The following is a 120,913-nucleotide window of genomic DNA, read 5'->3' as shown; positions in this document are numbered from 1 at the left end:
GGAGTGTCAGGACTCCCACTAACACACAGCTCCTTTCTCTATCTGCAAAGTAGAGAGTGTCCTGACACCCCTGCTCGCCCCCTCCCCCCTCAAGAGTCTTTCTCCACACCAGGGAGAAAGCCTTGCATTACTGTGTGTAGTTACAGACAGAAGAACAGGAATTGAGGATTTCTCAGAAGAAATAAGGACATTTAAAAGCAAAATGGAAGGATGAGGTAAGTGAAGGAGGACTGCACTAATGTAAAGGAAGCTATTTAGGGAATATTGTTTTTACCTTTACAACCCCTTTAACCGCTTAAGGCCCGCCTCCTGCACATTTACATCGGCAGAATGGCACGGCTAGGCACATGAACGTACAGGTACGGTCCGAACCCCTGGGACCGCGGGACCCACAGGCCCGATCGCCGCTGGAGTCCCGCGAGCTGAAGAACCGGGAGAGCTGTGTGTAAACACAGCTTCCCCGTTCTGCGCTGTGGCGCCGTCATCGATCGTGTGTTCCCTTTTATAGGGATACACAATCGATGTCACACCTACAGCCACACCCCCCTACAGTTAGAAACACATATTAGGTCATACATAACCCCTTCAGCGCCCCCTAGTGGTTAACTCCCAAACTGCAATTGTCATTTTCGCAGTAAACAATGCATTTTAAATGCATTTTTTGCTGTGAAAATGACAATGGTCCCAAAAATGTGTCAAAATTGTCCCAAGTGTCCACCATAATGTCGTAGTCACGAAAAAAAATTGCTGATCGCCGCCATTAGTAGTAAAAAAAATTTTTTTTTATAAAAATGCAATAAGACTATCCTATTTTGTAAACGCTATAAATTTTGCGCAAACCAACTGATAAACGCTTATTGCGATTTTTCTTACCAAAAGTAGGTAGAAGAATATGTATCGGCCTAAACTGAGGAAAAAAAACATTTTATATATGTTTTTGGGGGATATTTATTATAGCAAAAAGTTTAAAATATTGAATTTTTTTCAAAATTGAGCTCTATTTTTGTTTATAGCGCAAAAAATAAAAACCGTAGAGGTGATCAAATACCACCAAAATAAAGCTCTATTTGTGGGAAAAAAAGGACGCAAATTTTGTTTGAAAGCCACGTCGCACGTCCGCGCAATTGTCTGTTAAAGCGACGCAGTGCCGAATCACAAAACCTGGCCGGGTCCTTTAGCTGCCTAAAGGTCCGGGTCTTAAGTGGTTAAAGCCGTATTCCGCCTGGGGGAAAAAAAGTTAAGTCAGCTGCTGCAAATACTGTAGCTGCAGCTCGGGGGTTGGAAATACCTCAGCCGCTTATGATTGGACCAGTACAGTGATTGCTTCTTGACGGGCTCACTCAGGTGCATTCTGATTAGCTCCCTCCTGGTGACCACACAGCAAGTGAAGATACATTTCCCAAGCAGGAAGAGCAATAAAAAAGTTTTGGTTGGAGTGCAACGTTAGGAAATGTTGCTGCCATAACATTTGTTTAAAACCAAAATGTAATTCTTGTACAATAAGTAATATCCTTCCCTCCTGAGAACTTAACATTTCATACAGGAAATGTCTGATTTCTGTTGGCACAGGATGATAAGATCTGGTGAGTGGCACGCTTTTTCGTTTATCTAAGAAGCCTCCATAGCATTCATTCATTAAACAAAGTGGGACAAAGCACATGGAAATGTAATGTTTCTTTGTGCAGGAAATCTTCATACCTGGCTATGTACGTCATGGCTCTAAATAATGAATGTTTTTGTCTCTGTGACCTGCACTAATGACTCAGCCATACAGTATAACAGGCCTGACACTCACTAAAGCTTGCCAAACCAGTCTGTGAGAACACTGTTTACGAAGAAAGAGACGCGGCCTAACATGTACAGGGAAAGCGAGAAGCCCTGTTTGTATCTAATGCACTTAAAGGCTCAAACATTACTGAATTAGTCATATTTTTATTAAAATATATACCATTAGCTAATTGCAGTTTTTATTAGTCTTGGCCATGTTTTTGCTATGACTCATCAGTCTATTAATTAAAACCTATTTCTTGCCATGAGAATTAACCATTTCACAACCAGTGCAATTTATTTTAGAAAATTACTTAAAACTAGCAAAAATTATATTTGTTTTCAAATCTGAGGGCCAGATTCAGGAACGTTTTACGCCGGCGTATCTATTGATACGCTGCGTAAGTTAAAAGATGCGCCGTCGTATCTATGCGCGGTATTCTTAAAACAAGTTATGCCTGAATTTTGGCTTAATACTACCAACGTAAGTCTCCTACGCCTTCGTATCTTAGGTGCATATTTACGCTGGCCGCTAGGGGCGCTTCCGTTGATTTGCGCATTGAATCTGCAAACGAGCAAGATACGCTGATTCACAAACGTACTTGGGCCCGGCGCATTACTATACGCTGTTTACGTAAGGCGTACGACCGGCGTAACTTTACCCCTCATAAAGCAGGTGTAAGTCATGTTAACGTATGGACGTCGGAACACCCGTCAAAATTTACGTTGTTTACGTAAGTCGTACGTGAATAGGGCTGTGCGTAAGTTACGTTTACGTCGTAGGCAGTGTATCTTAGGCATTCTAGCCGACGTGATTTTGAGCATGCGCACTGTGATACGTCCACGGACGGCGCATGCGCTGTTCGTTCGGCCCCTAATTTGCATGGGGTCACGGCTCATTGTAATACAACACACCCACTGCCTTGATAATTTGAATTAGGCGGGCTTACGCCGGCCCATTTACGCTACGCCGCCGTAACTTAGGGCGCAAGTTCTTTCTGAATACGGTACTCACCTCTCTAAGTTACGGTGGCGTAGTTCAGTCTACCTGAATCTGGCCCCTTGACTGTAGAATAAAATTGTGGCAGCTGCAACTCTTTTGTTACATGTTTTATTTGGGCAAATGTTTATCAAGTGCATATTTTCAGGAAAAATAAATAAATAGTACACACAAAATAATACTAATTTTTTGAGAGGGGTTGTATATTTACACTGAAAGCCGCCTGGATAACTTTATAAAAAATAAGAGTCAGCTGAAAACAATGGTACCAAGCAGTGGCGAAGCATGGGGGATGCAGGGCAGGGGGCGAAGGTATGGCCCCGGGCGCAATATTTAGGGGGGCGCGAAATCCTGAGCCAGTGTCACTCTCGGTTCGGTCCTCCTATTCTATTCTGTGTCTCCTGTGTCCCCTGCGCTGGAGCATGGCCAGCGGCGCCCTGTCATTGGAGAATGGGGTCATGTGTGGCGGTGGCACTGGACTGTCCGCGGTTGCTCCTGGAGTCCCCCCTCGCTGTGAGACGACGCTGTCTTCTCCTCCTCCTTCTGGAGTCCCATTCTCTGCCCTGCTGACCTCTGTACACTGTCCTACTAATTCCTGTCCACTGCACTGCTGACCCCCTGTCCTCTGCCCTGCTGACCCTGTCCCTTTCCCTTCTGACTATGACCTTTGGCCTGCTGACCCCATTCTCCTGCTGACCTCTGTACACTGTCCTGCTAATTCCTGTCCACTGCACTGCTGACCCCCTGTCCTCTGCCCTGCTGATCCTGTCCTCTTTCTTGCTGACTTTGTCCTATGGCCTGCTGACCCCATTCTCTACCCTGCTGACCTCTGTACACTGTCCTACTAATTCCTGTCCACTGCACTGCTGACCCCCTGTCCTCTGCCCTGCTGACCCTGTCCCTTCTGACTATGACCTTTGGCCTGCTGACCCCATTCTCCTGCTGACCTCTGTACACTGTCCTGCTAATTCCTGTCCACTGCACTGCTGACCCCCTGTCCTCTGCCCTGCTGATCCTGTCCTCTTTCTTGCTGACTTTGTCCTATGGCCTGCTGACCCCATTCTCTACCCTGCTGACCTCTGTACACTGTCCTACCAATTCCTGTCCACTGCACTGATGACCCCCTGTCTTCTGACCCCAGTCCTCTGCCCTGCTGACCCTGTCCTTTTACCTTCTGATCACATCCTATGGAATGCTGACTCCATTCTCTGTCCTGCTGACCTCTGTACACTGTCCTAATGCTTGTCCTTTGCCCTACTGAGCCCCTGTCTTCTGACCCCTGTCCTCTGCCCTGCTGACCCTGTCATTTTCCTTGCTGACCCTGCCCTTTTCCTTGCTGACCCTGTCCTCTTCCCTTCTGACCACGTCCTATGGCCTATTGACCCCAGTTCCTGTCAACTGCATTGCTGATCCCCTGTCCTCTGCCCTACTGACCCCTGTACACTGCCCTGCTGACCTCCTATCCTGTGCCCCTGACATTTTTTAGTGCACCCCCACATTAGACAGGCTAGATCCGGTCCTGATGTTGAGTCAGACACTTCACGCTGTCAACTTTCATTTTGGACTGGTAATTAGCCAGCTATTGGGAACTACTAGGTCAGAGGTGCAAGAATTGGACTGAACTGAGGTGTGAGGCTGGGTTCACATTATTGCAAATTGGATGCAGTATCTCTGCATCCAATTCGCAATAACAGGAGAATGTGAATGGCTCTCTATCTCTGATGCGGCTCCGGTGTGAATTTGCACAGGAGCCCTGTGCGTCTTTTGGTCAGCTTCAGGTCCGAATCCAGCCAAAAATTTGTGCTGAAATCTGACCTGAAACGGTGAACCAGGATGCACAGGACCCCTGCTGGGAGCTGCATCGGCATCTAGTGTGAACCGAGCCTAAGGGTGCAGCAATTAGGAATGATGCGAGATGTGAAGGTGCACGAATTGGGGTGATCTGAGCTGTGAAGGTGCAGGAATTAGGGGGGTTTGAGGTGTGAAGGTGCAGGAATTGGGGTGATCCGAGGTGTGAAAGTGCAGGAATTGGGGTGGTCTGAGGTGTAAAGGTGCAGGAATTGGGGTGGTCTGAGGTGTGAAGATACAGGAATTGGGGTGGTCTGAGGTGTAAAGGTACAGGAATTGGGGTGATCTAAAGTATGAAGGTGCAGGAATTGGGGTGTACTGAGGTCTGTTGCGCCGGAATTGGGCTGATTTGAGGAGTAAAGGTGCAAGAGTTAGGGCTGATCTGATGGTGAAGAAGTTTGGACTGATCTGAGATGGGAAGGTGTAGGATTTGTGGTGATCTGAGGTGGGAAGGTGCAGGATTTGGGGGGATTGGGTGATCTCACTTCTCCTGCCACCGTCTTCCTGCACCTCCTGGGGGGGGGGGGCACTCAATCCCTCAGGGCTGACATTGTAAGTAGGTACTACTCTCAATAAAGTAAAATAAAAATACATTTAAGTATACTAGTATCAGGGCTCAAAATTTCAAGTCCTGAGCCAGGCCTTAAGGGTTACTCGCCACCAGTTGACCCAACCGATCCCTACCCTGCACCACCACCACTAATTCCGCCCCTAAACACGCCCTTTTATCTCATGAAATGACACTGACATGTTTTAAGCAGAATTAAGTTACAAACTTTATTAGTGCAGCCACACCTGTGCCCATCATTGTAGCCTCTGCTCACTGTGCCTATCATTGTAGCCTCTGCTTACTGTGCCCACCATTGCGGCCTCTGCTCACTGTGCCCACCTTTGCGGGCTCTGCTCACTGTGCCCACCATTGCGGCCTCTGCTCACTGTGCCCACCATTGCAGCCTCTGCTCACTGTGCCCACCATTGCAGCCTTTACTCACTGTGCCCACCATTGCAGCCTTTACTCACTGTGCCCACCATTGCAGCCTCTGCTCACCTGTGAAGAGAAGCTGGGAGTGGGGGGGGGAGCGCGAAGCTGTTCTCACATCCCCCCGGAGGAAAAGAAAAGCCGCGGGATTACAGAGCCGATAGCCCGCTGTTACAGCTGAGTTTACATTGCAATTGCCACCGCTCCGCTCATGGTTACACACCGTGCCTGTATTAGATTGACAGAATGCCAGTCCAATGCTGGGACGTGTTCTGTCTATATGATACAGGCGTGGGGTCAGGAGGCGGGGCTGTGTGTAACCACAAGCAGAGCGGAGGCAATTGTAATTTAAAGTCAGCTGTAACAGCGGGTTATCAGCTCTGTAATCCCGCAGCTTTTCTCTTCCCCGGGGTGATCGATGGAAGAACGGCTCCCAATCAATCCCTGCATGCCAGCGGTACCCGCGCTCCCAGCTCCTCACCAGAAACAATTTTCCACTCGCAAAATAGAATAAGTTCAGTGCTTGTAACCTTTCCTCATAACAATTATCCACCAGACCCTTTATTAGCTTTGTTGCCCTTCTTTGTACTCACTCTATTTCTAGTACATCCTTCCTGAGGACTGGTGCCCAGAACTGGACAGCATACTCTAGGTGCGGCCGGACCAGAGTCTTGTAGAACGGGAGAATTATTGTTTTATCTCTGGAGTTGATCCCTTTTTAATGCATGCCAATATTCTGTTTGCTTTGTTAGCATGTTTGTTATTCAGTGACGATTACATGGGAAAAATTGTTATGTCAGAACAGAAGCTGTTCCTACTGGTTATTTTAATAAAAGGAAGAATATTATTTTGCATCTCGGTGTGTGTCATTCCTATTGCTGCTCCAATTGATTGCTCAAGCCAAGCCAGCACCTGGGATGCGATTGTGGGGTTTGGAGCCTGATTGTAGTTGGAGCAGTGGTGTAAAATATAGGAGCTTGAATATGGAGTTTTGAATAATAATTCCGTTAGGTCTATTGCAAATTATACTCCTGTTTCAGCATCTACCCTTTCAGGAGTATTTACCTGCATTTTCACGTATATGCCTTTGCCCAATTTCACGAGTGAAAACGTATTCTCGAACTGTCCATCTGCACAATATGTAAATGGAGATTTGCGCACATTTGTGCATATATGCACGCATGAGGCGTAAATTACTGACTTATTTTTTTACTGAAGAATGTACAGCGCTTGTTTTCCTGCCTATGCGCATAGGTACATTACAATTAATGGGCTGTACTGAGCTTTTTTTTTTAAGCTGCAGAGTGCAAAAGGGCCTAAATGTCTATTTAATTCCTAATACAAACAGCCAAGGGTTTGATACACAAAACAAAGATTCTGGGTTTCATTAGGGCTGCAGTCATGTAGGGCTAGCAAAGATAATCAAATGCCTTGTCAGATCAGAACTTAGAATCAAGGTCTCGTCCCGTGTGTGGTCAAATATATCTATTAAGTCAATTGTTTGGTGGGCATTTCTGGTATGGGTATAAAGTGCTGCTGCGAAGTAAGTGATTGTGAATGTAATGTTTGAAAAACATCCTATAAGAAATATTTTTAAAGCAGAACTCCACCCCCCCTTTCTCTGCCTCCACCAAAGTTCACTGTTTTCTGGGTAAATCTCGGCTCCATGCGGGTTCCAGTAGGTCTCCTGCAATATTTGCGGCGACTGTGGTGTAATTTAACAGAAGATTCATCTGAAAAATCCACCTTCTGCCACTTTTCCAGAGTCCATCCTTTTAGCAGGCTGTGGCCCTTGGCAAATGCCACACGGTTTTTCAATTGTCTTTTGTTTAGTGCTGGCTTATGGGCACTGATTCGACCGTGGTGGCCATTTCGAGACAGAATCCGACAAACTGTTCTGGTTGACACAGGGGCTTCAGGTGACCAGGTCTCGTGGAGCTCTGCTGCAGTGGAAAATGGGCTGGCCTTGGATTTTCGAGCCAACAAACGGTCCTCTGGAGCAGTTGTCTTGCGGGGTCGTCCTGACCTGGCCTTATCCAAACCGTCTCCAGTCTCTTCAAATCTTTTTTTTATCCTCTGAACGCGACGCTGAGACACATTGAAGGTGTCTGCCACATCAGCAGTGGATCTGGTCTTCAGCCTCTTGATAATCAACACTTTAGTCTCCGGGTGAATCTTAGGCATGTTTGCAGAGGTCTAGTTGCAATTGAGAAGGTCTAGTGTACTGGTGTTCTTTTCATACACACCTGAGACCTAATTGATCCATTATTAGTCACAGGTGAAGCTCATATAACAAGGCGACAACACTTATGTCTTGGCAAAAATGGACTCAATGGGCTTTACCAAGCTGTAAATATTAGAATACTTTTTGTCAGTTTCGTTTTGCACTGAAACATTATTACAAAAGCTGTTGGGATTAAAATTACCCATTTCTTGTAACAAAATCTTGATTAGAAAAATATTTTAGCCGCACTTTAGGTCAATTTGTACACAAGCGACAAGACTTTTGTCAGGGACTGTAGAATATTTTGGGCTTTTTTTTTTTTTTACACAATGGTGAACTTCTTTTAAACAGTTCTCTCATGGATTGAAGTGTCCTATGGTGGAGATTGTGTTGATGTGGTGGATCGCCTTGGTGGAATGCTGATACTTATTAATCATCTGGTAAATGCATACAAGGTGGGAGGATAAACAGCACTTTCTTAATTTCCTACACAGTGGATGAACGCTACTCTGTCATTGAAAGTCACTATGCTTGCACCATTGATTAAATTTTTGTGGAGTATTCTGGTGAATCACTTATATTATGTCAATATTTATCAGTCATTTGGTGAGTGCATAAAGGATGGAGAACAAGTAGAACCTTCTTAATGTTTTGCACAGCGGATGGTCTCTATTCTGCTATTGATTAATAGAATATTAACATGATTATTACAATATTTAGCACACTTCAATATATGAGTGCTGCACTTTTTGATTTATTTACGTTACAAGGTTTGTATCGTCACCTTTTGTTCCGGCAGCTTCTACTTCTGGGCGCTCACTTGATTTTGTTGAATTTAGTTCTCCAAAATGTTTGGAACAACCTACCTGCAAATTTTCTTCAAAGACTGTTTTGAATTGTACCTGGAAGAATAGATTCCGTTTTGAAGGAAAAGGGTGGTCACACCAAATATTGATTTGATTTGGATTTCTCTTCTGTTCATTTACTTTCCATTTTGGCACTGATAAAAAATAAACTATTAACACTTCTATTTCTGAAAGCATTCTTAGTTTACAGCATTTTCTCACACCTGCCTAAAACTTTTGCACAGTACTGTAGATCTATACTCAGCCAAAAAAGTAAAAAAACATAACCATTGTGTGTAGAGGCTTGTGTAATACATATTCTCTGTGGGACAGATTCACAAAGAGTTACGCCGGCGTATCAGTAGATACACCGACGTAACTCACAATCTAAGCCCGTCGCATGTTTAAGTGTATGCTCAAACTGAGATACACTTAAACCTACCTAAGATACGACGGCCTGCGCCGTCATATCTTAGGGTGCAATATTTCCGCTGGCCGCTAGGTGGCGCTTCCATTGAGTTTGGCGTAAAATATGCAAATTAGTAGTTACGCCGATTCACGAATGTACGCTTGCCCGTCGCAGTAAAGATACGCTGTTTCCGTAAGAGCTATGACGGTGTAAAGATAAAGCTGCCCCCTAGGTGGCGTATCCTATGTTAAGTATGGCCGTCGTTCCCGCGTCAAAATTTTACGTTGTTTGCGTAATTCGTCCGTGAATGGGGCTGGACGCCATTTACGTCCACGTCAAAACCAATGACGTCCTTGCGACGTCATTTAGAGCAATGCACGCCGGGATTTTTTAGGGACGGCGCATGCGCCGTTCGTTCGGCGCGGGGACGCGCTTCATTTAAATGAAACACGCCCCCTACCCGCCGAATTTGAATTCCGCCGGGTGTTTTACGCTACACCGTCGCAACTTTACAGGCAAGTGCTTTGTGAATAGAGCACTTGCCTGAAAAACTTGCGGCGCCGTAACGTAAATCAAATACGTTACGCCCGCCCAAAAGTACGCCCATCTACGTGAATCTGGCCCTGTATGTTTAACATGCCTGAGGGTGTAGTGTGTTGCAACAATCTTGAGGGGGAGGAAAACTAGGGGCATACTGTAGGTGTCATGGTTTGGACTGAAACAGGACAACATGTGTACACTCTTGGTAATTTATTTGTGAAAAACAGAATGGGTCATAGACAAGGACTCAAAGAATTAGCCATAGGCATAGTGTGAGTAAGGTACTCATTCTTGAAAAGCCGTCGTTAATCACAGAATGCAAATATGACATTTTTGAAATGTACATAAAATGGATTGACCATATCAAAGACAAATTAAGATATCTTTTCTCAACTTGACTTGAGGCCTATTTGATGTTTGTAATAGATAAGATCTTGATTGATAACTCTCATGACAGTTATTGATAACTAGAGTAAAACAATAAATAAAAACATTTATGTAATAGGTGGGTTGTTGGTAAGAAATGTATTTTGTAGCAGATGTACCAACTTTCAGACAGCCATGCAATCAGATAAGCATAATAAAGCACCCTGCAGTAATAAACATGCAGTATACTGTACATTTTATGAGATAAACAGCTATTGGTAGCCTATCTTTTTTGCACAGTAACTGGTCCCCTAAACTAGTATTCTAGGTGACCTTATAAAACATAAGGGAGGCTGACAGAAGACATGGTGTTCAAAGGAGAACCCCTAATAGGTAGCAATTTAGTGGGATGGGTTTTATTTATTCTCTCAAAGAAGTATATATCTTCTGATCTTGAAAGGGAGGGTGGTTCTTAAGAAGGGTTCTATGGGTGGGACGAGAGATGAGCGAGGATGCTTTATAGAGAAAGGCATAGTGTTTTTTTTTTTTTTTGCAGAGTGTAGTGAAAGTTGACCATGCCAGGAATTTGTTTTGTAAGTGTGCAAGTCCATGGGATTGAGAAAAACTGGATTTCCAGGAATTTGGGGAACACTGGGTTTTACGGGCCCCTTTCTGGGACAAGAGCTAGGCAGTGGTTAGAAAAGCCTGAAAATTAAGGCCTTTGAGTAAAAAGATACTGGGTAACTGACAGGTCCATATGGATAGTTCAGCAAGACAGTTATCCTGTGGATAATTATGGGTAGGGCAGGGTTAAAGACCTGTGTTAAAGCAGTGTGCTCAATTGAGTCAGCCAATGAAGAGAACTGCTTGGTATTTAGGCATGAGGTAGGAGAGTTTAGCCTCTGTACTGGCGACGCAGGTGGAACATTCTCAGTGACTAGAAGTGCGATTGCCGAGAGGGTGCAGGAGAAGCAAAGGAAAGGCATAATGGTGGTGGGGGGCTGGAGTGGTGGCTTCTGGTCCAAGGAGGACAAGTTGTGAGTCAATGCTATCTTGGTAGGGCCTTCATCTGCAGCATCAAAAAAGGCCTTAATGTTTGGCCAAGATGCTGGCAGTGGGTAAGATTGTGAAGGGGTTCTATGACATTTTTTTTTCTCATTTTATGCAGGATAGCTGCTGATCTGCTTATAAATCTGCAGGCATACAGATAATTTCTTACAAGATGTCTACTTTCTGCTACATCAGGACCTCCTCATTAACCAACGAATTTCATGTTTTCTTGTTCATGCATTATGCAAAAGTGAGGGAGAAATATATTTAGGACTCAATAGGTTCTATATCATTTACAAACCAAAAAATACATAATCGGACTACTTCTACTGGTGATTTTACAACAATGTTCAATGTTTTGACTCCAAGCTATGTCCCCCCTTGCTAAGGCACACTGTCTGTATGACAAATGGGTGCCAATGTGGCCCTGAAATGTTGAACATTTCTTCTACTTTACAAAAAAAGTCAGATTAAGATACTTTTTGGTATGCTTGTGATATGCAATGTATTGTTTGATGGCTCCACCCATCTAATCACTATACCCTCACTACTCATTCTAGGTCACTAGAATGGTTTAGTGTGCAACTGGGACTACCATTCTCCACACTTCAACACTGCATAAAATGCATTTAAATTTCAAATGCCATTCAGTACTAGGCGACTAGCTCACATCCACAGACTGTAGGTTGTTGTGTTCCTAGAAAATAATGTATTGTGCAGTTTTGTAAGAAATAATTGATTTATATCTTGGAATATCCCCAAGGGCCCATTCGCACTGTCTGCCAGATGCATTTTAACTAAAATCAATCAAAACACATAGCAAAGCTAGTTGTAGTTAAGTTTGCATGGTGTCAACACTGAAATTTCAGGGTCACACAGGACTCTTATCAAGGTTTGTCTTGTTGACAAATTATTTTGAACATCCCCAAATGTTGTTGGCTATGCCATACAATTAAAGATGAAAAGAAGAAAAGAAAAACAAAAAAACTGCGCTACAACACAAAAAGATCACCAAGGCAGCAGCTAACGTGTGAAGTACACAAATAAACATAAAAGACAAAAAGCCGCGCCAAGAATAGATTAATAAAGTCCACTATTAGTAGATTATAAACGATGGATAAAGTCTATGGTTTTTAAAGCAGAGGCAGGGTGGCACTCAATGATACAAAGACACTTGTTCCATATAGTGTGGCAAAACGATGTAATGATGGATGTAATTCCTCCAACACCCAGTGACATGCATGCAGTTTGTGAAATCCTCCACCTGAAAAACAAAGCCTCTTACCAGACGGTAAGAACTCAAAGCGGATGGCTTTAGCCCAGCCTCGGCCTTTAATTTCTCCAGGGATCACAGATCAGGAGTCCGCAGTGTCACAATCAAAAGATCACAGTCGCTTCATAGGAGGAAATGTATAAAAAAAGACGCATATAGCGTAATACAGTACGGTACCAAGATTTATTAAAACAGTAGTCTACTTACATCAATGTTGTTTAAAACAGTCATGTGTTAAAAATTGAACAAGCCGGCCGGCAAACAGGAGCCCTTCCTCCCGAGCGTGGTGACGTCACTGACGTAGCCTCCCAGACGCGTTTCGTCACAGGTGACGTTATCAACCCCCATTGATAACGTCCGCTTTGAGTTCTTACCGTCTGGTAAGAGGCTTTGTTTTTCAGGTGGAGGATTTCACAAACTGCATGCATGTCACTGGGTGTTGGAGGAATTACATCCATCATTACATCGTTTTGCCACACTATATGGAACAAGTGTCTTTGTATCATTGAGTGCCACCCTGCCTCTGCTTAGACTTTATCCATCGTTTATAATCTACTAATAGTGGACTTTATTAATCTATTCTTGGCGCGGCTTTTTGTCTTTTATATTTATATTTATACAATTAAAGATGTCTGTACTTATTTTTATCTATTCGTAACTGACATCTGTTTTCATATGGAATTGCAGTGTTTGTCACCATGCTGCCACCATTTTAACTCAGGCAAGAGGGATGTTGTGCAGGATGGAAGTCAATGCATGTCATACAGGACCTTAATGCATGTTGAATCGTCAAGTAAAATGTATTGAAATGCAAATTAGAGTGTTTTGACATAATAATGTGTTTCCATTGCTTTTGGAAAACACATCAGGTAAAAACATAGGTTTGAATTGACCCTGTATATTTCTTCCTCATTCAGAATATATAAACCACACAAGACAAGTATGTGTGTATATATATATATATATATATATATATATACACACACACACACACACACACACACACACACAGTATATACTCGAGTATAAGCCAAGTTTTTCATCCCTTTTTAAAGGCTAAAAATACCCCCCTCAGCTTATACTCGGGTCAGCGTACCTAAAATTCTTGACAGGCTGCGGACGACCATTGTTTAAAAGTCGCGGTCTCCTCCTGGTCCCTTCCATGATAGGCTGAACTGTGTCTGCTGGGAAACGCCTATCACGGACGTTCTCTCATCCTCTGACTCAGTTTCCCAGCAGACACTGTGTTCAGTGTTCTGCCAATCACGGGCGTCCTCTTGTCCGAGGATGAAAGGACGTCTGTAATTGGCGAAACACTGAACACAGTGTCTGCTGGGAAACTGAGTCAGAGGATGAGAGAACGTTCATGATAGGCGTTTCCCAGCAGACACAGTTCAGCCTATCACGGACGTTCTCTCATCCTCTGACTCAGTTTCCCAGCAGACACTGTGTTCAGTGTTCTGCCAATCACGGGCGTCCTCTTGTCCGAGGATGAAAGGACGTCTGTAATTGGCGAAACTGAGTCCGAGGATGAGAGAACGTCCGTGATAGGCGTTTCCTAGCAGACACAGTTCCGCCTATCACAGAAAAAAACAGGAGGAAACCGCAACTTTTAAACAATGAATGGACGCGCGCAGCCTGTCAAGAATTTTAGGTACACTGACTTGGGCACAGTGAGGCTGCAATGGGCACAGTAAGGTTGTAATGGGCATAGTGAGGCGTGCAAAATGGGCATTGTTGACCCTCTTTTCCGCTTACAGTAGCTGCTGCATTCTCACCCTAGACTTATACTCGAGTCAATACGTTTTCCCAGTTTTTTGTTGTAAAATTAGGCACCTCGGCTTATACTCATATATATATATATATAGGTGGGTACCTTTGCAGAGACAGTCACTTTGCCTTGTATGGACAAGGCAACTTCATTATCTCTTTAAGCAGCACATGACCCTCATTATTTAAATCTCAGACTCAAAACAAGTATGCAATTAACAACTTTTGACTTTTCAGAAGGAAGTCAGAGGTGTCAGGCACTGTATTTAGTTCACAAAATGTTATGCTTCAAAACTCTAATATGAAATTTGATTGATCATTTCTCTGTACCTTACATTTCATAAATGTATTCCTTCTTCCCCACACTGTACAGTATACACTATAACACTTGAAGAGATGTTTGAAGAGAGTTTTATAGTGCCTTCTTTAACCACCCATCTTATTTAGTGTTATGGCTGATACAAAATAAAACTGGGTGGGGGCAATGTGCATTCTTTCATGTCATTGTGTGCTTCTTATAATTGTCGGTTGTTCAGAAATAATTGCAGCACTCGTTGTATTTATTAACAATTAATGCATAGTTGAAAATTCAGAGCCCTTAGTGGGTCTGTTAATATACAGTTGAAATGCTGAGTAGCTTGTAATGCTGCTATGTACAATGACCTGTAAATAACCCACAAAGATCTCATAAAAAACATTACAATTTCAGGGCCGGTTCACACTGCTGCAAATTCCGACAGGCTTCCGACGGTCGCATCCATCACGTCACGATTTTCCGAAAGTAGCCAAACGTCGGTGCGCAGGCGCTGTATAGAGCCGCACCGACGTTCGGCTTCTTTCGACTACTCGTGACGCGATGGATGCGACCGTCGGAAGACTGTCAATCAAAATAGGAACGCCCAGTCCCGAAGACCATACACGGAAGCGGCGGAGAAGATCGCTCTCTAAAACGGTAAGTACAGCTTCGATTTTAAAAAAACTAGCCGATTCCCCTAGACAAAATGAGCATCAATCTAAGGTTAACATTTTTTTTTAGGGTGAACTCCCGCTTTAATTATCTTCCACACTTACAGCAGCCCTGAGGTGTATCAATCCTATGATCATAATAGAATTGAATATGCCATTTCTAGTTTTGAAATTTATAAGGTTAATTGTTTATCTTATGTTCTTAATTGAGGAATAACTAGTCACTAATTAAATACATGTTTGTAGATGGTTACCTTGCCAAGTCTGGTTGTCTTAGTTTAATATGTTTTTTTTCCCCTTATTCTTGAATACATTTTAACCGTTGAGAAGCTGAGAAGAGGTCACTGCGCCTCTCATTTTTCTGTCCGAAGACTCTCCCTCACTGTAGTTATAGTGTAGGGGGCCTCCTCAGACAGACTGTGCCTCTGAGCTCCTGTCATTTTTGAGCTCAGAAAGCCTACTTTTTATTTCTTGCTATGGATTTCAACCATCTCAATCTAATTAGATTACTGTCTATCATCTCCTTTTTTTTCTTATTCTTTCTCCATTTTCCTCCCTTACTCCGGGTTGTGTCTAGTACCACAATTTACATTTGATATGTACTGTTATATGTTTCTTCAAAACTTCCTGTCATTGAGCAGCCAATTCTTTCAGGGCAGAAGTGGCTAATGACCCGGCCATTTTTGCAATACAAATGCGTAGTCTTGCGACGCTGTACCCAAACAAGTTTTTTTACCCACAAATAGAGATCTATTTTGGTGGTATTTTATCACCTCTGTGGTTTTATTTTTTTGTGCTATAAAACAAAAAAATACAGACAATTTTGAAAAAAATAATATAAGTTTTTACTTTCTGTTATAATACATATCCAAAAAAAATAAAAATTATATTATATATATATATTTAAAGCGGAGTTCTGGCCACAATTTCACTTTTTAAATATAAATACCCCTGTAATACACAAGCTTAATGTATTCTAGTAAAGTTAGTCTGTAAACTAAGGTCTGTTTTGTTAGGTTGTTACAGCATTTAGACACTTTATAAAATAGAAATTGACTGGGGCCATCTTAAGTGTGGGCATCATGAAGCCAGACTGTATGACTTCCTGGATTTCAGCCTTGCTGAAATCGCACATGCTCAGTGCTGCGCAAGCAGTGTCAGATCAGGTTTCAGCACCTGTGCTGTCCAAGTCACATGATTCTTTGAGACTGGGGAGTGCACAGACTCCTGGAAAGTTACACCCACTACATTCCCAGGAGTCTGTGCGGTGTAGGTTAGGAAGCATTAAGCACCTAGGTGCAGGAAGTGGGAAGATTAACTATTCTGCCTAGCAACAACACTTTGAAGGGATCTAAAAAAAATTTTTTTTTTCGTAAAGGACTAATGACATTTTTTTAAAACTACTGATGTAATGTTATATTTATGGGTGGAACTCCACTTTAAATGTATATATCCGTTTAGGCAGATATATATTCTTCTACATAGTTTTGGTAAACGGAAAAAAAAATAAAAAAAAAATCGCAATAGGCATATATTGATTGGTTTGCGCAAAAGTTATGTGTCTACAAACTACGGGATAGATTTTTTTTGTTTTTACTGGTAATGGCGGCGATCTGCAATTTTTAGCGGGACTGACATTGTGGCAGACAAATCTGACCCCAAATGACACTTTTTGGGGACCAGTGACATTATTACATTGATCAGTGCTATAAAAATGCACTGATCAATGTAAAAATGACACTGGCAGATAACGGGTTAACACTAGGTGTTCCCAATCACTGGGAACAGAAGATCTCTCACATATCATTAGACAGAACTGGGAATCGCCTTGTTTACATAGGCAGTTCCCCGTTCTGCCTCTGTACACAGCGATTGCAGGTGGATCTCGAGTCCGAGTGAACGTTTGCGTGGTGGGCCCATGCGCGCCTGCTATCCTTTTAGTACGTACAGCTACGGCAGTTTGTGCAGGAGATCCAACCTGCAGCAGTATAATGATAGCAGCTGGCCGGCAAGAGGTATAAGGTTAAATTACTTTTGTGGGGAAAAAAAATGGCAAATAAAGAAAAAATAATATAGCATGTACAACGGCGATACAAGTCATATTGTAGTTGAAAGTTATTAAAAATGACTAGGGATGTCCCGATACCGATACTAGTATCGGTACCGATACCAAGCATTTCCCCCCGAGTACTTGTACTCGGGGGTAATGCTCCGATGCCTCAGCCGATACCTGGGCAGGCAAGGGAGTTGCAAGTCTTCTCCCCATGTGCTGTGCTCTCTTTCCCCCCCGTGTTCCATGCTGTGCTCTTTCCCCCGTGCTGTGCTCTCTTTCCCCCCCGTGTCCCGTGCTGTGCTCTCTTTGCCCCATGCTGTGCTCTCTGTCCCCCCGTGTTCCGTGCTGTCCTCTCTCCCCCGTCAATCCGTCAGGATGGAGAGCGGAGGTAGGAGCCGCTAAACCCGGCTCCTACCTTTTCAGAATGAACCTTTTCAGTGATCACTGACTCTGTCCATTCAAATAACTGAGCATTGTAACCTGTGTTTACGATGCTTCAGTTTATGAATGGAGAGGAGCTTCCCTCCATTCGTTTCAGTTGAGGTTGCAGAGAAAAGGGACTGGGGAATCTGTGTCCTTAGTCCCTTTCTCTGTCTTAAAGGTGAGATGTCAGAGGTCTGTTAAGACCCATGATATCTCTCCAAAGACCCCCAACAGGGCTAATTAAAAATAAATAAATTGCAATAAATATTTAAAAAAATAAAACGTAAATAAAAAAAAAAAACACACTGACAATCCACCCCCCCCCCCTAAAAACAGAAAAAAAAAAAACAAACCAACTGTCACATGACATTAAAAAAAAGTATCGTTAATCGGTATCGGCGAGTACTTGAAAAAAAAGTATCGGTACTTGTACTCGGTCTCAAAAAAGTGGTATCGGGACAACCCTAAAAATGACCTTTCCTTTTCCATCTGCAGCCACTGTAATTTTCTATAAATGCAATTCAATGTGGCTACACTGATTTTTCTGTACACAGAATGTGTACTGATCACTCCCCAGAAATATAATTTCCTGCTTGTGCGATTGTTGCACCAATTTTCCCAGAAGTCTGGCCATACATTATACAATTTTCTTTTATATTTACCAAAACAATATAAAATTAGGTCAAACCTAAACACTTTCAATTTGTATGCAATTAGGCAGGCCTTTGCACTACAGAGTTGAAGGTAAATCTAAAGCCCTGTACACACGATCGGTTTGTCCGATGAAAACAGACCGATTGAAAACAGTCCATCGGTCCGTTTTCATCGGACAAACCAATCGTGTGTGGACCCCATCGGTTTGTTTTCCAAAAAAATAGAACATGTTTTAAATTTTTCCTATGGATAAAAAAAACGATAGAAAAAAACGATCGTCTGTGTGGAAGTCCATTGGTCAAAAATCCATGCATGCTCAGAATCAAGTCGACGCATGCTCTGAAGCTTTGAACTTCATTTTTTCAGCACGTCGTAGTGTTTTAAGTCACCGCGTTTTGGTACGGTCGGATTTTTGACTGATGGTGTGTAGACAATGATGAAAGTCGGCTTCAACGGATATCCGACGAAAAAATCCATCGGATTAGATTCCATCAGATATCCGATCTGGTGTACAGGGCTTAAAGGAAATTGAATAAGAAAATTGTATAATGTATGGCTAGCTTAAGATACAAGTCAGATTTCAGTCATTCCCTGCAACAAAAATTTGATTTCTTGGTGGGATATTTCCAATAGGAACATGTCTAAAGAGATGCAGGCCCAGCAGCTTTCCTACTTCGTGCTCTGCAGCTGCCACAACAGACTGATAATTATGAAACCACTTCCATTAGACCCACTTAGCCCAAAGACACAGACAAACACACAGGGATTTCTTTAGAATAACAAAAATGTAGGATCTGCAACAAAGGTTATTTGGGGTGGGTGGGGGGGAATGTTTTTTCTCTCAACAAAAGTTACGCTTTCACATTTGTCACCAGAACAGGTGTTTAATGCTAAAATCCAAATTGATATTTTCCATTGTATTCTGTCCCAGTGGTAAGTGTCACCAGCACACAAGGCCAGTTTATTAAAAAAAAAAAGGGACACTTGTCCGAGGTTCTAACCCTCCCTTTAACAAAATAAAAAAATCCTACATTTTAATCACGCTGCTTACAGATAATCATTATAAGTAAAACACTGAAAATATTCCAATCTTTACAAAATGTTAATGAAACTTTGCTCTCGCTCTAAAGTTTAAAACATGCGAGTCACTTGAAAAGGCAGAGCATAATTACAGACTAATTCTGGAGTGTGGCCTGAGGCAGCTTGGCTCCAATTTACTGCTCTCCGTCCTCCAAGATGTCACACAGAACAGCAATGTCAAGGATTTGTGTGCAATCCAAGCACTAATCCTCAAATCATCACAGACTGTGGACTTTGGAAATCAAGGTTCCAGAGTATAGAGGAAGAGTGGAGAGGCACAGAATCCAAATTGGTGGGTTGTATATAGATATGGGGGCGCTAGATACAAAAATGTGAATACAAAACGATGGGTTCGATCGTAAATGCATAAATTGCAAAATTAATAGTTGAAACAACATAATCAACAATGATAAGTGTATACAACAACTGTGAATTGAACAGGATGCAAATCGTTCCAATATCTACACCCTAACTACAGTAAACAAGAAGATAAGTGCTAACGCAATTGATAAACACTAATAATAAAGTGCATAGTGAACTTTTCAGATTTTAAAGTGAATTAAGTGCATAAAGTTGAACAGCAATCAAAGTGGATAATATATCAAGATATGTCCATAAACAATGGATGTTCCAAGTCTTTTTTACCAACACCATAAAAAAAGATCTTATGAAGACACACTTGCACCAGGTGGATAAGGTAAGTAGCACACTTACCAGATCACCATGACCCCTTGTTTTAAAAAGACAGGTGATTCCGTTTATTATAAAATGAATAAAACAAGGACAAGCCAAATGGTCTCTTACTTGGAAAAGTGCCTATGCCTCGGCACCAGAGGAAAAACGCAGAAGTCAACCAGGTGAATGGTGAAGCAGTCGTAATGCTTGCGCTGTATGGTGTGCGTTCCACCTAAGAAGCAGGAAGTGGCCGGAGGTAAACACATGACCGGGATGTGCCTCGACGTACGTTTCGTCGTGATGACGTTGTCAAGTATTAATTTCGCAATTTATGCATTTACTATCAAATACATAGTTTATATTCATATTTTTGTATCTAGCCCCCCCATATCTTTATACAACCCACATGTCACAAAGTTAGCACATTGCACTTTGAGGGGAGCAGCTCGTTGTTTAATTAGAGTCTTAGCGTGGGGTTCTTTTCCACTTTTCACAGAATCCAAATTGCATGAGGCCCAGTCTAATGTTTCCACAGTCTGATGATTTGGGGAGCCATGTCATCTGCTGGTGTTAGGCCACTGTGTTTAATCAAGTCCAAAGTCATTGCAGCCCTCTACCAGGAGATTCTAGAGAACTTCATGCTTCCCTCTGCTGACCAGCTTTATGGTAATGCTAATTTAATTTTCCAGCAGAACTTGGCACCTGCCCACACAGCCAAAAGTACCAATACCTGGTTTAATGATCGTGGTATCACTGTGCTTGATCGGCCAGCAAACTCGCCTGACCTAAACCCCAGAGAGAATCTGTGAGTATTGTCAAGAGGAAGATGAGAGACAACAGACCCAACAATGCAGACGAGCTGAAAGCCGCTATCAAGGAAATCTGTGCTTCCATAACACCACAGCAGTGCCACAGGCTGATCGCCTCCATGAAGTGCCGCATTAATGAAGTAATTCATGCAAAAGGAGCCCGACCAAGTATTGAGAGCATAATATACTGTACACGGACATACTTTTCTGTAAGCCAACATTTCTGTATTAATAAATCCTGTTTTTAAATGGTCTTCTATAAAATTTAAATTTTCTGAGATACTGAATTTGGGGTTTTCAGTAGCTGTAAGCCCTAATCATCAAAATGTTACCAAATGTTTAAAATATATCACTCTGTGCGTAATGGATCTATATAAAATATAAGGAGTTTGATTTTTTATTGAATTACTGTAATAAATTTACTTTTTGATGATATTAAAATTTTATAAGATGCACCTGTAATAGCACATTACGCTATTATCCTGCAGGGGACCATTTTTATTTTTTTTATGGTTTACGACCGCTTGGCGTAAGTAATCCCAATACACATTTAAAATTTTAACCAGATCGACCCATACTAAAGTGTTCACATCTCCAGATTTTGCATTCCATGTCAAGCCCTTCTTTTGTGCCACAACAATTTAAACCTGAGTGTCAGCTTCCTGGCCCTTTAAGAGGTTTATGATGCCGGAAGGCGGGGCGCTTAAGATCACATGACTGCCGTATCTGGCTGTCACTGCGGTCATGTGGTCTAAAAAATTCTGAATGCAAGAAACGATCGGGAGCTTTCGGTTAGGCAATGGCAACTGTGCTTTGAGCACTATTGGCACAGGTGTATTGGAGCAATTCACGCAAAGAGGCTGCATATTTGCGTACGGCTGGCGCCAAGGAGTTAAAGAGACCCTGTCGCCAGTCCATCCATTTCAACAAAAATCTTGACACCAGACTATATGTGCATTTAACATACAGCATCTCATGCATGTTACTTACCTGTAAAAGCCCCCCTTATGTAGACCTTATAATTGCCCCAAAACAAAATGTAGAGTTCCACCATTTTGGATGTGATGTTAGCAACCACAGATTCAGTGCTGTCACTCAATGGACACTCTATAGCAGTGATGGCGAACCTTGGCACCCCAGATGTTTTGGAACTACATTTCCCATTATGCTCCAGTACACTGCAAAGTGACTGAGCATCATGGGAAATGTAGTTTCAAAACATCTGGGTTGCCAAGGTTCGCCATCACTGCTCTATAGTATTCCCCTTCATCCCTCCCCCAGCAGCTAAATAAAAGGTTATGCAGAAAAAGTGAAAAGAGCAACAAAGTAGCTAGGCAAGCAAGGAGAGTAATCAGACACTCCCAGAAAAAAAATGGCTATGACATGCAAAGAGGGGGGCTGTGCTAGGAAACACACCCTTCTAGAGTAGTCAAATTGTCTGGCAAGTATAAAAGACACGACGAGAGCGAATGAAAACAAATAACAATAATATGGAAAGGAAAAAAAACACTGCGAGTTGGCAAGTTGCAAGTTGGCAACAGGGTTTCTTTGAGAATGAGAATTATTTTATGTCAGAAAAGAAAGCCAAGTTACAATGAAACATGAGATAAATACATATGTGAACATTTTTCAGGCTACAGACACGGCAGAACAATACTGTATGAGGAACAGTAGACACACAAAGCTCTTAGAAAGCACAGATGAAGTCCTGGAACCGTAAATAACATTATCTCCCTTTTTTCTTCTGAGGTGGGCGATATATGGATGTCTGATGATCCTTCTGGTCAAATTTGTCATGTCCCTCCCTAAAATAGCAGTAAAATGAATAATGCAAGTTACTTGTCTGGTAAAAATTGGAAGCACTACTACAACACTAATTTTGAATTAAAAATAACATTTTTACAGGGTTCTTTACTGTAAAGCCCTGTACTCATGGTCCAGAATCTCATCAGGAAAAAAACGTAGTTTTTCCTGACGAGATTCTTGGCAAGAATCTCTTGCTGCCCGAGTGTACAGACACTCCTTTCAAAAGAACCGCGGTTCTTTTGAAAGGCAAGAACACGGTGACGTCATCGCGTATGACGAGCATGCACTTGTCACATTCGATGCTGTCGCCGCCATCTTGCTGCACCCTACCTTTACCTAGGAAGCTACCGCGCATGCGTCAAAGTCATTTCGAGTATGCGCAGGTTTCCACGGTGACAGGTAAGTATACACACTCTCAGGTTTCTCGGCAGGAAAACACTTCCGAGAATCACGAAGAGAAAATAGAGAGCAGGTTCTCTATTTTTCTCATCGAGATTTTAGGCAGTTGTCTTAACGAGAAACCTGAAAGCCTCATACACACGCTCGGTATACTCGGCAAGAAAGCTCTGCCAGCAGTTTTCTTGCCGTTTCTTGCCGAGTAAACCGAGCATGTGTACGAGGCTTAAGAGCGGCAAGGATGTGGAATTCCCTTCCACAGCCAGTGGTCTCAGCAGGGGGCATTGATACAAAAACTATTAGATAGGCACCTAAACAACCACAATATACAGGGATATACAATGTAATACTGACTATTAAGGGCTAATTTACATGGACGCACTGATCAATAAAACCATGCAGAGGGAGGGCCACGTTTAAATCAGCCTGGTGGTCCGTGCACCAAGCCAGTTAAAATCAATGACAGGCTGACAGCTGCACAGATCTTCAAGCACGACGGAAGCACGACTCTGAACACAGGCAGACTGTGCTGAGAGTCATGAAATGGTCCTGCACTGATGTACACTCGGGAATGTGCAGGAAGATCAGTGAAGAACTAAGCTAGTGTCAGCATGTCATAACAGACTGGCTGCAAGCAACTGCACAGACCACCTATCCCTGCGGGGTGGATAAACATGGCCCTCTTGATAAATGCATCTGTGTTAATGACTCTTGAGTTGGTAGGTCAAATCGATTCATATTTTCTAAAAATCGGTTTGTTCGATTTTTTTTTCCCTGGACCGGTGCCGCGCCGGCCCTGAGGAGCTGTGGGCAGGAGTTTTTAGGCGAGGCCGCAGCTTCGGCCTAGTCCGTGAGGCTGGACACCATGGACTAGGCTGAAGCCGCAGCCTCGCCTAAAAACTCCTGCCCGAAACTCCTCAGGACCGCCGCTGACACCGCGCCGGTCTTGAGGAGCTGTGGGCAGGAGTTTTTAGGCAAGGCCGCGGCTTCAGCCTAGTCCATGAGACCGGACGCCGCGGACTAGGCTGAAGCCGCGGCCGAAGCCGCAGCCTTGAATAAAAACTCCTGCCCGCAGCTCCTCAGGACCAGCGCCGTGTCCATAAAAAAAAAACACTTGATTAGAATCGTAAATCGATTTTTTTTTTATGGGAAAAAAAAACGCCCAGCTCTACAAGAACATAAATCAGAATGTGAAATTTAATATCCACTTCCAGTAAACAAAACTCAAATAGGGATAATGGTTACAACAGTACCTGAAACATCTCTTGCAATATAGATCGTCATCACAACTGTGGCAGCGCAGGACGGCATCCTCGTTACAGATACAGCACCAGGGCAGCTCTTCCTCATCGCTATCTGCTACTTGTGCTTTTACAGCTGTTGATCTACCAGGCGGATTCTGTGCAGGTAGTTTATGCTGTGAAATTATGATGAAAAGTGAATAACCCAAAGCACATAGATCTAAAATGGTGCAAAGGATTTGAAAAATGATGACAAATTAAACAGGCTGTAGCAACAGCCACAAATGTTTCCCAGGCCCCCCCCAATAAAGTGAATCACAAACCATAGAGGCCCCTATGATTAGGTCCTCTATGGGTGAAATGTTAGAGGGGCTTTCCTGATGGATGGAGAGACTGCTGAAGCCACTTTGGATTCACTATATTGGCGTGTGGTCCTGGAAAACAACTGTGGCTATATGGATGGTCTTGATGCACTCTTATCAGTGACCCAGCAGTAATGTATCTGACAGAAACATGTAAATGGTGCCTTCTTCATTCCGTTTCTGCAAGGCTGTACAAAACAGAAAAGGGACTGTCTGCACACCAAAATCTCCAGCGTAGTAAACTTTATTGTTCCGGGCATATAAAAAGCGATGCCCATGCTTGGGACCTCCCTCTCTGATTAGTCTTAACCAAAATGGACTTAAAGTCACTGTAAAGTCTTGTTTAACCACTTGACAACTGGGCACTTAAACCTACTTAATAACCAGACCAATTTTCAGCTTTCGGTGCTCTCACGTTTTGAATGACAATAACTCGGTCATACAACACTAACCAAATGAAATTTTTGTCCTTTTTTTCCCACAAATAGAGCTTTCTTTTGATGGTATTTGATCACCTCTGCGGTTTTTATTTTTTTCGCTATAAATGAAAAAAGAACGAAAATTTGGTAAAAAAATGAATTTTTCTTCATTTCTATTATAAAATTTAGCAAAAAAGTATTTTTTCTTCATAAATTTGGCCTAAAATGTATACTGCTACATATCTTTGGTAATAATAAAAAAAAAATTGGGATATTATTTAGTCTGGGTGGGAGTTATAGGGTCTACAAGCTATGGTACCAATTACTGAAAATTGATCAATTTGATCACATCTGATGTACTGACAGCCTATCTCATTTCTTGAGACCCTAACAAGCCAGTAAAGTACAAATACCCCCCAAATGACCCCTTTTTGGAAAGTAGACATTCCAAGGTAGTTCGTAAGAGGCATAGTTAGTTTTTTGAAGTTGTAATTTTTTCCCACAATTCTTTGCAAAATGAAGATTTTTTTTTATTTTATTTTTTTCACACCATAATGTCATTATAACAGGTTGTTTCTCTCACATGGCATGTATATTCCACAAATGACACCCCAAAATATGTTCTGCTGCTCCTCCTGAGTATGGCGATACCACATGTGTGAGACTTTTACACAGCGTGGCCACATACAGAGGCCCAACACCGAAGTAGCAACTTCTAGCATTCTAGAAGCATAAATTACACATCTAATCTCTCAACCACCTATTACACTTTTGAAGGCCCTGGAGCACCAGGACAATGGAAACGCCCACAAAGTGACCCCATTTTGGAAAGCTAACACCCCAACGTATAATCTAAGAGGCATAATGAGTCTTTTGAACGGTTCTTTTTTTTCCAGATGTTTTTGGAAAATGTGGGAAAAAATAAAAACTTATTTTTTTTTACAGAAAGTTGTCCATTTATAGAATATTTCCAACACATAGCATGTACATAGAAAAAATTACACCCCAAAATATATTCTGCTGCTCCTCCTGAATATGGCGATACCACATGTGTGAGACTTTTAAACAGCCTGGCCACATACAGAGGCCTAACATCCAAGAAGCACCATCAGGTGTTCTAGGGACATAAATTACACATCCAATTTCCTTACAATCTATCACATTTTTGAAGGCCCTTCATATTTCTAACACAGCATGTACATACCAAGAATTACACCCTAAAATACATTCTGCTGAGTAATGGGTAAAAAAAAAAAAGATGATTACCTGTGGTTTTAGTAGTGCAATTGTCCACAGAAGGAGAACCCTGATCCAGGCAGCAGGCAGAGACGTGATCACTGGTCAGCGACAGTGAATGGAATTGTCCAGGCAGCAGGCAGCAGGCAGGAATGTTGTCCATAGTCGGTACAGTGCCAGCAGTGCCAAAATATTCGTCCTGGTAGGAACATGGTCCAAGTAGCGGGCCAGGAAAGAATGGGGACAGGGGTAGAGGCTTCTCCCACCCAAATCTCTTTGAAGCCTCCGGGCAACCAGACCCTAATCCGGGAATGAGAAAACTAAAAAAATTTTTTTTTCATCCAGAAAAACAATTCTGGAGCCCCTCACATATGTGAGACCCCTGTGTTCCCACTAGTATAGCAGGGTAAAAGATCAATCCAAGGGGCAGGCAAAAAACGTGGTCAAACAGTCCAGGGTCAGTTCCAGAGCAGGCAGAGGTAGGTACAGTTTAGGGTTAGGCAAAAGAGTGGTCGTATAACAAGCCAGGGTCAGTTCCAGAGAAGGCAGAAGTATGTTTAGGGTTAGGCAAAAGAGTGGTCGTATAACAGGCCATGGTCGGTTCCGGGGAAGGCAGAGGTATGTCAGTGCAGTGGCATAAGGGGTGTGGGGGGAAATTACAGGAAATGAGAATTGCGTTTACCATACGTCCCTAATAATGTAGAAACGTATGGTAACGGCGGAAACATGTACCAATACAGAGGCCTGGTTGGGAAGGACAATCGGGACAGTAATACGTGGTGTCTTTTCGAATTCCTCTTCTGGAGCACACCCGGCACCTCTTCCGATTTCTGTGGCCTGATTCTTGGGGGACGGTTTTCTCAGGGAAGTGACGCTCGTGGAGTCTGCTCACAGAATCAGAGCGAATGTTTTCCGGTGGGTTTTCAGGGTACAAAAGGGCGGTGATGACTTCTTCTTGATAATCCAGATATGATACGGGGTTCTCTGATGATTTTTTGTAGATTACATAGGAATTATAGAAGGCCAAACTAAAAAAATAAATGGACACTTTCTTATACCAGTGGCGGGATTTTCTTGTGGGCAGGTAGGGTTCTAACATCTGGTCATTGAAGTCCACTCCCCCCATGAACAAATTATAGTCATATATGCATTTTGGTTTTTGGATTGGGCCGGTTCTTTTGGGGACTTCCACGTGGGTGTCATTGTGGATTGATGAGAGCATGTGGACGTTCCGTTTGTCCCTCCACCTGACAGCCAATATCTCCTGGTTCCTCAATGCTGCAGACTCCCCTCGTCTGAGCTTTTCATTCACCAGTTTTTGCGGGAAGCCTTTTCTATTGGGTCTTACTGTGCCACATGCTGGGGTATTCCTAAGGTAAAGACAGCGAAACAGGGGCAAGCTGGTGTAGAAATTATCCACATAAAGGTGGTATCCCTTTCCAAAGAGTGGATAGATCAGATCCCAGACTACTTTTCTGCTGACTCCGATATACTCTGGGCATTCAGGGGGATGCAGTTGGGAGTCCTTTCCTTCATACACCATGAATGAGTAGAGGTACCCTGTGGCTCTGTCGCAAAGCTTGTACATTTTGACCCCATATCGGGCCCTTTTGCTGGGGATGAACTGCTTGATGCCCAGCCTGCCTGAGAATTTGACAAGGGACTCATCCACGGATATGTTCTGGTCAGGGGTATATAATTGGGGAAATTGTTGAGAGAAAAAATTTAGAAGTGGCCGAATTTTATATAGCTTGTCAAAAGCAGGGTCATTTCGGGGAGGGCACTGGGCGTTGTCGTTAAAGTGGAGGAACCGCATAATTATTAAATATCGGGATCTTAGCATAAGGGAGGAGAAGATTGGAATGTGGTGAATGGGTTTGGTGGACCAGTAGGAGTACAATTGTTTTTTTTTTGAAAGTCCCATAGAAAAAGTTAGGCCTAAGAAAATGTTAAATTCCTCCACGGTGAGTTCTCTCCACTCAAAGGGGCGGGCATATCTGGAACCAGGGTTGCTTCTTATGTACTGTTGTGCGTAGAGATTGCACTGGGCCACAATGAAGGATAGCAAATCTTCGGTGAAAAGTAAATTAAAAAAATTAAGCATGGAAAAGTTTTCGGTGTTTACCTGGACACCTGGCTGGGCAGTGAAAGGGGGGATATTTGCTGCTCCGGAATTAGGGGGAAGCCACAGGGGGTTTTGAAGGCCATAGGGAAGGCTGGCATGGCCCCTATCCCTTTGGGGCTGAGATGACACCCTACTGGTGCCTGGGCTTTGTTGCAGTGGCACAGCGCTTGTGGTGGACGGCACAGCGCTTGAGGTGGACGGCACATCGCTTGAGGTGGACGGCACATCGCTTGAGGTGGACGGCACATCGCTTGAGGTGGACGGCACATCGCTTGAGGTGGACGGCACAGCGCTTGAGGTGGACGGCACAGCGCTTGAGGTGGACGGCACAGCGCTTGAGGTGGACGGCACAGCGCGTCTGGGAGTAGGCCGCTTCTCCACGCCAGCACCCCTTCTTTTCCTGGGCACACGTTCCTCTTCAGATTCGGAATCAGACCCACTGTCTATAACGGGTTCATAGGCCGAATCCGAATCAGACAGAGACTCCTCGCTGCTCTCATGGCTAGTAGACGCTGGTAGGCCTGCTCACCGGTAAAGATTTTTTTTGCCATACTGGTGGCTGGTGAGGCTGTACTGCAGAGCACTGTGGTGGCACTGGTGGACACAGGTGGCACTTATGTGCACTGTAGTGGCACGGGTGTGGCTCTGGTGGGCACAGGTGGCTCTGGTGGGCACAGGTGGCTCTGGTGGGGCACAGGTGTGCACTGATTAGCAGAACAGGCAGCACTGGTGGGCACAGGCGGCACTGGTGGCACAGGCGGCACTGGTGGCACAGGCGGCACTGGTGGGAACAGGCGGCACTGGTGGGAACAGGCGGCACTGGTGGGAACAGGCGGCACTGGTGGGCACAGGCGGCACTAGTGGGAACAGACAGCACTGGTGGGCACAGGCGGCACTGGTACGGCACTGTTGTGGCACTGGTATAGGACTGTTGTGGCACTGGTGCGGCTCTGGTGACACTGGTGCGGCTCTGGTGACACTGGTGTGGCACAGATGTGGCACAGTTGGGCACAGATGTGGCTCTATTGGGCACAGATGTGGCACTTTAGGCACAGATGTGGCACTATTGGGCACAGATGTGGCACTATTGGGCACAGATGTGGCACTATTGGGCACAGATGTGGCACTAATTGGCAATGTAACACTCACAGTTTATCTCCTCTTCTCTCCTGCTGATACTGTGTGAGGAGAGGAGAGGAGATGAACTTTCTCTGACCTCCTTTGTTTACATTGTGATCGCGCCGTCATTGGACGGAGCGATCACATGGTAAAAGACCGTTGTTATTGGTCAATTACCGCGATCTGTGTAGCGCCGGGTCTCATAGACCCGGCGCGCACAGAATTTTCTTTGTGCGTGCCCGAGGCGGTGCGCATTCCTGATTTTGCTGGGCGCCGTTACATAACGGCGGACCCCAGTTAAGCAACCACCTTGCCGCCGTTATATGACGGCGGCTGGTGGTTAAAAAAAAAAAAAGAAGTAAAAAAAAAAACACAACAAACATGAATGAATGACTTGTATAGCGCAACGCATGCGAACTGAATCGCCTCTGGGTGCTTTTTCATGTTATACTTACCTGTCTGTTGCAGTGGATTTGCACAGAGCAGCCTGGATTCTCCCCTTCTCAGGTGCTTCTTCGCTACGCCTGGCCCCTCCCTCCTGTTGAGTGCCCTCCCAGCAAGCTATGGAGGCACCCTCTGTCCATTCAGACACGGAGCCCTGCCCCCTCTCTAATCGGATTGGCTAACTGACTTTGATTAACACCCACAAGAGCCAATGGCACCGCTGCTGTGTCTCAGCCAATCAGGAGGGAGAGTCTCGGACAGCTCTAGGGACTCGTGCACATCGCTGGACAGATATGGGGCTCGGGTAAGTATTAGGGGGTGCTGGGGAGGCTGCTACACACAAAAGGTTTTTTCATCTTAATGCGTTAAGATAAAAAAAAAACTTGTACCTTTACAACTCCTTCAATAATACGAATAACCAATTCTAGATTTATGGAAAGAAAAAACTGCCACTGTATCAGATAGGAATTGTCTGCTGCTCATATAAACCAAGCCAAATCTCATCTATTAAACAGAGAAACCAAAAAGAGGAAATGTGTGCTAAATCAATTTAAACATGGTGCAACAATAATAAAAAAGTCCATATAATCAAGTTCATAAAATCAACTGTGATGATCCCACACCATAAAAACGTCATCTTCTTATATCTGAAGTGATCCTCCAGCAAATCACCTAGACCACCAAAGTGAGGAGTGCCCACTCACCGTAGCTCCAGTGACCTTTAAACTAATAAAGGCAAGTAAGCGCTTTGGGATATTGATTTGGCCCCTCAGAATCGGTCACAGTCTTAGGGCCAGATTCACAGAGCAGATATGACGGCGTATCTCCTGATACGCCGTCGTATCTGTTGTTCTATCTATGCGACTGATTCATAGAATCAGTTACACATAGATATCCATAAGATCCGACAGGTAGAATTGTTTTACACTGTCGGATCTTAGGATGCAATACCGTGGCCGCCGCTGGGGGGAGTTCGCGTCGTAAACCAGCGTCGGGTATGCAAATTAGGAGTTACGGCGATTCCCAACGATTTTTCGCGTTCGCTACGTCGCCGCTAGTCTAGTTTCCCGTCTCAAAGTTAGTAGTTTTTTTTGGTGCCTTAACTTTACACAGCAATCGTATTGCTGTATAAAGTATGGCCGTCGTTCCCACGTCGAAATTTAAAAAATAACGTCGTTTGCGTAAGCCGTCTGGGAATACGGAATTACGCTACGCGCGTCGCCGTTCGAAAAAATGACGTCACAGCGCGCAAAGCACGGCGGGAGTTCGGAAACGGAGCATGCGCGGTAGGGTGCCTAATTTAAATGGCACACGCCCATTTAAATTGGCCCGCCTTGCGCCGGCGTAGGTTTTCATCGCAAGTGCTTTGTGAATCAGGCACTTGCGATGAAAAATTGCAGCGGTGTAACGTATCTACGATACGTTACGCCGCCGCTCATCTACGTGAATCTGGCCCCTAGTTCTCCAGATATTTCTTAATTACATAGCTATATAGTTAGTCAGGTTGAAAAAAGACACAAGTCCATCTAGTTCAAACATAAAAAATAAATAAAATAAAAATGATCGTACAATCCCATATACCAAATTCTATACCCACAGTTGATCCAGAGGGAGGCAAAAAAAAAAAAAAAAAAAAAAAACCCCAGCAGAGCATGATCCAATTTGCTACAGCAGGGAAAAAAATTCCTTCCTGATCCCCCGAGAGGCAATCGGATTTCCCCTGGATCAACTTTACCTACAAATCTTAGTACTCAGTTATTTTATGTACATTTAGGAAAGTATCCAGGCCTTTCTTAACGCAATCTACTGAGCTGGCCACCTCTGGAGGGAGTCTGTTCCACATGTTCACAGCTCTTACTGTGAAAAAACCTTTCCGTATTTGGAGATGAAATCTCCTTTCCTCTAGACGTAAAGAGTGCCCCCTTGTCCTCAGTGTTTACCGTAAAAAGTGAATAACTCAACACCAAGTTCACTATATGGACCTCTTATATATTTGTACATGTTGATCATATCCCCCCTTATTCTCCTCTTCTCAAGAGTGAATAAATTTAGTTCCTCTAATCTTTCCTCATAGCTAGTCTCCCTCTCTCTCTTCAATGACATCACCACCATAAACCAAAGACATACTACAGTGTAGTATGTTTATACACCATATTACAAGACATAAAAAAGTATTGCATTTACATATAGGTGTGCCCTGACTCGGCACAAACGTATACTGCCTTGTGTTTTGATTACCGTCTCGCTTCTGCCTCGCGGGATCGATGTGGGTTCCACCACCAGGACGTTCAGGATGGATGTGACATCAGATAAAACCGGAAGTGATGGCGGCTGGAAGTTTCTTTTTGGTTTATGGTGGTGATGTCATTAAAGAGAGAGAGGGAGACTAGGAAATATCTGGAGACCTAATGGAAGACTGATCAATTCTGAGGAGCCAAATTATTATCCTGAAGAGCTTGCTGACTTTTATTTGTTTAGATCAGGGATCTTCAAACTATGGCCCTCCAGTTGTCCAGGAACTACAATTCCCATCATGCCTAGTCATGTCTTTGAATGTCAGTGTGTTACAATGCCTCATGGGATGTGTAGTTCTACAACAGCTGGAGGGCCGTAGTTTGAGGATCCCTGGTTTAGAGGTCACTGGAGCTACAGTGATTGGGCATCTCTCACTTTGGTGGGGGTCTAGGCGATTTGCTGGAGGATCACTCTTCAAGTCTAATGCCCCGTACACACGATCGTAATTCACGATGGAAACAGTCCGACTGACTTTTTCCATCAGAACTTTAGACCGTGTGTATGCCCCATTGGACTTTTTTCATCGGAAATTCTGAGGAATGCCGTTGGAGTTTAGATGGAGAACATGTTCTCTTTTACTCCGATGGGATTCTGTCGGAATTCCGATGTGATTTTAGCCGGTCAAAAGTCAGACCGTGTGTACGGGTCATTAGATCACATTTTTATGACGTGGGATCACCACAGTTGATTTATGGACTTTATTATATGGATTGATTTTATTGTTGTAGCACCATGTTTAATTTGATTTATCGCACATTTCCCCTTTTGGTTTCACCGTTTAATAGTATGCTATTGGGAAGGCAGCTTTGTTGTTCACAATAGGGAAGCAGGTGGAAAGTGAAAATAAAATAACCGATTCAAAGCGGTAATAAACCCAAAACCAAAACAGTTTATATATCGCAGCTTGGCTATCATTAGATGTGGTGGCTGAATTAGTGTTTTTTTTTTACTTTTTTCCCCTGTTTCCACATGATAGTCTGGCCATTTTTCACCCCTCCTGTATTGGAGTGCCCCCTCCCTGAATGGAGGAGCACAGGGGCACAACAGAGCTGCTAATCTGGGCAGAGGAGAGTGTTAGGTATATTAGCAGATTTAGATACATTAACAAATTGAAGCCAAACTCCAGCTCACACTGCATTTACACAAGCAGTTACAGTTTTTTTTTTTTTGGGGGGGGGGGGGAAGGTTTTACAAGAATAAAATAGGTGTATATGTGGGTGGGAGGCTGCAGTCTCCCGGGAGACTGATGGATTTTAAACGCTGCCATTTATGCTACCAGGATCGACTATCTTTACTTTGAGCTACCAGCTCATAAAGATTCAACATTACCACTTTGTAGAAAAAAAAAACCCCTTTTTTAAGGACGTTTATTGTTAGTCTTCCTGTGTTGGCAGCGCAGTGTTCCATCCCAGATCCCTTACTTTCAAGGGTCATATTATATCTATTTAGCTGTCCAGCAGCCCGGACTCCTATCTTGAGCTTCACTATAGGAAATTAACCCTTCCCAAGCTCTATACCATTGGACTATACAGACGTTTTATTACTCTCTCAAACTATTCAAAAGACTCTGTGAAAAAGCGCTGTTAAACGCGCGAAACCGGTAGAGTCACCACATTGCAATATCCATCTTTCAGACATTTCCACGTCTGACCCTCCTCTGTCTGACAATCACATGATTATTATTTTTTATATACTGTTTTAATTGATTTCTATAATCGAAACTATCTATATATTTTTGTATTCTTGAATTTAATATTAGTGCATAAGTTCCTGTGTCACTCTGGGGGCACTTTGCCATGTGTAAATAGTTTGCTAGTTCCTATGGAACGTCCAATTTTAATGTCAAATTGCACTTTTGTGTCTAAATAAATCTATTTTTTTAGAGAAAATTCTCTGTACGACTACATCCTTTACAACGTATTGTGCCTGAAAAGTCCAATAACTTGCCCCCAGTTTATTCCTTCCTCATACTTAAATAGGACGTGGCACCTGCCTTACCAGTCAGTGTCCACATGCTCACTACATGTGAGGATACTGCTCCCCTTTCCCTTCTCCCTTTTTTCATTAAATTTAGGCGTGGGTCTATAAATGTTTCCAACGTTTAGGTCAGGGGTCTCCAAACATTCTAAACAAAGGGCCGGTTTATTGTCCTTCAGACTCTTGGAGGGCCAGCCTTTGGCCAGCGTGAGTGAAAATTTTCCTGGCCTCAGTGGGGGAGGAATAGTGCCCCATTGCTGGAATCATAGGGAGGAATAGTGCCCCATTAGTAGTGTCAGTGGGAGAAATGGTGCTCCATTGTCGGTGTCAGATGGCAGGATAGTGTCTCGTATCATTGGGAGGGATAGTGCTCCAAGGGCCGGATTAAGGCAAGCAAAGGGCCGCATCAGGCCCTCGGGCCGCAGTTTGGAGACCACTGGTTTAGGTCATAGCACATCAAGTACTAGTAAAACAAACACAGCTGGACTTATTATTATTTTTAAAAACATTTCAGTTTATGCAAAGTGTTTTGTTTTGGAGGAAATCTTCCTTTATGGGTATTCTAATCTCCAAATCTTTGATTACTATATCATGCACATGAACCTGTTCGCCAGAGCTACGAGTTGTAAAGCAATTTAGAAGATTTTATTTCTTCCAGAAATGGAAAAAAAAAAAAAAAAAAAAAAAAACCACACACACAGATGAACAGCACTTATACGAAGCAAAAAAAACAAACAAAAAAAAACAACAATTACATAAATTAAAAATATAAAAAGACATTTGTTCCATTGTGTGCCATGTACAACACAGGTGGCTACATTGCAATGTCTACACATAATGGCAAACCACTGCATATGAGGTTTTCTACAGCAGCTTCTGATCGCCACCCAGTGGCCAAAAGTCTTATTGCAATATTTTATAAGAAATCTATACTGAAATAAATATGGGCTCTACCATCACTGGCCTCTTTATAAGTTGCCTGGCTTTCCCTTGATTTATTGCTTTTTTAATCACTGAAGCCAGGGACCTAGCATTTCAAAAATAGAGCAATGGCAGCCTTTATACTAAATTTCCCTCATGCAAGACTCAAAGAAAACAGAACCAATTCTAAGCCTAGGGATGCTAGAAATACACAACTATATGTGCTTCACTTGATATCAATTTAGATTCAGGTTATTATTGCAAAATAAAGTGTGACTAATATTTAATCCCCATCTGCATTTGTCTCCTTTATTCCTGTGTCTACAAATCATTCTGTTCTCTCAATATCTCTCTTTGTAGCTACCCAATCAGATGCACTGAGAGACAATCTTAGTTCAAACCCATGTTAGAGAGACCACCAGGAAGCGGTCACTGTATTGGAAAATATATAAAGAATGGTACTACAGCGCTACTATGTGAAAAAATTATAAGTGGAAAAAAACAAAACAAAACTCAACAAATGATAAAAGCTGCGTATCTGAAAGGTGAACCAAACCAAGATATAAATGAAAAAATAGCGACCCAGGACTAAGTCACGTGACGAGTAACGAAACGCATGGGGGTGGAGCCTATGTGACGGGACAACGATCCGAGTGAGGAGACTATCGCACTGAGCGGCAACATGAGCCTGTGTTAACCGGGGATTCGTGAGTGCATACACCGTCGGTGTAGTCCCTGTCCCCTCTCCTTTTTTACAGTATTGCACTAGGAGGTTTGTCCTCTCTTTTTTCTTTTATATGTTTCTGGAGCGATCCCGGAGTATCTGGCTGGCTTAAATCTTTGAAGGTCTGTTTTTTCTATCTGAAGCAGTGAGAGGGAAACGCTGGCTGATTGCTTGCAGGTCTTCTTGCGGGACTTTTTTTCCATTAACCCATTGTGGATTTACTAACACTTTTTTTATGATAGATGTTTTAAGCGTGTCTTATTGAAATATCACTGTTTAATAGCACATGCTGTACTTGTACCTACATTAGTTGGTATTAGCGCGATCAATATTTTTTCATTTAGGTCACTGTATTGAGCCAATCATAAGAGGCCAAGGTATTTCCCACAGCCACAATTATACACGCCCCTTGTATATGTATCCCAACCCATCAAAACACAGAAAGGAGTGCCAGACCAAATCAGTCCAAGATCATTTTACTCATTGATAAAAAAAAGTCATCTAAAAACAGCCGATGCATTATGGAGGCAACAACACTCTCCCTTCATCAGGCTCAACACAAGATAAAACTTGGATGGACTAAAAAACAGCGACTTCATGGATTTGTATTAGACGCAGTATTGAACTCTCCTAATGAAGGAACAACCTGACAACAGTTGCTGAGGAGCAATGATGGCCTTGCATAGTGTGGCTGTAGGGCAGAGAATGCCGCAGATGAGTGGCCCAGTATAGTGACAGCTTCCTGGTGAACATGCTCACGTAGATTTGGACTAAGATCCAAACATTGCCAAGGTCCTCTCTAGTTATGGTGACCCCTAATAAAGTTACACACCCCTGGCATCTTTAACCACTTGCCTACTGTGCACATACACCCCCTTCCTGCCCAGACGAAATTTTAGCTTCCGGCACTGCGTCGCTTTAACTGACAATTGCGCGGTCGTGCGACGTGGCTCCCAAACAAAATTGACGTCCTTTTTTTCCCCACAAATAGAGCTTTCTTTTGGTGGTATTTGATCGCCTGTGCGTTTTTTATTTTTTGGACTATAAACAAAAAAAAGAGCGTAAATTTTGAAAAAAAAATACAATGGGGTAGATTCAGAGAGCAATTACGCCGGTGTATTCATAGATACGCTGGCGTAATTGCTAAGTAGCGCCGGCGTATCTACTCTCTTTTTTCAGAAAGCTAGATACGCCGACTTTAGCCTAAGATACGACTGGCATAAGTCTCTTACGCCGTCGTATCTTAGGGTGCATACTGACGCTGGCCGCTAGGTGGCGCTCCCATAGATGTCAGCATAGAGTATGCAAATTACATACTTACGCCGATTCACGAACGTGTGTGCGCCCAGCGGTAGTTTTTTACGTTGTTTGCGTACGTCGTAAGGCTGCTCCTGCGATTAGGAGGCGCAGCCAATGTTAAGTATGGACGTCGTTCCCGCGTCACGATTTGAATATTTTACGTCATTTGCGCAAGTCATCCGTGAATGGCGCTGGACGCCATTTACGTTCACGTCGATACCAATGACGTCCTTGCGACGTCAATTACCGCAATGCACGTCGGGAAATTTTAGGGACGGCGCATGCGCAGTACGTTCGGCGCGGGAACGCGCCTAATTTAAATGCTCCACGCCCCCTACGGGATCACTTGAATTACGCGCGCTTACGCCGACACCTTTTACGCTACGCCGCCGCAACTTTATAGGCAAGTGCTTTGTGAATCAAGCACTTGCCCATAAAACTTGCGGCGGCGCAACGTAAATGTCATACGTTACGCCGCAGTTTTGCGCGCCCCTACCTGAATCTACCCCAATATTTTTTACTTTTTGCTATAATAAATATCCAATTAAAAATGAAAGCTGTAATGTTCCCCGCGCGTATTAACTAGGCGCGGCGGCGTTGCGGTATGCGGCGGGGGGGCTTTTGAGTATCGTATCTGGCATCGGGGGCATTTGCGGGAGTACAAGTACTCCCGCAAATGCTCAGTAATCGGTCCCGATACTGGTATCAGTATCGGGACAACCCTACTAGAGAGTGTTATAACTGTAGGGGGAGGGGGGTGACCGATCTGTGTCTATATGTACAAGGGACACAGCATCGGTCTTCTCTCCCTGACAGGACGTGGATCTCTGAGTTTACACACAGAGATCCACGGTCCTGCTCAGTTACTGGGCAATTGCGGGTGCCCGGCGGCCATCGCGGCCGCCGGGCACACGCATTGTGTTCCCAGTAGCGCGCCGCCGCCGCGCGCGCCCCCTAGCGGCTTTAAATGACAGGACATCATATGACGTCCTGTCAGAACAACAGAGTATTCCGCCCGCCGTCATCTGACGGCGGGCGGGTGTTATGCGGTTAAGATAAGCAAGTTCCCCCCTGCTGGCATCTGGATGGTGCAGACTTTAGCTTTGCTGTCCCGATCAGTTGCTTAACAACTGTTTCCAGGAACTGGTATTTCACTTTAGCTCAGATGGAACAGAAGTGCAGTGTCTGGGGACACTGAACGGGACCATGGGAGGTGTAGTTTGCAATCACCCCTTTCAACCCTCCCCACACACACTGGCTGTAATGAAGTGCTGGAAATATTAAAAAGCACCAGTTACATCTATAGAGATGCACCGAGGATATGAACACATTTTCAAAGTAAGAAAAAATGATTTAACAATACTAATACAATGACTTGAGCCAGTGATCAATGCTCTTTAATAATGCCCAATCATGACTTTAGTAATCGATTTAAAACATACCATGCGGGATGAGGGAAGTTTATTTGCTACTTGAACGCTTCCCTTGGTATCCTCCATGCTTCTATGTTCAGGGGGAATATTGTAGCCACTTGCCTCATCCAGAGCAGTTTCTTCAGCCAGCTGTGAACATTTCCACAAGCAGTGAGAGACTGCACAGAGAAATGACGGAGAATGCAACACATACAGTATCTACACATTGCACAGCCACATGACAGCCGCAGAAAAACCTTTCAATCTGATTGATTACTATGATGTAGTACAGGCGGTTATATTCAAGACATTTGAATAAATAAGGTCCTCTGTGATCGGCTTTTTCTGAGTAGTTCATCGTTTACAGTGGCGTCACTAGGGGGGGCATGCCCCCCCCCCTACATTATACTGTGCCCCCAATTAAAACAAAAGGGACACTGGGAATGTGAGCAGTTTGGAATGCAGGGAACAGGGATGGACTGAGCCGTGTAGCATTGCCTCCCCACCTGACTCTACTCCTGGCCACTGGTTGCTAGAGCTGCCTGGCGTCTAGCAACCAGTGACGTCAAAGCCAGCATTGACAGTTTTCCCTCCCCCTTCCTTTCTCGCACAGGATGAGAGGGGATACAGCAGATCTGCTCCTTCTCCCCCTGACTCTCTCCTGTGTGTGCACTGTGGAAAGGGTGAGCTTGTTAGCTTCACACTTGACTTCCCGCGGTGCACATACAGGAGAGGATCGGAAGGAGAAGGAGCAGATCTGCTGAATCCTCTCTTATTCCGTGCAAGAGAGGAAGGAGGGGGAGAGAGAACTATCAATGCTGGCTCTCAGGCCCTGAGCTGTTCCATGAGAGAGACGCTCTCAGGCAGATGGCATTCATGAGCACTGATAGGTGGGATTGGTGAGCACTGATAAGAGGCACTAATGGGCTATGATAGGTGGGATTGGGGAGCACTAATGGGAATTGAGCACTGATCAGCTGCACTGGAAGGCGGCATTAAGGAGCAATGATTGGTGGCGCTGATAGGCAGCACTCATAGGCTGCACTGGTGAGCACCGATAGGCGGCATTGATGAGCACTGATAGGCGGCACTTATAGGCGGCATTGATAAGCACTGATAGGCGGCACTTATAGGCGGCATTGATAAGCACTGATAGGCTACACTAATGGGCACTGATAGGTGGGATTGATGAGCACGGATAGGCTGCAGCGTAGCTCAAAGCGGAGTCAGGCTGTGTCACGGAGCTCAGTGTGAAAGGTTCGGTCGCGCTGTCACAAAAGTCCCATCCTCCTCCTAGACCAGCTTGTGTGATAGATGCAGTGTTCTGTCACACAAGCTGGTCTAGGAGGAGGGCGGGACTTTTGTCACAGCGCAACCGAACATTTCCGACTGATCTCAGTGACACAGCGTGAGATGTGCGCTGTGCCTGTACGTAATCCACTGGCACCAACTGATGAGGCGGCACTGATTGACACGGCGAGGCGGCAATGATTGGCACAGTAAGACGGCAATGATGAGCACAGTAATGCCTTGTACACACGATCGGAATTTCCGATGGAAAAAGTCAGACGGAATTTTTTCAACGGATATTCCGACTGTGTGTTCCCCATCAGAGTTTTTCCATCGGAAATGTCGACGGATTTAGAAAGAGAACATTCTTATTGGAAATTCCGTTCGTCTGTATGAAACTCCGTCGGAGTTTATCCCGACGGACATTCCGATCGTCTGTACGGGGCATAAGGCTACATTGATTGGCACAGTGAGGTGACAATGAATGATGGGCACAGTGAAATTGGTTAGAAGGCATGGAGGTCAGCAATGTGTGTCCTTCAGGGGCTGCATACAGTATACTGCATACTTTGTTGTTCGAAATTAATATAAGCTGTTGCCTGGGTACTGTGCCACATGGGTGTGGTAATCTGTTGTTCAACAGCATTCGTTCATTTTTTTGTGGGGGGGGGGGGCCCCATACAACATTTTGCTACGGGGCCCTGTGATCTCTAGTTACGCCCCTGCTTTCAGGGGTAGTCTTTCCACAGGCAGGTAGGATAAGAAGTAATTTACCTGTGAACATTAGTGGATTTTCTAATCAGTTTCCATTAGTTTACCTCATACTTTAGAATATAGTCCCAGGATTTTTCCTAATATTGTCTGGAGGACGGTATTGCCAAGAATTCCCCAGAGAGTTTACAGAGTCTCACCTGTTTCAGGATCCTCTGAATACCTTCTTCCTCTGTTTCTTCATCACTGTCAGGCAGTTTGATGTTGTCTACAGTTACTGCACAATAAAGAAATGCAAACTAAACTGACAAACAAGGGACAATTTGCGGAGATGGCGTAACTAAAACCAAACTGCCAACAGATGTAAAAAAAACACAATTTGATTCAGTTATGTATTCATTTAAAAATAGTGGGCCAGATTCACATAGAAAACAGTGGGCCAGATTCAAGAAGCACTTGCGCCCGCGCAACCATAGGTTGCGCGGCGCAAGGGCTTACTTGCTCCGGTGTAACGAGTGCTCCTGATTCAGGAACCTCGTTACACCGACTGCAGCCTAGGATGTGACAAACATAAGCCTCCTTATGCCTTCACATCCCAGGCTGCATTCTTGCGTTGGCCGCTAGGGGGCGCGGCCATTGTGATCGGCGTATAGTATGCAAATTGCATACTACCACCGATTCACAAAAGTTGCGCAGGCCCTGGGCACGCAAGGTACGGAGTTTCCGTACGGCAACTTTAGCGCAAGGTTGCTCCTGCTAATAGCAGGGGCAGCCAATGCTAAAGTATACAGTAGCTGCGCTTCCCGCTCGTGAAATTTAAATTTCACGTCGGTTACGTAAGTGATTCGTGAATGGCGCTGGACGCCATTCACGTTCACTTAGAAGCAAATGACGTCCTTGCGACGTCATTTGCCGCAATGCACGTCGGGAAAGTTTCCCGACGGAGCATGCGCTGTTCGCTCGGCGCGGGAGCGCGCCTATTTTAAATGATTCCCGCCCCCGGCGGGATCATTTACATTAGGCGCCCTTACGCAGGGCTAATTAGCATTGCGCCCGCGCAATTTACGGAGCTAATGGGAGCCAGCTGGGGAGAGTCTGAAAACATGCTGGAGGCAGCAGAGGGCTGGCATTGAGATCTTCTGTCCTGTGAAGTTTTGGTTGGATTACGTGACACACAGACTGGCCGGAGAGTGAAAACCAAGCTTTACTTATGCTGATGATCCAAATCTTTGAGAACAACGAAAAAGATTATATGAGAGCCAAGTGAATGCTCCAGTGTATTCCCTGAAATCTCATCTGCCGCTCCTCTTCCGTAGCTTCATGGATGTTGTGGGATGTGCTGTAACTTTTCAAGAGCACACGGATCATCATCACACACCAGAGGAGGAGAACCGATGCGTGATTGCTACAAGTGGATGTATCCAATGCTTTAAAGTACTACATTCTGGTGAGTACAAAATCTTAAGGGGGAAATCACAGAGAGTCCCTATCAGCATTTGAGCAGATAAATGCCTACACTTTGGGATCACTTCCAACAAATAATTTTTTACATCTGAGGAATTGCATGGACTACTACCAATGAAACTTTAAGGAGTGGGAACCCTTGTTGTATATTCACTAGAGATATCCAACGTGGTGTATATATAGTCCTAAAGACATTTTCTCAATTAACCATTGCAGTACATGAGTGTTAGACTCATAAGCCATTTATAGGCTCATTTTAGCGCTGTTAATGTTTTGTTAATATCTTTTAATAACACATTGTTTTCTAGTACCATTTTATTATAATAGCTGCTTTTCTACTGCATAAAACAATCATTTATTCAACTATTTTTCCATTGAGCGCTAGGATCAGAATAATCCGTTGGCTATTTCTGATATAATTTTTTTCAGATTCACATAGACTTACGACGGGCGTATCAGTAGATACGCCGTCGTAAGTCCGAATCCCCGCCGTCGCAACTTTAAGCGTATGCTCAAACTGAGATACGCTTAAATGTTGCCAAGATACGACCGGCGTAAGTCTCCTACGCCGTCGTATCTTAACTGCATATTTACGCTGGCCGCTAGGGGCGTGTACGCTGATTTACGCCTAGAATATGTAAATCAGCTAGATACGCAGATTCACGAATGTACGCTTGGCTGTCGCAGTAAAGATACGCCGTTTACGTAAGGAGTTTTCAGGCGTAAAGTTATTCCACCAAATACATGGCGCAGCCGTCGTTCCCGCGTTGAAATCAGGGCTGTGGAGTCGGTAGATAAATGTTCCGACTCCGACTCCTCAGTTTTATGTACCTCCGACTCCGACTCCCCGACTCCTCTGTATTAATATGCGAATGTATTTTATACATTCCTTGAGGGAAAGAAACGCAACCTACCACAGGACTACTGGCTGGGAAGCCAACAGTCTACTGCAGCCCTCAAAATTTTCACTCGCCTACTAGCATTTGGCGAGTGGATTTAAGCTGGGGGCGAGTGATGACAGGGGTGCATGACCAATCTCCCTCCAGTCTGTGCCTACACTTAGAGTCCCGATGAGATTGGCGGCCGAAGAGGAAAGGTGCATGCTCGGGAAAAGTAGTCTGGTGAGCCGCGCACAGGCAGAGCAGTACACAGGTGCTCTCCTTACAATTCTCATTAAGCCATGGGACCCAACAGTATGAACTCTCTGAGCCTGCCCCCCTCCCCCGGGCCCCGACCAATGTAGCTGGAGAGCAGAAAGTAATGAGTGAGGTGGAGGATTGCAAAAATTACCACTCCGGTGCAGCGCTCACTGAAAGTTGCCCTGACATGAGAGCGCAAGCCTTCTAGTTTGTGCAGTTTTCTTCTCCTTGTGCTCTATGTAAGTGTCCAATAGTTTAGCCTGAGCTCTGTGAACAGACTGGTCTCAATGTGTGCTGTGCGGTGTCAGTGTGCGCTGTGCCATGGTGTCAATGGCTGTGCAGTTGTGTGGATCTCAGCGCTGGATTGTACTCCCTCCCGCTGTGCTGCAGCTCCTCTCCTCTCTGCCAGCCTGAATAAAAGGGGGAAGTGGGGACATGCAAGCGTGGAGCCACACACACAGGCTCCTGATGAGATGAATGGGAGAGAGAGAGAGAGAGAGAGAGAGAGAGAGAGAGAGAGAGAGAGAGAGAGAGAGAGAGAGAGGGGATGGATGGGAGTTGCAGAGGAGACAGCAAGAGAATGGGAAAGAGACCCAGTTCTAGTGCCCTGTCCCTCTGGTCTGCCCCCAGTGCCCTGTCCCTCTGGTCTGCCCCCAGTGCCCTGTCCCTCTGGTCTGCCCCCAGTGCCCTGCCCTCTGGTCTGCCCCCAGTGCCCTGTCCCTCTGGTCTGCCCCCAGTGCCCTGTCCCTCTGGTCTGCCCCCAGTGCCCTGTCCCATTTTGTTAAAGTTGTTGTTGGTAATATTTAATTTTGTAACTTGATTCTGCATAAAAAATTGTCATTCCATGAGATAATCTATGAGGGCGTGTTTACGGGTGCAATTAGGCGCAGGGCAGTGTATGAATTAGGTGGGGTAACTGGTGGCGAGTAACCCTTGAGGCCTGGCTAGTAGTTCAGGAGTTGAAATTTTGAGCCCTGGTCTACTGTATTGCACAGTTTAAGCAAAAGACAAACACAATGAAAACAACGTTTTTTATTCTAAAACATGATTTTCCTAGGGGAATCCCATAGTCATGTTTAAAGTTTAAGCTAACAATCAGAGTTTACAAGTTTTCATAGCCTTAGCTAAATGACAGCAGTTTTTCCAATGGTTTACAGCAGGGCTCAAAATTTCAATTCCTGAGCTACTAGCCAGGCCTCAAGAGTTACTCGCCACCAGTTGCCCCACCTAATTCATACACTGCCCTGCGCCTAATTGCACCCGTAAACATGCCCTCATAGATTATCTCATGGAATGACAATGTTTTATGTAGAATCAAGTTACAAAATTAAATATTACCAACAACAACTTTAACAAAATGGGACAGGGCACTGGGGGCAGACCAGAGTGACAGGGCACTGGGGGCAAACCAGAGTGACAGGGCACTGGGGGCAAACCAGAGTGACAGGGCACTGGGGGCAGACCAGAGGGACAGGGCACTGGGGGCAGACCAGAGGGACAGGGCACTAGGGGCAGACCAGAGGGACAGGGCACTAGGGGCAGACCAGAGGGACAGGGCACTGGGGGCAGACCAGAGGGACAGGGCACTGGGGGCAGACCAGAGGGACAGGGCACTAGAACTGGGTCTCTTCCCCATCCTCTTGCCGTCTCCTCTGCAACTCCCATCCATCCTCTCTCTCTCCCATTCATCTCATCATCAGGAGCCTGTGTGTGCGGCTCCACGCTTGCATGTCCCCACTTCCCCCTTTTATTCAGGCTGGCAGAGAGGAGAGGAGCTGCAGCACAGCGGGAGGGAGTACAATCCAGCGCTAAGATCCACACAACTGCACAGCCATTGACACCATGGCACAAGGAGAAGAAAACTGCACAAACTAGAAGGCTGCCGCTCTCATGTCAGGGCAACTTTCAGTGAGCGCTGCACCAGAGTGGTAATTTTGGCAATCCTCCACCTCACTCATTACTTTCTGCTCTCCAGCTACATTGGTCGGGGCCCGGGGGAGGGGGCAGGCTCAGAGAGGTCATACTGTTAGGTCATACTGTTAGGTCCCATGGCTTAATGAGAATTGTAAGGAGAGCACCTGTGTACTGCTCTGCCTGTGCGCGGCTCACCAGACTACTTTTCCCGAGCATGCACCTTTCCTCTTCGGCCGCCAATCTCATCGGGACTCTAAGTGTAGGCACAGATTGGAGGGAGATTGGTCATGCAGCCCTGTTTTCACTCGCCCCCAGCTTAAATCCACTCGCCAAATGCTAGTAGGCGAGTGGACATTTTGAGGGCTGGTTTACAGCTTCAGTCTTGAACTATTGGCCCTCCATTCCCTTCACTTATACAAGTGTCTCACTCTCTAGTCCTGCAAAAAACATATTTATTTAATCCCTTATCAGTGAGAGGCTAGGTTACACATGGACGCTGCGTTCCCTGTAAAAGCAGAACACAACACTATGGAAAGTATAAGTATTGCAGCTCCTAATTGTGCGTTGCGTGCCATATAGTGAAGCACATGAAAAGCATGCTTCTTCACGGTCACTTAACGTGTTCGTTTTGCGGTTACGTGAGGCACTGCATGCATTGGTCTTTATTCTTACAGTAGAGAAGTCATTAATTATAACTTTTTGTGAATTGGGACATTTAAACTTGCTTTTTTTTTTTTTTTATTCCAATCTAAATTTAGTAGGAGTCGGAGTCGGTGCATTGTTTGCCGACTCCGACTCCAGGTACCCAAAATTTCCCCCGACTCCTCGACTCCGACTCCACAGCCCTGGTTGAAATTTCAATTTTTTTTGTCGTTTGCGTAACTCGTCTGTGAATGGGGCTGGCCGTAATTTACGTTCACGTCGAAAGCATGACGATTTGCCAACGTCATTTGGAGCATGCGCACTGGGATAGGTCCACGGACGGCGCATGCGCCGTTCATTAAAAACATCAAATACGTGGGGTCACTAGTATTTTACATAGAACACGCCCCCAACCAGCCTATTTTGAACTAGGTGGGATTACGCCGGACCAGTTACACTGCGCCGATGTAAGTTTCAGCGCAAGTTCTATGTGAATACAGGACTTGCTGCTCAAACTTACGGCGGCGTAGTGTATCTAATTCTACCTGAATCTAGCCCAGTATATTTAATCTTGCCTAGGACTAGTGGAACAAGTAATAGGAAGTAATAGGGTACTAACCCAAAAAGAGGTGAACCTACCCCTGCAAGTATATATCCGTGAGAGCCCTGTTTTTAGTTACTCCTCATATGGAGGTTACCGCCGTAGCCAAAAACATACATGCAAAGAAGTAATAGGGTCCTTGGTGCCTTCATCTATAATTTGGGAGCTGGCTGTGGCTTCCTAAGGAATCACAGCCAGCCCCGCACTGTGCTCGTGTGCGGTCACGCAGCGCAGAGAGACCGGTCCTCCAGCCTCTTGGTACATGTCCAGAGGGCTGAGTGATGTTATTCTTGCCTAGGGGAGAAATGAAGAAGTGGGAGGAGGTACCTGTCAAAAAGTTACCAGTCACTTTTAAGGGAAGGCTCGCTTTAATTGCTAGCAGTAAATGGCTAGTAAATGTATCTTCAACAACATATAGGAAAGCTTAAAGTGAAACGTTAGTCTAAAAATTAAGCCCTGCTAGATGACTTTAGGCAGGCCCCTTTTGCAGGTATAGTTATGTAAAACATTAAAAATAAGTGTTTAAACTGTTTAAAATCTAGTAAACATTAGTCTCACCCAGCTCTGCACATGCTTCGTTGCTCTCCATTTTTAGGCACTGCAGTATAGAGGCCGATCTACTGATCGCCCTAAAACAGAATTAAACCCTCTTTTCCTTTACGCCGAAGGTCCTAAACTGGCAGGCCTCCATATGTTACAAGTCGCATGAGGCATTGCAAAGCTGACAGTTACAAGCATAACTCCCATAGCGAGAGGCATGATGGGACTTGTAGTTTTGCAACAGCTGGAGGGTCGCCAGTTCGAGACCCCTGCTTTACCACAAGGTAGATGCTTCTGTTTGATCTGCAACTGCAGTGGTGCTGCACATGTGATCAGTTATGACACCAGCAATTTGATGGTTTGACAGTTTGGTTGAAAGCACAAGCAAATATGACAGTTATCAATCCCGGTGTAGTGTCAGCGTTTGCTCCCTATCGCAGAATGCAGCCTAAGTAACGTGGCGTCGAACTGCGCATGCGCAATGCATTCCAACGCCAAATGCGATGCGTTCCAGGGGATTTACGACACTACCCTTCAGTGAACCATCACAATTTGTGACGGAAGTGACGAGGAACCATACACAGAGAGGGGGGGGGGGGGGGGGCGGGAGTGAAAGAGACATACAGATGTAATTAGAACCATACAAAGAGCGGGGGGGGGGGGGGGGGGGGGGGGCGGGAAAAAAAGAGGCATGCACATGTAATGAGAACCATACACGGAGCGGGGGAGAGATAAAGAGACATGCAGATACAGTATGGTTCTCATTACATCTGTATGTCTCTTTCTCTCCCGCCCCCCCCCCCCCCGCTCTTTGTATGGTTCTCATTACATCTGTATGTCTCTTTCACTCCCCCCCCCCCCCCGCTCTTTGTATGGTTCTCATTACATCTGTATGTCTCTTTCACTCCCCCCCCCCCGCTCTTTGTATGGTTCTCATTACATCTGTATGTCTCTTTCTCTCCCGCCCCCGCTCGGTTTATGGTTCCTCGTCACTTCCGTGACAAATTGTGATGGGTTCACTAAAGGGTAGTGTCGTAAATCCCCTGGAACGCATCGCATTTGCCGTTGGAACGCATTGCGCATGCGCAGTTGGCCGCCACGTGACTTCCGCAGCATTCTGCGATAGGGAGCAGAATATGACACTGCACTGGCATTCTAGGAATGTAACTAATTGAAACGAATAAATCGATGGGTTTAGTTCCGCTGTATGCTTTACTTCTGCTCAGAGACTCTGGGCTTCAGCAAAATGGCAGCCTCCAGCATGGTTCCCGTTTCTTCTTGCTGGAGGCTGCCATTTTGCTGAAGCCCAGAGTCTCTGAGCAGAAGTAAATCATACAGCGGAACTAAACCCATCGATTTATTCGTTTCAATTAGTTACATTTCTAGAATGCCGGTGCAGTGTCATTTTACAGCACACGCACACGCTGGCTTTTTTACAGCACACGCTAATTTTGGTAGCAGAATTGTTAATGTGGAATGTATGCTCCTTGCTAAAGAACATTCTTTTTATCAAGTTGTTATGGGTAAAGTTCTGCTTTAAAAAGCAAATAGACTAAATCAACTACACAAAAAATGTATTTTCAACAGGACAAACAATTGGCTTAGGATTTGTTACCTTTGTCGGGATCTTTGCCTTGTAGCGCTGCAAGTCTCTTTGCAATTCCCAGCATTTTTTCCTGTCTGGTATTCTCGTCTTGCAGTTCTGCAGCAGCGTCTCTTAGAATTCGGTCCTTCTCCCGCTCTAAATATTCCGCATCTAGTTCATGATTAATGTCATTTGGGCTGTCTACTTGATCGACTTTATTCAGATTGTTAACAGGTGGTACACTGAAGTCTGTATTATAAAAGTAGATTAAGAAATATTAGTAAAATATATATATATATATATATATATATATATATATATATATATATATATATATATATATATATATATATATATATATATATACACAAATTGCATACTTTATTAAAGTGTGCAAACACAATGTTTGCTTATAGTCAATCTGTAACAATTTTGGGCAATGGAGACTGAATAAATGATAAAAAAGTCAAAATGGCACTTTGCAGCTCTGGGGTCCTTGGTTCAAATCCCAGCCAGGACACTATCTGCATGGAGTTTGCATGTTCTCCCTGTGTTGTATGGGTTTCCTCTGGGTACTCTGGTTTTCTCCCACATTCCTGGTAGGTTAACTGGTTCCAATGTAAACCGGCTCTAGTATGTGTATCTATGCATGTGAGATAAGACCTTAGACTAGGATCTCCTAGAAGGCAGGCAATGTAATAACTACACAACATATAAAACACAGCTTAAAGCGGTGGTTCCCCCTAAAACAAATTTCTAACAATACATTCGTAAGACTGCTTGCACTGCGGGTAGGCTGGCTTTTGTTTTGTTTTTTTAGTACATACCTCGATATCGCCATTTCGTCCCTTGGCGGTGGGCGTTCCTAGTTGATTGACGTTCCTCTGACGGGCGCATACTGCGCGTCACGACTTTCCGGCAGAAGCCGAACGTCATTGCACAGGCGCCGTATAGAGTCGGCTCTATACGGCGCCTGCGCAGCGACGTTCGGCTTCTTTCGGAAAGTCGTGACGTCACGTATGTGCCCGTCGGAGGAACGTCAATCAACTAGGAACGCCCACCGCCAAGAGACGAAATGGCGATATCGAGGTATGTACTAAAAAAACAAAACAAAAGCCAGCCTACCCGCAGTGCAAGCAGTCTTACGAATGTATTGTTAGAAATTTGTTTTAGGGGGAACCACCCCTTTAAATTGTCAGCACTATATAAATACCTGTTATAAACATTAAATAAACAAAAGTATAAAATCCGCCGGGAAAGCTGAAAACCTGCTCTGTAACTTTCCCCGTGTACACACGAGAGGTTTTCCCGTCTGGAAAACTGCGGGGAGAGCTTTGGACGGGAACCCCGGCCGTGTGTAGGCTCCACCGCAGTGTTTCCCCATAGGAAAACTGCCGGGTTTAAAACCGCCAGTAATCCCGGCGGGAAAAAAAAAGCAGGTTCTCAATTTTCCCGCTGGGATTCCCGGCAGTTTTCCTGTTGAGAAAACTGCGAGGAAGCATACGCACGACTGGTTTTTCCGGCCAAAAGCCCTCCCCGCAGTTTTCCTGGCAGGAAAACCGGTCGTGTGTACGAGGCTTGAGAGAACTGCCAATATGCATGTAACGAGACCCTTGCTCGCTCGCTTTCGCTCCCCCGACACTATGTGCCGTTCGGAATCCATTAGAACAAACACCAGGCAGGCTGTATGTAAGTTCAAACAGGAAGACTTTTATTGGAAGCACACAACACACTTTTATACAGAATTTGGAACATCCCGCCCCCAACAACCGCTTTCCTATTGGTCAATTGTAAAGTACATGTAGTTCTCCATCAGGTCCTCTTACCAATGCAAATGAGGACTTTGGGTTCAGCAGGGATTGGTCCGATAGCTTGAGTAGAAGGACTGCTATGTGTAATGAGACAGAAGCCCCAGGGGGCAATCAATGTACACAATAGCCAGACACAGAACAATGGAGCCGTCTGGAGCCTTAAGACAGAGCAGAAGACCCCCCACTGTGTAACAGATTTCAGGGAGGAACACTTCCGCATTCCAAGGTCCATGACAATGCACATTAACAGTTACCACTTCCCAAAATACTACAGATTGGGCGATAGTACCATCCTGTCTATATGAGGGGCCGCAGCTCAGTAAACTTCTACAGAGAGTAGATTGAATGGATAATGGGGAGATTATTAGTATCCTTTTTACACAAAACACACTTGTTAAAATCTGATCAGATTGAACTTGAGTTGTCTGAACTGTAAAACAGGCAATGGATATAAAAAAGTTAATGCTGAACTCCAGACAGACACAAAGTAATGCTACCCTGTAATCATTATTCACCATTAAATGTATTTTTCTAATGCAAGCCATAGCAAGTAACTGAATTTAACATAGTATCAGCTTATTGCATCCCTGGACAGCACAGCTCAGAAAGTGGGAGGAAAAAGCAGGAGAAGGACACAATCAGAAGACAAGAGGCATGCTGACTGGATGAGAGAGCAGACTGACCGAGAGAGGATCTCACCACTGTGCTGCTTCTCCTTTCAATGTCCAGTCACAGGGTGGGGGTGAGAAGTATTGTAAAATATTGGGAGTGCACAATATTCATTATTTGAGCATTGTGTATATTATTATAGTTATTGTTAATAACATTATTCATTTTAGCAGAATTCTAACAGAATAGCAAAGTATAGGAACAGACTAGGGTTGCACTGATACTGAGTATTTGCAGGAGCTCTAGTACTCATGCAAATGCTCCGATGCTTGACCCGATACCTGAGCAGTCAGGGCTTGCAATCCCCCCACGGTGTGGCCGTGGGGGGGGAGTTACAATCACTGATCTCCCTTTATAGATGTCAATAAAGCATCTGACAGCTGCTTCTCCTCCTCCCCCCAATAGCTTTCAGCTGCTTTATTGAAAGCCACACAGGGAGATCGGTGAGTGATTGTAACTCCCCTTACCGCCACACCGATCATCCCTGACTGACCCCTGTATCCTCTTCCAGCCCACCTACATGTACTCCTTTGTGTTCTCTGTGTGCTCCAGTCTAGTCCCCCTCTGTGTCCTCTTCCGGTTCTTCCCATGTTCTCCTCCCTTTGCCCCCCCCCCCCGTGTCCTCTGTGTGATCCTCCCTGCCTCGACTGGCAGTTGGCTCAGGCTCTCGGTGAGGCGCTGAGAGCCTGAGCCAGCCACTCCCGCCCCCTCCACAGCCCAGCACTCCAGTGAGCGCTGGTGGGGAGAGCAGGGCGCCGGCGACAGTCACCAGCTCTCTGCAAGCTTTAGACCTCGAACTGAATGATCAGCATTTTTTGATCGCTCAGTTCTCTGTCTTAGAGGCAGCGGGGGACAGCTGCAGCTGGGATCAGTGCTACAGCCATCTAGGTCAGAATTACTTTTTTGTTAATTTTTTTTAAAGCCCATACTTTTATTTTAAATTAGCCTGTTACCTTCACGAGCCACTATTTCAGTGTCAATTAATTTGTGCACATACAGTACTTATATTACAAAAAGAAAAAAAAAAGGAGCAGAAAAGATTGCTGCTTATTCTGATAGTGAAAATTCTGATGTATAGTGCATTACATTTTCCTACTACAGACATACCAAAGCATTAATATAAAGGCAAATCATTATTTTACCTTGAGACTGAGCATTTGGATTCCACTGCTGATCAATAGTGGCCTCGTCCCTCAGCTGAGTTATGAGATCATCAACTTTTTCAGTCTGAGTTCTCCTGTCCGGTGCTTGATGAAGCTACAAAATGGATTGGAATGAAACACCGATCAGGAAACGTACACCTCACTTACACTGACACTTCCGGGCTTAGCTTTTCTAAATGCAGAAGTGATCTGGGAAAAACTTTTATGCTCCCAAAATTACCTTTTTCTATACTTAGGTGTTGATGCTTAAAGCGGTTCTCCACCCTAAAGTGAAGTCCCGCTGATCGGAACCCTCCCCACCTCCGGTGTCACATTTGACACCTTTCAGGGGGAGGGGGGTGCAGATACCTGTCTAAAGACAGGTATTTGCACCCACTTCCAGCCCGTCATTCACGGGCAAAAGACGGGCATTGCGTCACATCCCGTCGCCCCCCCCCCCCCCCCGTTGTGTGCTGGGAACACTCGGCTCCCAGCACACAGCGGGAGCCAATCGGCGGGCGCGGCGCGACTCGCGCATGCACCGTAGGGAACCAGGCAGTGAAGCCGCAGCGCTTCACTTCCTGGTTCCCTCAGCGTGGATGGAGGGGGGAGCAGCAGGGTGACGAGCGATCGCTCGTCATCTGCTGCGGACGCCGCTGGACTCCAGGACAGGTAAGTGTCCTAATATTAAAAGTCAGCAGCTGCAGTATTTGTAACTGCTGGCTTTTAATATTTTTTTTTTGGCGGAACATCCGCTTTAAGGCCTGATTCACACCTATGCAGGTTGCAGTTTGCTTATAACAGGTGCATTTTGCATTTTTCAATACACATTTTTGATTCATTGGAGTCAATGAAACCAAAAACCAGAAAAAAAAATCCCTGGCCCTTTCCATAAAATGCACATCGATAGGAAAATGTAGAAGAATGTGCTTCTGAAAATCTGAAAACGCACTAAAAATGCATAGGTGTAACCCAGGCCTAGCTGCATTGTTGCATGCATTTAGCAATGTTTAGGACTTGTTCACACAGCGACGGCATTTTTCTGCACTGGACAAACACCAGACACCACTAGGACACTTAGAAAGCAATTGTTTCCTATGGTCCCCATTTGCACTGTAACACAGCCTGGAGGTCCGGCGCAGTAAGCGGTGGTAATATGCAGGCATGCTGCATTTTACCGCAGTGCATAGGTAGGCACCACATGTCACCGCACATCAGCACAATGCACGGTGTTGCTGTGAAGGGAAATTAATGAAGTGTCACTTTGTGTACTTCATAAAATATAATAAAAAAGAAAAAAAAAGAAAACTATGAGATGTGCTGAAACACGCATCAAACCGCCCCCCTCACTGCAGCTGAAACAGACAGCTGCCTGCAAGCCAAAACTAAAGCGATACATCATAGTGTATGGGAAAGGATGAACGGGCCCTTAGCCCTGGTTTACACCAGTGCAGCTTTGAAATCGCACTACTTCAGCCCAATTTCAAAGCCGGCGATCAGTGCGATTTTGATGTGCCATTTCATTGTAGCATGTGACTTCATTTAACAGAAGTCAATGCAAGTTTGCGGGAGTAGTGCGGGAACCTTTTTCAAAGGACACAACGTCTTGAGTCCCAACTATTTTAATGGTTGCATTGCTGGTAATGGAGTGCGAATTGTCATGCGATTTCGAACAGTCAAATCGCAAGACAAATCAAACTGGTGTGAACCAGGGTTTAGAGTTTAAAGTTTTCAATCAGATCCTGGACCTACAGAATTTTATTTTCCGTTAAACATGGCTAAACTAGCACCTAAAGTAAAGTTAGTAGAGACCTATCGCAACAGACCAAAGGCTTTAATTAAAGCAAAATGTGGTCCAACAAAATACTGACATAAGGGGGCGATCCTTTTTCCAACTGATATGTTGGTGTTAATGCTTTCCCTTGGATGTTATAAGTTGCACTGATTAAATACAGCTGGAGGAAACAAAAGTTGTGTCTGTCTTCATTTCAGGCTGCAAAGCAACAAAATGCAATTATTTTACAGGGTGGTGATATTTTTCTATACCCACTGTATATTAGTAAATCACCCTTTTTACATGAGCAATCATTTGAATCTGGGCACACAATAAATACAGTGTCAGGGGTCTTGCCATGGCATTTTACAGTAGACTTTTACAGATGGCATTTCCCATCAAAGGTACTGTATGATAAGCTACACGGTGCAATTTAGTTACCTAGGTTGCAGAATTACATATTGTTACAAAGTTAGGAAGTTTATAATAAACGGACATCAATCAGCTTTACCCGCTTAGGCCCTGTACACACGACCGGGAATCCAAAGTTTTTTTCCTGACGGGATTCATGGCAAGCTTGTCTTGCAAAGCCTTGCATACAGACGGCCATTCAAAAGAACTTCCGTTCTTTTGAATGGCAAGAACACGGGGACGCATCGACTACGATGAGCCGGCCCTCGTCACATTCGATGCCGTCGCCCCCATCCTGCTACACCCCACACTAAACTTGTATGCTGCCGCGCATGCATCAAACTCTTATCGAACATGCGCGGGTTTACCTGTAAGGTAAGCATACAGATGACTGGTTTTCTCGGCAGGAAACACTCTGCCGAGAATCCCGACGGGAAAATAGAGAGCAGGGTTCTCCATTTTCCCGTCGGGATTCTCAGCTGTTTTCCTGAAGGGAAAACTGCTAGGGAGCATACACACGGCCGGGATTCCCAGTCAAATGCTCTCCTGGCAGTTTTCCTGCCAGGAAAACCGGTCGTGTATACGAGGCTTCACAGTATTAAACCTATGGGGTTTTTAAATTTGCAAGATTGGTGTGTTTTGATCGATAGCATTAAAGGAAACATTACAATAAATACCGGCTTGGTCGTTCTGGAAGGAGGAGTCCTCCCCTGCAATATTGCCAGTCGGTCTTCCATTTCCTGTAAAGATGGAACACGGCCTTGTGTGTCTTTCTGTAGAGCTTGCACTCTGGATTCTATTTCTGCCATTGAGGCAACGGTTTCTACATAAAAGAATAAGACCTACATCAAGCAATGGGGTCACACACACAATATGCTTTCATTTGTACAAGCTGCTCATGAGCTGCAGCAAGTTGGAGTTCCATAATGCTGCTTCTGACCTGTTTTAGTATACACATTGGTTTGGAAAAAAGTACCATAGACGCAAACAAAATTCCATGTACATGAGCTCCCATAGAGATGTATACTGTATATGTATGCTGTAAGGTGGTCACAGACTGTTCAATAAAAGCAAGCAGTGCTTACGATTTTGAACTTTTATTCAATAATACACCAGCTTGCAGAGAGGCTCAGGAAAACCTTAGTAGTCTGCAAGGTATAACAAGTGCTTAATGGTAACCTGTAGGAGACAAAATATGGGAGCTGCCATTGGTAAATTCTTTAAACGCTGAACTCTAGTTTAACTTTTTTTTCTACAGTTGTACAGGCTCCCCTCCTTTACTGAAATTACTTACTCTGATACCACTGCACGTGACGAGCTTCTAACAGTTCACAGAACATTGTGTATTTTTTATTAAATTTTTTATGAATACAAGGCTTTCTTTGATCGAATCCAGTAGATAAGAGGGACAGGGACCTCACAATGTTCACCTGGCTTAAGCATGCAAGAAGAGAAGCCACTTGGCACATAGCTTGGTCGATCGCAGTGATCACTGTAGTAGCAAAGACTACTACAGTGATTAGCAGTTTGCCCAGAGGTACATCAGGTTTTCGATACACATACTTAGCTGGATTCAGAAAGCTTTACGCCGGTGTATCAGTAGATACGCCATCGTAACTCTGAATCTACCCCGTCCTAAATTTAAGCGTATTCTGGAAACCAGATACGCTTAAATTAGGCTAAGATACGAGCGGCGTAAGTCTCCTACGCCATCGTATCTTAGGGTGCATATTTACGCTGGCCGCTAGTTGGCGCTTCCGTTGTGTTCGGCGTAGAATATGCAAATGACTAGATACGCCGATTCAGAAACGTACGTGCGTCCGGCGCATTTTTTTTTTACGTATGGCTTTTTCCGACGTAAAGTTAGTCGAACAAATAGCTGGCCTAGTCAATGTTCATCCTCATTTGAATTAGGCGCGCTTACGTCGGCCCCATTTACGCAACGCCGCCGTAACTTAGAAGGCACTTGCCTCTCTGACTTACGGCGGCGTAGCGTAAATACGATACGCTACGCCGCCTGAAAGATGCGCCGCCGTACCTGAATCTAGCTAACTGACATTGGCCCAAGTGGGTAAGTATGCAATACAGATTATATCTGGACACATATATAGAAGGTGCAGTCCCAGGTCTTTAGGTTGCAAGTTCACATTTTACTGGTTACTTGCTAGTTTCAGCACAGCGATTTCAATATTCAGCATCACAAGTGGCATTGCAATAAGTCATATCTCCGCTAAACAATGTGCCTGGTATGGTCATCCTATCTCACATGAGGCACACCCATACTCATATTTCTCTTCCAGACAGAGTAAAATTACTTTTTGGGTAAGGATCTTCTTTATGGCTTAGGGCCCTTTCACACAGGGCTGTCCGTGTACGGGCTCTGCTTTGCTCAGCGGGGGATCGCTCCGTCGATCCCTGCTGAGCAGGCAGATGACAGGTCTGTCTCTGCACACCGTGCAGGGACCGACCTGTCAGAGCGCCACTCTTCTATATGGGGCATCGGATGTCAAAGGACTGTAGAGCCCGTTGTCACCCGATTCGATCCGCCAGATGGATGGAAAAGTAGGGGTTTGGAGTGGGTTTGGAGTGGGTTGGATGTCAGCCGGGCATGTCACCGCTGACATCCGAGGTGCACGGAGCACCCGTTCAAGTCAGCCTAAAAAACTGGCTAAACGGTCCGCCAGTCTGAAAGGGTCAGTGTTGTTGAAATATTTATGTGAAGGATCAGCTTAGGAAGAATACTCTACAATATATTCTGTGTGCATGGCAGAATTTTAATCAGTAAACGTAAGGCAAAACTCTAGGTTTTAGTGAAATTTAAATAGTTCATTTGGAAATATAGCTGTAGGTTACATCTAAGCAGCTTTTTATTTAGTTCGGACATTTCCACTCACTAGGTTTAGTTTCTTGCTTGAGTTTCTCAAGGCGTTCAGCAATAGCTCTGTCTTCTGCAGACAAACCCTCATACTTCAGATTCGTTCCTCCAGGTGCCATTCCGGGCCCCACCTGCATCACTTTCTGTTGATTCTGTCTGGCTTCTAAGGCGGCCACTCTCCTGAAATATAGCTTAGTTAGTTTCACAGATTTTTGCCCAATATAATGATTTTCTGTATGTTCTAACATTTTCAGCTTAGCAGCTATTTACTTCAACCCACGTGTGCAAATCTGTAAAGAGTACCGTATTTATCGGGGTATTGCGCGCTCCGGCGTATAGCGCGCACCCCTAATGTTGACCCTAAAATCCTGTAAAAAAACATTTTATTACATTTTACTACTTACAGTTTTGGTGTCTTGCCCGGCGTCCATCGGCGTCCTCGTCCGGTGTCCGTCTGCGGCCTCGGTGGTGTCCTCCCGGCTTCTCCCGCGCTGTCTCCGTGTCGAATCCCCGCTTCCCGGGATCAGTTTGAAGCCTCTGCCGACATTTACCGAGCGCAGTACACTCGGGTATATTCGGCCACACTCTCACGCATAAACGTCACAGAGCGTGACTACGAGCGAGGCCGAATGTACCCGAGTGTACTGCGCTCGGTATATGTCGGCACAGGCATTCAAACTAAGTGCGGGAAGCGGGTATCGGCGTATATTGCACACCCACGATTTTGCCCTGATTTTCAGGGCAAAAAAGTGTGCAGTATACGTCGATAAATACAGTAATTGAAAATAGGCGAGTCTACTCTGTTCAGCACTGTACAGTGATCCTGCCGCTGGCGAGTTTAACATTGTGACACCTCTTGATAAGGAGGTTTACTTCTGAAATATTTTCTACATTACTAAATAAGTCTAGTTGAATGTGACTGACTACTTCTAGCTATACCATGACCTGATCTCAAGAAATTCAGCTGCTAAAAAAGGTATTCATCCTCTATATCAGTTACAGATGTAAGTAGGATTTATGTAGACTAGACCCCATACACACTATCAGATTTTTGTCTTAAGAATTTCCATTTGTATGCAGTCAGGCCGGCCCTTCTACTACGTGGTTTTGGTAAATCTGAAGACAAAATTCTGCAGAAAATCTGATAGTATGTATGGGGCTTAACCTACTTGGCTTTCACCATTAACCACTTAACCCCCGGACCATATTGCTGGTCAAAGACCAGAGCACTTTTTGCGATTCGGTAATGAGTCGCTTTAACTGACAATTGCGCAGTCATGCGACGTGGCTCCCAAACAAAATTGGCGTCCTTTTTTCCCCAAATGAATAGAGCTCTCTTTTGGTGGTATTTGATCACCTCTGCGGTTTTTATTTTTTGCTATAAACAAAAATAGAGCGACAATTTTGAAAAAAAATGAATATTTTTTACTTTTTGCTATAATAAATATCCCCCAAAAATATATTAAAAAAAAAAAAAATTCCCTCAGTTTAGGCCGATACGTATTCTTCTACATATTTTTCGTAAAAAAAATAAAAATAAAAAAAATCGCAATAAGCATTTATTGATTGGTTTGTGCAAAAGTTATAGCGTTTACAAAATAGGGGGTATTTTTATGGCATTTTTATTAATATTTTATTTTTTTACTAGTAATAGCGGCGATCAACGATTTTTTTTCCGGTACTGCGACATTATGGCGGACACTTTTGACACATTTTTGGGACCATTGGCATATTTAGAGCGATCAGTGCTATAAAAATGCATTGGATTACTATAAAAATGCCAATGGCAGTGAAGGGGTTAACACTAGGGGGTGGGGAAGGGGTTAAGTATGTTCCCTGGGTGTGTTCTAACTGTAGGGGGGTGTGGACTGACATGGGGAAATGACTGATCTTCTGTTCATACATTGTATGTACAGAAGATCAGCATTTCTCTCCCTGACAGGACCGGAAGCTGTGTGTTTACACACACAGCTCCCGGTCCCCGCTCTGTAACGAGCGATCGCGTGTGCCCGGCGGCGGTCGCGCCCGCCGGGCACGGGAGTCGGACGGCAGGGCACGCGCCCATAGTGCCCGCTTTTAGAGCCGACGTTATACTACGGGCTCTCGCACAGGGGAGCCGACCTGCCGCCGGCACAAGGGAGCCGACGGCGGCTGGTCGGCAAGCAGTTAATTAGAACAGTGGTCATCAACCCTGTCATCAGGGCCCACTAACAGGCCAGGTTTTATGTATTACTTTGGGGAGATGCAGACTAGAATACTGCAATCACTGAGCAGCAAATGATATCACCTGTGATGTATTTCAGTTATCTTGCAAACCTGGCCTGTTAGTGGGCCCTGAGGACAGGGTTGATGACCACTGAATTAGAATATATACCGATCAGGCATATCACATTACAATAGCATCTGAAATGGTCTCTTTCAACAGGATAATGCGCCACACTGCAAAAATGGTTCAATAATGTTTTTTGGTACCGACTTGGCCTTCAAGTCCTCTACATCTCAATCCAATTGAGCATCTGTGGGATGTGCTGAAAAAACAAGTGCGATTCATGGCGACCCCCACCTCAAATCTTACAGGACTTAAATGATCTGCTACTGACAGCTTGTTGCCAGATACCAGAGCATTCCTTCAGAGGTTTAGTGGCGTCCATGCGTCCATCGTTCAGAGTTGTTTTGGTGGCAAAAAGAGAGACCTACTCAATATTAGGTGGGACATTATAATGTTATGGCTGACCGCTGAATATCTTCTGTAATGTTTGCCTATCCTATATCAATGGCAGCTCACACACAGAAAGTGCAACACCTTTTTAAAACTTCTGCTTGGTAAATAATATCTTGTCAACCGGAATATACATGATAATGTAAAAGAAATGTGCAAAATGGGCCATACAATTACTCTTTACATAAAGTTGTAAATTGAATTATAGTTGTCAGCGTTAAAGTCAAATGAAAAAATACTTACTTCTTATAATTCTCTGGAGGAGACCATTTTGAGCAACTGTTTCTTTGATCCTTTCCACTGAAATAAGGGAAGAATAAGAGAAGCTAAAAAATGAATAAGTATATGCCTTAAAGCATACATAAAAGACAAAAAAAAACACATATGAAGCATATCTCTGTCATACATATACATTTCCTGCATTGTATCCCATTAAAGACTGCAAGTACAAAATAAATAAATACAGGTTGACATGCACTCCGCTCCTAATTTTTCATTGTGGGCTGACAACACAGCGGGGTGTCCAATAAGGCATTTGCAATGTATTTTGAGCGATGTGATTGCAGTCGGAAACACTTCGCCAAAATCATGTGACATTTTCATTGCTTATACCGAGGCAAACAATAAATTCCAACATTTCATTTTTCAAACCCCTTTTACTGTATGACGTTATTGCTGTGACCAATTCATAAAGAAATACCATCATATCAATCATGGGGAGGTGAATAAGCCTCTTCCATGTTGGAGCAAGTTATTTTTAATCAAAACTTGTTTATTGATACATTGCTCAAGTTATACAGGCAGTCATTGCAGTAAATAAGACAGAACAAAATGTGGAAGAACCACACCATTACAGGATCCAGAAGTCCAGAATATCTGAGCAATAGCAGGACACAATGCTAATATGACATTTCTATACCCCCCCCCCCCCAACCCCAAACAAAAACCATCACTTAGACCCCTTTCACACTGAAGTGTTTTTACAGCATTTTAGCATTAAAAATAGCACCATTAAAACGCTCATAAAATGCTCTCCATGCATCTCAATGGACCCTTTCACACCGAGTCCTGCAAGCAGCATCCTTGGAGCAGCTTTTGGGCGCTGAAAAAAATGCTCCAAAAACGCCCCTCTCCATTGAAATGAATTGAAAGCGCTGTAAAAACGCCTTACCCTTTCACACTGAGGCGTTGTACTGGCGGCGCGTTGAGAAAAGTCCTTCAAGCAGCATCCTTGGAGCAGCTTTGGGCGCTGAAAAAAACGCTCCAAAAACGCCCCTCTCCATTGAAATGAATTGAAAGCGCTGTAAAAACGCCTTGCCTTTTCACACTGAGGCACTGCAAAAACGCCCTAAAACTTCAGGGTCTTAGAGGTGCTTTACCAGCACATTGGGATTGCAGATGAGGCTTCGCTCGAAAAACGCTTGAATAATGCTCGAAAAACACCCCAGTGTGAAAGGGGCCTTAAGACCCAGCAAAACATAGTAGTATTAGTCATTTCGTCTATCAACGCATCATTTCTGGTCTAGTGCATATTCAGTGTGACCCATCCCTCTCTCCCCCCAACGCTAGCAGGAGTTCATTACATAAGGAGTCTGTCCATCACCAGTTGTGGCGGTGCAAGACTATTATCCTCCAGCCATGGCTGCCAGATGAGGTCAAACTTACCCACAGTCTTCCTACGTTTATAGGCCAGACATTCCCTGAGTAGTAAAGAGTTAACATAACTTATCCACTGTTTCCCTGTGGGGATCGTAGATGCCATCCAGTACCTTGCTATACATTTTCTGTCTAGATACATCAACCTAGTAATCATATAATACATTCCTCTTGGGTACATATCAATGGCACCAAGCAAGTACACCAGGGGGTCCAAAGGAACAGGCACTTGAGCAAGTCTAGTAATACATTGGGAAATCTCTGACCAGTACCGATGGAGCTTTGGGCACCTCCACAGTAGATGTAGGAAGTCACCCTGATGTGCCTTACATTTTGGGCATAATGGGGAGTCCCCATTTATGGAGCTGTACTGGCGTTCTGTAGGCTCTGTGTAAAATAAATAATTGTGACAGTTTATGCGAAGCCGAGACAGACACTACGGGAATGGATCCCACTGGTCCCCGTCTATATCCCCAATGTCCTCCACCCACTTGTTACAGCATTTAGGAGAAGCATGATCCTGGACCGAAGACAACAGTTCTGCATATATCTTAGACACGAGTCCCGCCCAGAGGATCTCCATCAGCAAAGGCGATGATGACAGGGATGCCAGGGAATGAGTCTGTTGCTGTGCCCGCAGGGCATGACGAGGTTGGAGATACTTATAAAAGCCTCTAGGGGCCAACTGATATTCCTGGCATATCTGTTCATAAGTTTTTAGCACCATTTGAGCAAGTTATTAATTGTGTTGCATGTGTAATTACTGTGTCACATCTTTAAGACAATTCTGCAACAAAATTCATCTTTAAATTTTTCTGAAATAGTTTTCCATGAGTCTTCCAACTTCTCAGATCATCATCTCTGCCTGTAATGCTCCGTTCACATCTCCGCGTATGGGGGGGGCCACAAACGCGGTAAAAACACGCAAATAGAATCGCGGAATGTCCGTTGCCCAAAAGAAGCTCCTGTATTTCTTTTGGGAGACGGGCACCCCGCAATTCTGTTAATGTCTTTTTACCATGATTGAGTCGCAGGAAAGTCGCGCCACGTTTGGGGTGCTAATAAAATCAACGGGAGACGCACCAGGAACGCATGGGAGTCCCGCGATTTGCCGCTATTGCGAATCGCGGGCGCAATCAAGACGATTCCGCCTGCAAAGCTGAACGCAGAGATGTGAAGGGAGCCTAAAACTCCACCACTTGACTGGAGAGATGCTAGTAACAGATCCCTTGCTGTCTCTGTTGTGACAGATTCACCTACATCTCACCAATGTGTACATCAGGGATAAGCAATTAGCGGACCTCCAGCTATTGCAAAACTACAAGTCCCATCATGCCTCTGGCTCTGGGTGTCATGCCTGTGGCTGTCAGAGTCTTGACATGCCTCATGGGACTTCTGTAGTTCTGCAACAGCTGGAGGTCCAGTGATTGCATATCCCTGCTGTACATGAATCTTTTGCAAGTTTTACTATTTCTCACAAGTTCTGCCATTTATATATGTAAATGGCGCTGGTATTTTTAGTTACTAATCCCATTTCTACCGGGTTAGGTCTTTAAATAGCAGATCATTGGTCCTATATTTACCCAGTGATGTTCATAAACAGCATTGTATTAATAGATGTTGGGCAGCAGATCCGCCCAGTAATCACCATGTGCCGAGCTGTCATTAGACCAGGTGAGTCTCGCAGCAGCAATCATGATAGCATGAAGGGTGGATGATAGCATGAAGGGTGGATACCCTGTGTAAAATTAGGCCAACAAGGTTGCAGTAGTTGAGGCGAGATAACCAGTGAGTGAATTAATAGACTTTGAAATTTTAATGGTTAAAGCGGGGGTTCACCCTATTAAAAAAAAAAAAAAAAAAAATTTATTCTAGCATTACATTCGGCATCGTAGCGCGAGCTACAGTATGCCGGTCTTACATTTTTTTATCCCCGTACTCACTGTGCTATTCCACATTGAAGATTCCGGGGAATGGGCGTTCCTATGGTGAGAGAAGGTGATTGACGGCCGGCCCTGGCACGTCACGCTTCTCCGGAAATAGCCGAAATAGGCTTGGCTCTTCACGGCGCCTGCGCATAGCCTGTGCGCAGGCGCCGTGAAGAGCCGAGGCCTACTCCGGCTGTCTTCGGGGAGCGTGACGTGCCAGAGCCGGCCGTCAATCATCCTCCCTCTCCATAGGCACGCCCATTCCCCGCGGGAGTCGGAATCTTCAATGATCAATAGCACAGTGAGTACGGGGTTAAAAAATGTAAGACCGGCATACTGTAGCTCGCGCTACGATGCCGAATGTAATGCTATAATGATGTTAAGGAGGGTGAACCACCGCTTTAAGGAGTGGATTTTGGAAAAGTTATGGGAGGTGAAGGGGCCAAGATTTAGCCAATGATTGGTTTCGGGCCGGAAAGGACCAGTCATAGTCCAGAATTATACAGAACACCCTGACATGAGACGAGGGACTGATAGCGGTGCTGTTGATCTTGATGTTGAGGTCAGATGAAGAGAGATGAAGTGGGGAAAATTGCTAAAGAGTGCATTTTTTTTATATATAATTTTTATTAATAATTTTCACTAGGGTTGTCCCGATACCACTTTTTTAAGACTGAGTACAAGTACCGATACTTTTTTTCCAAGTACTCGCCGATACCGAATACCGATACTTTTTTTTGATCTCATGCGACAGCGGCACATGTGTCAGTAGTTTTTTTTTTTTTTTTTATCTTTAACAATTTGTTTTTAATTTTTTACAATTTTTTTATTTGGACCGTGTCAGTGTGTTTTTTCTTTTATTTTTATTTTAATTTTTCATTATTTTCTACAATCATTTTTTTTCTTTTTTTTCAGCCCTGTTGGGGGGCTTTAGTGAGATATCAGGGGTCTTAACAGACCTCTGACATCTCCCCTTTAAAACAGAGAAAGGGACTAGGGACACATGTTCCCCTGTCCCTTTCTCAGCAGCATCAGCTGCGCTGAAAATGAATGGAGTGAAGACAGCCGCTTCTCTTCATTCATAAACTGAAACATTGTAATCACAGGTTACAATGTTTCAGTTATGTGAATAGACAGAGTCAGTGATCTCTGACTCTGTCCATTCGGAGCCGGATTTACCGGCTCCTACCCCGCTCTCCATCCTGACAGTTCCAGGGGGTGGAGGAGGAGCACGGAGGGAGAGAGAAACACGGCAGGGGACATGGAGGGAGAGAGAAACACGGAGGGGGACAGAAACACGGGGGGACATGGAGGGAGAGAGAAACACGGCACGGGACACGGAGAGATACAGAAACACGGGGAAACACGGGGGGACACGGAGGGAGAGAGAAACACGGCACGGGACACGGAGAGATACAGAAACACGGGGGGACACGGAGGGAGAGAGAGAGAGAAACACGGCAGGGGACACGGAGGGAGGGAGGGAGAGGGAGAGGGAGAGGGAGAGGGAGAGGGAGAGGGAGAGGGAGAGGGAGAGAGAGAGAGAGAAACACGGCAGGGGACACGGAGGGAGAGAGAGAGAGAGAGAGAGAGAGAGAGAGAGAGAGAGAGAAACACGGCAGGGGACACGGAGGGAGAGAGAGAGAGAGAAACACGGCAGGGGACACGGAGGGAGAGAGAGAGAGAGAGAAACACGGCAGGGGACACGGAGGGAGAGAGATAAACACGGCAGGGGACACGGAGGGAGAGAGAGAAACACGGCATGGGACACGGAGGGAGAGAGATAAACACGGCAGGGGACACGGAGGGAGAGAGAGAAACACGGCATGGGACATGGAGGAGGACACGGGACAGTCAGCAGTGATCGTGTGTGGGGGAGTTGCAAGCACCGATCACCGCTAATTTTAAAGCAGCTGAAAGCTGGGGGGGGGGGGAGAGAGAGAAGCGGAGAAATTACTTTTAAATCTATACAGTGGTGATCGGTGCTTGTAACTTCCCCATGCACTGATCACCGGCGACAGTAAAAGTATCGGGTGAAGCATCGGGAGGATTTGCCCAAGTACAAGTACTCGGGCAAATGCTTGGTATCGGTCCTGATACCGATACTAGTATCTAGTATCGAAATCGGGACAACCCTAATTTTCACATTAATACACAGTATTGCAGTATTTTTGCGCAACTTTTTTCTGTCTTCTTTTACTTCCATACTGCTTACACAAGATCGTGTGAAATGGCGCTAGGTGCGCCCCCGTAATTGGACCCATGATAGGCTCAGGGTCAGACTGTACACACGCTCACCTGGTGATAGATTCATGACATTTCTTGCAGATCTTTTGCTTTGCGTTGCCATATGTAGGGAGAACAGCGGTGTATCCTAGACACCCTGCACAGAAGGCCCGTCCACAGGATTTACAGCCACACTGGAAAAGAGACATGTACAGTAAATATACATAATCAACAGAAAACCTGTCAGCTCTGCAGCATGCCAGCTAAGCAGTTGGCACTCTGGCCTTGCACAGCTGGGGTCCTGCATCCAGAATGCAAAAGAGATTCCAAGTTTACACTATGCAGGTATTTGGATTTCCTCCCAAAATCCAAAACATACAGGTAGGTTATATGCAGGGTGGATTTGATTTAAATCACTAGTAAAAAGGCTCAATTTACAGTGCCTGGAAAAAAGTATTCACACCCCTTGAGATTTTTCACATTTTGTACAACCAAAAACTTAAATGTATTTTATTGGGATTTTATGTGATAGACCAACACAAAGTGGCACATAATTGTGAACTGGAAGGTAAATGATAAATGGTTTTCAAAATATTTTACAAATAAATATGTGAAAAGTATGGCGTGCATTTGTATTCAGCCCCCTTTACTCTGATATCCCTAACTAAAATCTAGTGGAACCAATTGCCTTCACAAGTCAACTACTTAGTAAACAGAGTCCACCTGTGTGTAATTTAATCTCAGTATAAATACAGCTGTTCTATGAAGCCCCCAGATGTTTGTTAGAGAACATTAGGGAACAAAAAGCATCATGAAGGCCAAAGAACACACCAGACAGGTCAGGGATACAGTTGCAGAGAAGTTTAAAGCAGGGTTAGGTTTTAAAAAAATATCACAAGCTTGAGCTTTGCTCAATCCATCATCCAAAAATGGAAAGAGTATGGCACAACTGCAAACCTACCAAGAAATGGCCGTCCACCTAAAATGACAGGCCGGGCAAGGAGGGCATTAATCACAGAAGCAGCCAAGAGGCCCATGGGAACTCTGGAGGAGCTGCAGAGATCCACAGCACAGGTGGGATAATCTATCCACAGGACAATTATTAGTCCTGCACTCCACATATCTGCCCTTTATGTGGCAAGAAGAAAGTCATTGTTGAAAGAAAGCCATAAGAAGTCCTGTTTGCAGTTTGCGAGAAGCCATGTGGGGGACACAGCAAACATGTGGAAGAAGGTGCACTGGTCAGACGAGACAAAATTTAACTTTTTGGCCTAAAAGCAAAACACTATGTGTGGTGGAAAACTAACACTGCACATCACCCTGAACACACCATCCCAACTGTGAAACATGGTGGTGGCAGCATCATGTTGTTGGGATGCTTTTCTTCAGCAGGGACAGGGAAGCTTGTCAGAGTTGACGGGAAGATGGATGGAGCCAAATACAATCTTAGAAGAAAACCTGTTATGCAGCGTACACACGAATGAATTTTCCATTGGAAAAAAATAAAGCGGATGTTTTTTCCCGACGGAATTCTGCTCAAGCTTGGCTTGCATACACACGGTCACACCAAATTCCAACCGTCAAGAACGCGGTGACGTAGAACACTAAGACGAGCCGAGAAAAGTTCAATGTTTCCGAGCATGCATGTTTTTTTTCCCCCGTCGGAATTCCATACAGACGAACGGATTTTCCAATAGGAATTTTTTCCGCCTGAAAAATTGAGAACATGCTCTCTAAGTCCGTCGGAAATTCTGATGGAAAAAGCTCCCATCGGACATTTTCCATTGGAAATTCCGACCGTGTGTACACGACATTAGAGTCTGAAAAAGACTTGAGACTGGGGAGGAGGTTCACCTTCCAGCAGAACCCTAAACATACAGCCAGAGATACAATGGAATGGTTTACACCAAAGCATATCCATGTGTTAGAAAGACCCCAAAGTCCAGACCTAAATCCAATTGAGAATCTGTGGCAAGACTTAAAAATTGCTGTTCACAGACGCTCTCCATCCAATCTGACAGAGCTTGAGATATTTTGCAAAGAAGAATGGGCAAAAATCTCACTCTCTAGATCTGCAAAGCTGGCAGAGACATTCCCAAAAGACTTGCAGCTGTAATTGCAGCAAAAGGCGGTTCTACAAAGTATTGACTCGGGGGGCGCCATACAAATGTACACCACACTTTTCATATTTATTTTGAAAACCAGTTTATAATTTTTCTTCCAATTCACAATTATGTGTCACTTTGTGTTGGTCTATCACATAAAATCCTAATAAAATACATTTACGTTTCTGGTTATAACATGACAAAATGTGAAAATTTCAAAGGGTATGAAAACTTTTTCAAGGCACTGTAAATCAACTTGATTTAAATCATAATTATTAAAGAGCAACTGTCATCTCTGTCCTGCAGCGGCTCCTCCTATTAAAAAATATATAAACCCCCCCCCCCCAAAAAAAATAAACATTAACCACTTCCCGGCCGGCCTATGACCGATTTACGTCCGGGAAGTGGTTCTGAAATCCTGACTGGACGTCCATGGACGTCCTGCAAGATTTCATGCCGCGCGCGCCCGTGGGGGGCGCGCAGCGCGGCGATCGGTGGTGTGGTGTGTCAGTCTGACACCCTGCATCTCCGATCTCGGTAAAGAGCCTCCGGCGGAGGCTCTTTACCACGTGATCAGCCGTGTCCAATCACGGCTGATCACAATGTAAACAGGAAGAGCCGTTGATGGCTCTTCCTCACTCGCGTCTGACAGACGCGAGTATAGGAGAGCCGATCGGCGGCTCTCCTGACAGGGGGGGTTCGCGCTGATTGTTTATCAGCGCAGCCCCCCCTCGGATCGCCACACTGGACCACCAGGGAAGGGCAAAAGAAAAAAAAAGAAGGGGACAAAAAAAAAAAAAAAAGTCAGTGAAAAAATAAAAAAAAGCAGTAAAAAATACAAAAGATGCCAATCAGTGCCCACAAATGGGCACTGACTGGCAACATGGATAAATCAGTGCTGCCCCACAGTGTCCATCAGTGCCACCCCACAGTGTCCATCAGTGCCACCCCACAGTGTCCATCCATGCCCAGTGCCCACCTATCAGTGCCCATCTGTGCCACCCATAAGTATCCATCAGTGCCACCCATGAGTGCCGCCTATGAGTGCCCAGTGCCGCCCATCAGTGCCGCCTATGAGTGCCCATCAGTGCCGCCTATGAGTGCCCATCAGTGCCGCCAATCAGTGCCACCTCATCTGTGCCCGTAATTGAAAGAGAAAACTTACTTATTTACAAAAAAAAATACAGAAAAAAATAAAAACTTATTTTTTTTTCAACATTTTCAGTCTTTTTTTAGTTGTCAAATACCACCAAAAGAAATCTCTATTTGTAGGGAAAAAAGGACGCCAATTTTGTTTGGGTACAGTGTAGCATGACGGCGCAATTGCCATTCAAAGTGCGACAGTGCTGAAAGCAGAAAATTGGCTTGGGCGGGAAGGTGTGTAAGTGCCTGGTATGGAAGTGGTTAAATACAAACTTTCAGACGCCTGGGACTGCGATCTAAGCTTGATTGCAAATGATTGAAACAAAAAATATTGCAGTGTAGCCAGGTGTAAACCCTCTAGTGTAGTGTAAAGCCTCGTACACACGATCTGATTTTCATTGGACAAAGGGTAGGGCTAAAGTCCAAAGGGCGTTGGCCGTGAACTTGTATTGCATACAAATGGCAAAGAATTGTTGGCCAACAAACACGAAACTAATTGTTTTTTCAGCTCTTTAGTGCCACTTTTTGGGAAACTTCTGCTAATGTTTTGTTATGGTGAGCATTGCTTCTGAGCATGAGTGTTTGTACTTTGGAGTTTTATCCGACGGACTTGTGTACACACAGGATTGGATAATCCACCAACACACATTTGTTGGCGGATATTTTTAAAGCGTACTATCCCACATTTGTCTGCGGAAAATCTGACAACAATTGTTCGATGGAGCGTACAGACGGTCGACACACAATTCCCGTTGGATAATCCGATCGTGTGTATGAGGCTTAAGAAGGACCCCCTCCCCCCAAGGTTTTAGAACCAATGTGAATGGAAAGCACATATTGCCATAAAAACAGCATGCAGGTAAACTCACCTCCTTTTTAAAAATCGTAAACTTGGATGCACAACTGAAACATCTCCCATCCATGTCACCTGTCAGATATAAAATTGGGCGGTATATTGGTGATCATAGCAGAAACATTAGAAAGTGATGACAAGAAAAAAGGCTATGAGGGTGGACAGGACAGCGCCCCTCCAGCATGTGGCTGTTCGACAACATTGCAAGCAAGGAGACTTCTCTTTGATAACTGACACTCTCTCGGCTCCAAGAGATTTCCCAAGACAAGTGTCTGCAAGAGAAATGTAGAGTGACAGAAGGCCGACACCCCACCATTCCTCCTGCTTTGGGGAAATGCTCAAAGCTGAACCGAGAAAATGTTATTAACAAGCGGCCATCTCCTTGCTTGCCATGTTGTTGCACAGCTGCAGAGGGAAAGCAGGTAGAGGGGCGCCCTGCCTGACCTCATAGCTAGCTTTACAAAGCACATAGGAACATGAGACAGAGCACTACATGTACATTGTCCCCTGGGGACAGAACACTGGGAAAAAAAAAAAGATTTCTTCTTTAAAGGATCACTAAAGCAGGGCTCGACAAATCCCGGACGCCAGGTCGCCATGGCGACTAGAAATGGTGTCCTGGCGACTTGGAAGGTTTTTTTTTGTGAGCTGGCGCCATCTGGTAATGAGCCGTTGGTATTACAAGTTATTACCACCAGATGTGTGAGCTGGCGCCATCTGGTGGTGGCCGTTGGTATTACAAGTTAAGCATTACAAGTTAAACAGCAATTCTAATGTCATTTTACACTATTTTTCACTGCCATCTTCTTCCCTCTAATTAGAACCCCCAAACATTATATATATTTTTTATCCTAACACCCTAGAGAATAAAATGGCGATCGTTGCAATACTTTCTGTCACGCCGTATTTGCGCAGCGGTCTTACAAGCGCACTTTTTTGGGAAAAAACTGCACTTTTTTTTAATTAAAAAATAAGTCAACAGTAAAGTTATCCCCATTTTTTTTTAAATATTATGAAAGATAATGTTACGCCGAGTAAATTCATACCCAACATGTCACGCTTCAAAATTGCGTCCGCTCGTGGAATGCCGACAAACTTTTACCCTTTAAAATCTCCATAGGCGACGTTTAAAACATTCTACAGGTTGCATGTTTTAAGTTACAGAGGAGGTCTAGGGCTAGAATGAATGCTCTACCAATCGCGGTGATACCTCATATGTGTGGTTTGAACACTGTTTACATATGCGGGCGCTGCTCACGTATGTGTTCGCTTCTGCACGCGAGCTCGGCAGGATGGGGTGCGTTTTCTGGCTCCTAACTTTTTTAGCTGGCTCCTAGATTCCAAGCAAATTTGTCAAACCCTGCACTAAAGTAATATCATTTTTTTTTTAACCACTTAAGGACTGCCGCACGACGATATATACACGTCGACAGAATGGCATGGCTGGGCACAGGCACGTACGTCCCCTTTAAGAAGCCCAGCCATGGGTCGTGAGCACGGCCGGTCCGAAGCTCCATGACCGTGGGACCCGATCGCCGCCGGTGTCCCGCGATCAACTCACCTCTCTGAAGAACGGGGAGAGGTGAGTGTAAACAAACCTTCCCCGTTCTTCTCTGTGGCAGTGTCAGTGATCGTCTGTTCCCTGTCATAGGGAACGACGATCAGTGACGTCACACGTCCAGAAACGCCCCCCTACAGTAAGAAACACACATGAGGTCACACTTAAAGCGGATGTGCCACCCCAAAAATATATTAAAAGCCAGCAGCTACAAATACTGCAGCTGCTGACTTTTAATATAAGGACACTTACCTGTCCTGGAGTCCAGCGGTGATCGCAGCAGATGACGAGCCGATCGCTCGTCACCCTGCTGCTCCCCCCTCCATCCACGGTGAGGGAACCAGGAAGTGAAGCGCTCCGGCTTCACTGCCCGGTTCCCTACGGCGCATGCGCGAGTCGCGCTGCGCCCGCCAATTGGCTCCCGCTGTGTGCTGGGAGCCGAGTGTTCCCAGCATACAACGGGGGACGGACGGGAAGCGGAGAAAAAACCCGTCCTTTGCCCGTATCGTAGGGCCGGAAGTGGGTGCAGATACCTGTCTGTAGACAGGTATCTGCACCCCCCTCCCCCCTGAAAGGTGTCAAATGTGACACCGGAGGGGGGGAGGGTGCCGATCAGCGGGACTCCACTTTAGAGTGGAGATCCGCTTTAACCCCTACAGCGCCCCCTAGTGGTTAACCCCATCACTGCCATTTTCACAGTAACCAGAGCATTTTTATAGAACTTTTCGCTGTGAAAATGACAATGGTCCCAAAAAGGTGTCAAAAGTGTCTGCAATAATGTCACAATCATGAAAAAAAAATAAAAAAAAAATCGCTGATCGCTGCCATTACTGGTAAAAAAAAGAAAATATTAGTAAAAATGCCATAACACTATCCCCTATTTTGTAAACGCTATAACTTTTGAGCAAACCAATTAATAAACACTCATTGCGATTTTTTTTTATATATATATTTTTTTGGGGGATATTTATTATAGCAAAAAGTTTTAAAAAAATGGGGCGGATGGCAGCATAGATCCGGAGCTCCGTCGTCTGCGGGGAAACAGCGGCACATAACAACCCACCAGGTGCACTTTTCGTCCACGCCACCTGGCGTTCCAGCTCTGGGGACCCCCGGGACCATGTCCAGGAAAAGAAAGGAGCAGAGGAGGCCGCAGCGGCTGACAGATTTCTTCTCCCCCGATCAGCATGGAGGTAGGCAAGATGGCGCAGAGGTGGCGTCCACCCCAGTGCACACAGCACATGGCAATAGATCTGGGCAGGCCAGGGCGTCCCAGCACAAAGGTTCCCCCGTGAATCTGCAGTCTCCCTCCCCAACCTCTGGCAGTCCGGATAAAGCAAAGTTTAGGTTGGATGGAGGGGGATCCATGCCTGCAGCCAGCCCTGTTGCTGATTCAGGGGATGATACACGTGAACTCCCAGACTCCATAGAATCCTTCCCCACTGCTCATCAACCTGTGATGGACACTGTTTTGAAGGACATGTTATTATCTTTACGCAGCTCATTACAGTCTGACATGATGCAATGTATGCACAGGTTCCACTCGGATATCCAGGCAGTTGAGGCTAGAGTGGAGCATATTGAGCATAAAATGGGGGAATACGCTGTCACCATCAATGACCTGGTTGATTCGCACGAGGAAAGAGAGGGGGAAACGGAGTGGATAAAAGCTAAGCTCGCAGATATGGAGGACAGAAGCAGAAGAAACAATATGAAAGTGAGGGGGGTCCCCGAGACTGTCCTGCAATCAGATCTGCGCTCTTTTGCCTCCTCCTTGTTCAAGACACTTCTCCCTGAGCTCTCTGACCTAGAACTCACTATTGATAGGATACATAGACTGCCCAAGCCGTCCTTCCTGCCTGAACAGGTTCCCAGGGATGTCATCCTACATTTCCATTTCTTTCACGCCAAGGAACAGCTGATGGCAATAATGCGCAAAAAAGAGCAAATTCCCTCGCAATATCAGAAATTGCAGTTTATTGCGGATTAATCCCAATACACTTTGCAAAAACGGAGAAACTTAAATACCATCACTAAGGTGCTTAGAAATCATAAGATCGATTACAGATGGGGGTATCCCGCCAAACTGACTGTCACTAAGGAGGGTCGCACGCACGCTGTGGAATCGCTGGATAAGGGTATCTCCCTGCTGAAGGAGTGAGGGATTCTTCCTGAGGACACGGCTGTCCCGAATACCTCCACCAGATTTATGTCCCGATCCGATCCCGGGTGGAAAACGGTCACCAATAAAAATGCCAAATCGCATAGCTGAAACTGGTTGGGGTATATACCTATATGTTCTTCCCTGATAGGCGTCCCAGGGGAGCCTATAGGCCTGGACTCACCCCCTCTTAACCTGCGCAGTTTTCCGCTGCTTACGGGTATTCTATCAAGTTGTGATCGATAAGGTTCACACCTTGTTCATGTTGGCTACACGCCAGTTATTTGACTGTTCATGTTTTTTTTTATTATTGCTGCTTTTTTTTTCTCTTTCGTATGTTTTTTTTCTTCTCATTCCCAAGTGTTGTTCAAAGCATCAAATTCAACGTCTACAAAGGAAGCGGTTCCCTGCACAGAGCGATTGAGGATGGAATTGTTTTTTCCAGTTTAACCATGGATGCCTGGAGCGTTTTTACCCTTTCGTCTAATAGTGAGTACGGTACTTTGTTAGTAGCCTTTTGTGACACGGAGCTTACTACATGCCAGTTCCAGAATGGCCACTAGAGGGAGTCACCACCTCAAAAATTAGTTTTCGTTATGATTCCATACCACATATCCTGTTGTTGCTAAAAAGTAAAAAAATATAGATTTTTTAAAATTGTCGCTCTATTTTTGTTTATAGCGCAAAAAATAAAAACCGCAGAGGTGATCAAATACCACCAAAAGAAAGCTCTATTTGTAAGAAAAAAAGGACGCCAATTTTGTTTGGGAGCCACGTCGCACGACTGCGCAATTGTCAGTTAAAGCGACGCAGTGCCGAATCGCAAAAAGGGGCCAGGTCTTTTAGCTGCATAATGGTCCGGGTCTTAACTGGTTAAATAACAAACATGTTATATTTACCTCCACTGTGTAGCTCATTTTGCACAAAGTGGCCCCGATCCACGTCTTCTGGGTTCCCCCGTCCCGCCCCGGCGCGTCATTGGATGTGATTGACAGCAGCGCCAAGCCAATGGCTGCTCTGCTTTCAATCCATCCAGTGTAGCCAGTCAACGGCCAGGCTGAGAACCGAGGAGGATGACAGGGACGAGCGCGGGACTTTCGAGGGGTCAGGTAAGTAAAACGGGGGTTTGGGGGGGGGGGGGGATTGAGCGGTACTGTCCAATGTTTTTTCACCTTAATGCATAGGCTGCATTAAGGTGAAAAAACATTTACCTTTACAACCCCTTTAATCCTTTTTTAGACTAGGAATTCTAGTCTACCCAACTGAAAAAAATCCCCATCCTCTGACGTTATCACAGAGGGCTGACCAAGGCAATGGGGACCATCGTAAATGTAAAACCACCTTTACTGGCTGAGCCCACCCCAATTCATTTTATAAGATAGGGTTGGATGGTCCTGCAATTAAGTGATCTATATGGCCCCCTGACTAGGGGTCGACCGATTATCGGTGCAGCCGATATTCACTTCTTCAGAAGTATCGGTCAAAAAACTGACCGTTGTTACCGATATTGCTTCAAGGGGTTTGCTTTATTATTGTAATAACAACCGATGCGGCTCAGCAGCCACTCGGCTGTTATTAAAAGCAGTGGAAGGGGACGTCCCCTCTCCTCCCGCCATTCGCCCGGGTTCTCCCGTCCCACTGGGAGGCCCGAGCAACCAGCCGGCATATACGCCGGCAGGCCGAAGACCCAAACAAAGCCGATGCTTCATTTGGGTCTCGGATCTAGTAACCAGGACACGATGCCATGACATCACTTCCCGGATTACTGGCATCTTAAAGGAGTCAGTTTTAAAAAATAAAGTACCGTATATACTTGAGTATAAGCCACATTTTTCAGCCCTTTTTTTAAAAATACCCCCCTTGTCTTATACTCGAGTCAGTGTACCTGAAGGGCTGAGGGCATCCATTGTTTAAAAGTCGCGGCTTCCGCCTGGTCCCTTCCCTGGGAAACGCCTATCACGGAACGGGACCAGGAGGAGACCGTGACTTTTAAACAATGAATGGACGTCCACAGCCTGACAAGAATTTCAGGTACACTGACTTGGGCACAGTGAGGTTGCAATGGGCACAGTGAGGCGTGCACATGGGCATTGTTGACCCTCTTTTCCACTTACAGTAGCTGCTGCATTCTCACCCTAGGCTTATACTCAAGACAATACGTTTTCCCAGTTTATGGGGTAAAAGGACAGTGTAATTTTTTTTTTTTTTTTAAATGTACAAAATATTGGCAAATAGTATGGGTTATCAGTAGGCGAGGTGGCCGAAATATCGGTATTGTAGCGGCAACGAAAACACGATATCGGTTGATCCCTACCCCTGACTGAGCCTCTTCCTAATTCCTAGCTCCGGTATAGGTCCTCTTCTTCTCTGTACAGGAGATAAGGAGGGGGGAGAACGGGTTTGACTGATGTGACTGTGTGATCATTGTTATGTTACTTGGGTCCTGTGTGACCCCCACTGATCCTTGTGATCTGTGACACCGGGCGCTCTCTCCTAGAAATAAATGACTTTCAACTGATTATACAGAAAAGTAGGACATGCCAAATCACATGAAAAAAATCTCTAATGCCTACAACTGAAACCAATGGCCACCTCACACATTACAATCTGACTGCAAAATCTGCTTTAGGTCTACCAACAAAAATATACGGCAAGGGTTGCTGACTGGATATTTAAGGTAGGTCCTCATATTACATTGGTTTAATAAATTTAAAGGCGATTGTACAGAGATTGTGTAGTCAGTAATGGTGGTCAGGGGCGTTGCTAGGTGGCAAAAAGGCCAGGGGCTTCAGCCCTATATCCAAGGCCGGGGGGGGGGGGAGTGGTGTATGTGGGCAGAGGCCCGTCAATGCTGACCACTAAACTCGCCTGCCTGGCACACCGACCTGCCTGACCTACCTGAATACACTGATCTGACCTACATACATACACTGACATGACCTACATACAAAAACATGACCTACATACACTGACATGACCTACATACAATGACATGACCTAGTGACATGACCTGCATACAAAGACATGACCTAGTGACATGTCCTACATACAATGACATGACCTACATACAATGACATGACCTACATACAATGACATGACCTACATACAATGACATGACCTAGTGACATGTCCTACATATACTGACATGACCTACATACAATGACATGACCTAGTGACATGTCCTACATACAGGGCAGGACTTAGGGTGGTGGGGGCCCCTGGGCTTGAGTGTTGAAGGGGCCCCCTGGAGCCGAGAATTGGGGGGATCAAAGTTGTTGAGCGGGGGGGGCGAATTGAAGTTGTTGAGCGGGGGGGGAGCACATTAAAGTTGTTGAGCGGGGGGGGGATTTTTCAGTTGTTGAGGGGGGAGTGCCTCTCACCTGTGCCAACAGCCGGGGCCACAGACTGTCATTAGCCCGGCTGTCGGCTTTCTTCCCTTCAGCAGCCACAGTCCTCCACACACCACTCCGGTTCCTCCTGCTTCCGTGCTGCCTCCTCTCGCAGTGCGGGAAAATTAACCCTTTTGCGGGAATGCGGGAAGAAGCTGTCTGTGCGGGAAAGTCCCACAGAATCCGTGCGTGTTGGGAGGTATGCGCAGGGCCGCCATCAGGAATTTTGGGGCCCCTTGCACAGCTTAAGGCATGGGCCCCCTGAAGCAGAGAACCTAGGGGGGGTGGGGGTGCTGTCGCCTGAAATTGAGAAGGGTGGGGGCTGCCGCAAATTGAGAAGCGGGGGGGCCTTTACAAAAAAAAGAAGAAATAAAGAAGAAAACAAATATATATATATATATATATATATATATATATATATATATATATATATAAAAAAAGGGGGGTAGCCATCCGGGGCCCTGGGGACCTCTGGGCCTTTTAATAAAAAGAAAAAATAAACCTCTGGGCCCTTTAATAATAAAAAAAAACATTTATAAAAAATACATAAAAAAAGGGAGGTTGCCATCCGGGGCCCTGGGGACCTCTGGGCCCCTGGGAACCTCTGGGCATTTTAATAAAAAATAAAAAAATAAACATTTATAAAAAAAATAAAAAAAGGGGGGTTGCCACATGGGGCCCTGGGGACCTCCGAGCCCTTTAATAAAAAAAAAATATATATATATATATATATATATATATATATATATATATATATATATATATATATATTACAGTGGGGATCGAAAGTTTGGGCACCCCAGGTAAAAATTTGTATTAATGTGCATAACGAAGCCAAGGAAAGATGGAAAAATCTCCAAAAGGCATCAAATTACAGATTAGACATTCTTATAATATGTCAAAAAAAGTTAGATTTTGTTTCCATCATTTACACTTTCAAAATTACAGAAAACAAAAAAATGGCATCTGCAAAAGTTTGGGCACCCTGCAGAGTTAATATCTTGCACTGCCCCCTTTGGCAAGTATCACAGCTTGTAAACGCTTTTTGTAGCCAGCCAAGAGTCTTTCAATTCTTGTTTGAGGTATCTTCGCCCAGTCTTCCTTACAAAAGTCTTCCAGTTCTTTGAGATTTCTGGGCTGTCTGTCACGCACTGCTCTTTTAAGGTCTATCCATAGATTTTCAATTATGTTGAGGTCAGGAGATTGTGAAGGCCATGGCAAAACCTTCAGTTTACGCCTCTTGATGTAATCCCCCATGGATTTTGAGTTGTGTCTAGGATCATTATCCATTTGTAGAAGCCATCCTCTCTTTAACTTCAGCTTTTTCACAGACGGCATCAAGTTACCATCCAAAATTTGCTGAAATTTTATTGAATCCATTTTTCCTTCTACTCGTGAAATGTTCCCTGTGCCACTGGCTGCAATACAACCCCAAAGCATGATTCATCCACCCCCATGCTTAACAGTTGGACAGAGGTTCTTTTCATTAAATTCTGTGCTCTTTCTTCTCCAAACGTACCTTTGCTCATTCCGGCCAAAAAGTTGTATTTTAACCTCATCGGTCCACAGAACTTGTTTCCAAAATGCATCAGGCTTGTCTATATGTTCATTTGCGAAGTTCAAACGCTGATTTTTGTGGTGAGGACGTAGAAGAGGTTTTCTTCTGATGACTCTTCCATGAAGACCATATTTGTACAAGTATCTCTTTATAGCGGAATAGTGTACCACAACTCCAGTGTCTGCCAGATCTTTCTGGAGGGATCGTGCAGTCAAACGTGGGTTTTGAATTGCTTTTCTCACAATCCTGCGAGCTGTTCTGTCTATTTGTCTTGGTCTTCCAGATCTTGCTTTAACTTCCACTGTTCCTGATGACTGCCATTTCTTAATTATATTCCGAACAGGAGGATATTGACATCTGAAAATGCTTTGCCATCTTCTTATAGCCTTCTCCAGCTTTGTGAGCGTCAACTTTTTTCAGTTTCAATTTTCTAGACAACTGCTTAGAAGAACCCATGGTGCTGATTGTTGGGGCAAGGTCAGATGAGTCTGGGCATTTAAAACCTTTGAGATTGACATCACCTGGTCATCCCAGACGATGATTGAGAACAATCCATGACACTGGCAGATCTCAGTTTTGCAAAGGGGGTGCAGTGCATGCTATAAATTCTGCAGGGTGCCCAAACTTTTGCAGATGCCATTTTTTTGTTTTCTGTAATTTGGTGTAAATGATGGAAATAAAATCTAACTTTTTTTGACATATTATAAGAATGTCTAATCTGTAATTTGATGCCTTTTGGAGATTTATCCATCTTTCCTTGGCCTCGTTATGCACATTAATACAAATTTCTACCTGGGGTGCCCAAACTTTCGATCCCCACTGTATATAAAAAAATAAAAAAGGTGGGTTGCCATCCGGGGGCCGTGGAGACCCCTGAGCCCTTTAATAATAATAATAATAATATATATATATATTATTATTATTATTATTAAAGGGCCCAGGGGTCTCCAGGGCCCCGGACGGCAACCCCCCTTTTTTTATTTATTTTTTGTAAAAAAATGTTTTTTTATATATATTTTTTATTTTTATATATATATATATATATATATATATATATATATATATATATATATTATTATATATATATAAAAATAAAAAATATATAAAAAAAACATTTTTTTACAAAAAATAAATAAAATAAATAAAAATAAATAAAAAAAAAAAAAAAAAAAGGGGGGGTTGCGGTCCAGGGCCCTGGGGGGCTCCGGGCCCCTGGGGACCTCTGGACCCCTAAAAAAAAAAAAAAAAAAAAAAAAAAAATTTTTTTTTTTTTTTTTTTTTTAGGGGGCCCCCTATTGGGTGGGGCCCCTGGGCTTGAGCCCAGTCAAGCCCAATGGTAAGTCCGGCCCTGCCTACATACAATGACATGACCTACATACAATGACATGACCTACATACAATGACAAGTCCTACATACAATGACAAGTCCTACATACAATGACATGACCTACATACAATGACATGACCTACATACAATGACATGACCTAGTGACATGTCCTACATATACTGACATGACCTACATACAATGACATGACCTAGTGACATGTCCTACATACAATGACATGACCTACATACAATGACAATGACCTACCGACATGTCCTACATACAATGACATGACCTACATACAATGACATGACCTACATACATGTCCTACATACAATGACATGACCTACATACAATGACATGACCTACATACAATGACAAGACCTACATACAATGACAAGACCTACATACAATGACAAGACCTACATACAATGACAAGACCTACATACAATGACAAGTCCTACATACAATGACAAGTCCTACATACAATGACATGACCTACATACAATGACATGACCTACATACACACTCACTGACCTACCTCAGCCGGCGCGCCCAATGTGCCCATCATGGTCATAGAGATGCAGCCAGAGGAGGAGCCGAGGAGGAGAGAAGAGCCGCGGAACCGAGCAGGGATGTGGTGCGGCGGGTGGCATTGTAATTCCCACCTTCTGGAGCCTGCAGCACCTATGATGGACATCACATGTCCTGCGGTCCCGACATTGGACCAGTGGGACGTCCATCATAGGCGCTGCAGGCTCCAAAAGGCGGGACCTGCTATGTCTCTCAGCCACACTCAGCGGCGCTCGGAGGCTGTAGGAATCAGAATGGTCCCTGCTCGGTGGTGATCGGGGCTAATAATTAAATACTGCATACCTGAGACTCTGGGCTTTTCGGGGACCCATTTGGGGCTCCAGCCTCCCCAGCCCACCCCTAACAACGCCCCTGATGGTGGTACAGTACCCTTTGTTAAAGGGTCGATTGATTTTATAATTGATCTCTGCCGATTGGAATAATAAGTGGATTTCGATTGCACCGATATGCTACAATCCCTTCAAGCCTGATGATTGAGGTGACCAGATTTTTTTAATTAAATCCGGGGACATATTTTTTTTTTTTACTAGAAATGGCGGCAATCAGCGACTCTCTGCCCTTTGCCACCACCGCCCACCCTGTCAAGTCTTACTCTCCGGGCCCCGGCTACTACCCGGAGGAAGATCCGCCAGGGAAGGCAAGGAGATAGGCAGGTGGCTGGCCGGGACTTGAGCCAAGGCAGAAGAACATGCGAGCGAAGCTGAATGGACATGCACCCGAAACTGAAGAAATAGTCCCTCTGTTCTGACCAGCACATGATCATCAGATAATGGGAAAAAATATACACCCCCCCTAAGCTAATAGGAGCTGCAGAGGGGGGGGGGGGGGTGTAATTCAGATTTTTTATTTATTTTTTATTCTGCACTGACTGTCTTTGAAATTGCCCCAGCCCCTGTTCAAATCCAATCCGGGGACAGTGTCCTCAATCCGGGGACAGTGTCCTCAATCCGGGGACAGTGTCCTCAATCCGGGGACAGTGTCCTCAATCCGGGGTCAGTGTCCTCAATCCGGGGTCAGTGTCCTCAATCCGGGGTCAGTGTCCTCAATCTGGGGACAGTGTCCTCAATCTGGGGACTGTCCCCGGAGACTGGGGATGTCTGGTCACCCTAACATACATATAATATGAGGATATGTCATATACATTTGTATTTCACATCACACTCAGCTCTTTCCTATACGAAGCTTAGAAACATGAAACAGATGGAAGTTCTTCTTTAGTTACCTGAAGGGTGTCCAGGTCCCTGAACTGGTCAGAAGATCTCCAACTTTCAGGAAATGGAATTGTTGTGGCCGCAGGGCATGCTGGGAATTGTAGTCCGATTGCTGATAATTATGTGCTGTGTATGTACTACATTTCCCACCGTACCTAGCGCTCTAAGACGTCATCATACTGCGACAGGAGGACGTACACTTATCCGGAGAGGATTTTATGTTCATGTAGAAGACAGAAAATACCGAGAATGGCGGCGGGGAAGACTCCGGGCTCCAAGGAGCTCATGCAGATGGATCTGTACGGGCTGCTGGGGATAGAAGCCGATGCCAGCCAGAGAGAGGTGAGGGGACACCTGCAATATGGGGGCTTTGTGTAGGAGTTTGGGGGGGATGCTCTGCAGGTGAAGGAGTTGGGGGGGTGCTCTGCAGGAGAAGGTGTGTGTAGGGCTCCCAGTGACTAAATATAGAGAAAGGAAGAATCCGATTCTTTTCCCTTGTGACTGTTCACCTGTCACTTGGAAAGTGCAAAGTCTGGTGCAGCTCTGCATTGTAGCCAATCGGCTTCTAAATTCAGTGTGTTTTGCTTTGACAAAAAAATAAAAACTGTCAGCTGATTGGCTTCTATGCAGAGCTGCACCAGATTTTGCGCTCTTCTATGGACTCCAACTCCCATCGGACCAAAGTAGTACAGGGACTACATTGAAGTCGCACAGAGATTTATGGTTATCATTGGGTGCGGCTTGTCATGCGATTCTGATGTCCAAAGTTGCAGGAATAGTCACACAAGTGTGAAAGGGGCCTAGACCAACGCCAATGTTCATGTCCAGCCCCAGTGGCGGCTGGTGTTTAAAATGTTTGGGGGGGCGCAAGCAAACGAAAAAAAACAATTGCCGCCACTGTGGCATGCCATCCGTTGTCGCCACTGTGCCATGCCATATGCAGCCACTGTGCCCTGTAACATGCTGCCAGATTGCCCCTGCCCGACACTTACCTTTCTGGGGTCAGCCATCCTCCTCACCGTCCCTGGATGTCTTCTCCTGCCCTTGATGACGATTCAGCCAATCAGGTCACCGGTAACCACAACCGGTGAACCTGATTGGCTGAGACGCCTGTCAGTGTTAACCAGGGAACACACCCCCCCATGCGTCCCCTGGTTAACTATTTGGAAGCTGATTACAGCCCTCAGGCTGTAATCAGAAAGCCTAGCGGAGCCGCTGGCTCTGATAGGCACTTCCAAAGCCAACCAGCTGCCGTTATTCAGATGGCCGGTGACTTAACGTTCTTGTTCCACTATCTGGGAAGTTCCACACCCGACTGCGCAGACTCCGGGCATGGGCAGTAACGGGCTATGGGCAGGCTACGGAAATAGCCGAACGCAACAGCTGATCGTCAGCTGTTAATGCGCTCGGCCACGGTTGCCATCGAGTGCGCGCTCGGCGGACACGCTGAGCGACACTCGCGGACAAGGGTTGGCGGCGGGTTGGTGGGAATAAGACACAACAGGTGCTCGCACACAGGCGGGAATATTGCACCTAGGTTGGCGGGAATATTGCACCTAGGTTGGCGGGAATATTGCACCTAGGTTGGCGGGAATATTGCACCTAGGTTGGCGGGAATATTGCACCTAGGTTGGCGGGAATATTGCACCTAGGTTGGCGGGAATATTGCACCTAGGTTGGCGGGAATATTGCACCTAGGTTGGCGGGAATATTATTAAAACTATTTTGATGGGAATATTGGACCAGTCAGCCCCCCTCCCCCACACTAAGAAGCACTCACAGGGTACACATTTAACCCTTCCCTCGTCACATTTATCCATCCATCCCGCCAATACATGACCCATCCATCCCGCCAATACATGACCCATCCATCCCGCCAATACATGACCCATCCAAATGTATTACTTGATGCCCCTTGCTGCTGTATAGAATCATGTATAACCAATCAAAAAAAATATTACATGTTTAATGTCACATTCCTCCCCTTCCTGCCCACCTGCTGAGTGGCAGTGTGCATTACCTAGCATCGGCGGCGTGTATGAGAAGTCATCGGGAGCGAGCGCATCGACAACTCACGAACAGCTGTTCCCGCTCGGCTGTTTCCGTCGGCTCCTCGTACACCTGCGCACTGCACGAGGAACAAATACCATAGCTGGAACCAGCACGGCAGATCACCGGCGCTCACCAGGGGGCCGGTCATCTGAATAGTGGGCGGCAGCAGTAATACATGGATTCATGCAATGCATGAATCTGTCTATTGTATTCAGTGGCGGTGCAGGAGAAAGGGGGCAGCGCTCCTGTGCCCTCTATGGACGCACCGCCACTGTCCAGCCCAGTCTTTTTGTCACGGTATTGGATAGAGTGGGGAAGGATTAGAGTCCTTGTCAGATTTTTGCTGCTAGCCGGGGTTCTGTTGGAGAGATTTTTCCCTCACTTCCTGTTTCTGGCTGACAACGTTTTTATCACAGCATTTGAGAGGAAATCACTGAAAGCAACAAATACTGAAATGGAAATGTTTCTATTTTATTAGGAGGTGAAGAAGGTTGGAGCTGTGAGATTTCTCCTGTCACTTCCTGTCTGATAAAACCACGGGCAGCAGGACATGAAGTATGAGAGGAATTCTCTCCAATGGAGACTCCAAAATGAGAAAATCCTCTTTACTATAAAGCTTGTTCCCTTTCTGCACCCTGAGAACCTAATAGTAGGCTGGAGCTGCACTTTCATACAAGTATTTCTCCTCTGTGTGTGAAACTCACTAAACATTCTTCAAATCTTTTATTTCCTCAGATTAAAAAGGCGTACAGACAGAAAGCCCTGACCTGCCATCCAGACAAAAATCCCGACAATCCTCGAGCCGGTAAGAACCACGAGCTTCTGTTACTGATAGAAAATGGTTTTACATGGGGAACAAATTAGAGTGCGGTGTGTTTGCTTTGTCTATAAGACAGGGAATGTGATGGAATGTTTTTACAGGGAATTGTACAAATCTATATCCTTTATGTACATGTGGAAGATGGGAAACTGGTCTGTTTGATCTTTTTCATCTGAATGTTCATACAGAAAATTGTAAATCATTTGCCTAAGGTGTATCTAAACCCGGAAAAATACAAGTCACGTATTGGTTAGTCATGTACCTGTCCTCGGATGTGGTGGCTGCATTCATTCTTTCTTTTCATCTGGTAATATACACTTCTTGTCCCTGTATGGCTATACTCGCTTCTCTCTTAAAGCGGTGTTTTACCCTAAAAAACAACTTTATAGCATCTCATTCAGCATAGTAGCGCGAGCTACAGTATGCCTTTATATTTTTTTTCGGCGCCGTACTCACTGTTTAATCGAGTAGTAAAATTTCAGACTCCCCGCGGGGAATGGGCGTTCCTATTCAGAGGGCTCGTCATTGACGGCCGGCTATGGCGCGTCACGCTTCAGGAAAATAGCCGGAGTAGGTCTCGGCTCTTCCCAGCGCTATACGGCGCTTGCGCACAGACATCGGAGCTGACTGTGCAGGTGCTGTTTAGAGCAAACACCTATTTCGGCTATTTCCGTGAAGCGTGACGCGCCATAGCCGGCCGTCAATCACGAGCCCTCTGAATAGGAACGCCCATTCCCCTGAAACTTTACTACGCGATTACAGAGTGAGTACGGCGCCAAAAAAAATATAAAGGCATACTGTAGCTCACGCTACTATGCTGAATGAGATGCTAGAAAAAAAAAGTTTTAGGGAGAACCCCCGCTTTAAGTACAAACTTGAGGGGTTTTTTTTTTTCGTTCAACCCAGCAGGTTGAATGGGGGAAAAAAAACTGTCCGCTCTGGTCAGAGCCGCTGTACTGACACTCTGATGTCAGTACAGCGATTTTTTTTCTCACTGAGTTGTTGTGTTTTGACAGGGGATGGGCCCCTCGCCAGAACACTCTCTGGTCAGCGCTCTGACAATGGCTGAGAGCACTAATTGGGAACCAGTTGGCTGATGGTTTTCCAGGATGCTCGTCCAACGGAAGTCGGCCCAACTGCCATACACACGGGCTGAATGTCGGGCGGTTTTTATTAACTCAGCCGATGTCACCCAGTATTCGGCCCATGTGTACAAATCCTGTAGTTCGGGGTCTCAAACTGGCGGCCCTCCAGCTGTTGTGAAACTACATGTCCCATGAGGCATTGCAAGGCTGACGGTTACAAGCATGATGGGACTTGTAGTTGTGCAACTGCTGGATCGCCGCCAGTTTGAGACCCTTGCTATAGTTGGTCCACAGCATGGACTTAAAGCGGAGTTCCACCCAAAAGTGGAACTTCCGCTTAATCCACTCCTCGCCCCCTTACATGCCACATTTGGCATGTAATTTTTTTTGGGGGGGGGAGTGGGGGCTTCAGGAGGAGTGGGATTTCCTGTCCCACTTCCTCCTTCCGTCGAGGGGCTGCTAAGGCGAATAGTCTAATTGCCTTTCTGCAGCCCCTCCCTGTAGGCGATCGCCTGTCCAATTGGATGGCGCCGCTCGCGCATGCGCAGTGGGTGCCCGGCCGTGAAGCCGAAAGCTGTCACGGCCGGGTACCCACACTTGGAATGAAGACGCCGGAGGAGCGGAGCCCCGGCCGGCGCGTTGCTGGAACGTGGAGCAGGTGAGTGTATGCTTATTAAAAGCCAGCAGCTACACTTTTTGTAGCTGCTGACTTTTAATTAACATAAAAAATTACTGGAACACCCCTTTAAAAAAAAAAACATGGTCTTTGTTCGTCTTAATGATTTCTGGGATTATTAGTTTACAAAGAACGATGAGATTGCTTTTGCTGACTTTTTCAGCTCACCGGAAGTAAGTAGGACTCTGCATTTCTGGTAAATGAAGAAAAAAACAATGCAGCCACCAAGGATTGGTAACTGCAATATTTTAAATTTTTGGGGGTTTAGAAAAACTGTAATTGTTTGCCGTTGGCTCTTTAGAGGTTCGCTAAGCAAACTTTTTAATCTTAAAGTAGTTGTAAAGGTTGAATTTTATTTTAATGCATTGTCTGCATAAAGATAAAATGCATTTTTTTATGCAGCCCTCCCAATACATACCCGAGCCTCAATCCAGTAATGTGCACGAGAGCTGCTGCTGTCCTGCGCCTCTGCCATTGGCTCCCGCAGTTATCAATAACAGCCAAGGGGGAGGGGGCGGGGCTGTGCCCTGTTATGTGTGTCTTATGGGCACAGTGCAGGGCTTTGGAGTGCAAGCGGCTTGCTATAGGGGCACTCAGCAGAGGGAGGAGCCATCGGGGACCCAAGAAGAGGAGGGTCTGGGCTGCTCTGTACAAAACCATTACACAGAGCAGGGACGTAGAAGATGTTTGTTATTAAAAATTAAGCCTTTAGTATTCCTTTAATCCAAAGCATTTTTTGCACTGGAGCACCTGCATTTTATATGCATTTAGAGTAAATTTCTAAACGCGTAGAAATGCATGCTATGGTTTTGCAAGGATGCATTCACTGTGTATCTAGCTGCGTTTAAGTGAAATCAGTGTAGCTGCATTTCAAGAAAATAGAATTGTGTGTCCAGGATCTGATTGCAAACCCTAAATTCATGTGACTGAATGCCAGAGCAGTTTTCTCAAATCGCCTTTCAGGACAACCTTGGAGAGAGAGCGCAGCTCCGCCTCTTCTGTAGGAAACACCCACAGGCTTTAAATCCCTCCTCTTCCACCATGGCTTCAGTTATTGTGTTTCCTCCGCCATGGTGGAAGCATCAGGTTGGAGCCAGGGAGCTGCGTTCTCTCCAAGGCTGGAGACAGGCTTTTCCCTCATTGTTTTCCTTTTTTGTAAAGGCTGCGACTAAACCATCCCAGCTCCCCCACTGTACCTTTAAGGGGGGATGCTCCGGAGTCCTCTGGTCTCGCCTGCTCACGGGAGCTTTGGGATCCATAGGGGATGCGGCGTCTGGTGCCCGGAGTCCGCAGGTTTTGGCCCCGGTGGTCGGGCAGGTACCGTTTCTTTCAAAGAAACATGTCCTGCATGTCGGTTCCGGGTCCCGGTCTGGCGGGTGACGTCACGCCGGCGACGCGGCGTTTCCTGTGGAGGCGTGGCTCCTGGCGCCTGGAACGCAGGGACTAGAGGGCGGGTTCTCTGACCGGCGCTTCCGTTTCCGGCTCCTATTGATGACGCGGAGCCCGGGAAACTCAAAAACCCAGCGTTTTCCTCTACAGCTGTCTCTCTGCAATGGAGGAAAGTTACAGCGATGGCGGATGCAGGCGCCGTCAGGCCCAGGTAAGAGGGGTACAATGGTGCCTTTATTCTGATCCTTATGGGCTTACTATTGTTGTGTTTGGTTGTTTCCTCCCTATGGGAGCCTGCTCTGCTCTGATGGAAGCTTGTGCTGGGCCATCTAGCAGAATCTCTGGTGGTTGCTATGTTTTATTTTTCTTCTTAAAGGGGACATTTTTCACTCTGGTGGTGGTATTAGCACGGTGGTGGTTTCCCTTGCTTAGCTAATAGAGCTTTGATTTAAATCAGTTTAATTTCTCGTTTCAGGAGAAAACTGCTAGTAAAACTAAACCAGCAAATCCACCAAGCCAAAGGAAATGTCCTTCCTGTAAAAACCCTCTGAGAGACTCTTGGCAGAAAGCCATGTGTAGATCGTGTATTAAAGAACTAGTTGAAGAGGAATCTTCTCAACAAATTAAAGAATTATTTTCATCAGTCAGGGAACTTTCGGACTCACTTAGTTCAGTTAAATCCATGCTAGTACAGAGTTCGGTCCATACTGAGCCCCAGCAACCACCAGCAAGCCCACGAGCTTCCACCTCCAGGCCAGTAGTGGTGGACTCTGGGGATGAAGGGACAAGTACTCTTCCCTCACTTATAGACTCTGAGGAAGAGGAAGAAGAGGATGCTAGCAGAACCTCTAAATATAAATTATCCCTGGAGGATGTGGATGAACTTTTAGGTGCAATCTACACTACCCTTGATATTCAGGAGGAAAGAGTACAACTATCAGTCCATGATAAAATGTACCAGGGTATGGATGACTCCAAACATAGAGTCTTTCCTGTTCATAAAGTGTTATCTGACACAGTTAAGAAAGAATGGAAAGATCCGGAAAAAGGTCCCTTCCTACCTAAATCTCTTAAGAGAAGATTTCCCTTTGAAAATAAAGAAACCGAGGTTTGGAATAAAAAACCCAGAGTGGATGCTGCCTTTTCACAGGTTTCTAGAAGGACAGATCTGGCCTTTGAAGACATGGGGGTCTTGAAAGATGCGATGGACAAAAGAGCAGATGCTCTCCTTAAAAAAGCTTGGGACTCCGCATCCGCCAGCCTTAAACCAGCCATGGCTTCCACGGTGGTAGCAAGAAACCTGGAATGCTGGGTAGAGAAACTGAAGGGCCACATTGAAGCAGGCACCCATAGGAAAGACCTTTTAGACTCCTTTCCTCTAATCCTTAATGCAATTAAGTACATGGCTGATGCATCAGCCGAATCAATTAAAATGGCAGCCAGATCCTCAGCACTTGTCAATTCAGCTAGGCGTGCAGTCTGGCTAAAAACATGGTCAGGGGATACAGCCTCAAAGATTAAACTTTGTGGCATCCCTTTTTCAGGGGATTTTCTTTTTGGGCCAGACCTGGAAACAGTCTTAGATAGAACGGCCGATAAAAAGAAGGCTTTCCCAGCCAAGAAGAAACAGACGTTTAAAAAGAATTTTCGTGCTGTTCAACAACCCTACAAAAATAGAGAGGATGTCAACAAAAAACGTTGGATTCCTCAAAAGGGTAGGGGAAGAGGTGGGGTTCTCTTCAGATCTCCTCCAGATCAAACCCCTAAAGACAAATGACAAAACTACTCCAGTAGGGGGAAGATTGTCATCCTTTCTCCCTCAGTGGAGTCAAATATCCACAAGCCCTTTCGTAAAGAACATCATTTCACAGGGTTACAAACTGGAATTCTCGGAGTGTCCGCCAAGCAGGTTTTACATTACAGCCCTTCCAAGAGACCAGGAAAAGGCTTCGGCCATGATGAACCTTTTACAGGATCTGATTCAACAAGAAGTCATTGTCCAGGTCCCGAAACAGCAGGAGGGTCGGGGGTTTTATTCCCATATATTTCTTGTAAAAAAACCTTCAGGCAAATACCGGTTGATTCTGAATCTAAAGATCCTGAACAGATCAATACGGTACAAACACTTCCGTATGGACACAATTTACTCCATCACAAAACTGCTGTCTCCAGGCTGCTTCATGGCATCCCTGGACCTAAGGGATGCCTATTTGCATGTGCCAATAGCACCAGCTTCCCAAAAATTCCTTCGCCTGGCCATCAATCTGGGAACATCAGTATGGCATCTCCAATTCAGGGCCCTACCATTTGGCCTGTCATCTTCCCCCAGAGTTTTCACAAAGATTATGGCGGAAGCCCTGGAGCCTCTAAAACTGAGAGGGATCTCGGTCGTGCCATACCTGGACGACCTATTATTTTTCGCAGATTCCAGGGATCAGCTTGTGACGAACCTCCAAACGTCACAGACTCATCTCAAAAATCTAGGTTGGATTTTGAATTTAGAAAAATCGCATCTAGATCCCTCTCGGGAGATGAGGTTTCTAGGCTACACCCTAAACTCAGTAGTGCAAAAAGTGTTCCTGCCTCAGGAAAAGATAGACAAAATCTTTTCAGCAGTGGGTCAGATCCAGACGAACCTTTTAGTACCAGTCAGAACAGTTATGTCAGTTCTGGGCCTTCTTACAGCTACAATTCCAGCAGTCCAGTGGGCAAGACTGCACTCCAGACCACTCCAGAAAAACATCTTGCAGGTCTGGTCACACCAGGTGCCGTTCGAAAAACGTTTCAAACTATCTGCGAAAGTGAAACGAGCACTATGGTGGTGGAGGGACCCTTCCAATCTAACGAAAGGTCTCCCATGGTTTTTTTCCCCTGGACAAGCGTCTAACAACCGATGCAAGCTCCTGGGGTTGGGGAGCCCATCTGGAGGGTCAAACCGCTCAGGGCACGTGGTCAAAAATAGAGGCAAAAAAATCGTCAAATTGGCGAGAATTGAAAGCCATTCATTTGGGTCTGATAGCTTTTCAACAGGAGGTCAAAGGACATCATGTACAGATTCTGTCAGACAATACGACAGCAGTGATCTATGTGTTAAAGCAAGGGGGAACCAGGAGCAAAGGGCTCATGGACTTAGCCAATCAACTTCTGTCATGGGCGGAAATAAATGTGGCCTCCCTATCGGCAGTCCATCTGAAGGGATCACAAAATCTCCTAGCAGATCTGCTAAGCAGAAAAAGAGTGGTGGAAGCAGAATGGAGTCTGAACCAGGAAGTGTTCAATATGATATCGGAGGAATGGGGACATCCCCAAGTGGACCTGTTTTCAAGTCAACAAAATACGAAGGTCCAGGAATTCTTTTCTATTCACAGAATGGATCAGGCAGTGGGGATAGACGCCCTAGCACACCCATGGAATTACCGGCTGTGTTACGCCTTTCCCCCTTTTCCGCTAATTCCTCTGGTCCTAAGGAAATTCAGGGAGGAAAACACCAACTTGCTCCTGATCGCTCCTTTTTGGCCAAAAAGGCCTTGGTTTGCAACACTTTTGAACCTGGCCTCAAAACCTCCCTGGAAATTACCATACAGGAAGGATCTATTGACACAGGGCTCTGTGTGCCATCCGGAAGCAAGCAGGCTACATCTAAGTGCTTGGTTTCTGAAGAAGACCTTCTAAAATCTAAAGGACTTTCCGATAAAGTAGTTAAAACTCTACTATCAAGTAGAAAAGAGGTAACTAGGTCCATCTACCTCAAAGTATGGAAGAAATTTAACTCTTGGTGTTCTTCCAAAAATTTCGAAATCAAGAGTACTATTTCAGTTCTGGAATTTCTCCATGAAGGAATGGAGAAAGGTCTAGCCGCCAGCACCCTGAAAACACAGGTAGCGGCTCTCTCAGTTTATCTTGAAAGATCTTTATCCAAAGAAACTTTAATTTCTAGATTTTTTAGGGCTCTGGCTCGAAATAGACTGATAGCCCTCAAAGTTTTCCCTTGTTGGGACTTATCTATTGTTTTGCAAGGTCTCACGGGAGCTCCGTTTGAACCTTTACAGAGTGCATCGTTAAAAAATTTAGTTCTCAAAACAATTTTTTTAGTTGCCATTACATCAGCAAGGAGAATCAGTGAGCTCCAAGCTCTAGCAATTAAGGAACCCTTCCTTAGAGTTTTGCCAGACCGAGTGGTCCTTCAAACGGATCCAGCCTTCCTACCGAAAGTGGCCTCAACTTTCCATCGGTCGCAAGAAATAATTCTACCAACATTTTCCTCAGTTCCGGCTAATGCAGGAGAAGAAGCTTTCCATACACTGGATGTAAGGAGATGTCTGTTACAGTTCCTTTCCGTCACCAAGGAGTTCAGGAAATCAAACGCTCTTTTTGTGGTATTCTCCGGTTCCCGAAAAGGGGAAAAAGCTTCTAAGAGTACGCTCGGTAGGTGGCTTAGACAAGCAATTTCTGAAGCCTATCAAGCAAAAGGAGAAGTTCCTCCTTCTGGGATCGCTGCTCACTCTACAAGGTCAACCGCAGTTTCCTGGGCCGAAAGGGCCGGTGCTACGCCTGATCAGATCTGTAAGGCTGCTACTTGGTCCAGTTTTTCAACTTTTATTCGGCACTACAGGTTGGACTTGCTGTCGGCCGCAGATCAAGCCTTCGGCAGGAAGGTACTGCAGGCAGTAGTCCCACCCTAGGGTAAGTTACTTGGTTATCCTCTCCAAGGTTGTCCTGAAAGGCGATTTGAGAAAGGCCTAGTTAGACTTACCGGTGACGGTATTTCTAAGAGCCTTTCAGGACAACCGCTATTTCCCTCCCTAAAATGTATATAAAAAAGTAAAGTATGTATCTATCATGGTGTTGTGGTTCTCTGTGCTTTGTTTTCCAGTGCCGGAGGCCACACAATAACTGAAGCCATGGTGGAAGAGGAGGGATTTAAAGCCTGTGGGTGTTTCCTACAGAAGAGGCGGAGCTGCGCTCTCTCTCCAAGGTTGTCCTGAAAGGCTCTTAGAAATACCGTCACCGGTAAGTCTAACTAGGCCTTTTGAATTTTTTGCACACAATAAAAAAAAAGTCATTTTGGGCCTGAAGATTACATTTTCTGGAAGCAGACACCCTAGAGAATAAAATGGTGGTAATTTTCTCATGTCGCTTGATATTACCGCAAATGTCTAGGAAATGCAAAATGTCAGTAAGACTTTTTTTGCAATATAAAAATATATTATATTTCTATATCACCTAGGGGGGGAAAGTCCCTTTTTTTTTATGTGATCATTTTTAGTTGATAGGTTCTCTTTAAAGAGGCATGTTGGATCTAGAAGGCCATGCATGTCTCCTCTGGACTCCACTGAATGTATTGGCAATGCAGATCGCATTGCAATGCTACCCGGGGACACTGAGAGGCTGACCTGGAAGTGCTGTCATACACGTGTTTCTGTTCTTTTTCGCTTTCCCTTCCACCCGCCGGCAGATGTTATGTCTGTTCCCGGGCCTGCAGATGGGCAAGCGGTGCCCAGAATACATAGCAGGGGTGTATGGAGACAATCGGGTGACAGCGCAACCGCCGAATGCATCCACAAGTCTGTCACTTTTCACAAATCTGGTGACTGCAGCCACGGGATTGTGTGCCCTGCACCCCATAAAAAGGTTAAAACAGGAAAATCTGAACACCAGAAAGACACGGGAGCCGTAAAAGTTCTTTATACCTCCTCAGAACATTTAGAAATGCTTAACATGGGAGGACCAGTGTGAATAAGGCGATGCATCCCTCCCAGTGTCTTAGGGGACAGGTGATGACCTCAGTCCCACTGCTTACAGCCTATGGCAGGTTGTAGCTGGATGAGGCCGAACAATGTACCAAGTGGTCCTATGCTATCAAGGGCGAATGCGTGGGACGCAGGAGGCCTGCATTCTGGGCATTCGAGAGGGGCTGTGAGATATTATTTATTTTTATATTTTTTATTATTTGTTTGCTTCCCAGTTGCAGGCTTTTTCAAGTATCTAAATATCACTGAAACTGGCACAAATGCTTGCCTGAATTAAAGTGATTGAAAAAGGTTCGGCCCCTTTTGTTGTTGTTGTTGTTGTTGTTGTTGTTGTTGTGATTTATATTTATATATATATATATATATATATATATATATATATATATATATATATATAAAAGTCATATTTACCTCTGTGCAGCTAATTTTACACAAAGTTGCCCCCGAACATCCTCTTCTGGGGTCCCCCGCAGCTCCTCCCCATATCGGATAACCCCCTAGGAGAAGCGATCTTCCGGAGGGGTTACCTTGCGGGCACACTCGCGAGTCCAGCGTTTGGCGTCCATAGTCGCCGAATGCAAGACTCGGCTCCGCCCCTCACAGCGCCTGCATCATTGGATTTGATTGACATTGACAAGCCAATGGCTGCTATCAATCTATCCAATCAAGAGCCGAGAACCCTGGGCAGAGAGACATCGCATCCTCTCTGTGGATATTCCAGGGGTCAGGTGAGGAAAACGGGGGGGCTAGGGGGCCGATGACTGTCGGAGGTTTTTTCACCTTGATGCATTATGGTGAATAAACAGGAGGGTTTACAACGCCTTTAAGCTCAGGTAGCTCTAAGATAATTACCACCAAACAAGAGTGAATGCTTTATTGAATTCACCCCAAGGTGTCGCTGCAGGATCAAATCCTGTTTTAGGCTTGGTTCACACTAATGCAATGTGATCTTCAGAGCAACTATATAGTGACTTGGATGCGACTCTGATCAGAATTTGACCTGAATTCAATGCTACTTTACTCACAGAAGTCGCATTGGCATTAGCTAAGGATTCCTTTGAGACTTTGCTAAGCTCCGTTTTTTTTAAAAAATAATAAAGTTCACCTATTTTGAAAAAAAAAAAATAAATGCACATCTTTTTGCAGATAAAAAATTTGCTTTTATTTTTTACTTGGAGCCTGGAAAGCATTGCGCTGGTGCCCTGCAGAATTCCTGCAGACGTCTCAGTGAACCTGTCTGCTCATACCTCATACAGGTAGACAGTAGATTATTTTTTTTGGACTTTTTTTTTTTTTTATGTTTAACCGTGCATTGTACGTGTGAATGGGCTGCCCTATGTGCGACAAATTACCCAAAGTAGCCCAGGAACCTTTTCAGTTGTAAAGTGCATTTTCAGTTTGCATTTTGGCATGTTTGTAGCGTGTTTTGGCACACAACAAAGGAATGGCAAAACATGCCTCTGCTGACCATGCAATTACTAATTGGGCTGCATTTACAACATCTGCACATTTCTGAGTTCACGGTAACCCGCACAGAAAACGCAAGCTTTTTGCGGGCGTCATGAACAATTGGGTTGCATTTACATCTGTATGTTTACAAATGCGGCAATCTGCATAGAAAATGTACACTTTACAGCGTGTTTCAAAAACGCACACTGCGATTGCATTGCCATGCATTCACATTTGCATGTTTCTGAATGCGCAACAACATGCTTTGCCTCACATTTCATCTGCATAGAAAATTTACACTTTACAGCGTGTTTTAAGAATGCACTGAAAACACACACTGCGATTGCATTCACATCTGCATGTTTCTGAATGCGCAACATCATGCTTTGCCTCACATTTCAGAAATTTGCTGCAAACGCATAGCATGCTTGCATTGCCATAATGGCATGCTAACTGCAAATGGGGTGTCCTTAACAATTAAGCTGCATTCACATCTGTGTGTTTAAGAAATGCACAACAACTTGCACAGAACGTGCTCACTTTGCTGCTCATTTTGGAAACGCACTGCAAATGCACATTGCCAATGGGCATGGGAAAGCATGCATCATGCTTGCGTTACTGTAATGGCAATGTAATGTAAGCTCGTAATCAAAACGTGTGACAGTGCATGTTTTCTGTGCGGGTTTGGAAACGCACAAATTCAGCCTAAATGTTAATGACGCCCCAATCATGGTTAGCAGACGCGTGTTTTGCCATGTGACAAAATGCACTACAATCGCGCCAGAGCACGCACTGAAAATATGTACGATGCTCCGCTACCTAAAAGGTTGTTGAGCTACTTTGGAACATTTGTCGTGCGCGAGGTAGCCCATTCAAGCGAACGTGCTGCTCTATGTGCAACGTATGTGTGGGGAGAGGGGGGGAGCTTGCGGGAACATGTGGTTTTGCTACACTCAGGTGTAAATGGAATGTGCTTGAGAGGGGAGTTTTTAGGCAGCAAGGGTGTCCTAGGAGGATCGGTGAGGGTTAAAAAAAAAAAAGCTCATTTGCCAAAGTCCTATAGGATTTGTGGGTTAACGTAGAAGTTTTTGGAGCTGAAGTTGCACAGGATTCGCACCGGAATAGTGCAGAAACCTTTTTCAAAGTTGCAGAGTCTTGAGGCGCACAGATTGGAAAAGTTACCATTGAACCCAATGTGATTTCACTTGTCATGTGACTTTGGGGCTGATTTACTAAAACTGAAGAGTGGCTTCCATGTACAGCCGCACCACAATTTGCAATCTGCTTCTAACTTCAGCTTGCTCAATTTAAGATTTGACAATAGAACCTGATCAATCTCTATATGTGGTAAGTTGCATCCCAAGTCACACTGGTGTGAACAGGGCTTTACTGAACTGGCCTAAATGGTACCACAGTTCCCTAATTTTATCTTTCTTCATTTGCCATTTCAGCCGATTTATTTCACCAGCTGTCTCAGGCCTTGGAAATACTAACTGATGGAGCAGCAAGGGTAAGTGAATTATTAAAATTAGACCACATTTATTTATAAATTTGGTTCACTGCCATCTTTTCTGTATATAGTCAGTGGTATGTCAGGCAGGTGACTTTCTGCCATGTTTGTAGACCCTCTATACTTGGGGATTAAAGTATGGTGCCCGTTACCGATACATTTTTTTTTAAATGTGTCCCCACAAATATGCCGCCATGTAAATATGTAGCCATGTCCCCACAAATATGCCGCCATGTAAATATGTAGCCGTGTCCCCACAAATATGCAGCCATGTCCCCAAGAGAAAACCAAGCCCCCCCCCCACCGCCGCCGCCGTCTAGTTGATCAGCGCAGGGAACATTACAGCTTTCATTTGAATAGCTGTTTGTTCCCCCGCCGCGCCTCGTTATGTATAGACACTCCCCCCTTGTCCGGGCACTTTGATAGACAGATCACCCGCCCAATCTTGGGACGGGTGATCTGTCTATCAAAGTGCCCGGACAAAGGGGAGTGTCTATACATAACGAGGGGCGGCGGGGGAACACACAGCTATTCAAATGAAAGCTGTAATGTTCCCCGCGCTGATCAACTAGGGGCGAGGGGAGGAGGGCTTGGCTTTCTCTTTGAGGGCTGCTCTGCTCTCTCCGCCCGCTCTCTCTCTGGGGGGGGGGGGGGGAAATAGTATCGGCTGAAGCATCGGGAGCATTTGCGCGAGTACAAGTACTCAAGCAAATGCTCAGTATCGGTCCCGATGCTAGTATCGGTATCGGGACAACCCTAGTTATAACCCTCCTTGCCTTTAGTGACACTTTAAATATTGAGTGTTTTAAGTGCTTTACCAGCCTATTTTTCTAGTGTATACTGCACTTGTATTCACCTAAAAGGATTTTTTTTCTTCTCTGACCACCAGGTGTTGCATGCCGCTTTAAACTTTATACTGTCTTTTTAGTTCAACTCTAAAACAATCAGTATTTTACTTTTGTTGGTCTAAATTTCTTTTATAGGCTGCGTATGATAATCTCAGAAAAGCCAGGGAGGCCGCTGCCAAGAGGACACAGCGCCTTGATGACAAAAGGAAGAAAGTAAAACTTGGTAAGAAATTCTGCATATTTCTAGTGGGAATATAAATTATATATAAATATATATCTCTATCACTGTTTTTTTTTCCTTGGGCGTAGTGTTTTCTCATATCAGGTAGAACTGACTTTTGATTGCATTGTAAGTTTCCAGGCAATCGCATACATTTTTGTTTTGCCATTAAGCACACTTAAAGGATAAGTTCACCTTTGGTAACATGTTACACCTATATTTAGAATGTAACGTTACCAATGATCACCACCTGGCCCTTTTTTATTGTGACACATTCCCGCACCAACTGTCACAATTCAAAAAAAAAGTTTCCAGTGAATGAAGTACAACTATCATCTGTCATTGCGACAGACAACTTGTACTTCTCATTGAACTGCTAGGGCTCTTGTGAGTGCTCTGTTAGGTCATTGATTCTTCATATGCCGCGTACACACGATCATTTTTCAGCATGAAAAAAACAACGTTTTTAAAAAAAACGTCATTTAAAATGATCGTGTGTGTGGGCTGCACATCGTTTTTCATGTTCTGAAAAACTACTACTTGGGTTTGAAATTATTGCATTGTGTAATGCAGCGCATTCTTTTCTTCTTTTTAATGCTACACTAATCCTCGTTTTTTGCTGCTGATATTGTTACATATTATGACAAGCTTGTTACTTTATTGTTATCTAATGTTTTTTGATTTTATTTTTTTTAAGCCAGATCTCCTTCTCAAAAAAATTCTGCATATTTTAATGTAGATCTTCTTTTTTGGTTATTAATTTGATAATATTTTAGACTGCTTTCCATTTTTTTTTTTTTTTTTTTTTTATATTTGTAGTGTGTCAAGTTCCCACAACAACATTATTAGTAATTATAATTTACCCACAAGGAGGTTAGTGTCCCTTGTTAATTAGAACATTTTAATTTTTGCTGCCTACTCACTACCGAGTTTTGTTCTTGTTTAACTCGGTTTTTATTGGATTTTATAACATTTTTCATCACATGGTAGTACAAACGAACACACAACTCGCACTTCCCAGTTACAACAATACATTTCACAGTATCATTTGTATAGTTAGTAAATGGCCTGTAACTGAATATGTGATCACTATCATGTACTCTACATGGTTTTATGATCAAAAAGTACCAGTTTTGTTCTTTAAATGGTCTCCGTTTCTCTCGGTATTTTTGGTTGGATAAGTAATTTCCTTTTTGTATTGTTTGTTTAGTATTACTCTACATTGTGCTTCACTTAGCAGACATAATGGAAGATTTTCTGTTTTTCTTCATTGAGATTTGGAGGCACGAGAAAGAGAGGCACAAACGAGAGTAACGGAGGAGGAAGAAGTACTTGTTGCTCAAACATTAGAACAAGAGGTAAACCTTGTCTGTATGCAAAGCTCCTACATATGGGGATTGTTTGCAGTAGGTATCATACCTTGGGAAATGACATTGTTGTGTTTTTTTTTTTTTTTTTTTTTACTCAAGTACAACAACTTGCTTAGTGTTTGTAAAGATTTTGGTTTTTATATAAAACAAATAAACATGTCCTAACTGCTCTGTGCAATGGTTTTGCACAGAGCAGCCCTGATCCTCCCCTTCTGGGGTGCCCTGTCAGTGCTCCTTCTCGCCACCTAGTGCCGTGTGTGTGTGTGTGTGTTGATCCCAAGTCAGGCTGTTTGCGTCTATTTGAACATACAGCCCGGCTCGGCCCTGTTTTCTGTTGACAGATTTTGATTGACATCAGCTGGAGCAAACTGCTCTTAGCCAAGTTTGTGAAAGATGGGAGAAGAACTGCTGCAGATATGCACAGCACTGGATCGTGTTCAGGTGAGTATTTGGGGGGGGGGGGGTTTCACTTTTTCCCTTTAAAGCAGGGTTCCACCCGCGATTTTATAAGTCAACAGCTACAAACACTGTAGCTGCTGACTTTTAATAAGGACACTTACCTGTCCTAGGCACCCGTGATGTCGGCCCCACTGAGGCCGATCCCTCGATCCTGCCAGCTCCTGGCGCCACCATCCTCACTAAGGTAAACGGGTAAGTGCGCACGGGTGAGTCTTGCGGTGCTTTGTGAATGGACGGCTGCTTTCTGAGATGCACACCTCCACTTAATCTAGGCATTAAACCTTTTACAACCACCTTAAAGTTACTCTTTTGCCCATTCAGTTAACCCATCCTGGGGAGCATATTCTCCCTTATCCTCACTCCACTTCCAGGGTATTGTAAATATGTGACTGGCACCCCCTCCCCTCCCATGTGACATGAGTAGAGAAGGTTTTTATAGCCCTATTTAAGGTCCAACAAGTTTACACTGGGTTTTCTTTTCTGACATCATAGTGGAAATTCATGGTGCAATTTTATATATTTTAAAAAAAATGGTAAGGTAAATATTTCTTACGCACGTTTACAGGCAGCAGCTGCCTGGAGTTATCTTATGTAAAGAAAAAAGGTTTAACCTATGTTTGATTAACTTCTACATAGCACTGACAATATGTTTACAGTATCTCAGTGACCCCTTTCTATCTTCAGATAATACGTCTTCGTGAAGAAGGCTCTAGACAGGTGGAGGAGCAGAAGAAGTTGATACTGGAACAGATCCGTATGGAAAGGGAACAAAAGATGCACGGTATTAAACATCAGGCACTGGGCTTGGAGAACATTTACTTCCCTGTTTTTAAGAATACAGAAATCTGCTTGTGTTTGTAACATAAACACCCACTTACTTAGTCACCTCAGTACAGTAGAAAGTACTGTCCCAAAATCTGTAGGTCCTTGCTTACCTTTTACAATGGCTGCTCTGTTTGAAGTCTGGCCATCAAAAAAATTCCAGTGCTGGGCTGCCAACGCCAGAACATTAATGCCTTTAGATTTGAACAGGATGTGTTGCAGGAGCAATTGTGGGATGATGGTGCTTGGGAAGTCTAGACTCTAGAGAGCTAGAGATATATTTTATATGTCTATGTCTATGTCTATGTCTATGTCTCTGTCTCTGTCTTATTTTTTATTTATTTTTCCTTGGCTTCAGAAAGCATTGGAGGAGCTAAGAAAGGACCTGATGGGGTAGCACAGTTTACTGTATAGCGTGTGCCAGGGTTTGGGGGACTTTACAACACTTTTTGTGAACTTGGAAATTGTTTTCTTATAGGTAACAGGGACGGAAACACAGGGTTGGGAAAAGAATCTGCTAAAATAAAGGTAACTATCTTTTTCTTCCCTACTAACGTGTTTTTTTCAAAAAGTATATTTTATACTGGGGGGGTGGCCAAAGCAGGAAATTTGCGTAGGTCTATAGGATTTCACATTTTAGCCAGGCTAACATGTTTTCATGCACTGGGAGTTGTTGGAAGGAAGGGGGCATGCAGATTACAGGAGGAGAGCACAGGGAGAACCTTTAGCAATGTGCTCTTTTATAGCTCCGAGGCAGGCAGGTAACCTACTGTCATTGTAGAGCTCCAGCAATGAAAAATGGTGTCATCTTCACTGTGCCGCTCCAGGGTGCCTAAACAGAGCTGCAAGTTCTTCAAACTGTTGAAAAAAGGGGACTTGTGCAACCTTTTTGTTAATTAGGAACAGTATCTGCTCTATTTTCTACATTTCTAAAAGAGTCGTGGCAGCATTGTGCTTCCCCAACTCTTTATTCATCCCCCTCTGTGTGTTCTGGGATCACTCAGACCTCGGGAGACCCTGTTATCAGGATAAACAGCAGCACCCCACGGTAGTCTTACATTTTTTACCTTGCCACATTTCTCCTAAAATCACACAAGGTTTTTTCAGAATCTTAAATCCTAGACCATTGCGGTCTGCAATAATAATGCTGTTGGGCACAGTTTCCTGTGACATTAGAACATTGTGAATATTTCAGTTGACAAAATGGCATCTGTGCATGATCTAGTTCTTGGACGCTGTCAATGCCTAACAATCAGTACCAGTCAGCGTGATTCCCAATCATGATCACCATGACAATCAATAGTAATTAATGGAAGTGGGAACCCCTTAAAAGGACCCAGGAATTCAAATGTAGCTCTCGCCTGGGTCCCCGAGAGAAGACCTTTTTGGATAGTTTTTAACGCTTCAGAATGTACAAAAAATCAGGTGTGCTGTCCATTTAATTTAAATGTATATTTATAGCCTTTTGTTTTTTTAATTGCTGAGTAAAAAAAAAAAAATGGAAAAATAGTTGTCCCTCTCTCCGTCAGTTTCTTTTTGCTGTCTACTATGGTCCCTTTTTATAACTTCCTTTACTTCCTGTCCCAGTTGCAAGATTTTTGCCAGCAAAGCAAATGTGAAGAGCATGATGACAATAAAAACTTTTATTTTTTATTAGTAGGTGCCTATGTCTTTATTGGAAATTTCCACTTCTTGACCCTGGGACAATGTCAACAGGGCAGAGAAGTAAAGAGAAATCTTCCCCAGAGGGTCCCAGTCAGCAAACACGTACCTAAAGGGGGTTGTGTTTTCTTGTTCTATCACTTCCGTTTCTATTGAAAGATTTGTAAAATAATCAGAGCTGCATTTGGTGCCTGCCAGACTGGCCTGATTATACCCATCCAATCTGGTGGTGCATGAAGAAATTTAAACTGGTGAAAGATCCGCTGTGTTTTAGGCAATCTCAACCACCACCTTGTTTAACTTTAAATCACTGGACTGCTTGAGGAGTGGACCTTGCACACTACCTTTGGAGCGCCCGATCGTCTCTTCCGCATCTCCCTTTCCCCTCTGCGAGCCTCCTCCTTCTCTTCTTTCCTCGAGATCTGTTACTGTTGCTACTATTGGCCATTACCACTTCTGTACGTCAAGATTTTGCCCAAAGACGGATATGGTCTCGGACAAATCTCCTGGTGAAGAGACTGTCGATGTAGTGCTGTCAATCAACTCTAGTTATTCTCCTTTATTTAACTCTGGATGCAGAACACCTATAAAAATAATACAAATTGCATTTAGCACCCTGGGAAATAGGATGAGGAAACCTATTTTTTTTTGTTTATGGTGAAGCTTTTTCTCGCCCCAAGGAGTAATTTGCAATTGGACTTGAAAGGCATATTTTGGCCACAATGGGGGTAGCATTGCACTCACTACATGGTTTTTAAAATAAACTTCCAGGTTACCTAATCATCATCCTTTTTTTCTTTTTATCAACAGTTAAAGTGGAAATGTCAAAAAGATGATGAGACAAGAGGGGGATATTCAGAAGATGTTCTCACAAGGCTTCTAGAGAAGGTTTGCTTATGTTTTTGGTCTTTCTGTAATGGAATCCTGTTAGTGTGTGTGTGTTGTGCATCTTTTTTGTTTTCTTCATTTATTATGGTCAGGATTAAAGACTTTTAAGTCACAATTTATTTTCTATATATTTTTTATTTTATTTTTTTTAATTGGGTGCCCAATGCCATCCAGACTCTTCTTCTTGCAACTCCACGGAATGCTCTGTTTTTCAGAGGTGGGCTGCACATTGCTAAGGGGGGGAACCAGAAGACCTGATTGGTAAACATTCAGAGTATAGTGTGGTTGAACCAGGTGAACCCATGGTAGCAGTTGCTGATGCTGCTTAAACCGATATGTGGTCACCCAGAGAGGAAATTGATTGGACTATCTCGGTACTGATATTCTTGACACGTATAGTATCATAAAAATAATTTATTACATATAAAATGATACAACATTCTAAAAAACACAAGCCCAACCACAAACAACAAATTACTGCTAACGGGTGACTCCGAGAACTTTATGTTGTGGTGGAGTGTGGCAAAATCCTCTACCGGTTTAGCAGATGCAATCGCTTCTTCAGGAAGAATTCTGTGTAGCAAATAATACAGTAAACTCACAAAAGGCCCCCCTGTGGCAAACAGGGAATATAGGTGCCGCTCTCTAATAGAAGTAATATGATTAATAGAGCTTTTTTGGGATTGCTGACTCGTGTGCAAGAGAAATGCAGCTAAAACCGGGTTTTTGATTTTGAATACAATTTCACCTTATTAAAAAAAACTAAAAACAACAAATATATCTCATTCACCAATATATCCTAACTGGTGTAATAAAATATTAACAGCGCTAAATTTGAGCAGATAATTCTCAAAAAAAAAATGTCATCATATCCTGCTAAAAGAATCCTCTTTCATCACTGTGAAAAGCATTGAAGGGGAAAAGGCAAAGTAAGAGAAAACCAAAAGTTTCTAATCCGTTCCTAAAAGGTTTTTACAATGCTTAGTCCATTGATTGGGACATGCACTGTGGAATGCTCCCTGCTGTATGCTGCAGTGTATACAACCATCCAAATAAAGGAAGAAAGTGTGGATCCTCAACAGTCGAGATAAAACTTTAACTCTTGCTGGCGTTCCCGTAGGAAACTCACTCACCGGACTAAAGTAGTCAGAAGCCTGTACTCAGTGTTCCTGGGTGTTGTTTCCGAAGTCCCTCCCGGAAAGGTACTGGGATCTGGTCAGATCTCTGTCGATATCCAGCTATCCCTTTCCAGGTGTGCGGTGATGGCACTCATGTAAAGCGTGCATGCAGGTTGCCCTCTGAAGACGTGTAACCAATAACGAAACGCGTCAGAACGTAACCACGTGATTCATCTGTCCAATCAGGAATACGGCTTCCCAGGACTCATGGCGGCAACAAGTGAGACATCCTGTTTGACCAACACAGAGTGAGAGCTGTTCCCGCTTGATCGTTCTTACAGACGGCGGAAGGGGACATAAACCCCCTCTCCCGCCGCTATCCGGTGCTTCTCCGAGCTCTCCGTGCCATCAGAGGCCTGGAGAACAAAACAGCCGCCGCCGAACGAAGAGCATAGAACGAAGACGTTCTCTATGAACGTCGGAGGAAAGGAATCGCCACTCCAGGTGGATCTTTGTAGACAATTTGAGGAACCTCTCAGGAGTTAGACATGACAGGCAAACATGGAAAAAGTGGACAGCCACACTCCAAGGGAACTTAACAAAGTAGTCTTTATTAATAAAAACTGGACATGCAGATCCAAAAATAGTCACAGGAGGGGACAGCCGACGCGTTTCGCACACTATTAGTGCTTAGTCATGGCTGTTTTTTTATTAATAAAAACGTTTATTTTAAAAAAAAAAAAAGGCATTTGAAAAATTATTGCGCATATACCGTGCAAGATAGTTGCAATGACCGCCACTTTATTCCCTAGGGCAGGGCTCAAAATTTCAAGTCCTGAGCTACTAGCCAGGCCTCAAGGGTTACCCGCCACCAGTTGCCCCGCCCCTAATTTTGCCCCTAAACACGCCCTCATAAATTCTCATGAAATGGCACTTAAATGTTTTATGCAGAATTAAGTTATAAAAATAAATATTAACAACTGTATCTGTGCCCACCAAATGCAGGCTGCCTGTGGAACAGTAGAGCCGCCCAGGTGATCAGAGCGCAGTGCGGGGAACACAGGATAACCGTTTTCATTTTAATTGCCGTGTTACCGCCGCTTAACGTCATATTCAGCCCCTGTCTATCAAAGTCCCGGGACCAGGAGGCGGGGCTAGATCTGACAGCGAGCAGCGGGGAACACTGCAATTAAAGGAAACTGTTATCGCTGTGTTTCCCGCGCTGCGCTCTAAACATCCGGGCGGCTTTGTCTTCCCCCTCCGCTGTCACTGGGAGAAGAACTCCCATTCCACACAGGCTGCCGGCGGTGCGAACTTCAGACCGCTCTCTACTGAAAACGGGTCACAGAAGTGCAAAACGAACTGTGATCCATAGGAGAAGCCAAGCGAGCTCCGGCTGGACTTCTCCTTTTAAGAAACCATAACCTCCACAGTGGCAGCTGCTGTACTAATTGATCAACTAGAAAATCCACGTCCCTATGATTATAATTCAAGCAGGTCCAAAAGCTCACCACTGATTGCACAATGCTGTCATTCTAATCCCAGGGCCCTGTGGACGTGAAGAGCAGAGCAAGCAGACTGGTGATCTCATCAGTGTGGTGATGCCACTTTGTTGGGCAGTGCGCTCAGGGAAGGTCAGTGACCTAAAGGAAGGCTGAGAAATGTTATAATGCCATTGTTGACTTTTCCTTCTGCAAATGGTAGTTGCCTGGCTGTTAATGTTGATCCAACAAATTCAATACTGACTCACTGACCTGAAACAAGTATACAGATCATGATTTTAGTCGCTTTATCTGCTGTATACTCCTTCCTCTGATGGTACTGACTTTAGCCTAGGCAAAGTGATTGTGCCCATGCGCTTGGCTCCCAGCACCTGTACCATGTTCCCATCGTACACTGAACTGGAAACTCCTTGGGTGCTGTGATGACCATCATTTGGTATTAGTAAAACTTCTAGATAAGTCATCCATATTCCAAAATCAAGTTAAACAAGTGTGCCAATAAAATGTGCAACTTTCTGGGGGCACCCAGGCCCTATTTATCAAGTCATGTGGGAGGTCCTGCATGTCTGTGAAACAACATTGAGCAGATTGTGTGTGTGTGTGTGTGTGTGTGTGTGTGTGTGTGTGTTTGTTGTTTTATTTTTTTTGCCAAACTAAAGGTTAGAGGAAAAGAGTACATGGTGCCAGGATGAACGAATTCTGTACATGCACAAGAGGTGCACCATCTAATGCCAGCATGTCATGATAGCTGCAGACAGCGAGGGACCTTGTAGAAATGGCAATGTAGGAGGGCAATTATTTACGTACATTATTTTCCCCTTTTTATACAATAAAAAGCAAATTTATTTACCCTTTTTATTTTTGATGAGTGGATGTGGCATCAAGACCTTCACTGTGAATATGACTGTGTAACCGACCTGGTTTTATCAAATATACAGTGCACATTTGTGTCCTGTCCCATCCTACATAGGTTAGACTTGATGGACTTGTGTCCTTTTTTTCATAATTAACCTGACCTACTATGTAACTATGTACTATGTGTGCTCATGTACTGTACATGCATGTAAGCTGTTAAAAAATAAAATAAAATAAATAATTCCAGTGTAGATCTGTGATGTGGGAATGCAAATTGAATAAAGGTCTAGATGTATGCCACATTTTCAATATGGGATTAATCTGAAAAATGTGAGCCCTTTTTATATAGCATCTGAAAATTGTGGATTCATATCTCATGTATTTTCATCTATTGTTTAAATTATCTTCATTTTTCAGTATGGACAAGTACTACATATTGTGGTATCCAGCAAGAGCAAGGGATCTGCAGTAGCCGAATTTGCTACATTTAAAGCAGCTGTAAGTGTGTGTTTGTTTGTTTTTGTTTTTTTTGCGACGGCTTTTATACATCTTTTGATGAACTTTAGATTCCTCTAAAGTTCATCAACCATATCCCATTTTCATATCTGTATATTAGGAATTCGGTGTTAACGTTTGACCCTGCTGTAGCCCCAAGTTCCTTTTTACTTCCTGGGCCAGGCTTGCAACTGGATCAGCCAGTCTTCAAATGGCTGATTTTCCTCCCTCAGAAGCTTTGCCTCATTTAGTATGCATATCCTCTTCAGACATCCGATGCTTCCCCCTCACAGTACATGCGCATAATATGAAAAACCCACATAGTGTATACATGTTATGGGAAATCAAATGCAGGTAGAAAATCGAGCCAAGGGTACCCAAATATTGGCAGGGACCAAGACCTCAGAAATGGAGAGAACTGTAAGCATGGTGAAAATCAAAAGCCTGGGTTATCAATATAACATAATATCAACTGTATGTAGCTTGTATTATAATGAAAGAATGGTTTGGGGGGGGGGGGGGGGTAGAAAGAGGGTAAAAGGAGGGAGGGGAGAGGAATGAGGGTAGCTGGTTCCAAGTGGTCATTCTGAAAGAAGGCATGTATCACAAAACCACACAATGTGATAATAAATCTGTTAGTAAATCTAGAATGTTAAGTAACTTCATTCTGTTGGTCCATTGAGGAAAGATACATAATGTCTTTTATATCCTGAAGTGGTCTTAAATTCGAACCAAAGGGCCCACGTTTTTTTTTTATGACGCCTGTATTCTGTTTGTTAATATTTCTTACTTGCATTTAAATCTACTGCCATCATCCTACTTTTTTTAGATTCTATGTTTAGGTGATCTTATGTTGACTATACCTAGTAAATCTGTTTTATTGCATCTACTACTACTACTTTAAAAAAAAATTCCAGTGCTCTAATTTTGGGTACTTTTTTTTTATTTTATTTATTTTTATTCTGTGAGAGTGCCCTATATTTATTTTCATGGTCTCCTGATCGTGTGTGTCTTCTTTTTTTTTTTTTTTTTCTTTTTTTTTTATATCCCCTGTATAGTGATTTAATTTAACTTTATGGACTTTACCATTTCTCAGACTCCCTATCCATTTCCCAGTTTTAATTTTTCTCCAGTCTCTTCGGCCCTTTCTGGCAGTGACATTACGCTATGAAACCTTGATCCAATGCATCACTTCCTTTTTAAAAAAGATTCCTCCACCACTCAAGAGGACCAAGTTCGGTGGATAGGGGGTTAGCCATAATTATCTATTTGGGTCCAGCCATTTTATACGCCAGGAGGGTAACCCTAGGAGGCTATAGCCTGCAATTGGGCAGCGTAGTAGTAACGAGGTTCGGAAAAGCCAAAACATCATTTGGTTCTAGAGGCTTAGTGTAAAATGGGCTTATGTTGCTTATAATTCAGTCTTCCTTTTTTAATGTAATGTCTACATTTAAACAGTGAACACATCTTGTGTGTTTTTTTTTTTTCCTCATAGGAACTAGCAGTGAGGAATGAGATTGGTTTATTGAATAATCCCCTCAAAGTTTCTTGGCTCAGCACACCACCTCCCTCTGCAGTGTCCGCTAATCAGAGCAAGAGCTCCTCCGATTTTACCACTCACTCCTCACAGGTAACCTGACCATTCTACATTTATCTGGGGATTTTTTTTATACTGAATTTCAGGTTTTAATCTTTATTGTAAAAACAGCTTGGCTACTTTCAGTTACAATTAGCCAAGACTTCTTGGCATGATATAAGTAACACTTTTTTTAGTGTTTGATCACAGAAGAATGAGAACTGGAACCCATGCCAAGCTAAAATGGAGCTGCTGTGTTCTGAAGAAAATTGGTCAGCGACCTGTGTGGGTTTCTTTTTTTTTTTTTTTTTTTTTTTTTCGTAAATTTTTATTTTAAAGTAATAGATTACAACAGTTACAGTATGTCAGATGACAACAACTAAGAATGAGATATAGCATTGAAATACAGATTAATGCAATAATAATTGAACTGTTGTAGGAGTTGTAGTATTATACAGATATAACTAAACATAAATAAAAACAATTACTAATAAATGGAAATGAGAACTAATGGAGGGAAGGGGAGAGGGTAGTGGTGTTCCGAAGGTGGATTTCACTTATTTTATTTCGCTATTATCCATGAAAGGGTATCAAAACCATGACATGAGAACTCTTGAGTCAAAAGTGTCTGGAGTATAGTATATGGCACACGGCTTCCATATGCTATCTAATTTTTCCAACCCATTTTTGTCTAGCGCTTCCAGTTTAGCATGTATGAATGAAAGATTCATTCTCCTTTCGCCTTCCGACAACAGTAATGCAGGTATTTTCCATGCGCTGGCTATTACCTGTTTCGCGGCTATCATAAATAAAATAAATAACTTATGTTGATTCCGAAAAAAGGGTTTCTGGTTCAATGTTAAGTAAGGCCGCCATTGGATCCGGTAGTATAATACAGTCAAATATTTTAGAAGCGATCCTGAAAATCCCTTCCCAGAATTTCCTTGCAAGTGGACACTGCCCCCAGATGTGGATATATGTTCCTTTTGTCTGGGCAGTGTTTTTTATTTTTTATGCCATTAGTTGAAAGGTTAACAGCATCAATCCTAACACAAAGGCTATATGCTGCACACTGGTAAATTCGGGGTATCCATGAGAAACGAGTAGATAAATTGAAGGATGATGAATAAATGAAATGCTTCCATAGAAACCATGAAGTAACATTAATTATGTGGCCGTAGATCAAGTAGCCCTCAAATTATGCACTTGCGTTTTGCTATGGCTGCCTGGGAGCGGCGGAGTGGGGGCAGGGAAGGATGAATGGAAGCTGTTTTCCCAGTGATCGCTAAGGGGAAGAGAGGAGAGCAGGCGGCCGGATGATCAGAGCACAGGGATCATCGCTGTAGCGGCTTTTATTTCAGTTGCCACGTGTTCACCGCACTCACTGTCACATACAGCCCTGCCTCCTTGACTTGAGGATATTTGATATACGCCACACGTCCCGGGATTGGACGGGTGATCTGTCTGTCAAAGTTTCCCGGCTGGGAGGCGAGGCTGTATGTGATGGCGAGCGGCGGGAACACACAGCAATAGAAATGAAAGCTGTTAGTGATTTCGTCAGCGCTCTGATCATCCAGCCGGCAACCTTCTTCCCCCTCACGGGCGGGCTGCATTGGCAGACAGGGGTAAAGTTGTTAAATGTTTTATGCAGAATTGAGTTATAAAAATATTAAGTGTAATTTAATGAGATTTATGAGGGTGTGTTTAGGGGCAGAGTAGGGGTTGGGTGGGGCAAATGGTGGTGAGTACCACAAGAAAGATGGCCCCTCGCAGGAAGAGACAATGTGACAGGCCAAGGGAGATGACGTGGCCACTCTGGCAGCCCATGTCGGAGGAAGGAGAGGGACCAGGGTGGGGATCTCTCTCCATTTAGATAATTATCATTATCTGATAGAGTGAGCCCCTGGTCCCCTCTCCTTCCTCTGACAGGGGCCGCCAGAGTAGCCTCGTCCTCTCCCTTGGCCTGTGACATTGGGCAAGCGCACATGAAGGAGACATTCTATGGTTAGGGGGGGAACTGTTTCGTGCATTAAAAAAAACGTAAAGTCAGCTTTGAAATGGTGCACACTCGTGTAATGGCGCTGAACTTCGGTACTTAAATCCACAATGGGGGGGGCCCTTTTAAACACTTTTTTACAGGTTACCTGTTTAGCGTTTATAGGAGGTCTAGCGCTAGAATTGGTGCTCTCTTGTAATGTTGGCATCGATACCTCACGTGTGGTTTAAACGTCATTTACATATGTGGGTGCCACCTGTGGGGACGGGACGCTTTCATTTTATTTATTTTTTCCTTTGACACTCCTGCTTCTATCTCTATGGTAAACTTTCAGCATGTACGATTTCTTCTCTCTCTCTCGCCGATCATATGGGCGAGCCAGGAGAAGCACCGGGGGGGCGGCTGAACAGTAAATTGGATTATATTTGATATTTCAGACAGTGGAGTTGCTGCTCAAAGTTGCAAACTAGGTTCCATTTACCATTTTTTTAAGCGGTTCTCCACCCTAAAGTGAAGTCCCGCTGATCGGAACCCATCCCCCCCCCCCCCCCCCTCCGGTGTCACATTTGACACCTTTCAGGGGGGAGGGGGGTGCAGATACCTGTCTAAAGACAGGTATTTGCACCCACTTCTGGCCCGGCATTCACGGGCAAAAGACGGGCATTGCGTCACATCCCGTCACCCCCCCCCCCCCCCCCCGTTGTGCGCTGGGAACATTGGCTCCCAGCACACAGCGGGAGCGACTCGCGAATGCGCTGTAGGGAACCGGGCAGTGAAGCTGTAGAGCTTCACTTCCTGGTTCCCTCACCGTGGATGGAGGGGGGAGCAGCAGGGTGACGAGCGATCGCTCGTCATCTGCTGCGGACGGCGCTGGACTCCAGGACAGGTAAATGTCCTAATATTAAAAGTCAGCAGCTGCAGTATTTGTAGCTGCTGGCTTTTAATATTTTTTTTTTGGCGGAACATCCGCTTTAAGGTGAACTTTGAACATGGAAGTAGGAATCCAGTAAGTTTCTGTGGAAAACGCTCTCCACTTTACTTTTTTTTTTTTGCCAGGTATATTGTTATGAAAATTTTTACCATTTCAATGAATAATTTTAATTTCTTTGCAGAATTCTGTACGATCAGAGAGAGATTTTGAAAGTCTAGTGTTAATGAAGATGAGACAGGCAGCAGAACGTCAGCGTTTGATAGAGCAACTACAGCGTGAAGATGAAGAGGCCAATTCTTAAGTTAAAGCAAAGAAGATCTTCCCCTTTTTTATTTTGTAGTTTTAAATTAAAATGTTGTTATTTTTAACTGATTTTCAAATGGTATTTGAGTGGTGAACTTTGTGTAACTGCTAAACTTGGAACTATGCAATTCTAACCAATTGTAAGAAAACGACTTCCGTAAGAATCTGTGCTTTTTAACCTTTTGCTGACTGCGTAAGGCATATATGCAGCATCAGGAATAGCAGGCTTTAACACCCAGCCACTGCACATGTGTGTCCATGGCAGCCTAAGCTTGTGAGCTAAGAGCGCACACACTGGGCGATCCCAGCACACTGATCGAGCCGTCATGGCTTCTGATTGGGGTCCAGAGGGACAGGGCTCTCAATTGGATGACCACAAGTTGTAGCAGTTGTATGGGAGAGAACCTGCATAACTTACCTGCCTATTAAAGGCACACAGTGGCAGCACAAAGACGTTAAAGTGACACTAAAGGTTTGATTTTTATTTTTTAAATGACAAAAATATCATACTTGCCTCCAATGTGCAGTTTGTTTTGCACAGAGTGGCACCGAACATCCTCTTCTGGGGTCCTCCCCGGCGGCTATCTTGGCCCAGCCCCCGGCGCTTACGTCATTGGATATGATTGACATGCAGCAGGAGCCAATGGCTGCGCTTCTATCCAATCAAGAGCTGAGAACCCCAGGCAGAGGAAGAGCGCGTCCTTGATGCAGGACTTGCCACGGCTCAGGTAAGTAAAACGGGTGCTGGGGGGCGGTGACTGGCAGACGTTTTTTCACTTTAATGCATTAAGGTGAAAAAATAGGAGGGTTTACAACCGCTTTTTAAATTATTTTTTTTTTTTTATTATTATATACAAAAACATTTTTATGCATTACTAAAGCCGACCATAGATTGTTTGAATTGCGGCCAGTTCAGGAGGCCAAAAGTTCCAAAGTTGATCAATCAACTTTGGTACAACCAGCCTGCTGAATTTTACATGCGATTTTATAGCTAGTGGCTGCTATAACTGCTAGCAATAATCACTGTGGCCTCCCAGCAGGGACATTTTTTCCTGCAAGTACCAAGAGAAAACAATTACCTGGTGATTTCTCAGAACTTCTGTGTGCTCCTAACTTCCTGTTTCAATTGACAAAATCCTAAGCAGTATTGTCAACCCTGCCTGCTAGACTACAGCATTCAGTGTATTCCCCACCATTTTCCATCTCCCTCCACTCCCCATGCATACATGGCTTTTAATATACTTACCATGAATAAATAAAAAAATATTTTTTTTCCCTCGGTTATGGGTAGATTGAAGAAGGGTTAGAACCTCCTCAGGTTTTTATTGCTGTTTGCATTCCTAATGGAGACTTTCTAAAACCACAAATTGGTCTCCTGTGCTGTGTAGTGTGCCTCTGTACGGCTGTGAGCTCTTTCCTTTGAATCTTGGTGATGAATAATGCACTTCTTAAAAACAAGCCTGAAAAGAGTCAGATGACGCGTGGACCTAGCACATTATCCTCAGATATTTATTGAATACAAAGGTAGGTATTATACTCGCAAAGACTTGTTAAAAGCAGGTCTTGTAGGTCCTCCACATCAATCCGTAAAACTATCCAAGTCATATGTGGAGACGTAGACTGGCTAACACTTTTCGAGGAATCTCTTTTCCTCCAGAGCCTAGCTTGCCTGCTTATATGAAGTGTACTGGATTAATGGTACCAGACCTGGGGTGTGCCCTGCCTGCCCGCCCCATGGGTGTGCATAAACCTTTTTCAATCACAATACACCATATCTATAAACTCACAATGATCAAGACATGTAAATCTCAAAATCAGATCAACACTCTTATCCAAGATGGGTATGTATAGATCCAGGGCTTAACTGCTTGGTGCAATAAGTATAGAGTGCATAGATTGCAAAGGAGCACTGAACCAATACTTATTACATGCTTCTTTAAGTTCATATTAGAAACCACAGCAGTGTAAAATACATTTTTTATTTAAAATAAATATATAAGAATCAATGAAGGAATAGAAAAATAAGAGTGTATATGGGATCGACTAATGTGAAATTGTCTTACTCGGTCTATAATGGATATTATTGGTACCACGCGCCTCTCATGATGGATGAGTCCAGGCGTGCACGCCACTGATGTGATGTCCTCATCAATCATAGCCTGTGTTCTGGTGCCCCCAACTTTTCACCAAGGTTTTGGTGTGCAGTCCTGTACTGGGGTGCAACTAAACAGACTAGGGACTTTCTTCTTGGATGACTGGAACACACGCTAACCTATTTCTCCGGAAGCGCGGTTATGGCCTGCTTTCCAGGACCTGTCCACTTATCTCTGTGGGTATCCTGTGTGTGACGTACTGATGTACCCACCCACCTGGTGACGCAGTCAGGGACTTTCACAGCCCCAGCAAGGCTCTGGTCTGGAGGAGAGAGGTCTCCCTGCGGGAGCTCCTCCCTCTAGACAGCTAGACGAGCCAATACACCGTCTGCAGCTCTGACTGACTGTCAGACTTGCAGAGGGAGAGAGAAGCAACAGCAGCAACTTCCTCCTTTTTTACCCACAGTAAGGGTAGTTCTGCACATGCTCAGTATCGTCTCTATTGCTGGAGAGAACATTTTCTGTCTAAAGCTGAGCTTTTCAGTTCACATGATATGACATCACACATGTGCGTGTGTATACAGATGCTAAATGTGACAGACCAGTCCCTCCCTCCTTCTCCCATGCCCAGTTTCTAAAAAAATAAAACAGTGGATGGGATGTCACATCTTAATGAAAGACCCACTTCCACTATAGCCTGGGTCCATGTGCTGTTATGGGAACTCTCCACCTTCCTGAACTCTCAGCAGATACCCTATTTAAATATTACAGGTACTTTTCACTTAACAACCAGGTTCTGTTTTAACAGCCAAGTCGTTAAGCAAATTAGTTGTTAAACAAGGAGCCACAAGTAATTAATATTTTAAGCATTCTTAACTACTATACTGTATTGTGAAAAAGGTCTTGTCACAACTCCAGCTCAATGTTTTAATTTGCATAAGTACAGAACACAAACGAAAATACTGTACAATACAATGATGTATAGTGTGTCATTCGGTGGGGAGAGCTGGTCGTAAGTCCGAGTGGTCATTAAACAGGTAAGTCATTAAACGAGGAGTATCTATACTGGGTTTAGTAACACTTTAAGTTGAAGCACCTTTTGGCAGCAATACCAGCCTAGAGTCTTTTTGGGTATGACACGACAAGCTTTGTAACCTTGGATTGGAGAATTTTCTGCCATTCTTCTTTGTAAATCTTCTAAAGCTTGGTCAGGTTGAATGGGGACCATCAGTGGACAACAATTTTAGGTCTCTACAGAGATCAAGTCAGGGCTCCCACTGGTCTACTCCAGGGCATTCAGAGTTGTCCCCAAGCCACTCCTGTGTTGTGTTTTGACTGTGTGCTTGTTATGTTGGAAGGTTAGACTTTGGCCCAGTCTGAGGTCGTTGGCGCTTTGGAACAGGTTTTCATTGATGATATTTGTGTACTTTTCTCCATTCAGCTTCCCTTCAACCTTGACCAGTCTCCCAGTCCCTGCTGCTAAAAAACGCCCCCACAGCATGATGCTGAGATCACAATTCTTTACTGTTGGGATGGTATTGGGCAGGTGATGGGTGGTGCCTGTTTTCCTCCAAACATTAACATGCCCCTTTTTTTTTTTTTTTTTTTTATAAGTATGGTGTTAGGTTTCAGGAGGGGGGGGGCAGCAACCCACAGGACACCTCAATCAGGAGTCCTCACAGGGGGACTATCAAGAGATCAGCTAGAAGAGTCAATCAATTTCGACCAGATTTTTTTCAAATTTTGTCGGACAGTTCCTGCTCTCATACGTTAACCTATAGAGTGGGAGAACCCTGTTAATCGTAGCCAGCCAGGAGGACACTGTGGGGAGCTCAGTGCCCCGCCAGCGAAGCAGGATCTCCCTTCTGGCATAGAACAATGCAAAGGTGATGCCCAGTTTGGTGTACCTGTCACCCTCAACCTCACCCAGGTAACTAAGGAGGAACACTTTCGGATCCAGCACAAGTTCTACCCCACATCGGTCCGAGAGGACCTCCGCCACCTCCCCCCAATACGAAGCCAGCTTAGGGCAGGACCAGACCATATGAAGGAACGAGCCCATATCCCCCAAACACCTGGGGCTCCTGGAGGGGTAAATCTTAGCCAGTCTCTGCGGGGTATAGTAGGCCCGGTGCAAAAATTTTAGTTGTATGAATCGGTCTCTAGAGGCGATCATAGACGGAAGAAAGGAAGAGACACTTTCCTCCCAAATCTCCTTGTCCCGATACAATTGTGACACAGTGATTTCAAACTTGAATCGTATATCTAGATCAGTGTGTCAGCATACAATCCATATGCCACAGTGCTTCTATGAGAAAAATGGCTGTTGCTGCTACTGACCAACCAAATAGTGAAAACAATACGAAAGATATTACAAAAAATATTGTGTATATATGTGTATAAAACTACAATATGCAGTATGCCAACTGCACCGTGAGTTGTCCAATAACCGGTATTGGAACAAAATAAATATCAAAAAAGTGAAATAATTATCAAACAACCATACAAATGTGCAATGTGCTGACTGCACTTAAAAATAGTCCAAATGGCAGGCAATCTTGCGCTTATACAATAGGTTCCAGCAAACACAAGGTTCAATGTTGGTAGTACTGTGTAGAGGAAAGTGCCGCTATCTCTTCCACCCGACAAAGATGTGCCACCATCACCAATGGTTAAAATCAACACTCACCAGACCCCAGATATTATTAGGCTCCAAAGTGGTGTCTTTTCTTTGTCCATCAGTGGGTGTTGCCTCCTTTTCCCTTTTACAAGGTGTCATCAATTCCTCAAAAACAAGGGGCTCATCATGGTGTAGTATATTAAAATATGTATTTATTTAAAAAAGGTAAAAAAATATAACACTTACAATATAAAGTGCCTCTGACCGGCACTGAGTGTCTTTGGCAGTGTCAACCGTTAAAAGCCGCTGACCAGCATTTAAATGGCGTCCTAAGAGGTGTGCTTGCCCCGCTGTGCTCCGCATGTATTGCTACAAGGGGTCCGGGCGCGCTGGTGTGCTGCACCCTCTATGTGCGTGTCCAAACAGCCTCTACGCGTTTCGCTAATTGCGTCGTCAGGAGAGCTGTGGACACTACTGTTTAAGCTGTATTTATACCCCTGTGGATTCCCTGAAATGCTGCAAGGTAGTCACAGGAAACAGGAAGTCTTCCGGCCACCATCTTGGCTGATGGCACAGGAAGTTCCTGTTCCACCATTTTGGTTACTGGATACCTGGCTATTTGCCAGTCCTGGCTGTTGTTACTGGGTGTCAGCAATAGAAATATGTATATACCCCTGTGGATTCCCTGAAATGCTGCAAGGTGGTCACAGGAAACAGGAAGTCTTCCGGCCACCATCTTGGCTGATGGCACAGGAAGTTCCTGTTCCCCCATTTTGGTTACTGGATACCTGGCTATTTGCCAGTCCTGGCTGTTGTTACTGGGTGTCAGCAATAAAAATATGCCCAGCAGCCAGGGTGGCTGTATGTGTGGGGCGCTATGTGCGCTGCTACCTCCGTTCGTTTGTGCACCTCCCCCCCCTCCGTGTGTGCGCGCTTATCGCCCTGTGTGTTATTCCCTGTATTATCGCCGCTACCGGAAGTGCTTGTGCGGCCATCTTGCCTCCGTCACCGGAAGTGTCCGTTCCGCCAATTTTGGTTACTAGCATCCTATGTTAGTCTATGCCTGTTTTGGGTAATGGCTAATTCTCCACACAGGATGTAATGTTAGTCATTTTAGCTACTGGCAATAGTCCCTGTGTAGCAGTCACCGTCTCTGGTTGACGCTGCCAGGGACACTTTACAAAAAACAACATTTTATCACCTATATTACTTTAAGTGGTCAAAAGCTGTGTTTATTAAAAAAATTTATTTACTAAAAATTAATCAAACACCATGAGGCCATAAGCAGCAGGAAACAATACAGTTTTCATTTTTCTGCTGCTATATTTTGACTTTTCTGTATAAACACTTCTCAGTGTGTGTTATTACTGGTTTAATTTTCTTATAATTTTTTTGCAAATCTATAAGAGTTTCAAAACTGTTAAAGTCCCTGTTTGGCGCAAACTTAATGCCCTTGTCTAATACCAGTAGTTCCTCCTGGGAGAATTCAATGTTAGTTAGGTTGAAGATCCCTTCACCTAACCCACCCTTTTTCTTTTTGCTTCACCTTCTGTACCCTCTCCTTCTTGGGGGTTGTGATTCCACCCCCCTCTGCCGGTCTGAAAAACCGGCATAGGTGGTCTGAAAAACTCCCCCCAGTCCCTCCATTCCCCCTGCCATTGGGGTGGCCCATAGTTTTGGCCATAGTATCCTCTCCCTCTACCCCTTTGGCCTCCCCTCCAGGGTCTGGAATATTGGCCATAATAAGGGGGGTAGGAGTGTTGTTGGGGTGGTGGTGGTGGAGGTGGTCCCCCTTGTTGGTTTTTATTTGGGGTGGATTTATGTGCAATATTTTTAACAGCCGGGGTGGCTGCTTTCTTTTTCACACTAGTAGTCTCAATTTTCCCCTGGGAGGTGCTTGCACCCTGCGTTTTGTTCGTTTCCATTTCGTCATTGAGGGATGTATTATTCGAATTGGGTATTATATCATTCTCTTGCCAGCTATAAATTTTTCCTGCTACATAATCTTTCTTATCTCGTTGGTATTTTTTAACCTTTTTATTTTTGATTTCATTATCTAGTTTAGTCAGGAAATCTTGCAATTTTTTAGCTCTGGTGCTGTAATCATCAGTGCTGCTATGTGGGGTCATGTTCTCTTTAAGGCCGTTAATGGTTGTTTCAATTTTCTTTAGCTTTATCTTTCTTCTGTCAATAGGCACTTCGGTCAGAGGCACTTTATATTGTAAGTGTTATATTTTTTTACCTTTTTTAAATAAATACATATTTTAATATACTACACCATGATGAGCCCCTTGTTTTTGAGGAATTGATGACACCTTGTAAAAGGGAAAAGGAGGCAACACCCACTGATGGACAAAGAAAAGACACCACTTTGGAGCCAAATAATATCTGGGGTCTGGTGAGTGTTGATTTTAACCATTGGTGATGGTGGCACATCTTTGTCGGGTGGAAGAGATAGCGGCACTTTCCTCTACACAGTACTACCAACATTGAACCTTGTGTTTGCTGGAACCTATTGTATAAGCGCAAGATTGCCTGCCATTTGGACTATTTTTAAGTGCAGTCAGCACATTGCACATTTGTATGGTTGTTTGATAATTATTTCACTTTTTTGATATTTATTTTGTTCCAATACCGGTTATTGGACAACTCACGGTGCAGTTGGCATACTGCATATTGTAGTTTTATACACATATATACACAATATTTTTTGTAATATCTTTCGTATTGTTTTCACTATTTGGTTGGTCAGTAGCAGCAACAGCCATTTTTCTCATAGAAGCACTGTGGCATATGGATTGTATGCTGACACACTGATCTAGATATACGATTCAAGTTTGAAATCACTGTGTCACAATTGTATGACTCATATATTTCTCATATTTTTTTATATATTGTTTGTATCCAGGTTATTCACATTTAAGATTGGGTACATTGTGGCCCTGATATTTCACTTATGTCCATACTCCCAGAGATTTAATACCTCTGGATAATTAGATCAGCGCAGTAACACTTTTCTTCCTCATGCACTATTGACCCCCACTAAGGGCACACAGTACTGCAGCAGATCACGGTTCACATTTATTTATTTATTTATTTTCTTTTGCGCCGGTGACATACACAACCAATTGTTTTCTCCTAAATTACCGCACGGGCAGCATAAATGGAGGTATTCTCATTCCTGGCCAGTAGAAGGTTAGAAATGGGAGACCCATTTGAAAATACAGATGATATCCCCACAGTCAATCTGGAACAAGGGTTCAAACAGTTAAAAAACTTAATGGACAAACAAACAAGGGTGTGGTGGGACATTACAACCTTGGAAAAATACAAACAAGCCCACATAACACCACGTAGGTTAAGGTGGGATTTAGGACCCAATGATGGGCTAACAGAGGAGGGCCTAACACAAGCTTGGTATAACTTTTTTAATGGATGTGAAAACAAACTATTGGACATTATTATTGACAGAAGAAAGATAAAGCTAAAGAAAATTGAAACAACCATTAACGGCCTTAAAGAGAACATGACCCCACATAGCAGCACTGATGATTACAGCACCAGAGCTAAAAAATTGCAAGATTTCCTGACTAAACTAGATAATGAAATCAAAAATAAAAAGGTTAAAAAATACCAACGAGATAAGAAAGATTATGTAGCAGGAAAAATTTATAGCTGGCAAGATAATGATATAATACCCAATTCGAATAATACATCCCTCAATGACGAAATGGAAACGAACAAAACGCAGGGTGCAAGCACCTCCCAGGGGAAAATTGAGACTACTAGTGTGAAAAAGAAAGCAGACACCCCGGCTGTTAAAAATATTGCACATAAATCCACCCCAAATAAAAACCAACAAGGGGGACCACCTCCACCACCACCACCCCAACAACACTCCTACCCCCCTTATTATGGCCAATACTCCAGACCCTGGAGGGGAGGCCAAAGGGGTAGAGGGAGAGGATACTATGGCCAAAACTATGGGCCACCCCAATGGCAGGGGGAATGGAGGGACTGGGGGGAGTTTTTCAGACCACCTATGCCGGTTTTTCAGACCGGCAGAGGGGGGTGGAATCACAACCCCCAAGAAGGAGAGGGTACAGAAGGTGAAGCAAAAAGAAAAAGGGTGGGTTAGGTGAAGGGATCTTCAACCTAACTAACATTGAATTCTCCCAGGAGGAACTACTGGTATTAGACAAGGGCATTAAGTTTGCGCCAAACAGGGACTTTAACAGTTTTGAAACTCTTATAGATTTGCAAAAAAATTATAAGAAAATTAAACCAGTAATAACACACACTGAGAAGTGTTTATACAGAAAAGTCAAAATATAGCAGCAGAAAAATGAAAACTGTATTGTTTCCTGCTGCTTATGGCCTCATGGTGTTTGATTAATTTTTAGTAAATAAATTTTTTTAATAAACACAGCTTTTGACCACTTAAAGTAATATAGGTGATAAAATGTTGTTTTTTGTAAAGTGTCCCTGGCAGCGTCAACCAGAGACGGTGACTGCTACACAGGGACTATTGCCAGTAGCTAAAATGACTAACATTACATCCTGTGTGGAGAATTAGCCATTACCCAAAACAGGCATAGACTAACATAGGATGCTAGTAACCAAAATTGGCGGAACGGACACTTCCGGTGACGGAGGCAAGATGGCCGCACAAGCACTTCCGGTAGCGGCGATAATACAGGGAATAACACACAGGGCGATAAGCGCGCACACACGGAGGGGGGGGAGGTGCACAAACGAACGGAGGTAGCAGCGCACATAGCGCCCCACACATACAGCCACCCTGGCTGCTGGGCATATTTTTATTGCTGACACCCAGTAACAACAGCCAGGACTGGCAAATAGCCAGGTATCCAGTAACCAAAATGGGGGAACAGGAACTTCCTGTGCCATCAGCCAAGATGG

The 120,913-nt window shown here is 44.4% G+C and overlaps 2 protein-coding genes across 4 annotated transcripts; one reads left to right on the top strand and one right to left on the bottom strand.

Annotated features, from left to right (window-relative positions):
- Positions 1-22,274: 22,274 nt before the first annotated feature.
- ZFYVE19 (zinc finger FYVE-type containing 19) lies at positions 22,275-81,614 on the bottom strand. Of its 3 annotated transcripts, none has more exons than XM_040332949.1 (12): positions 81,513-81,613; positions 69,722-69,780; positions 65,677-65,798; positions 60,038-60,094; positions 57,095-57,255; positions 54,878-55,023; positions 52,016-52,130; positions 48,424-48,642; positions 40,709-40,785; positions 38,538-38,657; positions 24,187-24,350; positions 22,275-22,536 (listed from the first exon to the last, which is right to left on the bottom strand). In XM_040332949.1, the coding sequence occupies exons 2-12, from the start codon at positions 69,773-69,775 to the stop codon at positions 22,458-22,460; spliced, it is 1,314 nt and encodes a 437-aa protein (XP_040188883.1). In that variant the 5' UTR covers positions 69,776-69,780; positions 81,513-81,613; the 3' UTR covers positions 22,275-22,457. The 3 variants fall into 3 exon arrangements, with proteins under 3 accessions (XP_040188883.1, XP_040188884.1, XP_040188885.1); XM_040332950.1 differs by lacking the exon at positions 81,513-81,613 and adding an exon at positions 75,310-75,323; XM_040332951.1 differs by lacking the exon at positions 38,538-38,657 and having other exon boundaries at positions 81,513-81,614.
- Positions 81,615-81,685: 71 nt separating this feature from the next.
- Positions 81,686-111,346, top strand: DNAJC17 (DnaJ heat shock protein family (Hsp40) member C17). Its single transcript, XM_040332953.1, has 11 exons — positions 81,686-81,843; positions 84,289-84,358; positions 96,174-96,232; positions 97,216-97,303; positions 98,576-98,658; positions 99,814-99,910; positions 100,430-100,479; positions 102,424-102,501; positions 106,394-106,474; positions 107,967-108,101; positions 111,156-111,346. The coding sequence occupies exons 1-11, from the start codon at positions 81,751-81,753 to the stop codon at positions 111,273-111,275; spliced, it is 954 nt and encodes a 317-aa protein (XP_040188887.1). The 5' UTR covers positions 81,686-81,750; the 3' UTR covers positions 111,276-111,346.
- The last annotated feature ends 9,567 nt before the right edge of the window (positions 111,347-120,913 follow it).

The sequence above is a fragment of the Rana temporaria genome, chromosome 13, assembly GCF_905171775.1.
Source record: "Rana temporaria chromosome 13, aRanTem1.1, whole genome shotgun sequence".
Taxonomy (NCBI): Eukaryota; Metazoa; Chordata; class Amphibia; order Anura; family Ranidae; genus Rana; species Rana temporaria.
Note: the sequence above shows the minus strand (reverse complement) of the source record. Positions and strands in the feature narration are given on the sequence as shown.

Excerpts from the sequence above, each read along its gene's own strand:
- DNAJC17 (XM_040332953.1), top strand. The coding sequence starts at position 81,751 with ATGGCGGCGGGGAAGACTCCGGGCTCCAAGGAGCTCATGCAGATGGAT. Across the intron at positions 99,911-100,429 it reads AAGGGAACAAAAGATGCACG|GTAACAGGGACGGAAACACA; the intron begins GTATTAAACATC and ends GTTTTCTTATAG. Across the intron at positions 100,480-102,423 it reads AAGAATCTGCTAAAATAAAG|TTAAAGTGGAAATGTCAAAA; the intron begins GTAACTATCTTT and ends TTTTATCAACAG.
- ZFYVE19 (XM_040332949.1), bottom strand. The coding sequence starts at position 69,775 with ATGGATGGGAGATGTTTCAGTTGTGCATCCAAGTTTACGATTTTTAAA. Across the intron at positions 52,131-54,877 it reads CTTCCAGAACGACCAAGCCG|CTTCATCAAGCACCGGACAG; the intron begins GTATTTATTGTA and ends TCCATTTTGTAG. Across the intron at positions 24,351-38,537 it reads AACTTCCCTCATCCCGCATG|CATAAACTACCTGCACAGAA; the intron begins GTATGTTTTAAA and ends ATAATTTCACAG.